General features: G+C 44.7%; 1 protein-coding gene across 4 annotated transcripts; it reads right to left on the bottom strand.

Annotated features, from left to right (window-relative positions):
* Window positions 1-14,470: 14,470 nt before the first annotated feature.
* On the bottom strand, window positions 14,471-82,835 carry SLC9A8 (solute carrier family 9 member A8). Of its 4 annotated transcripts, none has more exons than XM_060284945.1 (16): window positions 82,752-82,835; window positions 80,675-80,853; window positions 74,394-74,474; window positions 59,277-59,335; window positions 53,641-53,724; window positions 48,815-48,916; window positions 47,666-47,745; window positions 41,900-42,043; window positions 36,453-36,591; window positions 34,841-34,946; window positions 27,976-28,092; window positions 25,652-25,734; window positions 22,720-22,831; window positions 19,460-19,680; window positions 17,232-17,378; window positions 14,471-15,903 (listed from the first exon to the last, which is right to left on the bottom strand). In XM_060284945.1, exons 1-16 carry the CDS (start codon window positions 82,763-82,765, stop codon window positions 15,796-15,798), a joined length of 1,776 nt encoding a protein of 591 aa, XP_060140928.1. In that variant the 5' UTR covers window positions 82,766-82,835; the 3' UTR covers window positions 14,471-15,795. The 4 variants fall into 4 exon arrangements, with proteins under 4 accessions (XP_060140928.1, XP_030694907.1, XP_060140930.1 ...); XM_030839047.2 differs by having other exon boundaries at window positions 47,666-47,700; XM_060284947.1 differs by lacking the exon at window positions 17,232-17,378.
* Window positions 82,836-101,764: the final 18,929 nt, after the last annotated feature.

Here is a 101,764-nt window from a genome sequence, read left to right as displayed (position 1 = left end):
GCAACTGATTTTTGTGTGTTGATTTTGTATCCTGCAGCTTGGCTGAATTCATTTCTTAGTTCTAACAGGTGTGTGTATGTGTGTAATGTTTAGGGTTTTCTACGTAAGATCATGTCATCTGAGAACAGATATAATTTCGCTTCTTTCCAGTTTGGATGCTATTGATTGATTGATTGATTGATTGATTTATGCTTAATTGCTCTGGCTAAGACTACCAGTACTATGTTTAATAGAAGAGGCAAGAGTGGGCATCGTGGCCTCTTCTAAAGGAAAAACTCTGTCTTTCATCACTGAGTATGAAGTTAGCTGTGGTGTATGTGTTTTCATATGTGGCTTTTATTATGTTGAGATAGTTTCCTTCTATTCCTAGTTTGTTGAGTGTTTTTTATCATGAAAGTATGTTGAATTTTGTCAAACGCTTTTCATGCATTAATTGAGATGATCTTGTAGTCTTTGTTCTTCATCCCATTAATGTGCTATATCACATGGTAGTTGACTTTTGAGGCTTGCTCAGATGTGGGTATGATTTTTTTTGTTGTTGTAAGAATACTTCATAGATGTTATTTTCTTTCATCAGGAGGCACATGATGTCGAGTTCTCTCCCTTTGGGATATTAATAGCTGTTAAGGCTGTTAGTCAGGACTTAGATCCATTATTTCATCAGAGCATGCAAAATGGAGATATTCCAATTCTAGTCTTGTTTGGCAACTGGAATACTTCTATAAAAAGAAACTTTTCTGTGGTGGTGTGACTCTATACCTGGGACAAAACTGCATGGAGCTAAACACACACACACACAGAGGACAGCACGTAAAACTGCTGTAATCTGAACAAGGTCTATGCCAATGTCAGTTTCCTGGTTGTGATACTGCTTTATAGTTGTGCAAGATGTTACCCCTGGGAGAAACATGGGTACATGGGACCTTTCTGTACTATTTTTGCAACTTCCTATAAATCTATGAATTAAAAAAAAAGTTAGACAAAGAAACTTCCCTCATCTACTATTTGACTACCAGTGATACAGTTTAAGAAAAGCAGGATGGGGACTTCCCTGGTGGTCCAGTGGTTAAGACTCCGTGCTTCCACTGCAGGAGGCACAGGTCCGATCCCTGATCGGGGTACTAAGATCCCACATGCTGCACGGCCAAAAAAAAGGTGGGGGGATAGATGCGTACTTCTTTGTATTTATATTATTATTTATTTATTTATTTATTTATGGCTGTGCTGGGTCTTCGCTGCTGCACGCACGGGCTTTCTCTAGTTGTGGTGAGCAGGGTCCACTCTTCGTTGCAGTGCGCGGGCTTCTCATTGGTGGCTTCTCTTGTTGTAGAGCACGGGCTCTAGGCACACGGGCTCAGTAGTTGTGGCTCACAGGCTCTAGAGTGTAGGCTCAGTAACTGCGGCGCACGGGCTTATTTGCTCTGCAGCATGTTGGATCTTCCCGGACCAGGGCTCGAACCCTTGTCCCCTGCATTGGCAGGCGCATTCTTAACCACTGTGCCACCAGGGAAGCCCTCTTTGCCTTTATTTTTACTTAGAATAATGAATTGATGCCTTAGAATTCCCCAGCAGTGACTGATTTTTTAAAAGTATATTATTATGAACTCATTGATTTCCACATATTTTAAGTATTTCAATCAATTACATGATTACTGTTATTGATGCTCAAATTCCTGTCTTTGTTCAGTCAGAACCTCTTCAAGCTGGCTCCTGAGTCCTGACCTGACCCTGAAACCTCTGATTGCTTCCTCTCTGTTTGGTATGACAAGGGGCTCCATGTTCATCTTTGTACATTTCCTGCCCAACTCCTGGGCTCAGATGTTTCTCCAAAGAGCCCTGGGTCCTTTTGCTGTGAAATGACATTTGGATACCAAAGTCCGAGAGCTAAGGGTGCTCACTGCCTCTGGGTTGGTCATTGTTTCCAGGTCTTTTCAGTGAGCAGAGCTAGCAATGGGTTTATATCTCTAAAAACACAAAGTACGTTGTAAGTTCATACTTATACTTAAATTAAAATTCAGGACCACAGGATTTTTGCTCAACCTCATTTCTCTTTTATTCCCATGCTGAGGATCCTGGTTCTCAAGGGGTCCAGGGAAGCCACTACTAGTTTTGATTTTGTCACCATAGCTAGACCTGATCCTGAAAGGAGGGAGTCACCTGGGACAACCCTTGGAGAGCATCTCAGTTACTCACCACAGAGCGGGGAGAAGGACTAAGGCTCAGAGAGTGTGAGGAGCCTTTGCAAGTTTGCACATAAGATTAACTCCTGGTTGCCCATGGCTCTGTTAGGAAATGAAATATCAGGGATACAAGTGAAGCCAGGGTAGGCGTCATGTGGTTCAAATGCAGTTCCTCACCTTCCTTCCCCTACCCCAGAGGAGCCCTGGATCCTGGGGTTGACTTTTCCAGCCTCTCTTCACACTCTGCTACACTTGGCTGCATCCCTAAGCACTACTGTTTCACAACATCATTTTGCCTGGTTTTGTATGTACTTATTCATCTGCAGCTTTCTTTCTCCCCTTCTTTCAGTATTTTGAGATTTATCCATGTTGATATGTTATTCTAGTTTCATTCATTCATCCATCCATCCGTTCTTGCTGCTGTATACTGTTCCTTACATTACTGTGCCACTGTTTAATCCATTCTCCTAGTGGGAAACAGCTCGTTTCCAATAATTTGCTATTACAGATATTCTTGTAGGTGTCTCCTGAGTATGCATGACTATGTAAGAATTTCTATAGGGTGGCGTGGGCACACTTTTTCTGTAAATGGTGATAGTGAATATTTTTGGCTTTGGGAGACAAGAGGCAAATATATATATTTATATTTATATATTATTATATAGATAATATAGAACAAATAAAACAAATTTCCACGAATTTTTTATTAAAACATTCAAAACTTTATGGACATTAAACTTTGAATTTCATATAATTTTCATGTCGTGAAATACTGTTCTTTTGAATTTTTTTTTTTCAACCATTTGAACACGTTAAAATCCCAGGCTCAGCTCGCTGGTGGTACAGAACAGGAGACAGGCTGGGCTTGGGCCTCAGGCAGTGTTTGCCTCTCCTTGCTCTCTAGGGCTTAAACCGAGGAGAGGACTCGCTGGATTGAAGGGTCCCAGGCATCTTTAACTTTACTAGGCACTGCCAGGTGCTCTTCAAAGTGAATTCTATCAATTTAGACCCTCACCAGAGCATGAGGAGACTTCCTATTTCCCTAGCGTTTTTTTCTTCACTTTTAAAAAATCTTTTTAAAATTTATTTTTAAATTCTTAAAAATTTTATTGAAATATAATTGATTTACAATGTTGTGTTAGTTTGAGGTGTCCAGCAAAGTGATTCAGTTGTGTGTGTGTGTGTGTGTGTATATATATATATATTTTTTTAGATTCTTTTCCATTATAGGTGTACTGAAGATGTTGAGTATAGTTCTGTGTGCTATACAGTAGGTTTTTGTTGCTTATCTATTTTATATATAGTACCGTGTATATTTTACTCCCAAACTCCTAATTTATCACCCCCTTTTCCCGTTTTGGTAACCATAAGTTTGTTTTCTATGTCTGTGAGTCTATTTGTTTTGTAAATAAGTTCATTTGTATCATCCCTAGCCCTCTTGAAATCACATCAGATCTCTCCATTTAATGCATTGCTCCTCTAGTTCTAGTTTCATTTATAATCACATTTTGAAAAGTGAAGATAGCACACTGTATGTTCCTTATTACTGAATGAAAGTTCTTTTTGAATTTTATTTACTTTTTATACAGCAGGTTCTTATTAGTTATCCATTTTACACATATTAGTATATATATGTCAATCCCAATCTCCCAATTCATCCCACCACCACGAGCCCCCTGCCACTTTCCCCCCTTGGTGTCCATACGTTTGTTCTCTACATCTGTGTCTCTATTTCTGCCTTGCAAACTGGTTCATCTGTACCATTTTTCTGGATTCCACATATCTGTGTTAATATACGATGTTTGTTTTTCTGACTTACTTCACTCTATATGACAGTCTCTAGATCCATCCACGTCTCTACAAATGACCCAGTTTTGTTCCTTTTTATGGCTGATATTCCATTGTATATATGTACCACATCTTCTTTATCCATTCGTCTGTCGATGGGCATTTAGGTTGCTTCCATGACCTGGCTATTGTAAATAGTGCTGCAGTGAACATTGGGGTGCATGTGTCTTTTTGAATTATGGCTTTCTCTCGGTATATGCCCAGTAGTGGGATTGCTGGGTCATATGGTAATTCTATTTTTAGTTTTTTAAGGAATCTCCATACTGTTCTCCATAGTGGCTGTATCAATTTACATTCCCACCAACAGTGCAAGAGGGTTCCCTTTTCTCCACACCCTATCCAGCATCTGTTGTTTGTAGATTTTCTCATGATGCCCATTCTAACAGGTGTGAGGTGATACCTCACTGTAGCTTTGATTTGTATTTCTCTAATAATTAGTGATGTTGAGCAGCCTTTGGCCATCTGTATGTCTTCTTTGGAGAAATGTCTATTTAGGTCTTCCGCCCATTTTTTGATTGGGTTGTTTGTTTTTCTAATATTGAACTGCATGAGCTGTTTATATATTTTGGAGATTAATCCTTTGCCGTTGATTCATTTGCAAATATTTTCTCCCATTCTGAGGGTTGCCTTTTCGTCTTGTTTGTAGTTCCTTTGCTGTGCAAAAGCTTTTAAGTTTCATTAGGTCCCATTTGTTTATTTTTGTTTTTATTTCCATTACTCTAGGAGGTGGATCAAAAAAGATCTTGCTGTGGTTTATGTCAAAGAGTGTTCTTCCTATGTTTTCCTCTAAGAGTTTTATAGTGTCTGGTCTTATGTTTAGGTCTTTAATCCATTTTGAATTTATTTTTGTGTGTGGTGTTAGGGAGTGTTCTAATTTCATTCTTTTACCTGTAGCTGTCCAGTTTTCCAGCACCACTTACTGAAGAGACTTGTCTTTTCTCTATTGTATATCCTTACCTCCTTTGTCATAGATTAGTTGACCATAGGTGCATGGGTTTATCTCTGGGCTTTCTATCCTGTTCCATTGATCTATATTTCTGTTTTTGTGCCAGTACCATATTGTCTTCATTACTGTAGCTCTGTAGTATAGTCTGAAGTCAGGGAGTCTGATTCCTCCAGCTCCGTTTTTTCCCCTAAGATCGCTTTGGCTATTCGGGGTCTTTTGTCTCCATACAAATTTTAAGATTTTTTTGTTCTAGTTCTGTAAAAAATACCATTCGTAATTTGATAGGGATTGCATTGAATCTGTAGATTGCTTTGGGTAGTATAGTCATTTTCACAATATTGATTCTTCCAATCCAACAACATGGTGTATCTCTCCATCTGTTTGTGTCATCTTTGATTTCTTTCATCAGTGTCTTATAGTTTTCTGAGTACAGGTCTTTTACCACCTTAGGTAGGTTTATTTCTAGGTATTTTATTCTTTTTGTTGCAATGGTGAATGGGATTGTTCCCTTAATTTCTCTTTCTGGTCTTTCGTTGTTAATGTATAGGAATGCAAGAGATTTCTGTGCATTAATTTTGTATCCTGCAACTTTACCAAATTCATTGATTAGCTCTAGTAGTTTTCTGGTGGCATCTTTAGGATTCTCTATGTATAGTATCATGTCATCTGCAAACAGTGACAGTTTTACTTCTTCTTTTCCAATTTGCATTCCTTTTATTTTTCTTCTCTGATTGCCGTGGCTAGGACTTTCAAAACTATGTTGAATAATAGTGGCGAGAGTGGACATCCTTGTCTTGTTCCTGATCTTAGAGGAAATGGTTTGTTTTTCACCATTGAGAATGATGTTTGCTGTGGGTTTGTCATATATGGCCTTTATTATTTTGAGGTAGTTTTCCTCTATGCCCACTTTCTGGAGAGTTTTTATCATAAATGGGCGTTGAATTTTGTCAAAAGCTTTTTCTGCATCTATTGAGATGATCATATGGTTTTTATCTTTCAGTTTGTTAATGTGGTATATCACATTGATTGATTTGCGTATATTGAAGAATCCTTGCATCCCTGGGATAAATCCCACTTGATCATGGTGTATGATCCTTTTACTATGTTGTTGGATTCTGTTGCTAGTATTTTGTTCAGGATTTTTTCATCTATATTTATCAGTGATATTGGTCTGTAATTTTCTTTTTTTGTAGTATCTCTGTCTGGTTTTGGTATCAGGGTGATGGTGGCCTCGTAGAATGAGTTTGGGACTGTTACTTCCTCTGCAATTTTTTGGAAGAGTTTGAGAAGGATGGGTGTTAGCTCTTCTGTAAATGTTTGATAGAATTCACCTGTGAAGCCATCTGGTCCTGGACTTTTGTTTGTTGGAAGATTTTTAATCACAGTTTCAATTTCATTACTTGTGATGGTCTGTTCATATTTTCTGTTTTTTCCTGGTTCAGTCTTGGAAGGTTATACCTTCCTAAGAATTTGTCCATTTCTTCCAGGTTGTCCATTTTATTGGCATAGAGTTGCTTGTAGTAGTCTCTTAGGATGCTTTGTATTTCTGTGGTGTCCGTTGTAATTTCTCCTTTTTCATTTCTAATTTTATTGATTTGAGTCCTCTCCCTCTTTTTCCTGATGAGTCTGGCTAAAGGTTTATCAATTTGTTTACCTTCTCAAAGAACCAGCTTTTAGTTTTATTGATCTTTGCTATTGTTTTCTTCGTTTCTATTCCATTTGTTTCTGCTCTGATCTTTATGATTTCTTTCCTTCTACTAACTTTGGGTTTTGTTTGTTCTTCTTTCTCTAGTTCCTTTAGGTGTAAGTGTAGTTGTTTATTTGAGATTTTTTTTGTTTCTTGAGGTAGGATTGTATTGCTATAAACTTCCCTCTTAGAACTGCTTTTGCTGCATCCCATAGGTTTTAGATTGTCATGTTTTCGTTGTAATTTGTCTCTAGGTATTTTTCGATTTCCTCTTTGATTTCTTCAGTGATCTCTTGGTTATTTAGTAACGTATTGTTTAGCTTCCATGTGTTTGTGTTTTTTATGGTTTTTTTCCCTGTGATTGATTTCTAATCTCATAGCGTTGTGGTCAGAAAAGATGCTTGATATGATTTCAATTTTTCTTAAATTTACCGAGGCTTGATTTATGACCCAAGATGTGATCTATCCTGGAGAATGTTCCATGTGCACTTGAGAAGAAAGTGTAATCTGCTGTTTTTGGATGGAACGTCCTATAAATATTAAATCTATCTGGTCTGTTATGTCATTTAAACCTTCTGTTTCCTTATTAATTTTCTGTCTGGATGATCTGTCCATTGATGTAAGTGAGGTGTTAAAGTCCCCCACTATTATTGTGTTACTGTCGATTTCCTCTTTTATAGCTGTTAGCAGTTGCCTTATGTATTGAGGTGCTCCTATGTTGGGTGCATATATAATTGTTATATCTTCTTCTTGGATAGATCCCTTGATCATTATGTAGTGTCCTTGTCTCTTGTAACATTCTTTATTTTAAAGTCTATTTTATCTGATATGAGTATTGCTACTCCAGCTTTCTTTTGATTTCCGTTTGCATGGAATATCTTTTTCCATCCCCTCACTTTCAGTCTGTAAGTGTCCCTAGGTCTGAAGTGGGTCTCTTGTAAACAGCATATATATGGGTCTTCTTTTTGTATCCATTCAGCGAGCCTGTGTCTTTTGGTTGGAGCATTTAATCCATTCATGTTTAAGGTAATTATCGATACGTATGTTCCTATTACCATTTTGTTAATTGTTATGGGTTTGTTTTCGTAGGTCCTTTTCTTTTGCGTTTCCCACTTACAGAAGTTCCTTTAGCATTTGTTGTAGGGCTGGTTTGGTGGTGCTGAATTCTCTTAGCTTTTGCTTGTCTGTAAAGCTTTTGATTTCTCCGTCGAATCTGAATGAGATCCTTGCTAGGTAGAATAATCTTGGTTGTAGTTTCTTCCCTTTCATCACTTTAAATATATTGTGCCACTCCCTTCTGGCTTGTAGAGTTTCTGCTGAGAAATCAGCTGTTAACCTTATGGGAGTTCCCTTGTATGTTACTTGTCATTTTTCCCTTGTTGCTTTCAATAATATTTTGTCTTTAATTTTTGTCAGTTTGATTACTGTGTGTCTCAGCATGTTTCTCCTTGGGTTTATCCTGCCTGGGACTCTCTGTGCTTCCTGGATTTGGGTGGCTATTTCCTTTCCCATGTTAGGGAAGTTTTCAACTATAATCTGTTCACATATTTTCTCGGGTCCTTTTTCTCTCTCTTCTCCTTCTGGGACCCCTATAATGCAAATGCTGTGTTTAATGTTGTCCCAGAGGTCTCTTAGACTGTCTTCATTTCCTTTCATTCTTTTTTCTTTATTCTGTTCCATGGCAGTGAATTCCACTATTCTGTCTTCCCGGTCACTTATCTGTTCTTCTGCTTCATTTATTCTGCTGTTGATTCCTTCTAGTGTATTTTTCATTTCAGTTATTGTATTGTTCATCTCTGTTTGTTCTTTAATTCTTCTAGGTGTTTGTTCTTTAATTCTTCTAGGTCTTTGTTAAACATTTCTTGCATCTTCTCGATCTTTGCCTCCATTCTTTTTCCAGGGCCCTGGATCATCTTCACTATCATTATTCTGAATTCTTTTTCTGGAAGCTTGCCTATCTCCACTTCATTTAGTTGTTTTCTGGGGTTTTATCTTGTTCCTTCATCTGGTACACAGTCCTCTGCCTTTAAATTTTGTCTACTTTTCTGTGAATGTGGTTTTCGTTCCACAGGCTGCAGAATTGTAGTTCTTCTTGCTTCTGCTGTCTGCCCTCTGGTCTGAATAAAAGTTCTTTGTGAAAGAAATAGAAAATATCTTCAGACGAGATCTTAAAAGTTACCCATTATCTTTCCACTCAGAGAGGACCAAAGTTCTCTCAAACTTCATACCTATCCTTCCAGATTTTTTCCTATATACACACACATCAATTTAATTTTTGGAGGCTGATGCTATATATGTTGTTTTGGAATCTGCTCGTCTGACTTCATGAAGTTCTTTCAGTTAGGATTATTTTTGTTGTAACATAAAACCCAACCCAAACAGCATCAGCAGCAAGAACACGTATTGTCTCCCGCAGTGAGCTCCGGTGGGAGGTCGGTTCCAGGACTGCTTAATTCACTGGTCCGACAGTGTTGTTAACAACTCAGGGCCTCTGTCTTTCTGCGCAGCAGGTTGGTGAGGCCTTCCCTTGTCTCAGAATTGCTGCAGCAGGTCTGAGCACTGCATCCCCACATAATGGGAGGCAAAGGCCAGACCATGGGAAGAGGGTGCTTCCCTTCTTTGAGTGACTGAGTGTGAGGAAACAGTCCTGGAAATTCCCTAAGACGTTGCTTCATTCTTCTGTCGGAATTGGGCCAGAGGTCCATTCCTCAGCATTCTCAGGCGAGGGGAGTGGAATGACCATAAATGGCTTCATCTCCCCTCAGCTCCCCTGGGAGTCGAGTGGAGGTCACGGGGCCCTCAACTTTGTGTGTGACCCTCCCCTGCAGCTTTCTGGCCTCCAAGCAAAATACTACTTCACTGGTTTGCTCCCCTTCACCCTGAGTGCTTTTTCTAGACATTGAGAAGGTTGAAATGTGAATGAAAATACCCAGTCCCACTCAGGCTCTGCTCACCTTTACTACCAGGGTTCCATTTTGTCCAGGCTGACACTCTGCTCATTTCCTAGCCTCCTCTGCAGCCATCGGTGGCCTGGGAAGATTCTGCTTTATATTTGCCAGAGGCCTATCACTCCAGTGCCACCTGTCATCCCACCTGCATGGTTTCATTAGGGTGGAGGAATCCTTCTCTGAACCCAGGTCTCCGTCACAGGCGGAAGGGAGCTGAGGGCCACGTGCGCCTCCTACCAGCGCTGCTCCCTGACCAGGTTCCCTGCCTGACGCCAGCAGGCATTGGTTTGGGCGTGCAGTTAGCAATCCAGGTAGAGGAAGGGTCCAGGATGTGATTTATTCTCCCCCCACCGTTCCTCCTTTGGCCTGGGGGTGGGGATGCATTGCAGGGTGGAGAGGAACTAAGAGCCCTGGTTCTGGCCTCCCTGTCAGGAGGCTCGTGCCTGGGGTCAGGACAGGTTCTTCTGCCTGGTTTCATTTATATCACATGTATTTTTTGTTTGCACCTGTTACCGTAAGTAGCTTCAGATGCCTTCTGGAAGCATGAGAGTGTATAAACAAACGGAGCCTCCAGACGCCCCACAGATACCGCCACCAGCTTCCATCTGACTCGCACGGCCGTGTGGGTTCAGAGCCTGGTTTCAGTCAAAGGCCTACCAGGGGCCAGTCTGCAACCCCAGCAGGGAGGAGGGCGGCTAGCCCAGAGAACCCCAGGGAGGACAAGTCCCTCGCACCTGTGAGGAAGCAGCTGTGGCTGGAGGCTGGAGGCTGGGCCTGAGCTGAGCCCTCCTGCTTGGCCTCACATCCTCCTCACTGAGGGACTGTGTGCTCAGGCCATTCAAGATGGCTGTCCCCTGCTCTCTGCATATCCCCTGCTCGATCAGCCCCTGCTTCCCTCACGTGACTATCCAATCCTCTTAATCATAGGGCTCAATTAGTTCCTGGTAACCGAGCCCACCTGACATCAATCTCCCTGATGTGGTGAGGACTGCTGCCATGTCCTGGTGTCCTGTCCGATGGCTGCTGCATGCCGTGGGGTTTTGCTCCAGGACCGTTTGTTAAGATCCCTCTATCCAACAAACCGTTCATGTCTCTGTTGCTGTCTCTAGGCTCTTCCTCTGGTCTCAAGGCTGGGCAACTACAAAGCTTATGGGCTCACGGGGTCCAGCCCAACAGGGACAGAGGCAGGAACTGGGGCCCAAAGCCCGCACTCCTGCCCACTAACCACTGCGTTCTGCCAGGCTTCTGGCCGCGAGAGCCGGGCAGGCGTGGACAGAGCCGAGTCTAGGGGGGCATGACCCAGGCCTTTGCAAAGCCACGGAACACAAACACAGAAAGTGGGTCTGATTCAGCAGCATTCATTTTTATTTCTAAATAAGAATCCAGTGACATTACTGTTTTTCATCCATTTCTGAATTCTTTGAAGAGTCCAGTGAGACGAGGTAGAGGCTCCAGCAGAGCAGCTGCAGGTCCCTCCACCTCTGACCCACCTTCGCCTCTGCAACCCACAGCCCCACCAAGAGGAGCAGCATATTTCTCAGGAACCAGGACTAACAGCTGCCTCTCACATCTTAATTGGGGGAGGACAAAAGAACAAGCCTGACCTTCCCAATAGTCCTTATATCAAAAAGCTGCACTTAAAAAAATCCTTCATTTTTAAAAAGAAAATTACTCAAAAGAATACAAGATTCTGATTAATCTTGAGAATAAATCAAGCTTTGCAGGAGCTGTACTGGAGAAAACGCTAAAGCCTTTGGTAGCCACGAACCCCGAGTCAGCCGAGCGAGCGAGGAGCCTTCCCCGGCCCATGGGCCTCCGCGGCTCCTCAGAGCAGCACTGGGGCCTGGAGAAGTGGCTCTTCCGCGTGGCTGACCAGCTCCTTGGACAGGGGCCCATAGTGCTGACAGGTGACCTTTCTCTTGACCACCGAACTGCACAATCCCCATGGATCCCATGGCCACGGGGCCCGCAGCTGCACTCCAAGGACTCAGCTCTCTCGCCCTGAAGCCAGGATGCTCAACGCGGAGCAGCTAGGAAAAGACCAGCTCCTGGGTAGGAAAAGCCACAAATTTTTTTTCCCTCTGGGATTAGGGACTGTGTCGGCTGGGTTGAGAAAGGGTGAAACGGGGTGGTGGAAATTAGAAAGTCTTCTTTCGTAACATGGGCAATGATGGTGGAAGTCCCTGAACATCTAACTCCATTTGTGTGAGAAATGACAGGAGACTAAGTGGAAGGGAGTGTGGCTGATTATCCGAAGCCGTCACTCTGACTGTGGTGTTTTCATTTAAAACATATTGCCTGGGGCTTTGGAGACCGGGTTCCTGGTAGAACAACTTCTTAATGATTCTGGCTGCTCTACCAGGAACGTTTCAGATAATTTCCTACCCACCACCCGGCAGGAGAATCACATGCCTGCATTCTGGAGGGAATGAGGAAGGAGCAAAGGATCTTTCCTCTTTTTTTGGCATTTGAAGTCCTAACTGACAGTCAATCATTGCTGTTGAGAGATTCCTCCTCCCACTAGAATCGGGTCAGTTCTAAGGCCACCCTAAGCCACGCCTACACCTTGCCGGACCTTCGATGGCCCGGACTTGACTGAGGAGAAGCCGGTCGCCACCAGGCCCCACCCTCACTCTCCCCACTGAAGCAGAAGAGGGATTCTGGCTGTGGCCTCCCCACTGGGGACTTTGCCACGTGTGTGGACCCCCATGGGAGTGTGGACCTGAGACCCCGGAAGGCCACCTTAGGTGAGGGCTTGAAGGAGAAGGCTCCCCACTCACCAGCCTTTCCACACTCCACTGCACACAGAGGAATCTGCAGGCAAATCAGGGCCTCCCTAGGTTGACTTGGGGCACTCAGGGGCTGCCAACATTCTGGGCCCCTGGCCTCATGTCAGCCGGGGCCCAGCAAGCATTCCCAGTGTGTGAAAAGAGGCAGCTGGCCAGGGGGACAGGGTCTGCCCCTGGGCTGAGTGAGCACCAGATGATGGAACTGAGCCACCTTCTGCCTGGCTCTGTTCCAGCTCAGCCCGAACTTGGTCTCTGGGGACCTAGGAAAAGCCAGCTTCTTTTCCTGTGAGGCCTCTCACTCCAAGCCTCTGAGCATGGTTAGTCCCAGAGGTCCTACAACCACAGGGCTGCAGAACACGTGATGAATTCCAAGTCCAAAATCGTAGGGCCTGCTGTGGAGGGGCTGCTGGGGGAGCCTTGGGGTGGGGCCTTAGCGCTACAGGACGCCCCAGCTCCCCAAGACGGCGTGTCTTCAGAGTTCACTGGCTAGCCAACCAGCTTCCCCAAAGGCACGCACTGACCTTACAGCCTTCACCTCCTCCTAAAGTATTACCTTCTCTCTGTGCTATACTTCTCCTGTCCCATGGCCTAGAACTAAAAGAAAACGTGTGAAGTTATAGTTATGCTGGATATTTTTAAGCTTCTAGGCATTTATTCCCCCAACAATAGAATTATTAGGAATGCTAAAGGTAGACAGCAGCAATTTTTGATTCTCAGGCAAAGACATCTGAAAAAAGTCCACCAGAAAAATCTCTCTCGATGGGCTTTGGCCTGTTCAAAGGTGATGGCTGAGGCACACGGGGCGCCCTCCTTGGCGGGGAAATGCCCTCCCACGCTGCTAAGCCACTACTTGGCCAGAAGAGGGCAGGAGCAGCTCACAGGACGCCCAGGCTGGCGCTGCTCCAGGCCAGGCAAGACTCTCCCCCAGCCACCTTCACACAGCCAAGCCTTGGGGACCTCGCCCCGATCCCGCGTGCTTCTCTACTTACTGTCACTCTCAGGTCTCAGCTAAAAGTGGAAGGACAGGTGGGACCTGGTGACAAAGGGCAGTCTGAACTGAGAAGATCCTGTTTTCATTATTTAATCTAGGAACTCACAGCCCCCCAAATTTTTTTCCGGCAAGCTACTGAGTTTACAATGCAACTTACACCTCGGAGATCAGACTCTGAATTTCAGGGGGAAAGTCAGTTACTTACTAATTGGAGAATGAGAGAACAATCTGGCCTCTGATCCCTGCCCCCTCCCCTTATGGACAAAGGTCCTCTCCCTTTGACCTCTTCTCTCTTCCACTAAAAAGAAATAGGAAATGACGGAGACTGGAATTATGCATGGCATTAATCTTCCAGTGGGGATATTAGGTGAAGTAAAGTAATCCTATTTGGCTCAAATTATGGGGTTACGGTGGGAGATTACAAAAAGAAATCATATTTTAGCTCTATCAAGTACCAATTGACTTTTCATGCATAAAAAGGAAACCATGTGCCCTCCTGCCTGACTGGCTTTACGCTTACACTTCTGGGGCAAGGGAAGGGGTTAGGGCAGGGGTCTGGCCTCGTGGGCTGGGTACATGGGTCCTGGAGGGTCCCGAGGTCAGTCCTTCCTCACATCCAGAGCCACGCTGCCTGAGGCTGAGAAGATGGAAACATATTTGCTGCCAGCCCAAGGTCCATGCTGGCCCACTGTGTCCGAAACAGAACCAACGACATGCACATGATGAATTAAACCACGCCAGGGGGTGCTGAGTCCCAAGGCTCCAGCTGAGACCCTGAGCCACATATGGAAACTGCCAGAGGCCTGTAGATGGGCACAAGCAAGCAGGTAAAGACTTGTTAAAGGGCCGGTGAAGGGGGTGGATGCGGGGAAGTCAGAAACTCCATGTCCTCTGGACATGATTGGCAGCTCCTCACCTTGAGGTGGCCCAGGGGCCCGGACCATGGGGCCGGGGCAGGGGTGTGTGTGTGTGTGTGTGCGCGCGTGGCCGGGGCAGGGGTGTGTGTGTGTGTGTGTGGTGTGTGTGTGTGTGTGTGTGCGCGCGCGCGTGGCCGGGGCAGTGGTTTGTGTGTGTGTGTGTGTGTGCGCGCGTGGCCGGGGCAGGGGTGTGTGTGTGTGTGTGTGTGCGCGCGCGTGGCCGGGGCAGGGGTGTGTGTGGTGTGTGCGCGCGCGTGCGCAAGCGCTCTGTGAGCGAGTCCTGAGGGAGCAGTGGCTGCTCAGGGATTGCAGGTGAGACTCAGATGCATCTGGCTGCAGGCCACTGGAGCCCTGGGAAGGGGTGGCAGACGAGGAGCACGGGGACAAATGGGACCCAAGATGGTAGAGAATTGGGAGGGGAAAAAAAAAAGATGCCGATGAGCAGTGAAGGTGCAGCAGGTAAACGGTGGGCAGAGCCCAGGAAAAGGGGCCTCTGAACAAACAAGGACCACTGAGTAAGGAATCGAGGTCAGGGAAGGGACTGCTAGGCTCTCACCACTTTGTAAAAGTGCATGAATTTAAACTGAATTCAAAGACAGCAGCTGCTGGCCAGCATAAACCCTGAAGACTTTCCCTCTAGAGGGTGCTCTGACCCTACATTGAATAGGGTCACTCACCCCCAAAAAACCCAGGGATACGGCTTCCAATGGGGCTCTAGAGAGGTGCCTGTGCCCTCGTGCTCGGTTCCAGTGTAAACATTCACAGTATTCCCAGAGAAGGGCAGTAGCTGCCTGCTGCCCAGGGAGACAGCCTGTGAGGTGCCAATCAGAGGTAAAGAGAAAAAGGTCACTCAGTTTCTCTTTCTCAGGGAGTGCAAGCGACATCACGAAGGGGAGTGTGAGGTTTCCAAGGCCTCTGAGCCTGCTGCTTAAGTGAGAACCGCCGCTGCTGAGGGTCGAGGTGCCTTGATGACGCACAGGGAAGCGGCGGCTGGCCTCTCGCCCTGCTGCTACCGACACCCGTCCGGCAGGGAAGGGCCCCTGTAATGAAGGCAGTGGCCAGGGATGGCGGCAACGGCGCACCACGCTCCCGGGACGCCCTGCACAGTGGGTCCATGGCAGGATTTCTCCTCTCAGGCACCTTGGCGTGACAGATGACTATTCCCCGGCTACAGAAGCAGAAGGAAACATGTACCTGCAAAGGTGGTCCCTCCAATCCGCAGGCTGGGAAGCCACCCTGAGGGCAGAGGTCCAGCCCAGTGGGGAGCGGGGAGAGGGTGCTTCAGGGCAGCCGGCTGGCTCCAAAGGCCTGGGAGGTCCTGGGTTAAGACGACAGTAGCCTGTGCGTCACCCTGCTTCCATCCGCCCCAAAGAAGTGCCACATGCACACGCCTCGGGGGCCCTTGCTGGGTGGCCGTCCTGGGAGCCGCGGGGAGGCTGGATGGCAGTGCTGCGGCCCCGGTTGGCCGGAAGCCACGCGTCCTGGTCGGTCACAGCAGCTCCTGCTCGTCGTCCTCGGAGCCGGAGGGGCCTTGGCGCACCTCTTCGTACCACTTGTTGGTGAGGGTTTTCATCTGGATGCGCCCGTGGTGGAGGTCCTGGGGTGGGAGACACAGCAAGCCCTTGTCAGTGGTCTGGCTCAGGGTCAGGGCTGAGGAAGGGAGGAGAAGGGAGGCAGGGGGCGCGGCCACAAGCAATTTCAAAGTGTTAACTGACTAACCGCAAGCTGGGATCATTCTCTGTTGGGGAGGAGATAACGGGAGGTGTCACCCTGGAACAGGAGTAGGAGGCAGGATGGCATGATGTTAAAAAACCTGGCCTCTGGAATCAGACACACTTGGGCTCTGCTTCCAGCTTTGCCAGGTACTGGCTGTGTGACCTCGGGGGGTTACTTCACCTCTCTGGGCCTCAGTCTCCCCGGCTATCAACTGAGACAACCCGCTGCATCTACTGCATGGGTTGCTGGGAGAATGAAATGAAGCAATCGTGAAAAACGTCTGGTGTAGCGCCTGGCTCACAGTAAGAACTCACGTGCTGACAGCGATCCTGACTGCTGAGGGAGGGAAAACGGGGCTCAGGACCAAAGCGGGGCAGCAGCCAGAACCCCTCCCCCACCCTGCACGGTGCAGGATGACGGTTTCAGCAAAGCAGGCCCAAGCTGGTCCCTGAGTGTGTCACTCACTGTCAGGCCAGTGGTGCCTGGAGGGATGGAGCAAGAGCCCTGAGCCTCGGGCCACTGTCCAAGGCCCTGGCAGGTCTGAAATTCCTCAGCTCAGATTCAGTAGCCGATCAATGTCCCAAGTCTATCATCCAGGAAATCCAAACTGGGTTAACAAGTCTATTATTAAACTAGCACTGGAGACTTCCCTGGTGTCACAGTGGTTAAGAATCTGCCTGTCAATGCAGGGGACACGGTTCGAGCCCTGGTCCGGGAAGATCCCACATGCTGTGGAGGAACTAAGCCCGTGAGCCACAACTACCACAACTACCGAGCCTGCACTCTAGAGCCCGCGAGCCACAACTACCGAGCCCACGTGTCACAACTACTGAAGCCCACGCACCTAGAGCCCATGCTCTGCAACAAGAGAAACCATGACAATAAGAAGCCCGCGCACCGCAACGCAGAGTAGCCCCCGCTCGCCGCAACTAGAGAAAGCCCACGCGCAGCAACGAAGACCCAGTGCAGCCAAAAATAAATGAATTAAATAAATAAATAAACAAACCAGCATTAAATACGGCAGCGAAGGAAAAACAGCAGATGCAGAGTGCTGCAAGCATGTCCAGCCTGCGAGGCTGGGAAGGAGAGAACACTGAGTGGGGAGAGGCCCCCACCCAGCCCGGCACGTGGGTCTTCCCTGCCCACCCTGCTCTTGGCCACTGCAGGCCCTGAGGGAGGAAGGCGAGGGACCCCTGGCCTGCGTCCCACCTCCTGGGTCAGCCGCCGCGTGAAGAAGGGGTTCAGGTACTTGGCATCCAGCCACAGGAAGCCTTTGAGGTCCTGCCGCCTGACGTAGTGGGCTTCGTACTCCTCCTCGGTGAGCTCTGACAGGTGCTCCGACTCGACGGTGTTGCCCTGCGGCGGGTGGGGGGAAGGCAGCCGAAGGCTCGTCAGCTGACACCTGCCTGGAAGCCCTCACACCACCCAGCCTACCTCCTCCGCAGCTCTTCACCCCGGCCCCTGTGTCCCCAACCCTAACGGTGGCAGCAAAGAGGCCTCCTGGGAGCCTGTAGGGAGGCGGGAAGGTGTGTAAGAAAACGATGGACATCCAGGAAAATCAGAATTGTGAAGAAGTTGGAAGCTCAGGGCTGGGGCTTGGTCTACTGTAAGCTCTCCAGGTGGCTGTCTGTGCGGCCAGGACTGGGAGCTCTTCTAGGCTGTCTCTTTACCAGTGAACTGAATGAGGGAGGCGGCTTTTGTCGTTTTTTGCCTGCAGAGGCCCATTCTGGGTACATCTGCTGGTCATGTGGATGCAGCAGGGAGGGATGTGGAGAGGGAGAGAGGGAGGGAGGGAAGGACCACCCACCCTCTGCAGGGGCGACCATAGGCAGTTTTGCAGTCGCCCCCAAGCGCAGGTGTACCCTGGGTGTAGGAGGTGGGAGAGAGGGAGCGGCAGGGAGGGCATTTCCCTGCCGTGGAGCAGCGCTTCTAAACTCGGGCCGGCGTTAGAATCACCTGGAGCTTGGGGAGCCACAAAATGCTGGGCCCACTAGGCCCACCTGCAGTTCCTGATTCAGCAGGTCTGGGAGGGGGCCCAAGAATGTGCATTTCTAACAAGCGCCCACTGATGCTGCTGGACCAGGAACCCCACCTTGACGACCAGTGATGGAAAGTGGGGTGGTTAAGAGTCTGTGTGACCAGGGCTGTGTGGTTTGGTCTCTGTGCCTCAGTGCTCTCATCTGCAAAATGGGGATCATGAGACCATCTGCTTCCTGCAGGTTATCAGGGACAGTCCAAGGACAGCGCAGGCACCACAGAAAACATGCCCTAAACAGCAGCTGCTCCCCCCGAGCACACATCCTGGTTCTACCAGAGCTGTGCTTGGCCAAGTGTGGCTGTACCTCCCGGCAACTCATCAGAAATGCAAATTCTTTGGGCGCCCACCCCAGACCTGTAAGACCCTGGAGCCCTCCACCAATCCTGACACCCACTAAAAGCTTCGAGAACCTATACTTGAACTTTGGTTAAAAACAGACAAGAAGGCTGGTGGATGGGGGTGGGGGGAGAAGGGCCACGGAGAGTGAGGAAAGTTCTGTGAGCCAGCCCTGTCTGACGTCATCTGAAGGTTCTCTCAGCAGCACAACTCTGGCTGGAGAGGCCGCGGGCAGAGACTGGAGGCCAAGATCCACCCAGACTGGACTTTCCAGAGTGAGAGGTGGGCCACATCCCCCTTTCCCACCTCTGGTTGAGGATTTCTGTGCCTTCCAGGGCTGAGTAAAGTTACTGATGGCCTTGAACAAGGGAACTAGAAAAAGATGCATTTCTGCAAAAGCATGTGCGTGGAGCAGGGAGTGGTGCAGGAAGGCAGGACCAGAGGCCAGGGCCCGAGGGAACACAGGGCAGGAAAGGCACAATCACTGTGACTCAGGGGAGGAGGGTGGCTTGGAGGAGGCAGAGGTGGGCAGGGGTCCGGGGGCCTCAGGCTCGCTGCAGATGGCCTTGGGCACCTCCACCCCCAAATCATGCCCTTGCCTGTCCTCAGTGGAGGGCCATCTCCTGTGACTCTCCAAGCCTCTGTGAGCACTTTCCCCTTATCTAGCCCCAACAGGAGGCTTTTTAGTAGATGCTAGGGAATGATACAATTTTGTCATTTTGTGATTTTGAAACCCTCCTTCCAGTCCCGGCCTGATGGGGCGGTGTGGTTACTGGCAGGGGAGGAGCATTCCTGGAAGAGTCTGGAAGGTTCACGTTCCCACGCCACTGCCTCCGTGGCTTCACGAGGCCGGCAGACAACCCACCCCAAAGAGTCACGCTTCAGACCCTGAGTCCAACCTCCTTGTCACTTTGGGAAGCTGGTGCGTGCGTGTGTGCATGTGCTGCGCGCCTATGCGTGCGTGCCCAGGGACGGATCATCCTCAGATCGTGTCTCGTTCCCCCATTTTCTGGCGGCGAGTGGGGACCCACCCTCTGCCCCTGCCCGCCCGGCCGGCACTCACCATCTTCTCGGTCTTGCTGAGGTTGACGTCCTTCTTGTTTCTGCGGCGCGCCCTGGCATCCTCGATGTCCGCGAAGCGGATGAGGGGCATGGTGCTGCCGCCCAGCAGCAGAATGGTGAAGAGCACGATGCTGATGGTGGTGGTGCCGATGAGCTGCCGCTTCTCCATGGGCTCCAGGTCCAGGTGCAGGCTCAGGGCGTAGGGGATGGCCCCCCGCAGGCCTGGGCGACAGTGAAGGGAGTAAGAGGGACGGAGGCAGGCGGGAGGGGGCAGCAGTTCGCAGGGGATCTGGGCCCAGCCCGGCACCACGGCCGCTCGACATCCTAATGCACCCACTGGAGAGTGCGAACTCAGCCTGTGAGGCTCTGGGGTGTGAGAGAAGCAGGCGCAAGGAACGGAGGCTCACCTCCGCTCCCACTTCTCAAGGCGGCAGAGCGGAGCGGGTGAAGTGACCTGTCCAGGCTGTGAAGCGCCGGGCGTGTGCGTGTTGAGGATTTATCAAGCCCAGCGCTTATGTTTTAGAAACACGACAGCTGGTGCAGACGAGCCCTCCCTGTGCTACGTGCTCTGCGGACATGACCTCATCCGATTGTCACAGCTGTAGAGCTGGTCCTGTTATTCTCACAGCGCACAGATGAGGCGCCGAGACTGAGAATGAGGTGTCCTCCCAGGGCCACACGCTTTACTGGCAACGTCACAGAATGCCTTTTGCCCAATGCCCACTGTAGTGGAGGATGCCACCCCCGTGGTGGCCAGCGGCTCAGGGGACTGCATCACGGCCTCTCCCTTACTTCCTGTTTTGGTTCCCTGGGAGGGTGCTGGCTGGACTTAGGGGTATGGACTGAGCCGGGAAATGGCACGTTCTCTCTAAAAAACTTCCTGGCTTGTCTGGTGCCATACGGGGGGACAGAAGCTCCCAGAGCAGCGGGGAGGAGAGATGTCAAACGAGGACTCGTGTGAGGGTGAGGGCCTGAAGGAGAAGGGAGGGCGGGCCGGGCACACAGCGACAGGATCTGACCCAGACGTGGAGGCCGGCGCATCACAGCATGATGGGGGGCTGGCTGCTGCAGCCCAGACCCTATATGGGGACACAGCAGGGTGGAGGGAAGGGGGTGGAATTAAAAGAGACACGGGGAGCAGAAGCAACAGGTCACAGGAGCAAGGGGAAGGTGGAGTGACCAGGGAAGGGAAGGGCCTGGAGGATGCCCGGGTCCTAGGAGGCTGGCTGCGCGACGGTCTGGGCACGGGGTCGGGAGTCTGGCTCCTGGGTCCACCCCCTGGCCTCCTGCTTTCCCTGGGGCCTCCCAGGCTGGCACGAGGAACGAGACACAGGGCCTGCCATGACGGCGGCCCGAGGATGAAATGCCTTGGCATAGAACAGCATGTGCGCACAGTAAACACTTCGTAAGAGGGAGCCACGTGTTATTGTTTCCTGTGGAAGGAAGGGGGATGCTGGCAAACAAGCAGCTGGGGCAGGAAGGTAAGTTCCGTCCTAGACAATGAGATGGCCATGGCTCCACAACATCCAAGGAGGATTCAGACACTGGAGTCTGGATCCCAGAGGGAAGGCCTGGTCGGAGGAAACAGCTTTGGGAGGGTGGGAACCAGATGGAAGTTGAGGCCACAGGACAGGTGAGCTTGTGAGAGCGCAAGAGATGAAGCAGGTCTGAGGCTGAGTCCTGAGGAAGCCAATATTTGCTGAGGTGCCGGTAAAGGCAGATGGGGACCTGGACAGGAGCCTGAGGAGATCCCAAGGGAAAGGAGGGGAACCAGAGCATGGCCTGGAGGCCAAGGGAAGAGGAGAGGGTATCCTCCCAGTCAGAGGGCAGGTCGGTGGGAGGAAGGAGCCCCAAGCCGAGGAGGCGGGTGGGATGAGGGCTAACCGGTACCCACCAGGTCTGCCTGGGGGAGGCTGCTGGTGACCCGGGCGAGGCCAAGTCCAGCCCTGAGGACAGGAGGGGAGGAAGTGGAGAAAATGGGCAAGAAAAGCTCACTCAAGAGGTCTGGCCACGATAGGAAGAGATGGGGAAGCAGCTGGAGGGGACGAGGAGCAGGGGTTTTGGCTGAAGTCGTTGGTTTTTTGCGGGGAAAAGGAGAATCTTCAACTGTTGAATGATGGCGGAGCCAGTGGGACAGGGTGAGGATCCAGGAAGGAGGGAGGGAATCAATGGAGAGAGGCCTGGACAGCCTGAGGACACCCGGAACCAAGAGCCCTCCCTGTTTAAAACCACCGCCCACTTCCCTGTAGAGGTCTCTCACCACACCCCGCAACCCCAAAGAGCTCACATACTTTGTAAAATGCCTGATACATTTCTTAGATTTTCTTTCAGATTTTCAAGACCTTGGATCAACTACTTTACGATTTTTTTCCCTCACTGGCAAAAAAGATTAAGAAAAAAGTTTCTCTCACTGTACACACATATATACACACCTACCTACCTAGATCTGTCACACACACACCTATGAATATATTTTAAACAAGGTCTTTTGAAAAGGAAATCTGCGAGAAATTTACAGATATGCTGTTGGACAGAAAACAGCTTACAAAGCACGTTGCTATACCCTGACCCACACAGAAATATTTTAATTATAATATTTAAACAAGAAAGCACAAAGAACTGGATGTATTTGCTCCTAAGTAAATTTAAAGATGTCTACGGATCCGGTTCTTTAGGAGTCAAAGATTTATGAAATCATTTCGATCCTTTAAAAAGTAGAGGAATATGGGATTGAACAGCAACTGAAATGGTCAAATAAACTATCAGAACTTAGTAACTGAATAAAAAAAATCCAAATCTAACCTATAGTACAAAAAAGTTTAAACTTTAACCTTTTTATTCTGAGCCCCTTGTTACTTCAGCCTAGAAAGCGCTCAGGTGGGAGGGGCGCCGTGCACACCTTGCCCTGGGCTACCCCGTCTGTCCAGGAAAGAGTGGAGGGAAGGAAGGCAATCCTGGCTCTGCCTCCTGGGGCCCCTCGTCCCGAGCAAGTCCTTTACCCTTGAGCCTGAGGTTCCTCGTCTGTAGAGCAGACACGCACCACCCACTTGCTGCGCTGTGGGGAGGGGTACCGCCTGCGAAGGGCCTCGCTCAGGGCCTGTGTTATAGCAGGCGCCCTTAAACGGGAGCACGTGCAACTTGGGGCCGATGAGGCATGCTCGTTTCGCAAGGGCTGCGGGGACAGGCACGTGCATTCTCCGCAGGGCCTGTGCCTTTACAACACACATCTTCCCTCCACCATTCGTTCAAGATTGGGCTTACCGCTGAACCACATGATGAACATCATCTTTGGTGTGATTTTATGATCTCGGAAGAAGTTCAGGAGGTAGGAGAGAGGGAAAATGTTCACCGCTCTGCCAAACAGCACAAGCACCTGTTAACAGCAACAAACTAAGTCTTAACATGGAAACCTCTGGTTCTTCAAGTTGAAGCTTGTTGAGGCTAACACAGACCTGGTAACACACCCATTATAAAGGCAGCATCCCCTTGTCATCAAAGACATGAACTCAGTGCTAGGCAGAGACCCAGGAGATGCCAGTTTCTATGTGTCTAGGAAAGGATTAAAGCTTTGTATGTTACGTTTCCATTGTCAGAAAGAGAGGACTAACAAGGTATCAATGACAGCTTCAGTAATGCCAAGAGGCCATGCAGAAGTACCCAGAGATTAATTTAAGGGTAATCTGGCTCCTCCAAATGTGCTCCGCTGTGGGACGGGCCTGCACTAATCATTCCCAATGGGCTAGCTCTGGGGGAAGAGACAAGGTATTCCTGCCTCTCCCATGGGGGCCCCACTCCTCAGGGAAAGGAGCGAAGACTGAAAAGCGCCTACCTATGTCCGTAAATGCTGCTCCCTGCGCAAGAGGAATGCACAGGTGGGTTCTAACAGGAGGTCACATACACCCTGTCTAGCCAGTTGCTTGCCATGGCTTTTGGTTCCTAGCCATCTCCAAAGGCATGTCGATTTCAACAAAATATAGCTTTATGTAAAGTCTAAATCTTATCTAAGTGGCTTCTTAGAACTACTTATTAATTTACTTCGTTTCTTCATCTTGGTTCTCACCATAACTAACTTGAACAGAATAATATGTGTGTGTGTGTATATATATATATATATATATATATATATATATATATACACACACACACATTCTAAGGCTCTAAGTTTATTCTTACAACCAGCATGAATTGAGTGTGCTTTGGACTGTTGTGCCTTGGAAGGTCAAGTTAATAATTACCCACAATCATCTAACATTTATATGCCACACAATGCTCTAATGATTTTATATGCATTATCTTGTTCAATTTACATCCTTCCAAAGGTCTCATGAGGTAGGTATTACTGTCTCTATTTTAGAGACAAGTAAACTGAGACAGCGAGAGGTTAAGTATTAAGTAACTGGTCCAAGCTGACGCAGGCAGGAAGTGGTGGAGCCAAGTCCCAAACCTGGCTCGGTCCCCAGAGCCCATGCCCTTGACCACTGAGTGAGTCTAAGGTAATCCATCTGAGCGGCACAGGCCATCTCTAGGAGTGCCAGGGCCAGACTGACCAGTTGCTCAGGGGAAACTGAGTCACTACCCCAGGCATCGCCTCATTTTTCTTTCCCTCCCAGCTCATGGCTGAGATCGCCACCTCCCTGTTTCACCCACTGAAATCTAATCCTCCATTCCCACATGTGTGTTTCAGGGTTGACCAAATGTGGCCCCTTTCACCCAGTGACCACATTAAAGGCTACTATACTTTCTATAAAAGACTTTTGCTGCTGTTTTCTTGTCCTAAAACCTGAGTTTGGAGGACACATAACAGTGATAAAAGCAATGAGCTTGTGCCAACTAAGGCAGAAGCACCCAGATTGCAAGGGGAAACATCTTTTTCTTTAGGGTTCCTTATCTTCTCTGCCTCAGGTTCCCCATATGCCAAATAGGTAGGCCTCACTGGTTTGCACGTGGTAGGTGACAGTGATTTAAAAGAAAAAGCCTGCCTCTCAATAGCTGTGTTTTGTTAAGTGGAGCTGGTAATAAGAGTTAAGATGAATTATGGTAACTCAACAAGCTGTGCTTTGCAAGTGCCTTAAATTAACAGAGGATCTAAAAAGACAACAAACAGATCAAATTAGGGACAGGAGTATAAATCAGCAGGAGGACCTATGGGAGATGAGTTCACACTGACGGGACAGAGACACAGGAGGGACACAGACGAGGGACCTGGGAACACCAGGCTAATGCCCAAATGTTAGCCATTCCCGTCACTTTGATCAGATGCCTGAGGGAGCTGGACCTTTCTTTTAAATGCTTAAACAATTATTTTTCTCCCATTCCATTCCCAAGATCTGATTTGAATGCAAATATTTAAACTTCTATTTTTCTTTTTTAAAGGTACATTTTAACTTGTCTCCTACTGCCACCACCCCTCTCTCGTCCAATTACAACAGTTTCCCAAATCTTCTCAATGATAAGAACCACCTGGGATGATGATTCCTCCAGATGCATCTCCAAAGGAGGTAAGGGCCTCGTAATCTTTACCTTGAACAAGTGTCCAAGGTCATGCTTATAAATGGACACATTTGAAGGAAACCACAGCAAGAATTAGGTATATTCATTATAATCATCCAGAAAAAGTAGAAAAGAGAAAGAAATCTTCCCCCGTTCTACAACCACTGTGAACATTCGGCTGCATTTTCTTACATATTTTCTTTTTTCTATGCATGCCGTTTTTACATGGTTATGATCAATTACACATTTCAATTCTGAAATCTGCTTTTACTACCTAACGTTACAAACTGGTAAATTTTTTTTTTTTTTTTTATGGCTGCGCCTTGCAGCCTGCAGGATCTTAGTTCCCTGCTGACCAGGGATCAAACCTGGGCTCCCTGCAGTGGAAGCTCGGAAGTCTTAACCACTGGACTGCCAGGGAAGTCCTGAAAAAAATGGTAATTTTTAAAGAAGACTATAACAGTTCAAGGCCACTTAAAATTAAAACCAAGCAAGAATTCTTTTCTAGGGATATTTATTTACTTAATTCCATCCCTTCCCATTATTGTATGTTCATGAATTTTTAACAAAAAGAAACTTCAAACAGAAGGTTGTCTATGTAGCTGTTGACTTTGACCAGTTAACAGTTACATAAATGAATCCAGAATATGTGGTTATCGATCTACAAATAAGTAGTTAAATAAAAAACAAGGAAAATACTTACTATGCACCAGATGACAAAGGAAATTTCAAACTTGTGAGGGAAACTAAAAATGGACAGGCCAAGAAATGCAAACACACATGTTTCTGAAACAAACCAAAGAATGGATTATTCAGCCTCAACTATTTTCTTCCAGTACAGCATGGGATTGTTATGCAAGCAAACATTCAGAAGTTAATCAGAATCCAGTATACCACTTTGCTTATTTTCTGGAAAATCCTGCAACCAGTACCTTGGCAAACTTGTCCTTTGATTCTCTCATTCTTTTCTATCACATAAGCACCAAGTGCTTGCTATTCAGAATCTCCTAATTTAATAAGCCAGCTGTCAAATACCCATGCAAATAAATACTCTCCCACCCGGGGACGGTGATAAATATATGAATCTGTCCATTTGCTGAACACTGTGATCAGCAAGGATCCCAACTGCGGCAAAGTGGCAAAAATTCAGAGCAAATGACTGCAGACGCCATGTGACTAGTGTGAAAGGGCCCTTTGTTAACTTCCTTGCCAGAGTGGACAAAGCCAAATGACTGACTTCACATATTTAATGTTGCCACAAAGTTTAGAAGAAGGCTTACATCCTGCAGGATTTGCAGGAAGAAATACATTTCAACTCTTGGCTCCACTCCACAAGTCAAAGAGAGTCTGACATTTATTCTTGCTGTACAAGCAGTCACTTGTGTATCCTAAGAAAAAGCACCTTAGAAATTCCTAGCACCAGGCTCCCCGCTTAGACTGTAACATCCTCCAGAATAAACGTAGAGCCAGGGAGACAAAGACACTATTTTAAAAGTTGAGCATCATAAAACATCAAGGCTGTTTTGAAACATTTCAGCAATGTTTTTTTTCTTCAAATGTGTATCCTCTTAGAACAAGTCCACAAGCTGGACAGTATACTTACCCTTCTCCTCCTTGAATGTTTTTATCAAATATTTTTGTCATCTTTTGCAATCAGCTTATTTAGAACACATCCAGATCTATGTAATGCTTTTCCCTGGCAGCACGAATACTATTATGTGGACACGTCACGGTTAATTTAATGAATCCTTGATGGATATTTAGACTGTTTCTATTTCTGATATTGAAAAAGCAACAACAAACATCCCTGTGCACAGACTAAATCCCTGATGGTAGAATCGCTGGGTCAAAGAGTATGTGCCTTTTAAATTCAGACTGACGCTGCAAATGACTCTCCAAAAAAGATGGCATCAATGTATATGCCCGTCAACAGGGCCTGTTTTCTATACGTTTGTGCCGGAAGTGGGGAATCACCAAACTGAAAATCTGATGGGTACAAAATAGAATTTGATGGATGTTTTGCTTTACATTTCCTTACGGTGAGAGAGTCTTTCGCCATGACTTTCTGAGAAGGGTGCTGTGGAAACAATACCCACTGGGCCAGGAAGAGACAGACCGCTTCCAGACTCACTTCTTAGCCATAAGACAGTGCTCAGATCATGTGACCTGAGACTCCCTGTTTGTGGAATGAAGTCTCTGCACAGCTTGCCCCCGACTCCCAGCACGTGACAGTGTGGAACTGGTGCTTCGAAATGAGACAGCCCACAGAAATGCCAGGGGAGGTGCTGATGGTGACAGGCAGAGCACAGCCACTTGGGGGCCGGTGTAAAGGGACAGTGTGAGAGTGGTTCCTTCACTCCCAGGTGTAAACTAGGGGCAGGTACATGATGGGTTCATCAGACTGTGATGCATAACTGAAACTGCTTAAGAGAAACAGTCATCACGGTGTGGCCCAGGCCAACGATGACACCTCTAATTCAGGGTTTGCCTGAGACACATCCTTCAAGATGCTCTTGTGAACAAAGGATCCTGTGGACAAGTTTGGGAAATGCTGTCACTCTGTCTCTCTCTTAGAAATTCACAATGCACGTTGGCGGAAAAGTCTCACAAGTTCAGAAACTTGTTCAACTTTATTTACCCCAGGATTTCCCAAACTGTTTTTTGACTATGGAGTCTTTTTTCACTTAATTCTCATCAATATCAGTTCCAAGGAACGCATTTTTTAGAAACGTCACTTTCATATATTGCAAATACATGAGTCTCAAACGTTCGTTATTCGCAGTTCTCATTATTTTTTGGTCTTAAAATTACAGGCATCGAAAGTTCCATTTGTTAGGTATTAGGCTTACTTTATGAAATGTGAAAGCCAGAGTAACAAACAAAAGATAAGGGAGTGCAGTATCTGGCTCTGAGGAATTCTGCTGCCTCTTCTGTCAGGGAAAATCTCAACGGACTCCTGAAACAGGCTGAGGAAGAACAAGTAGCTCTGGGTAGGCCCACGTGGGACCACACAGAGGCAGAACTCACCGCACAAGAAGGCCACAGTCCGGAGGGTTTGCTGCATGAGGATCTGGGTGACTGGGGACAGGTTATGGTGTGTGTAGTGAGACATCACGATGCCTGAGAACAGGATGGCCATAATGCCTAGAGAGGGACAAAGGGGCAAAGTGCACAGACATGAACAGAACAGAAAAGCACCTTCCATGTGATAGGCAATAATGCCTCACACTTCCTACAAGTCCCTGGAGCCTATAGTATTAGGTGTTTTAAGAAAAAGGATGGGAAAATAATACCTGAGGCTTCCCAGAGGCTGCAGAGAACTGCTAAGGGCCCGTCTCTCTGGCAGCTTCATTACCGGCTGGGTGACCTTGGGCCAAGTTTCTTCCCCTCACCAAGCCTCAGTTTTCTCAACTGTACAGTGGGACTAATAGTACCCACGCTCATGGACATGTTAGGAGGGTAATGCAGAGAAGCCATGTAAAGTGCCCTTCACAAGACCAGGGCAGAACAGGTGTGAGCCGTCACTGTCATCCATGGATATAATAGGGGCAGGTGAACCACTCTTGGGGCAGAAAGGGAACATAAGAATCTGGGTATGGAGAATGGGTGGATTTTTATTTACTTTGTCATACTTTAATTTTGAATTTTCCTATAATCGCTTTCCTATAATATGATTATAATCCTATAATCATATTATAATTAACCTTATAATATGAAAAGAGAGATGTGTTATTTAAAAAAAAGTGATGTCTTTTCTTTAAAGGTCACCATGAGAGAGTCTACAACTTTTGTTGTGTACTCAGGATTTGAGTTTCAACTTTTGTCCACTGCCCCTAATCACTGCTGAAGCCACTTCCATGGGTTTCCTCTCAGTGTCTCCCTGGCAAGGCAGCAGCAAAGAGGTCTTTATTTCATGTAAGGAAGCTGAGATTTTTACAAAGCCATTAAACAAGCTGCCAAGATACATGAATTCCAAGTCAACCTTTATAAGCAAATATTTAACTCACTTATGCCATTTTGTAGAAACAGATTACTGGCTAACTTTCCATTTAAAAATGAGTGAAGCATAGGAGAATGTCCTACTTGGGAGGGCAGGAAGCAAAGGAACCGGACAGGAAGTGCGCTTGGGGGACAGAAGTTTAGCTTTGATAACTGAAGGCTGGGTCTCTTCAAAGAAGTCTCAAAAAGGGGCCCTGCTTCCAATTTCCCTCTTCCATTCCCAGAGCTAGTACAAGGCTTGGAAGAATGCCCTTGGTCTGTTGGTCCAGTGTTACCTGTCATCCATTTAAGTGTTCCCACTTTCAAGTGACAATCCTCTCCTTGGTCCTGCCATGGGCAGAGCATGTCTGGCATACTAGCCTGACTTTTACACCCTAATCTTGAGTTGAGGAAGTATGCACAGGAGTCAAAGAGATGTCTTTATATCTGACTGTACATAAATGAAGTTTTGTTTTTTCTTTTTGGTGCAATAAAGTTTGTTTTGGCAGAAAACAAAATGATTGAAAAACACAGAATTGCGTTGGAGACATTTCAACTGCCAAGCTTGCTGCATAAACAAGACCTTACAAAACAGAGGAAAACCCCGCTCTTTGCGGTGCCCAACAGGTATTTGCTGGCCAGAGAGATAGCAGTAGCTGGAACGTGTTATCTCCTAGCCCTCTTGGGAAACAGCAAATTCCTTTGCTCTTTCATTTTTCCCAAAAAGGAGGACAGACAGGGAAATTCCAGCAATGCTGCCCAAGAGCCACACCTGATGAGCCTGGAGAAGGGAAAGGAGAGGGCAGGAGACTTCTTTACTTGCTACTTCAGAGCAGTGAGAAGACTCTGGAAGTTACGAGTCGTTCTGAGCCTCTGCTCCGCTAGATAAAACACACAATAACAACACCTCCGGCTGTCCCCTCAATTCATCTGCTCTTCTCAGTAAGTTCCTGCAGGCAACCACCCGAGAGCTTCTCCTTCCTGACTCTGCATCTAGACCACAGACGCCACAGGCAATGTGAGGTGAAACAGAGGGAAAGACCAGAACCGTCGAGGTTGGGGGAGGAGCACGCGGCACAGCACACTTCAGTTCCTATGGACTTGCTCCTAAGCCTCTCTCTTCCTTCCGTGCAGTCCAATGCTAGAGACGGCTCTGGCTTCTGCGCTCTCAAAGGGCTTTGTTTCGCCAGCCTGCTTCAAGAAGGGTTATCAATTCACTGCAAAGCTGAGGCTTTGGAGTTCTTACCCTGAAGGGAAAGTCAACCCCGGAGGAGCCTGAACCACTTAAGCTGTGAATCACAACCGCTTAAGTTGTGACACGAGTGGCCTTCCGCCCACGTCGTCATTCTGCCTACAGAACGAGGTCATCATAGCCCACGGGAGTCCCGGTATTAAACAGCCACTGCAGAAAGCCAAAGGTTCTGGAAAGTCAGCTCTGACAGTGAAACGTGGAACTTCCCATGGGACTAGCATCAGGAGAGGCCACTGCCAGAGGCCCAGCAAGCTTTCCTCCACAGGAAACAAGGAGACAGGCTCAACGCAGCAGGCGTCTGGCTGGCCGCTTTAGTCTGGTGCACTGTAGGCTAGGGGTTGGAAACCCAAACTCCTCAGGGACCAGACAATAAAAATAAAGATAAAAACAATAAGCGGGTGACTGGCACATGGGCAGAGAAGGCACAAGCCCATCTATAAAGGGCTGATGGCAGCCCTGTGGATGGAGGCCTAGTGCTGGCCAGTCTTCCTTCCGGTTTTTGAGAAACTCCAGAAATCTGTTTCTTATGGGAAATCTTCCAACTTCTTTTTTTTTTTTTGGCCGCGCCGCACAGCTCGCTGGATCTTAGTTCGCTGACCAGGGACTGAACCCCGGGCCCCCGGCGGTGAAAGCAGCGAGCCCTAACCACTGAACTGCCAGGGAATTCCCAGAAATCTTCTGACTTTTAACGACAGCAACTAATTGAAGTGTTTAAACATTTTCTGTAGAGGTAAACAAATCCCATTTGGGGGCTGAATTTGGACCATACAGAAATGGGCCCTCTGGACTACAAGAGTGACCAGCCAGCCACGACCTTCATGCCAGTCCAGTCTGGGGTCGGGGGAACTCTCAAATCCCGGGGGCTAAAGGAAAGAGTCAGGGTCAGCAGTGGGTACAAAAGCTGCAGGGACAGCTCAAGTGTCTGCCCTACGTGCCCTCCCTAAGCCCAGGTGACTTTACCACTTAGACGACCCTCACCCACTGCAGCTGCCCCCGGCATAGGCTGCAAAGACACTGAAGGGGAAAACGGTCCAGCAGGCTCACTCCTGGAGAAACATGCCCTGGAATGAAGAATCCTGACACATTTACTTCTTTCAGAAGGCAAGTTCATTTAAGGAAGCAGACAGCAGTGCAGCAAGCGGTCAGCCTCTGAAGGCAGGCAGGAAAAGAAGAGAGGGAGGGAGGAGGGAGGAAATCCACTTCTAGTCTCAGTTAAATCCATTGTTTCAAATGTAATTAAGGAATAAAGGGATTCAAATCCAAAAGGCAGGAGTTGAAAGGGTATTGTGTACAATTTCTATTGCACTGAACTTTACTGCGGGTAAAACATGATGTACTTCTTGAAGGCTGAGTCAGGCCATAGTCAGTTTTGTTTGTTAATTACCCAATAAGGAACATATTTTGCTATAAAAAATCTGAACTCAGAGGTAAAGAGTAAAACAAGACTCTCCATTCACACCGCCTGCCCAGAGGTAACTACCATACAGTTCAACATGCAGATTGCCAGCTCTTTTACTATGCCATTATAAAGTTTATCTGTCTTTAAAAAAAGTAATAAACAGGGTCTTCCCTGGTGGCGCAGTGCAGGGGACACAGGTTCGGGCCCTGGTCCGGGATGCCTCAGAGCGACTGGGCCCATGCGCCACAACTACGGAGCCTGTGATCTAGAGCCCGTGAGCCACAACTGCTGAGGCCCGCGCACCTAGAGCCCAAGCTCCGCAGCAAGGGAGGCCACCGCAATGAGGGGCCCGCACACTGCAGCGAAGGGTAGCTCCCGCTTGCCGCAAGTAGAGAAAGCCGCGCGCAGCAGCGAAGACCCAATGAAGCCAAAAAAAGAAATAATAAATATATTTTTAAAAAGTAATAAACAGTATCATACTACAGATATGACACGTATTACTGGCACAGTGATTTTTAAAAAGTCCTCCAACACTTGGCTTTGCGTGTGTAACAGAATGCCAACTCCTTCCCAGGCCTACAGAACCCTGCGGGATGGGGTCCTTGCCCTTCTGTTTCAGCCACGCTATCTTCCTGCTCTTCCTGGAGCAAGCCAAGCTCCCTCAGATCTATCTGGGACTCTCGGCACCTGCTGCTCACGCTGCCAATCACTCCCTCCCCAGAGCCTCCGACGCTGGCTCCTTTTCACCACACAGGTCTTAGCCCCAGTGCCACCCCTCTGAGGACACCTTCCTGACCCCCTACCTCATAACGTTCCTGCCCCCGTGACACTCCATCACATTACTCTGATTTCTTTTTTTCACATCACTTCTTCCTACCTGAAATTACCCTATGTGTTTGCTTACTTGCTTATTATCTTCCTTCTCCAGGCAGAAACCTGATCTTGTCTTGTTTATTACTGTACCTCTGAAACCAAGGAGCGTTCTCCGCACAGGGTAGGCATTAAATAAATATTTACTGAATGGATGAGTGAAAGGTTTTTCTTTTTCTTTTTTAAATTTAATTAATTAATTAATTTTTGGCTGCGTTGGGTCTTCGTTGCTGCGCGCGGGCTTCCTCTAGTTGCGGCGAGCAGGGGCTACTCTTCATTGCGGTGCACAGGTTTCTCATTGCGGTGGCTTCTCTTGTTGCGGAGCACGGGCTCTAGGCGCGTGGGCTTCAGTAGTTGCGGCACATGGGCTCAGTAGTTGTGGCTCACGGGCTCTAGAGCACAGGCTTAGTAGTTGTGGCGCACGGGCTTAGTTGCTCCGTGGCATGTGGGATCTTCCCGGATCAGGGATCGAACCCGTGTCCCCTGCATTGGCAGGCAGATTCTCAACCACTGCACCACCAGGGAAGCCCCAGAGTGGCACTTTTATTATGTCTACTTCATGTGAGGAAGTAGAAGCTCAGAGTGGTTAAGTCTGCTCTCTGCAGTTACACAGCTAATGAGAGGTGGAGGTGGGATTCAAACCGAGTCTGTCCGGTGCCCTTAACCACTGTGTTCTAGACACACAAATTTAGGTAAATGATTCTTAGGGAGAACGTCCTGTTTGGTGGCTGTGGTAACCACTTCGTCCTTTGTGACAGTCAGGAAAAGCAGAGCACAAAGAGGAAGGAGGGGACCGCACCAAAGCCACCTTTCCTGTTTGTACCCTTACATTAACAGGGTGAGCCTCCCCTTCTCTGAAAACCCTGCGTGACAAACATCCCACCGGCAGAGTGCGGGCAGAGCCAGCCTGTCACCCAGAGGCGGACAAGTGTGTTCTTGGCTTGCATGTGCTCTTTTCGGCCCCATCAGCGTGCACGGCAGAGGTCCCCAAGGAAACGAAACCCCTACAAATAGAAAACACTGCCTCTCTGAAGAAAAGACAAGAAAAACACTCCCTGGTCTTAATCACAAATTTTAAATGGATGCAAGAAATATATCTTTGCCAACAGGTACTCAGTGTTCATCTCAAAGGGGTGGGGAATGATCTAGAAAAACAGAGGTAAAAATAGCTACGCTAGAGCCAAATGACTCACAGGTGGTGTTTATGTAAGTGCCAAAATTCAGGAAAGGTAAGAGAGGGAACAGGATGGCAGATACCGGGATGAAATTATCCAAGAGAACTGGCTTGGGATTAAAAACAAACGAGACCCTGAGGTTTACAAAGTTCTCCAGGGAAAATGGCCAGAGTCCTCTCTGCCTCCTCCTTGGCAACACCTGCTCACAGAGGACCCATGTGTGATGCCAGACAGTGACCTGAGGGAAGGAGAATTCTGCTCAGCAGCAGAGGAGGAACAGAAAAAAACATTTCAAGAAACTGATAAAAACGTACTACATTGGATAAAAGCCATAAACTTACACAAACTACAAACCCATGAAGTTCAACAAATCCCGAGAGGAAGATAAAGAGAAGCACACCAAGGCACATCAAAACCAAACTGCCACATACCCGTCAGAATGGCTAGTGTTTAAAATTAAAATAAGTGTTGACGAGGATGTGAAGCAGCTGACACTCTCTCATACATTCTGGTGGGGATGCAAATGGCCCAGTCACTCTGTAAAACACTGGGCAGTTTCTGATAAAGCAAAATATACACCTACCATAAGACCCGGCAACCTTACTTACTCCTCGGTATTTATCCAAGATAAATGAAGATACGCACATTAATAGCCAAAATCTGGAAAAGTCCAAATGTCCTTCAAAGGGTGAATGGAAAAACCGGCTCAATAAGAATGTAAAACTACCGATACAGCAAAAACGTGGTGTCTCTCAAGAACATTATGAAAACTGAAAGAAACAAGTCACAAAAGACTAAAAACTACATGATTCCCTTTATATGACATTTATATTCTGGAAAAGGCAAAACTATAGTGGAAGAATGCAGGTCAGTGGGTGCCAGGGCCCAGGGACGGGCTAATGGATTGACTGCCCGTGGCAGTCTCAAGGCCCTTCAGAGGGCTTGTTTGAGAGAGAGGCAACATTGGAAGAGATGTTTTGATCTCTGCTACAGGATGGCAGGTAAAGAGAAAAGGTGACCCTGACAACACTGAGTTCCTGGATCCAGCCAGGTCTAAATCCAGATGTATCCCTAGAGAGCCAGTTAGTCCCCTTTACTGCTTAAGCTCTTCTGAGTCGTGACTCTCTTATGATTGAAAGTGACCCAATCGACATAACCTTTCACCAGGCAGGACCACAGACCATCAACCCCAGCATTTCAACACTCTCCGTCACTTACCTGAGAGTGAGATTCCTTCTGCGAGCCCATATGGAAGATAAGCAAAAATGATCATCATGCCAAACTCCAAGGAAGGCGTTTTCCTCAAGTCAATATGCTTTAGCACGTAAATGACAATTGTCAAGGAAAAAGAATCAAAGGACACTTACGGGCGGTCTAGAGAAGTCACAAAACTGCTGCCTTCCAAATAGAGAAGGTAAACAATGGATACAAAGATTTGGGAACATCTCAAGGTAACAGGTGAAAATTTGTCATTATGGATTTTTTTCTTTGCAGGGAGACTCTTGTTTTAAGGAAGGGCATCTGACAAAATACTAAGAGATGTAAATTCCTGAGACAAACGGTAGGGGAAAACTAAAGTCACCCTAAGTCATTTCATTTGGAAATGCTGACTTGGAGGGCTGGGAGCCACCGGGGGATGGGTGGGGGGCGGGCTGTGGGGAGCTGGGGCTGCAGACAGACTGAGGACACCCCATACTGCCAGGCCCCTTCCAGGGCCGTGTCCCTCTTCCACTCCACTGACCACATCAGCTGAGGTCACTAATGGGGTTTCCAGAATCCTGGGGACCCATTGAAGGACCTTCTCTCCTATTCCTGGACATTTATAAACTCATGTTCCTGTGAAAGGAGAATCTTCCACGTATTCAAATGTTGTTCACATACCTGTGCTGGAGCCCACAGCACCCATTTACTGGGGCTTCATTAAAGAAGATGCTCTCCCCGCCCGCCCCTCCGCTCTTTTAAATAAAGAGATAAATACAGAGGAAAATACTGAACTAGAAAAAGTTTTCTTTTCCATTCCGTTTATTGATACAATATAAGAAGCTGTCAGCTGACTCAACAGCACCTTGAGACTTCTGGACATAGGAACTGAAGGGAAAATTCAACAGGATGGCAGACAAACACGCCTGTCTCAGGCAGAAGAGGCTTTCCTGGCCGGCCATCTGTGAAACAAACTGCTGGCGGAGGAGGGCCAGGTGGCCATCTCCCCAAGATGCATGCAGGCTTACGCTCACACAGAAAAGGTCTGGTGCCTGTTCCTGTTTTAAATGTGACAAATTTTCTACAGCAATAAAGGTGTCAGCGGCCTTAACAAGTCTCTTGGCTTCTATGGCTGGAAAAGCTTATGGGTTGTTAAGCCACAAAATCAGTGTGAATAACTTAGATGGAGCTCACTTTGAAAGTCTCTTTTCTGGTTCTTCCAGATAAATACTTTCAGTGGCGTAGAGATTTTCTCAATTTGACATTTTCAAAGGAAATTAATTTCCGATTTTCTTAATATGAAAAGTGAGACAGCAGAAAATGAAATTCATCTGAATGCAGTTATCACACTCTGGGAACTGAGAAGACCCCAAAGTCAGATCTGATATTCAACAGTGTACATGTTTTTTAAGCTTTGAAAAGTGATATCCTAAATTTCTAATGTTAAATTTTAAAATCCTTGAGTTTAAATTAAAGTGTTCTTCAAACCAGAACTAAGCATAAAAGTCCTCCTTAAATATGACTTTAGACTAAAATTGGTCCCCTTAAGGAACTGGAGAAAATGACGAGAGACGGATGTAATTAGGAATAATCTTCTCAGCCACATGTGTTCATCATATTAAAAGGATATTAATGCAGAGATTAAGCCAGTGAGAGTGCCGAGTGCTGCTGAGCCAAAGAACATTTTGAGGAAGTAGCCAAGGGCTTGTAAAAATGTTTGCCACCCACTGACATCTGACATATTTTTTCTTGTTAAACCTTCAGCTGTGCTAGGAAATAAAAGAAAAAAAAGAAAGAAGTTAAAATGTTATAGACAAAGTTATTAGAAATTAACTTAGAACTCAAAACTTATTTCTGGCTTATTCTCTCATTCATTCATCATTCAACCCATTAGTCAAACACTTATTTGTTCACCTACTTTGTTCCAGGCACTGTGTTAGTTTCTGGGGGTTCAGAGATGAGAGCAGGTGCCTGCCCTTAGGGAACTCTATAGTCTAATGAGGGAGAAAAACAAGATGGAGGGCTTCCCTGGTGGCGCAGTGGTTAAGAATCCGCCTGCCAATGCAGGGGACACGGGTTTGAGCCCCAGTCCGGGAAGATCCCACATGCCACGGAGCAACTAAGCCCGTGCGCCACAACTACTGAGCCTGTGCTCTAGAGCCCGTGAGTCACAACTACTGAGCCCACGTGCCGCAACTACTGAAGCCCACGCGCCTAGAGCCCGTGCTCTGCAACGAGAGAAGCCACTGCAATGAGAAGCCCGCGCACCGCAACAAAGAGTAGCCCCTGCTCACGGCAACTAGAGAAAGCCCACGCGCAGCAACGAAGACCCAACACAGCCAAAAAGAAAATAAAAAACTAACAAGATGGAAACTAGGACCATCTCAGGAAAGAGCAGAGAGCTGTAGGAAATACACGGTGGGCATCGAACTCAGACTGGTGGGGGTCTAGGAAGGTTCTTTATGACACATGGGCTGGGTTTCAATTTAGGATAAAGAAGAGCTAACCAGGTGAAGAAATGAGGGAATGCACCCAAGGCAGAGGGAAGAGCGTGTGTGGAGGTAGGGAGCCCCAAAATACTAGCAGTGTATCTAGGAGCAGGAAGTTACAAAGACAACTGTGGACAGAACACAGGAACTGGCTGCTGGGGGAGGGGCTGGCGGGGAGGACAGTGGCAAGAGTAAGGCAAGAGCAGCAGGCGGGGCCAGGCCCTGTGAAAGGCTTTCGATGAACCAAGCTAAGGAGTTGGTGTTTCATCCTGAAGGCCCTGGGGAGTCACAGGAAATGTTTTCAGTGCGGGGTGGGCGTGGGGGAGTGGGGATCCTGTGGGATAAAACCCGAAACTGAGGCTGTGGCATGAAGTCAGACTAGAATGGAGCCTCCTGAAGAAGAAATATCAGTGGGTAAGGCCCAGAGTGGGGATCTGGGAGGAGACATCAAGAGGAAGAATTGAAAGGGCTTTCCTTTCACTGCTACAGAGCAAAGAAAAATGTCAGCAGCCATTAAATTCAACTGTTGGTTTTACCCCCAAGGGTAAAACCATTATACCATTAAAAGAGTTATTCTCATTAAATCTCCTCCTCCTGCTGAGTCCACCTTCTCTCAAATCCATCCACTTCTCTCCCTCCCTCCCCTACTATCCTCCAGCTCAGGGCTTCTGCCTCACGGATCTCTCTCTCTATACATCCTGCTCTTCCTAGGAGAACCCATTCTCTACTCAGGGGCCTGAACGATCCCTTGAAAATGCACATCTGATGGAGTTACTGGCCTGTTCAAAACCCCTCGTCAGTCTCCTGCTGCTTTCAGGGGGAAGCTTAGGCTTCTGAGCCTGACGGACTCCTCCCCACCACATCTCCCATCCCATCTCCTCCTCATTCGGGCGGGGCTCCACTGTCACTGACACCTCCCGGTGGTAGGTCGTATGTCACTCTTCCTGGGCTCCAGCTGACTCTGGCTTGTTCTCAGCACACAGGGTCAGTGACACTCCCTCAGGGACACCTGCCTTCACATAGGCCAGCCCATTTACAGGCTCTCCTGGTGCCTGACTTCTCCACAGCAGTGGAACTAGTGAATCATTCCATGAGGACCATGCCTGTGTCCACCTTGTTCACTGCCATATGTCCAGGGCCTAAGCAGAGCCCAGCACACAGAAGATACTCAACAAATTTTTGCTGAATCAGTAAACAAAACAAAGAATTGTCAATAATAATGCTCAGCTTCATTAATTAGCGTTTCATGAACTGGTATAATTTTAAAGCAGGATAATTTGCGATAAAAGGGTGGCTCGGTCAGATAACCTCAGGCTTTTGTGGTGATTTACAGCATAATATAACATAATAAAGGTTCTGAGAAGTGCTGCAAAAAAGAAAACCAACTTTTTTCACATAAAAGTTTTCTAAACTCACCCCAATAGCCCCCATTCCCTTTCTTTCCCAGCAGATCCCATGTTAACATCCCACCTTGGGGAAAGCTGGGAACCAATAAGGTTCTTATTGGGAAAGTACTTTTGAAGGCTAAGATCACCTCTAGGTCCCAAATGGATCCGTGGGCCACGAGCATAGCATCCAGCCCCCTCATTTCATTACCACATCTGGGACACTGGCTGGTGTCACTGCTTTCTTTTCATGCAAAGGAGACTGAGGCGTAAAGAAAGTGGCTAACTGGGTGAGGTCACACCAATGGTTAACAGCAGACCCAGGGCCGAGGCCAATGGTTTCTGAACTCAAGATAAATGAAGGTAGAATTTGGACTCTTTCTAGCCTGGAAATATCATGCATTTTACTTTTTCAGGTCATGTTCCTCACACCTTAAAGAATAAAAGACAATGTTGCTTCAGGATCCATTTCATGAGCTTTAGCTGCAGCTGCAGAGAACTAAAGGTTTCCTCTACCACAATTATTGTAAGAATAGATTGTCATAGTAACAAATCAAAGCTAAAAATAATTTAATTAAGGTTAATGAAGAAACAGAAGATACTCAGCTTTCTGGCATTTATGAAAGTGAAAACATTAAAAAAGGGGTAATTCATTCACATATTCAGTTACAAAGATAAATGTATCATCATCAGATCACTTTGAAAAACAAGATGTGATTCTTCCTTGTAACCAAGGAAAGCTGACAACAACTCCCCCCTACACTGCAAAAACAAGGCAGTCCTACCACATCCCCTTTCTCCCCCATCTCCCGCTTTCACCGGAAAATGCCTACGGACTCACGGGACAACCCATCTGAGTCAGAGACTTAGGTCAGTGACTCCTACCCCAGCCTGTGTACCGGTAAGTAGTGGAGGTAAAGGCTGGAAACCATATATGCATGTGGCCCCCTGATTCAATTTTGGAAACTGTCATCATAGGTGAACTTGGCCTTCAAAAGCACTTTTCCAGGAAGAATGTATGGCTAGTTACAATGACTCCATCCTTTCTCATTTTAAAAACAAAGTATCTCCTAACCTTTGGCCTTTCTGTGGCAAAGGAGACCTGGGAAAGCTCAGAAAAGATCCTACTTCTGCCAGATTTAAGAAAAAAATAAATTAGAGACAAGGCAGTTGAGTTTAGCTCCTCATGTATAACAATAACTCATGATGTCACCTCCAATTTAGGCACAATTCCTTATCACAAATGTTCAAATGCACAACCAGGACACAAGCTAAAGGTAAAAACCAGAAAACTAAGACACTTTCAAAGTAGATCTTAACAAAAAATATCAGATTTTTTTTAAAAGCTCTTACAGCATGATATATAATTTCCTAATAAAGCTACAGAAATTTTTGCCAAGAGAAACATGAAAAAGCCAACAATAGGGAACTGGTCAAATAGATTACAGTAAATCCATAAACAGATCACAGTAAACCCATAGAAAGAATACTATGCAACTAGTTAAATGATGTTATAAATATAAATGATGTTTATCAACTCCATTCAATGGAAAAGTTACAATACAGTATATACCCATCTAAATAAATTACATGTACCTTCTACCAAATTGTTAACTGTAATTATCTCTTGGGAGTTACAATGCTTGCATTTTTTTTCTTTTCTTTCTTTCTTTGTAAGTTTTCTAAATTTTATATACAGAATATATGGATTATTTTAGAATATATACATATGTTTTTGTTTTGTTTAAGGGTCTGCTGAGCACCTCTTTCAATTAAGCAACACTTGGTAAGTTCTTCCTTCAAAAGCAGGACAAAAACAGGACAAACAATAGCTGGGGGACAGGAGCAGAAGAGGAAAGGATCTCACATTAACCGACGGCAGATGCTTTTCACATAGTAGATTTAACTACTCAATCCTCAAATCCGATTCTAGGCTGAGGCATTATCACCCTCACTTTACTGTTGAGACACCTGTGGCTCAGAGAGGTTAAGGAGCTGACCCAGGGTGTCACACAGCTGAGTGGCCATCACTGGAACTTGAACCCAGGTCAGCCTGACCCCAAGACCTGGGCTCTTTCCACGATAAAATGTTCTTTTATTCCAACATAAGAATGCTGAATATAGTCTATAGTAAGGCTTTTAAGAAAACCACAGAGTGGTTATGCTTTGCAAGGAATCCCACAACAAAGGAAACAAGTTCAAAATCAAAATGGAAAAACTATTCTTTAACAGAACACATAATGGCCCCCCAAATTCTCTTAGCTCATCTCTGATACATTGTCCAGGGCTCTTTTCTCCAACTGCTTTGACTGTCTGTACCTTCTTGTTTTTTGGTCAAACTGTCTGGGTCTCCTGTCCATACATGAACACCACAAACCTCAGAGTGCAAGGAAACAGCCCCGCATCCGACAAATGGATTTGAGATGAACTTAGACTCATTTGCTTTTCCCAATGACTTCTTGACATTTTATGGCTCATCTTTAATTTCTCAGATCCTATCAACAAGGGCAGTATACCAATGAACAACTGAAAAAGATCTGCAATTTCCAAAGTAGTTTTCACATAATAGCATCTTAAGGCAGGATGCCCGTGAATATCACTACCGTACCTTACAGCTGCGAAAAGGAAGGTGACGTGCACCAGCTCACAAGTGGGAGAACAGGGCCTCTGTCACATGCTTTCATCTGGAACAATGCTGCCCAAATACTGATCCCTCAACTGGCTGCTCCATCATCATCTGGGGACTCACCCCAGACCTACTGAATCGGAAGCTCTCAGGGTGGCACCTGGGAATGCTACATTTAATAAGCACCCCCCGTGATGCTGATGAGAAGCTGGGCTTTATTTATTTATTTAGGCCACACCCCATGGCATGTGGGATTGTAGTTCCCCGACCAGGGATCGAACCCACACCCCTGCATTGGAAGCGTGGAGTCTTAACCACTGGACCTCCAGCGAAGTCCAAGCTGGGTTTAATTTAAAAGCACTGCTAAAAGGTAGATCCTAAAAGGCAGATTCTCCTCTAATCACCCTGGGTCTTGACAAGATTCCTGGGGCACATCAAGGCTTGTCAGGCCAGGAAGATGGAGAAGCAGTGAACCAATCACCCAGAGGATAAGCAACTGTACACACAGCTGCACGGAAGTATCTGCCCCTCTGATACAAGGCCCTTTAGTTCCGTCACTTGAAGAAAGCACACTTACTTGGTCAGGACAATGGAGACCGCATCGTTGAGAATGCTCTCTCCAAAAACCAGCATGTTGAGCACCGGGTCCACATGAAGTGCATTGAAAATAGCAATAGTAGCCACTGGATCAACAGCAGATATTAGGGAGCCAAATGCAAAACTGTCAAAGAGAAAAGGAAGGGGTAGTTCTGTAACGCTTAACCCCTGGTCCACATAGTAAAACATTAAACTCAGAGACAGTATTTAGTATAACAACAGTACACACTGTAGCTGAAGGAACTATAGAAGATGGTGGTTTTTTCTCCACTTAAAATACCTGCTAATTAACATTGTGGGTGGAGAAGTGAAAGTCCCACTCTACAAGCTGTTGTTATGAATGGCCTGGTTTTCCACTGAGAATACCAAGATTTTATTTTGACCAATGACAGAGGGAAGACTTTTGCTTAAATACATGACAGCCATCCCAGCCTTCTTGGTCAGAGCAGCTGGAACCATGGTGGCCCAGAGGGCCTCCCCTAAATGGCCCATGTGCTCCTGGGTCTGACCTCTGCTCTGCCCCTTGCCACCAGGCCACCGGAGTGCCATCTGTGACCGACGCCAGCCTCCACTCAGATCTGCAACATCTAGGAAAGTGCCAAAAGTCAGCAGCAACTGCAGCCTGCTTCAGGGGCTGCGCAGCCTGGGAGGCAGACAGCGACACCAGTGCTGCCTACCACCAGGCCAGCAGCTCTCACCCCAGTACTCATGAGGGTCTAACTACCTCCAACAAATGGGCATTAACCGCCTAACATGTTTCAAGCACTAAGGCTTTTTCTTAAAAAACATTTATTTATTTGTTTATTTATTTATTTGGCTGCGTCGGGTCTTAGTTGCGGCATGCAGGCTCTTTCGTTGCAGCGCGCGGGCTCCAGAGCATGCGAGCTCAGTAGTTGCGGTGAGGGCTTAGTTGCCCCACGGCGTGTGGGATCTTCGTTCCCTGACCAGGGACTGAACCTGCGTCCCCTGCATTGGAAGGTGGATTCTTAACCACTGGACCACCAGGGAAGTCCCAAGGCTTATAATAATAGCAAATATTTATGTGGCACTTACCACGTGCCAGGCAGTGTTCTGAGCACTTTACATATAGTAGCTCAATAATCCACAAAGCAACCGTATGAAATGGTACTAGTATTGCTCTGATTACATAGGAGAAAACTGAGGGACAATGAGGTGAAGGAACTTGCCCAAGGTCAGACAGCTAGGAGGTGGCGAAACCCGGATCCAAACACAGGCCATCTGGCTCAGAGTGGGTGCTCTTAGCCACTACACTGGATACAGCAATACCCGGAGGCCAAGGTCAACTTAGAAAAGGCGAGTGTTACACAGGAAGTCAGGGTGATGAGAGAAAGAGTAACATGGCGGGGTGGTGTGGAGGCATGGGGGTGGGGCCCACTTAGATCGGGGGGGTCAGGAAAGGCCTCTCTGAAGAAATGATGCTTATTTAAACGAGGGCCTACTTGACAAGAAGCAGATGGACAGGCCAAGACCTGGGGGCAGTGACCAGAGCAAGCTATCTCTGAGGTGGAGCAAGCTTGGTTGCCTGAGAAACAAAACAGTGAGCCTGGCAGCAGTGCAGTGAGGGCAAGTGGCTGGAAATGTTGGAGTCTGGGAGGGAGGCAGGGCCGGGTCACCCTGCGGGGCCTTGGGGGCCGCCTGAGGAGTCAGGACGATTATTCTTGCAGCCCATTTGTCTTCTTCCCCTTAGAGTTCTTGCAAGCCCTCGTTGCTTCCCTCAAAAGGCCTCGCCTGGCACTGCTTTCCTTCCAGCTCAGCAGAATGGTTAGGTCTGCCCCCTTCCGCAACACCAGGAGCCACGAGGGGACAGCCTCGGGTGGAGACGTGAGCCAGAGCCCATCCACCTGTTTCCCGCCCGCACCAAGCTTGCGGTCTGGGAGGGATGAGGAGCTACCTGGCCTGGGGACTGGAGCGTGCTCTGTCCACCGTATGTCACCAGCACGATCATCTGGCTCCGGGCTCAGGGAGAGGAGCGCTGGTGGGAAGGGACGTGTGGCTGCCCTGCCAGTTACAGTTCTCTTCATAAACCGATAATCTGGCGTACCGGTTTCCGTGGTGGCGCCAGAGGGAAATGTGAATTCATGCAGGAGAGCCTGCTCACTTCAAAGACGGCCTCAGCTCAGACTTCAGTTCCCAGACTTGCCCTGTCCTCACAGAGCTTGTCGCGTGCATTATGAGCTGTGACTTCACCTGCCTCTCACCTCACTGTGAGCGCCCAGAGATATTTGGGGAAGGCAGGCAGGAGGGAGGGGTCCGGGAGGGAAGAAAAGGTAACTCCACCGAACAGCTGCCAACCCGGGAGGCCATGATTTGTTGGCAGCTGGCCTGAAGCCCTTGCTCTGCAACCCACAGAGATTCTTCTCTCCCCTCTCCTTCTTTTATTCCCACTCTCATCACCCACAGCGACATAACAGAGGCCTCGAAGGAAGAAGAACATCTAAAAAGTACATCTTGGGGACTTCCCTGGTGGTCCATTGATTAGGACTCTGCTCTTTCACTGCCAAAGCCTTGGTTCGATCCCTGGTCAGGGAACTGAGATCCTGCAAGCTGTGCGGCGAGGCCTAAATAAGTAAAAAAAAAAAAAAAAAAAAAAAAGTGCATCCCAAAGCAGGGTGGGAGCCTGGGAGTGTGCCGCAGGTTGTGTGCTGGGCGACGACTCCGTGCGGCTCGCGGGCCCCTCCCTCCATCCCTCAGCAAGCACACAGTGGACAGCACCCACAGCCCCACTGGGCTCCAATTTCCCTTTGTGGAGCCAGGCCTCCTCCACCTTCCATCCCTGTATTGCATGGGGCTCTAGGAGTAGGCAGGGGACCCAAGCCTGGTCAGAGGTCCATCGCCAGGCATTTTACCAGGTCACCAGATATTAGGTTGGCCCTTTTGGCGGGGATGACGAGGGTGATCGTGAGACGAAAGCCATTGGTGCTGCCACGTGGGGTGAGCACACCTGAGGATGACGTTGACCAGGGAACAGCTAAGACAGAGAGAGGAGAGGTTCCTGACATCACAGGCCCCCAGAGGCTGTCATGCAGGAAGCCATCACTCCGGGGACACTTCTGTTCTATGAGTCAACAAACTTCTTTTTTGCTAAAACGAGTTCGTGTTGGGTTTCAGTTGCACTGAAAGAGGCCTGACTGATGTTCTTTGTCATAGTTCCTGTGGCATCCTGAACTGAAAACCAAACAGCAGGAACCAGAAGACGGATTGATGAATGGACAGAGGGATGGAGAGATGGAAAGATCTGTGGTTAAAGCAAATCCAGTGAAAACAGTGACTGTAGAATCTAGGCGGTCACGTGCGTGTCCACTGTACAGTGCTTCACCTTTTCTGTGTGTTTGAAATTTCCATAATAAAATGTTGGGGGAGAAGTGCTTTGCATAAATTATGTAACACATTTAGCTTTGGCTGAGACTCTAAATTGGGGCACAGTGTTTCTGACAGTGAACATGGAAAGTCGGAAATATGAACTGCCTGAATCATGGAGAGGTCTGAATATAAGCAGGCATTGAATCTTGCCCGCAGCTGTTCCACATCACAGCTTATGACCCAGTCTTTTAAAAGGCCAGAAGCCAGTTCAACTGAACAATGTGTTTTCTTTATTCCATCATCTCAGAAGACAGCAACGTCAACAAAACAAAAAGAAAATGGACTGGGGGACTTCCCTGGTGGCACAGTGGTTAAGAATCTGCCTGCCAACACAGGGAGCCCTGATCTGGGAAGATCCCACATGCCGTGGAGCAGCTAAGCCCCTGTACCACAACTACTGAGTCTGCGCTCTAGAGCCCATGAGCCGCAACTACTGAGCCTGCATGCCACAACTACTGAAGCCCGCACACCTAGAGCCCGTGCTCTGCAACAAGAGAAGCCACCGCAATGAGAAGCCCCACTCGCCGCAACTAGAGAAAGCCTGTGTGCAGCAACGAAGACCCAACGCAGCCAAAAATAAATAAAATTTAAAAATAAAAAAAAAAAAGAAAATGGACTGGGATGGTGAAATAATTTAGGGTGTATCTATGAGTGAATTAGCTCTCCAGAGGAAACACCAGTGAAGTAAAACCTTCTGTGCAAAAAAGTTATTTTTATGTTTCCTACCGTGCAGAGGTCCATGGGCCTCATGTTTGACCTGCATGGTGTTTTGAAAAATGGATCAAGTTGGCAACATTTAAAACAGGAAAATTCCCTATTAAAATCTAGAAACTTGGCCTCTTTTGGAAAAAAAAACAATTAAGTATCTGGCGATTCTGGGTCCATGTTCCCACGTGGTAATTAGCCGGTGGAGCTAAGAGGTGGCTGTCCCCTTCAGACGATGGGCTCTCCGGCTCACCACTGTCACCACCTCCAGACACACACCTCGCCAGCTCCCCTCTGTGAAGGGTTCTGTCAGGCCCTGCAGCTGTGTGGGTTTGCGACTGCTGGCTAATTTCCCCCAGAGCACCCCCCCATCTGTGGGACAGTCACTTTCTAACAGGAAAGGAAGTGTCTGCCCACACAGAGAGAAACTCCACCTGGTTCTTACTCTGCTTGTCTAAGGGCCAATTCTTTTATTCCTCTCTTCCTGAACATCCCAACCTCCGGTTCAATTCAATTACACAAGGATTTATCAAGCGTTTTTTGTATCTCTAAGCAGTTGCCCCCAAACAGGTTGAAGGACTGAATGCTGTGACATCTTCCTTTACATCCACTGGGTTTTGAACATTTCTTTTCAGTTGCAAAATACCTACAAAATGCATGGCATCAGTTCTGCTCGGCTTCACGCTCCCTATGGAACAGGGATGTGACTTTCGCTACTTGTTTGTATAGCAAGACTATCTTACAACAAAGGCTTTGAAATTTATGTCCCTGGAGAGAAAATGAGGCTGGACTTGATGCTATCAAAGGCACATTTCTCACGAAAAGGGCTCCAAGATTTTAATCTCCAAGTTGCTGCTGAAGGCTGTAAGCTCTGGTTGGCCCAGTGAAAGGGACCCCGGGGCAGAGCACTGGGTCCCACTTCCGAGCTCCCCAGCCAAGCACAAGACAGAATCCAGTGCTCCCGGGAGAGAAACACAGAGCAAGGCTGCATATTCACTGCACTTCTCAGAGACGGGAAACCAGGTCACGCTGTGTGTGTGCACTTTTTTAGCACTAGATCTGGTAACTTCGGCTTCCTAGGTTGCTTCTTGCTAAGCCAATTATGGAAATTTCTGGATTGGGCTCCTAGACAGCAGCTCTGAGTGCCCAATGGAGTAGCTGCAGCCTGAGAAGGGCGCCCACAACAGAGCACCTCCTTCCCCCTCCCCATCCCCACCGCCTTGGGGGGAATCCCAGAGTAAAGATTCACACCTCACCCCGGACTCCATCTCCAATCTCTCAAGAAGACAACTTTTCATTATGGCCATTGCAAAGCCTTAGAAATGAGCTGAAGATGATTCTTAATAATAAAAGGACAATGGTGCAGCGTGTGGTGTGTGTGAGGTGGCAGTTAACTTAACTAACCAAGAGTTATTCCCTTCAAAGCTGAAACTAAATCATTTCCATCAGCAACCCTCTGACTGGAGATCTTCAAAATTCCTCAATATAGTTTTGATTCATTTCAGAGACACAAATTAATTCAGAATAGATTCTACAGCAGAAATAGTCAGCAAAACGAAAAGACAGAATAGAGAAGTACCACAGCCAGGAATCAATGTGGAGAAAACTTGGCCCCAGTCTGAAAAGTAGCCACATGGGTGTTACAGTATGAAAGGTTTACCTGTCTGTCATGTTGAGTTTAGAGATTACATCAGCCTGTAAAATAAAAAACACAAACACACAGACACACAAAAAAAACCCCTGGAGAACAGCCAAGAAGATTAAAATGTCCATTAGTGCTTTATTACAAACTAATAAGGACATTAATCTTCAGTCCCCAAACCACTTGAAAAATACAGAAAACTCCTAAGTTTTAGTTTAGGCATGCATTCAATCATCATACACAGGGAGTATGAAAATGAACACTAATATTTGCAAGCCAAATTAACGAGTTTTCTTCTCTAAAGTTTATTCCCATTTGAAGCTGGAAGCTGAGCAATGAAGAAGGTTGCATGACAGACAGATTTATTCTGGTGCCATTGAGGCAGCAGTAAAGGTGAAAATCAGATGGAATATATGGGCTTTTACTGACAGCCATCAAAAGCAGCAGACACATCTGACACATGTAAGAGAAATCTGCCAGTTACCCCAAGGCCTGGATCTCAAACTGCGTTTGCAGAACTAGGGCGGAGAAACTTTCTGCAACTGACCATACTGGAAGAGAACTGTGACATGCACAGACGTGCATAATGCAAAGCTACAGATACTACCTTCCTAGGTAGGTCTGGTTTAAATTAATTCAAATAAATTTGAATTCAAAGTACAAAACACTCAGTTGATGACACCGGGAATTGGTTTAGCAATGGTGGAAAATCCAGGGAAAGTAATTCTACAGGACAGCTTAGAATTGAGTGAAGACATACAGAATTATCTTTGATTTTTAAAATGCAAATTTTTATTAAAGAAACAGTGTTTAACCTTGATTCAGTCGGACAACAGAATTGATACTGTTATAATTTGAAGATCTTGATGGTATATATTCTGCTTTATTTTTAGGTATTCCAACTTAAGACAATATTGGTTTGCAAATAATATCAAATACTTTTGGGGATTATGGAAAAGATTCACTCAATTCTAGACACCAAAGCTTCTCGAGGACACTGAGAGACAACTTCAGCATGCCTTTACTGTGCCTTGTTTGAGTCCGGATTTCTTTGCAGGAGAGCATTTACCTTGACTGTAAAACCCCCATGAGGTGTCACTACCCCACTGCCCTGCATGAGCTCTAAGAATTTAAGGTTTTCAAAGTTTTCAAAGATGTTTTCCTTACCTGACCCAGAAAGTAAATTCCTCCACCTACTACAAAAGCGGAAATTGCCGTACCAAAAACAGCAAATAGGGTGATGGAACCAATATTTTGAAAGAAGTTACCCTGTTTGAGAGAACAGAAATGAGAGGAATGATTAGAAAGGCTGGTCTGCTCAGTGAAGTCATGGACCCCACAGCTGGCCCTCCTCACATGCTTGATTCTCTGTAAAGGGCACCATCACCCACCTTGGTTGGCAAGCTCTAGAAACCTGGGCATCTTCCCTCACCCCCACATGCAATGCAGAGCCAAGTCCTGTGGCTTTTGCGTTCCCCACGTCACTCACATCTCCCTGCTTCTCTCCATCACCATCCCCACTGCCCTTGCCCAACTGCCATCATCTCTCCCCTGGATCACTGCAATAGCTTCTAACAAGTCTCAACCAGCCCTGGCCCTTGCCCTCTTGCTCTCCAAGTGCTTCCAGAATGATCTCTGCGAAAGATAAGTCTGACTGTGCTGCCTACATTCTGACCCCCACTTCCACTCAAAACGCAGTTAAAACCCAACCAAAGCCTGGATGGTTTGACCCCTCGAAGGCCTCTAACCTCCCCTTTGTTCTCTGGGTTCCAGTCACACTAGTAGCTTTTTGTTTTTCAAACACATCATGCTCCCTGGGCTTGGACCACTCTTCCTTCCCCTTCGCTTAGTGAACTTTAATCGTCCCAAGATCTCAGGACATTTTGACTCTTCCTGAGGGAAGCCTTCTCTGATCCCTTACCCAAGTCAGATCCCAGTCTATGCTCTCAATGCACAGTGACTCTCTCCTGGTAGCACTTGACATAGCTGAAACGTTACATTTATTTTATGTAATTATTTGGTATCTGTCTTTCCCACTAGGTTGCAGGCTCAATGGGGGCAAAGACCACATCTGCTTTTGTATAACAGTCACTGGCATACAGCCTGTGAGACGCAAGATGCCCCATGAATAGGTACTAAAGGAATTAACTGTGTTTCATGTCTGATTAAAGTCCGAAGTTTATATAATTATAATTTTTCAATTAATTAAGAAAAGGTACATTGCTACAAAGAATGTCAAGATAATAGTTTATACTATCAGAAGCTCCTTTTTGTAGTCCACATCTTTTAAGCAATTTTATTTCACTCTATTAGTATCATCAAATATGATAGATAAAATATATTCCCATCTATACAGCATTTAAGAGAAAATATTTGAGTCCAAGCAGTATGGTAACATCTTTCAAATTTCCATAAAATTTAAAAAATTAAGCTATTTATTAGAACCCTGTGGACTCTGTTTAGGAATAAGGCCAGGGTAACTTGATGGTCCGTGATTGTGGGTCTGGACAAGGAAAACCATTTTTTCGCTCAGAAATTGTCAAGCCATGAACAACAGGAACTGATACTTTTTTTTTCTGGCCACGTCATGCAGCTTGTGGGATCTTAGTTCCCTGACCAGGGATTGAAACCCGGGCCCTCGGCAGTGAAAGTGCTGAGTCCTAACCACTGGACCATGAGGGAATTCCCAGGAACTGATACTTTAAAGCTCACTTCAGAAGACTGTCCTCAGCTCAGCACTGACAACCCACTAAGCCTATCTCCTTCAGGAAGTTTCTTTGCTTCATTTTTTGCAATTTTGATTTGGCTGACCATAATCAGACATTCAATTACTTTGTTTGGCATCTCAATCTTTAGCACACAAAGAACTTTAAAATAGCTCAAGGCAAACACAATGATTTGGTTTTTTCCTAAACAAAAGGCTTTCATCTATGAGTTTTTCTTTGCAGAGAGCTGCTTAATTTTGTTATTTAAAAATAGATTACACTAAGCCTTGGTCTGTTTATAGGGATCTAATTCTGATATAACTTACGTCGTTGGCTAATATTAATCTGGATGTTGGAAAGTTACCCAAATTCAAGTTGCCCCACTATAAGAACTTCCCTTTGCTACATAAAGCAAATTTATCTGCTTCTCTCAGACATAATTTAAAAAATGTTCTATTCTTGGGCTTCCCTGGTGGTGCAGTGGTTAAGAATCCGCCTGCCAATACAGGAAACATGGGTTCGAGCCCTGGTCCGGGAAGATCCCACATGCCGCGGAGCAACTAAGCCTGTGCACCACAATTACTGAGCCTGCGCTCTAGAGCCTGTGAGCCACAGCTTCTGAGGCCCGCGAGCCTAGAGCCCGTGCTCCACAACAAGAGAAGCCACCGCAATGAGAAGCCTGTGCACTTCAATGAAGAGTAGCCCCCGCTCGCCCCAACTAGAGAAAGCCGACGCGCAGCAACGAAGACCCAATGCAGCCAAAAGTAAATAAATAAATAAATTTATTTTTTAAAAAGTTCTATTCTTTATATTAATAATTTAAAGAACCAAATAGCTGCCTACCTAATACATACCAACTGATGATAACTGTACTGAAATTTTTATTCCAAGTCCAAATTTACGTCAGCAAATATAGCAATATTAAAATAAAGTCAACTTCCTATCTTCTTTGGGGGTGGGTAGGCAGTGGACAGAAGTCTCTGAATTCCCATTCCAACTCACACTAGTCCCTTTCACATAAATTGTCACAGTTTCTGCTGTAAAGCCATCTTCAAAAATTTCTTCTCTTAAGAAACTACTATTTTCCTCAAATTTTGAATAAGTTTATTTCCCCTCCCTCCAAAAAATTAGAAAATAAAAAGTTTACATGTGCTAATATAATAACCAGTCTTATGTTTTTAAGTCAAAATCGAATCATTTTTTGGGAGTTCCCTGGCAGTCCAGTGATTAGGACTCTTGCTCTCATTGCCGAGGGCCCAGGTTCAATCCCTGGTCGAGGAACTAAGATCCCACATGCCGAGTGGCAGCCAAAGGGAAAAAAAAAAAAATCAATCCATTTTCTTCAGCACTGTTTTGAAATATTTTCATAATCTGCTCAGTTCTTTCAAGATTTGTTCACAAAATTAAAGAGTGAGAGATACTGACCTTCAAATCCTTCTTGCTTGTTTTCTTTTTAACAATTATCTGATGTCAGTAATGGTTTATAAGATATGGGACTTTTTTAATATTAAATTTCCTTTTCACTTTTTCTTTTGATTAATGCACAATAAAATAATAACTTAAAAAAAATCTGGCCTGAACATCTTAGAATAATTTTGCTTTAATATCCAGGAGGAAAATTAAAAATTTAATTTGTATGTTTTTACCAAAACTCTCATAACAAATTTAACTCAAGTTTATTACATTATTATTAGTAGTAACACTAGTCATGTTATAATAGATAATAACAAGAAGCACTACCAATTATTTAATGTGGTGAGTGGTGCTTTGCATACACTTTCATCTAATGTAAATCTCAAAGCAACCTAGGAGGTAGGGTTTTGGGGATCTTTTTGTCCTCTGTTTTTAATTTCTACTCTACTCAAGAGGAACCTATAGGGGGCAGCGCATGATTAGGCCTAGGTCTCTCCGGCTCTAAAGTCCAGGCTCTTTCCTCTCTCCAAAGATATGCCGATCCTTAGTCTTTCCAACCTTCACAGTTTTTAAAAATCATATTTACAAAATAACTGTTGTATTACTAGTATTTTAAGTTGAATCACCTTTTTATTTTAAAACTTAAATACACTTATATTTAAAAAGAACTCATATGGACTTCCCTAGTGACGCAGTGGTTTAGAATCCGCCTGCCAATGCAGGGGACATGGGTTCGAACCCTGGTCCGGGAAGATCCCACATGCCACGGAGCAACTAAGCCTGTGCGCTACAACTACTGAGCCTGCGCTCTAGAGCCCGTGCGCCACAACTACTGAGCCCGCATGCCACAACTACTGAAGCTCACACACCTAGAGCCCACGCTCCGCAACAAGAGAAGCCACCACAATGAGAAGCCGGCGCACCGCAATGAAGAGTAGCCCCGCTCGCTGCAACTAGAGAAAGCCCGCAGGCAGCAACGAAGACCCAACGCAGCCATAAATAAATAAATAAATAAATAAATAAATAAATGTATTTAAAAAAACAAGTTTGCTACACAAATTAAAAAAAAAAAAGGAACTCATAGACAAGGAAAAGACTCAGGTACACACACAAACTGGCTTAAAAGCGAGAAGCTCCTGCCCAGGCAGAAAGAGCCCCACTGGAAGCTGGAAGACAGAGACCAGAAATGCCAGAGCAAAGCAGAGAACTGAGCAGGGGCCAGTGATGCTGCTCTCCAGGGTCAGGGAGCCAAGAATGAGCGGAGCAACTGTGGGAGTAGGTGGCTGGGCCAGAAGGAGGTGGAAGACTAGGGGGAAGGATGGGGCTCCAGTCTGGTGAGGAAAAGCACGGCCAGGGAGAGGGTGGGAAGGAATGGAGACTGGGGCTTAAAGGGCATAATGGCTGGGAGCTGAGGCCCAGGGTAGTGCCCTGAGAGGGGAGACACTGAAGGATGGATGGGCCCAAGGCAGGAGAAAGGCCCGATATGGTGACGTGAGAGAACCAGTAGGCCTGGGGCACCTGTCCCTGTCATCCCAGGACACAGTCTGTCCTCTTAACATGGGTCAGTCTGTGTCCAAGAGGAGTCAATGTAACACCTGTGTACCACCAAAATCACTTTGGCTATTTCTTTCTAGGCAAAGTACCCCTCTATGGAAAACACTAGTAAGCCACACTGCCTAAAACCATGAAAGCAGCCCACTGACCATGTTTGCTCCCTCTACAAGTCAGGCATGACAGTCTAGCTTCTACCACACACGCCAGGGTGTTCACACAGAGCCACCACTGCTAAATTAACACCTGAGCTTTTAAGGAACTTGCCTTACAAACACACGGAGCCACCCGGACCAAAAGCACTAATGTGTGCCTGAGTCTTACCTTGTGTAATGAATATCCTGACTCAAATATAATAGGTGGAAGCAAAAGGAGGAAAAACATATTTGGACGAAACATTTCTTCCTCCTGTAAATATAAAATGGATATTTTCAGAGGCATGAAATCTGTGTAATTAAGAAATAAATCCATCAATGAAAAGCCAAAGTAACTGTTCTCTTAGAACCTGGCCCAGTGGAAAAATACAATGCTTAAACCACCACCTGATAATAAAACCAAACAAAAGGAGCGACAAAAACAAACAAAAGGAGAGACAAAAACAAACAAATATACAAAACTCTCAAAACCTGCATTTAAAAATGTAGGACAAATGATTTTAAAAGGTGACCAGCAAAATAAATAGCAGAATGAACCACTTCCAAACATACAGCGGTATGTTTTTTATTCTTTACTAAGGAAAGAAAACTAATTTTAATATAGAAAACATTTCAATTCAAATAGAACGCTTTCAAAAAGAAGTCCACAAATTGGATTCCTCCAGGAAAAAGGTTAACGGTAAGCCCTAAAACAATCCACTTAGAGGAAGAGTAAACCCTACTCATGTTTAAAATAGCCCTGCCTTTTCTCTGCATGTCATAGACAACTATGCCATTTTCCTAAATCTGATGTGATGAAACAGTCCTCACCTGATGCCCTTGCAACCTGGGACATGGCTATAAAGCGAGCCCCTTGTCATGCTTTCAGATTCAAATATTAAGTACCATTATGAAAGGTATTTTTAGAATATGGCCACCTTTGGGGGGAATGGAATAATAATTTCATCTTCTATAGTAATACAGTTCTCTAGTTGTTGGTGGATTGGGGGAAAATACATACTGGTTCTCAAACCCAAAATGACTATAGGTAATACGCAGTCTATTTAATACTGCAAAATCAGGCCCTTTTCATATGAAAACTTCTATGTCACAATCTTGACAGTCTGACTTCTTGTCAAAATCCCTATTCAAAAGAATGATAAATGTATCCTTACAAATGTACGGCTGTTACCATAAAGACTAAAATAACATTCAAAAAAGGCTCAAAATAGAAGCAAATGATGACTTCTGAAAATGCCTTATTAAGTCTTAAAATAACCGCCTGTATCACAAGCTCATGACTCAGACTGGGGCCATGTGAAAAGAAATGGGCCGATCTCTGTGCTTTGTGGGGCAAGCTATTCGCAGGATCTGTGCAGTTGGGCCACTGCAGAGACTCTGGGAGTTTCAGAAACAAAACACCCCCTGGGAAAAAGGAGAACCCACCTGCAGTGGGTTCACAGTGTCCTCTCCTCCCAATTCATGTGACCTGGAACCTCAAAATGCGACCTGATTTGAAAATAGGGTCTTTGCAGATGGAATTAAGGGAAGAATCACAGCTGAGACCACACTGGATTAGGGTGGGCCCTAAACCCAATGACAGTGTCCTTAAAAGAGACAGAAAGGGACACACAGACACAGAGATGAAGGCACATGAGGACAGACTGAGGCAGAGACAGGAGTTAGGCTGCCATCACCAAGGAATGCCTGGGACCACCTGAAGCCGGAAGAGGCAGCGAAGGATTCTCCCCTAGGGCCTGGATTCACTCCCTTGAGGGAGTGTGGCCCTGCCAACACCTTGATTTCAGACTTCTGGCCTCTAGAACTATGAGAGAACAAATCTCTGCTGTTTTAAGCCACCCAATTTGTGGTAATTCGTTACAGAAGCCACAGGAAATGCACACACCACCTTACAGTGAATAGTGTCACAGAAAGATCCCAGGTTCCTTTGGGCAGTATCTCCCCTGAAGTGATCTGATGTGGTTTTAGGTGGTACTTGAGCGATGTGTGTTGAATACCACTGACCCCACGGATTGAGAAAGTCAGCCCTTTTTGATTCTTTCTCAATCCCAATTAAGTCAGACGCGTCAGTTTGGTGCTACCGTGTTAAGCCTCTCTCCAATATGCTGATCCCCCTTTTTGACAAAGAGGACAGGCTTGTCCTCAGAGGCTTCAGCAAGCAAATGTACCACTTTGTTTTTATCGTATTTATTTATAAAACAATATTGGTTTCCCACTTAAAACAGTATTATAATGTTTCCTTTAAAATAAATGTATATAGTACACCAACGTTCATAGCAGCATTATTCACGACAGTCAAAAGGTGGAAACAACCCCAGGGCCCATCAACAGATAAATGGATAAACAAAGTGTCATATATACTGACCATGGAATATTATTCAGCCATAAAAAGGAAACAAGTTATGACACAGGCTACAAAGTGGATGAACCTTAAAAACAGCATGCTAGGGCTTCCCTGGTGGCGCAGTGGTTGAGAGTCCACCTGCCGATGCAGGGGACACGGGTTTGTGCCCCGGTCTGGGAAGATCCCACATGCTGCGGAGCAGCTAGGCCCGTGAGCCATGGCCGCTGAGCCTGCGCGTCCGGAGCCTGTGCTCCACAGCGGGAGAGGCCACACCAGTGAGAGGCCCACGTACCGCAAAAACAAAACAAAACAAAACAGAAAAAACACATCATGCTAAGTACTGATAAAATAAGCCAGATAAAAAAGGACAAATATTATATGATTCCACCCATTTGAGGTACCTAGAATAGGTAAATTCATAAACACAGAAAGTAGAATAGGGGCTACTAAAAAAATAGAAAATACTAAGAAAAATAGAAAGTAGAAAACAAAGTAGGGAGAGAGGAATAGGGAATTGTTTAATGGGTAGAGTTTCCGTCTGGGATGATGAAAAATTCTGGAAATAGATAGTGGTCATGATTAAACAACACTGTAAATGTATTTAATGCCACTGAATTGTACACTTAAAAATGGCTAAAATGCTAAATTTTATGTTACGTATATTTTACCACAATAAAAGCTTTTAAAAAACTGCTATAAAGACTTATATACACAAAAAAGCAAGTTGACTTAAAGAAACATATTAAGCATATGACAATATAGGTAGAAGGCAGGCCCAGCAGGACAGTCTGGAAACAGACCTACATGGAAAGAAAATACCCAGCAACTTCACTGTTTTTCTTACCTCCCCTGTTCACTGCAGCACCCAGTTTCCAAACAGATCCTACTTCCTGCTTTGGCTTCCACAAACACCTGCTCCTCCAGAAAGCCTGCCCAATGGTTTTAGCCTAAAAACCTCACCCGTTTCTGAGGTCAAGCACTGGTTGTCTAGATGGCTCTTCAGGGCACTTAATTACATTCACCACCCAACTGTGGTTCACTCATCTATACTATTCAATATATTATTATTATTTAACTTGAAAACTAACATCTGTTGAAAAATAAATTTAATAATACCGAAGCATATAAAACTAAAAATAAAAGATAACCTTTCCTCCTCCTGCTCGGAGAAGGTTTCATACAGCGTTCCCCAGGGCTGCAGCTGCACTCAGTGCCTCGGATCTCTGCTGTGGGGAATGTGGGCCTGGTGTTGAGAGAGCTTCTGCTTCTTTGAGAGAAGCTAGAAGTTCAAATTTTTATGTGAGGACTTCCCTGGTGGCGCAGTGGTTAAGAATCCGCCTACCAATGCAGGGGACACAGGCTTGAGCCCTGGTCCGGGAAGATCCCACACGCCTTGGGGCAACTAAGCCCGTGAGCCACAACTACTGAGCCCGCATTCCATAACTACTGAAGCCTGCGTGCCTACAGCCCGTGCTCCACAACAAGAGAAGCCTGCTCATGACATCGAAGAGTAGCCCCCACTCACTGCAACTAGAGAAAGCCCGCGCGCAGCAACGAAGACCCAATGCAGCCAAAAATAAATACTTTAATTAATTTTTTAAAAAGATTACAAATTAAGCAGTTTAAAATATTAAAAAAAATCCATGTGAAATTTCTAGAATTTTGTATAGATTAATAACATTTAAAATAAAACTGGGGGCACAGTTCTTGAGGTGCTAACCTACTGTGTTCCCCCTTTGCCTGGCAAAGAAATAAAGCCACTCTTTCTTTCTCCTCCATGAAAAACAAAATAAAACAAAACAAAAAACTTAATGATTTTTTAATTGTTTTAAAATCGATTCCAATTTTGATCAATTGATTTTAAATCAAACAAAATGTGTTAGCAGGTGGTATTTACACATCAGGCTCTATCTAGTCTAAGAGTTGAGAAAGAGTGTACAGTCAGTTGCTCCTGCCCTAGAATGAGCCACTCTGAGGGGGGTTAAACTGAACCAGTTGCAGAAGCTACTGGGAGGGGGGTTAAACTGAACCAGTTGAGCTTCATACACAGCATGCTCCAGTGGGGCCTGCCTAGCCCCTTCCCCAGCTGAGGGTAGTTCTAGAAATATTCCAAGCTCAATGTACATTTTGAGAATTCATTTAATAAAATATATCCTGAATATTATTTATAACAGCTTCAAATTGTGTTTTACGTCAGACCATGAGGCTTGTTTTGCAAATTTTTTTTTTTAGTTTACTTATTTCTTTATGTTTGGCTGCATTGGGTCTTCGTTGCCGTGTGTGGGCTTTGGGCTTTCTCTAGTTGTGGTGAGCGGGGGCTCCTCTTCGTTGCGGTGTGCGGGCTTCTCATTGTGGTGGGCTTCTCTTGTTGTGGAGCACAGGCTCTAGGTGCACAGGCTTCAGTAATTGTGGCTCGCAGGCCCTAGAGCATAGGCTCAGTAGTTGTGGCGCACGGGCTTAGTTGCTCCACGGCATGTGGGATCTTCCCGGACCAGGGCTCAAACCTGTGTCCCTTGCACTGGCAGGCGGATTCTTAACCACTGCGCCACCAGGGAAGCCCTGTTTTGCAAATTTATACTCTACAGTTCCACAGGTAAATTAATCCTCACACCTAGGAGCTGCGTCAAAGTAGGAAGGGCTCAAATGTGACACATTTTAACCATACAATTCTTTTAATATTTTGAAATGGACCTTATTTCCCTCCACAAAATCAGTTTTGTTACACACTTGTTAAACTCCCTACTCGATATAGATGCTCAAAGTTTAAGCTGAAACTTGAGTTTCAATTAGTCCTTGGACCTCACGCTCTAATGACCATTGTGTGAACGTAAGGGTGGGAACATCCACAAGTGAGGACAGCATGGTGTGGCAGAGAAAATATAGAACACATAGAACCAGAGGGTCTGGACACAAGAGCCAACCCAACCGCTCTCTAGCTCTGTGACGTTAGACATGTCTCAACCCCTCAGAGGTCACTTTCTTCATCTGTAAAAACGGGGATAATACGTGGTCAATCTGCCTCCATGGTTGTCATGAGGATGACAAAAGCTACAGTATATAAAGCGTTCTGTAAGGTCTACAGTGCTGGGCAGATATGTCTTATTGGGCTCAGCTGTCAGAATGGAATTAGGAGCAATAAACATTGTTTAATGTTAAATGCTAATTAGAGCCCTGTATACAGCAAGTTAGTCTAAGATTATAAAAATGCAAGTAAATAACAAAACATGGCATTGAATGCGCCTATGTTAATTTGAAAGTGTGAGATTTATGCTTTTTCAGAAAACTCAGATGTAAAGATATCAACCCTAATCTACCAGAATGTTAAAAAATTAATGGGACAATATAAACTTCACTGACCGTCAAGGAATGATAAGAAAGCCACCATAATCAGTGTTACTAAACTTAAGAACCAATAAAAATTGTAAATATGTTAAAAAAAAAGAACAATTGGGTAAACCTACCTTCCAATTTGCCAGTTTTTTAAACTCTATAATTTTTATAACTGCTCCCATGAGAATACCTAGAAGAGAAAATGTAAAGTTTAAAAAAATTTAAGATATAAGAAAGATTACTCAGGTTTATTATTCTAAAGAAACTGATTATTATTACGTCTCTAAATGGCATCTATGAATTTCTGTGTTTTACGTCTGAAAACATTAAGAATGGAAATTCGTGGGGAGTTTTATGAATCACGTGAGTTTCTCACTTGCATCTCAGGCAAACATACTATAAAGAAGTCCAGGGCTTCCCTGGTGGTGCAGTGGTTGAGAGTCCGCCTGCCAATGCAGGGCACACGGGTTCGTGCCCTGGTCCGGGAAGATCCCACATGCCGCGGAGTGGCTGGGCCCGTGAGCCATGGCCGCTGAGCCTGCGCGTCCGGAGCCTGTGCTCCGCAACGGGAGAGGCCACAACAGTGAGAGGCCCGCGTACTGCAAAAAAAAAAAAAAAGTCTACAAAAATCTGGGGCTGGGGGTGGGGGTGGGGGGAGAGGTGAAAAAACTTTACAAAACAAGACCTAGGGATAGTTTGCCTGGCATGGAAGATTTAAGCATCTGTCATTCTTGCTATATCCACTCATTTTCGATTGAAATGGCAGAAAGCTAAGTTTGCCCTGTACTACCTATTCCTACCGTTTTCAAAAAGGAATCCAAGATCACTTTCTCAGGCTCAAATGGTAGCTCTATGTAGAGTATTTAGTTAGAGTTAAAGCTCCAATGCTGAAAATAACCTAAAGTGAAAATTCTGTGAAATTCCTGGAACAAAACAGACCATCTTAGTTCAGGCATGTTTCCACAAAGCTGACAGGCTCATTACTCTCTCATAAAGAACCTACCAAAAATAATTCTCGAAGAAGCATCATGGGTACAATTTATGATTGCTCTGTTACTCACTAGATTAATGATTCTTAACCCTGTGGCCTCATCAGAATCATCATGGGAGCTTTTTATGAAATAAAGACACCTGAGCAGAACTTGGGATCTGCAAAATAACGATCTCTGGTAGGGGGTGATACAAAGCAAGGCTGAAGACCACTATCACAGATGCTTAAAGATAGACTTCCCTTTCGGACTTCCCTGGTGGCGCAGTGGTTAAGAATCCGCCTGCCAATGCAGGGGACACGGGTTCGATCCCTGGTCCGGGAAGATCCCATATGCCACGGAGCAACTAAGCCCGTGTGGCATAACTACTGAGCCTGTGCTCTAGAGCCCACAAGCCACAACTACTGAAGCCCACGCGCCTAGAGCCCGTGCTCCGCAACAAGAGAAGCCACTGCAATGACAAGTCCGCTCACCGCAACCAAGAGTAGCCCCCGCTCTCTGCAACAAGAGAAAAGCCCGCATACAGCAATGAAGACCCAATGCAGCCAAAAAAAAGGACTTCCCTTACCCCTAGAGGGGAAGGAGCTTTTTCCCATCAACAACAGAAAGCTGACGAAACACACCTTATTGGGTGGGGTGAGAAGAACATACAAAAACACAGAGGTTTATTAGGAAAAGAAGCTGCACTAACACTAATTGTCATGGGGAAGGAGGGGTTTGAGGTGAAGAGAGGATCAGTTAATTTTAACTTTATAAACCTCTCTACTATTTGTATTTTTATATATTAGTAAAAGACCAACAAAACTTTTTTTTTTTTTTTTTTTTGCGGTACACGGGCCTCTCACTGTTGTGGCCTCTCCCGTTGCGGAGCACAGGCTCCGGACGCGCAGGCTCAGCGGCCATGGCTCACGGGCCTACCCACTCCGCGGCATGTGGGATCTTCCCGGACCGGGGCACGAACCCGTGTCCCCTGCATCGGCAGGCGGACTCTCAACCACTGCACCACCAGGGAAGCCCAACAAAACTGTTTTGATAAAAAGGATATAAGACGAAATAGGTCTGAGCCATAAAGGGAATCAATGATCAATGACATTTTCCGAACAGTAATTGTACATTCACTTCAACGTGGCATGAAAGCACTGATTCTAACCCCTCTCTAGAGTTCCCCAGTTGCTTTCTTTTTCTTATATTTTTAAACTGTGTATATATTTTAAGGAGTTTTCATACAATTTTTTATTAACCAGATAGTTCATGAATACTTTGTAAAATGTTATAAATAAGACAAAAGTCCCTTTTGATGAAATCCCACCCCCACTAGTTCTCTCTCTCCCTGCCCCAAGGTAACCAAGCATCTTGATAAGTCTGGGGACTATTCTACCAGACCCTTCCCTATGCTCTTACATATTTATATTTACCATACAGTACTAGGGGGTGTGTGTATGTAACACATGGCACACATGTGTATTTATATAAAGCTTATGGTACTATAATGCATCTTTTTTTTTCTTGTTTTTGGCTGCCCGGCACGTGGGATCTTAGTTCCCAGACCTGGGATCGAACCTGTGCCCCCTGCAATGGAAGCACACGGGACCGCCAGAGAAGTCCTATAGCAGGTAGTTTCTACTACCTGCTATTTTGCTCAGTGTAATGATCAGGGGTGACTACATATAGATCTGCCTCATTCCTTTTTAACAGCTCTACAGCACAGCATAAAGATGCCACAGATTGAATAGACATTTCTCCAAAGAAGATACACAAATCGCCAATAAGCACAAGAAAAGACGCTCCACATCATTAGTCATTAGGGAAATGGAAATCAAAACCACAATGAGACACCAGTTCATACCCACTAGGACAGCTATAACTATTTTTAAATGGAAAATAAGTGTTGGCAAGGATATAGAGAAACTGGAACCCTTAATACATCAATGGTGGAAAAGTAAAATGGCACAACTGCTGTAGAAACGTTTGGCAATTCCTCAAAAAGTAAAACAGAATTACCATATGACCCAGCAATTCTACAAAGGAGAATAGAAAACCTATGCTCGTACAGAAACTTGTACATGGATGTTCATAACAGCATTATTAGCCCAAAGGTGGAAACAACGCAAATGTCCACCAACTGATGAATGGATCAACAAAATGTGGTATATCCACACAATGGAATGTTATCCGGCAGTAGAAAAGAATGAAGTACTGACACATATTGCAATGTGTGGATGAATCTTGAAAACATGCTAAGTAAAAGAAGCCAGACACAAAAGACATCTTTTATGATCCACTGATATGAAATATTCAGAATTGGCAAATCTATAGATTGCCTTTGTCTCTATAGAGACAGAAATGGTTTCCTGGGGCTGGGGAGGAGAGTTTCAGGGATGATAGCTAAAGGGTATGGGGCTTCTTTTTGGGGTGATGAAATGTTCTAAAATTGTTGTCATGGTTGCACAACTCTGTGAATATACTAAAACCCTGAACTGTACGTTTAAAACGAGTAACTTGCATGGTATGTGAATTATATCACAATAAAACGGTCGCCCCACCCTCACCCCCGAAAGGCCAGATCGTATGGTTCCATTCATATGAAATGTCCAGAACAGACAAATCTAGAGACAGGAGGTAGGTTAGTGGTTGCCAGTGGAAAGGGGAGGGGGAAAATAGGCAGTGACTGCTAATGTGCAGAGAGTATCTTTTTGAGGTGATAAAAATGTTCTGGAATTAAGATAGTGGTGATGGTTGCACAACCCTGTAAATACACTAAAAAGCACTGAATTCTACACTTTAAAATTATAAAGTTTATGTTATATAAATTCTACTTTACTGTTTAAAAAATTTTATTGAAGTATAGTTGATTTTCGCTGTCATGTTAGTTTCAGGTAAACATATATATATATATATATATTTTTTTTTTCAGATTATTTTCCCTTACAGATTATAAAATATTGAGTATAGTTCCCTATGCTATATAGTAGGTCCTTGTTGGTTATCTATTTTATATATAGTAGTGTGTAAGTGTTAATCCCAACCTCCTAATTTATCCCTCCCCTCCATTTTAATTTTTTTAAGTCACTATCTTTTTAATGTTCCCCCAATGATGGCTGTCTCCAACTGTTTGCCATTAACGGCTGCAGTGAACATGCTTGTATGTGCCTCTTTGTGTCTGAGTATCTCCCTAGGGCAGATCCAGAGACAGTGAATGGCATGAGCATTTTTATCTCTGAAAACGTTGCCAAACTGTCCTCCAAAGTGGCTGTGCCGATTTACACCCCTTGCACCAAAGCATCCTCACCAACCCTGGAAAATCATCAGACTTTAACACTTCTGCCAGTATGAGGGGCAAGAAATTGTACTTTAAGGTTTCGATTTGCATTTACAGTCAACCTGCACTCAGTAATCATTCCTGATTACTAGGGAAGTTGGAACTTTTTTCACGATTTCAGATTTAATTTTTAAAGCTAGTGTTTTTCTGTGCTACTAAACCTCAACTTTCTTTTTCCTTTGTAAATGTACACCAAAAACGTTAATACTATGATCAATGCTTTTGTAATTAATACACATGAAGCAATTACATTTGAGAATCAGTGATTATTCTATTGCCTAAGCTTGTTTCTATATTATTATCAATGAGGCATTGGAAAGCTTTGTAAAATACAATATGATATTATTACTACTATTACTATTATTACTATTACATGAGTAATCCTTTTGAAATGTCCTAGGACTGAAATATGGTACAACATTAAATTGGCAAACTCCTCCTTTACCTTTTGAGATTGAAGTTAAAAGTTAGGTCAAATCAACCTAGTGTCCAGGATAAATTAATTTATACCATACAACCAGACACCCTGGAAATAATACCCTAGATACAATTTTGTATATTCCTATCAGTTAAAAGAATATGAGCATGCACCTTCAAGTTACAAATTTTTATTTTATTATTATAAAAAAAGTGCTGCTATATTAATGTATTTTAAAATAACACAGGGAATTGGCTGTCCAGTGGTTAGGATTCCACACTTTCACTGCCGAGGGCCCAGGTTCAATCCCTGGTCAGGGAACTAAGATCCCACAAGCTGTGCGACACAGCCAAAAATTAATAAAATAAATAACACAAAAAACAGAGATTGTAAGGGAGATTCAAATTAAATAGAAACGTAAGTTCTAATATTTCCTTTTGCCTCCTATGGACCTTCATACACACACCTCATTATGGATGCCACTGGATTAAGTCAAAGGATCAGGAGTAATTCATAATTATTTGTTGAGATCCTTCTCCCAGGATCTGTCAGGTTAAATTATTCTTACTCCTCAAGAGAATGCTCCAGGCAGGAAGGCTCAAGAGAGCCTCTTCTGACAGCTCAGGGCCAGCAAGTGACAGTGGACTGCTGGCTCCTGGGTGCCTTCTACCACCTCTGGACGATGAGACACAGGGAGACTGCACTACTACTACGAACTGCTAACACCCTTCCCACTCCCAGGGTGCACTGCTGGTCTACCATTATCGCTGTAAAATACAAGTATTCCTGAATATGAACAGTACAGGAAAGTGCCTAAAATGTATTAAGTATAATAATCAGGTTACAAAACAATATGTAGAACATGATTCTAGTTCCCTTAAAAATATATGTATATATGTATATGCACACACATTTATTAATTTGCATTGTGTTAAAAAGAAACACACACACACACTGTGGTGCTAGGCACTGCGCTACTGTATACAATATACTTTTTTTAAGCTCATTCTCACGATTACCCTACAAGGTAATAAACCATAATAATATAAATGATAATAATATTAATAGCAGCAGCTAACAGTTATTGATTACTTAGCAGGGAAGCATTATACTAAGTGATTTCTATGCATTGCCCAGTTTAATATCTGCAGTCCTATGAAGTGAAGGCTTTGTCACCTGCATTTTACAGGTGAGGAAACCGAGGCTAAGGACAAGCATCACTGAGCTAGTAAATAGCAGATCCAGAATTGTTTTAAAAATGAATTACTTTATTTTTTACTTGATTATGTAACAGATGCCTATGGTACAAAATGTGAAAGGTATAAGAGAGTATGCAGTGAAAACTTAAGTCTCTGTTCCATTCTTGTTTTTTTCTCCTTCCTGTAGACCACAAACGTTACCAGTTTCTTGGTTATACTGTACATTTCTGCTGAGAGTGTCTGTACGTTTAAAATTATATACATGCATATGCATGTACATATAAAATAAATTTTAAAACAAATGGTAATACAGTATTTACACTATTCTGAATTTTTTTTAACTCACCACTACCTCTTAGAAACTATTCCATATCAACACATAAAGAGCTTCCTCACACTTTTTGTTTTGTTAGTGGCTGCAGTGTATTCCACTGTGCCATCTAACATGTCCCCTTGTAATGAGCGCTCAGGTGTTCTCCAGGCTTCTGCTATCACTGCCATTGCCATCTGAGTAAAAACATCATTCCACATGTGTGAGCGTATCCACAGACAAAACTCCTGAAAGAGGGGCTGCTGGGTCAAGGGTACAGGCATTTTTAATTTTGTAAAGAGCTCATCAGCTGCCTTCTGTGGTAGATGCTGTGAGGCTCGCCCACTCCCCTTCACTGGGCCCATCTGTGGGAGCTGCTGTGCGTGTTGGCTGCTAAGTGCTCACGGCTGTCCCCTTCTCCAGAAAACTGCCCTTAGCCGCCGAGAGGCACCTCATCATGGAAGCTGTGCCCGCCCCACACCAGCTCATAGTCAATGACTAACTGATGGGGGTCCACAAGTCCCACCCCCTTGGTTTAAGGAGAGACAGACTCTGCTGGGCGTTCTTGCCCCAGAGCCCTCCTGCTGAGGCTAGGCCAGGCCTACCTTGAGATCATACCCACCGTTTGGCTTTCTCCTTCCCTGGTCTTGTTGACTCCCTCCCTTACAGATTTGCTCTTGAAGAGCACCCCTCAATACATTACCTATCCCCAAACCCCTGTCTCAGATTCTGCTTTTAGGGAGCCAACCTAAGACCACTGGTTCCAGGAGTGGAGCGGTCAAAGGAAGCAAACTCGAGGATGGGGTTCTGGAGTTGGACCACTCAGCAGCTTCCGGGCAAAGAGGATCCCAACACTGCAGGTAAAATACTACTAGTCCCTCACCGGGGGTAGCAGTGCCATTGCTAAGACCTTCACTTGTGGCAGACTGGATCGGGACACTGGTGGAGGAGGCAAGGGCTCATGCAGTATCTCTGGTGTTAAAGAGGTTATGACGGAAATAATAACTGTAAGAAAAGTGGAATTGTGGTTGTTGCTGAGTGCCACCGATGCTCTGAAAAAAAGAAAACAAAAGGCCCGAACAATCACCAACTTTAAGCAAACGGTGAGAGTCAGAGGGCCTCCTTGGCAGCATTGAAACAGACCCTCATCTCCTGCAGCTGGAGTGCCTCTAGAGCTGAAGACTGGGCACAGGTCTTTACCGCAAGAGTGGCAGATCTTCAGAGAAGGCTGAACTCAAGATGATAAATCTCCTATGCCTTCTCCTAGCAGGTCCCTGATAAGGAAGAAGTGGGGCTCAGACATGGGATAGGGGTGCCTAGCGAGATGCACATGAGCACCTTTAACCCTCAGGTTCCCGTGGACCTTCCAGGCCTGCAGAAGTGGCCCCTACCACACCATTGGAATACAGAGCTCCCAGGTTATTTCAAGATTACACAGATGCCCCAAATGAGGCAAGTGCCTTAGGTTAACTACTGCTTCCTGCATAATATAGTCCCCAAGGACACAGACCATATGGACGTTCCACAGGACAATACACTGGTCCACTACTGACATCATGCTAATGTACTGCGACAAGCATGAAGTGGCGAGGAGATGTCTTGGTAAGACACGTATGCTTCAGAGGATAGAGTTTCAGGGGCCTGCCCATCTGGGAAGAATTCAGAGGTCAAGTGGTCTGAAGCACACCAAGACATTGCCTCCAAGTAAAGGAAAAGGTCTGCCCCTTCTACTGTAATAAAGAAGCACAGGGCTTCCCTGGTGGCGCAGTGGTTGAGAGTCCGCCTGCCGATGCAGGGGACACGGGTTCGTGCCCCGGTCCGGGAAGATCCCACATGCCGCGGAGTGGGTAGGCCTGTGAGCCATGGCCGCTGAGCCTGTGCGTCCGGAGCCTGTGCTCCGCAACGGGAGAGGCCACAACATTGAGAGGCCCGCATACCACAAAAAAAAAAAAAAAAAAAAAGGAAGCACAATGCTTGGTAGGCCTTCTCCAGGTTTTGGAGGCAATATATTCCACACTTGAGAAAACTATTCAACACTTCAACCCATTTATTGGATTTTGAGAGACTGACGGTTTTGAGTGAGGCCCAAAACAGTTAGCTGCAGTTCAAGCAGCTCTGCTGCTTTCGCCATACGATCTGGCGGACCCCATGGAACTGGAAGTATCTGGTAGGAAGGGAGGCCGGCAAGCCCCAATAGGAGGGTCGCTCAGCATAGATCCCTAGGACTCTGGAGCAAGGTCATGCCATTTGCAGAAGAGACACATATACCACTCAAAAAACTCCCAAGGGAAAAACACGATAAAGCTCCTGGCATGCTGTTGCACCGTGGTAGAGACAGAGCATCTGAGCATGGGACGTCAAGTGCCCAGGTGGCCAGAATCATCTTTCATAAGTTGGGTTGCCATACCTGCTGTCAGGCTAGGTGGGCCCAGGAGCAATCCATTTTCAGATGGAAGTGTTACATTAGCGATCAGACTTGTGCCGATCTAAAAGGCACAAGTATGCTTTACTTGTGGCCCAGACCTCTATGTCATCTTTAGCTGTTACAGCAACATCTCTCTCAGCTCAGCTCCTACATACGGCCTCATGGGGAGCTCTTTAAGACCAGCTGACAGAGGAGAAAAAAAAAACCCACGCGTGGTTCATGAAACACTCGGCCAGCCTCCGATGTTGGCCACTTCAGCGTCTGTGCAATGGGCTCATGAGCACAGTAGCCATGATGGCAGACGTGGAAGCTGTGCAGGGCCCCTACGGCATGAACTCCCTCTCACCAAGGCTGCTCTGTAGCCATTGCCACTGCTGAATGTATGACTGGAGAGCCACAGAGATCAACACGCATCACCTGGTGTGGTACCATCCCTTGAGAAGACCAGCCAACTGCATGATAGCACCTCGATTACATCAGACCCCTTCCATCCTGGAAAGGGCAGCAACTCATTCTGACTGAGGCTGACACATATGCTAGCACCACCGTCCCAGGGTCCATAAGTGTCTGAGCCACCAAAGTGGGATACTGCATAACAATATGTCAACAACATGTCAAACCAAGAGACTCACTTTTTGGCAAAGGAGGTGCAGAAGTGGGCATGAGACATGGACACCACACGGTCCTATCCAGAAACTGCCAGCCAGCCAGAGTGGTAAATGGCCTCTTAAAAAAGAGCTGAGGGGCTTCCCCGGTGGCGCAGTGGTTAAGAATCCGCCTGCCAATTCAGGGGACACAGGTTTGAGCCCTGGTCCGGGAAGATCCCACATGCCGCAGAGCAACTGAGCCTGCGCACCCTAGAGACCGTGCTCTGCAATAAGAGAAGCCACCGCAATGAGAAGCCTGCGCACCGCAACGAAGAGCAGCCCCCGCTCGCCACAACTAAAGAAAGCCCGCGCGCGGCAACGAAGACCCAACGCAGCCAAAAATAAATAAATAATAAAAATTTTTAAAAAATGGAGCCGAGGCACCAGCTTGGAGGTGACATATTGTAAGGAATGGCATACTCCTCCAGGGTGCGGTATACTCCTGAAACCAGTGGCCATTATAGGGTGGTACATCCCCAACAGGCAAGCATGGGTACAGCACACAATGGGTACACCACTCACCACCACTCTCAGCGACTCACTTAAGAGTGGGGATTCCTGCTTGGAGGATTTCTGCTTCCTTAGCCTGAAACTTTAGGCTCGGTGGGTTGAAAGAACCTGGCTCCCAGAAGGGGACATTTCCACCAGAGTTCACATAGTAAGAGTTACAATGGCTGCTGCCTGGTCACTTTGGGCTTTTTGTGCCAACAGACCAGCAGGCCTAGAAACAGGCTACCAAGGCTACCACGTTGGCAGGGGTGACTAACCCTGATTACCATGAGGAGACAGCCCTGCTACTACAGGATAGGGCAGAAAGGAATATAATTACTTATGTAATATGTTTTTAACCACAAATGATTTTTTGAAAATACTTTAAAATATTGTTAGCACATTTTGTTAGCTATAATCATAGAATCACTTACGCTATAATAAGGTGATTTTGAAATTCCAGTCCTTGATGCTGCTACCTATACTAAAATAGATACTCCAAAGATAGTATTCTGAAAGACAGAAGACCTGCCAGGAAGATGAGAATCAGGACCCCAGAGCTGTCTCTCTGCTTTCTGGGGAAATGCTGTTTATATATTTTGTTTTTAAGGTAGCTTACTTTTTCAGTGGAATGTTGTTCCTTTCTGTTCTGTTGAGAACATTTATGTGGCGAAAGAGGAAATTTATAGAAATCAGCCCAGATGTAGCAAGTTTCCAAATGTAATCCTTTAACAACCTTTCTTCCTTTAAAGTTCAGACTACCTCACTATTCTGACATATCTAAAAGATTTAAGTATAAAATACAACTTTAAGATGAAAAAATGCTGAGCCAAGAGCGGATGACCATAAAACTAAGGAGAATCAGAGCAAGACTCCAGGCAAAAGCATATGCACTATTACAGAGCACACGTTTAGCTAACGGCAGCTAACGAGCAACAAGATGTTCCAAGAATAAATTGTCACCTCTCAGCCATGTTTCCAGGAACACAGAGGCTAAAAGTCTGCGGTAGCACTCTTCCTTGGAATGCGACAGCCCAGAAAATCCTTAGAGTCTAATGTGATCATTTTGTCAATGTGACAACCAATTTTGGCCTCTACCTCTGAGACAGCTACTCTAATGCCAACAAATGAATGCCCGTTTCTTCTCTAACAAAAATCAAAGTACCTGAGACTCAGGGAGAGTTCCCCATGGGACAGCTCAAGCTGCATCACAACTGGACTCTCACAGTCTAAAAAGTCAGGAAAGCTGTTAGAGTTATAGTCAGGATTCTTGCTTTAAGTTTTCTCTAAAAAAACCGTTTTTAGAACTTAAGTACAATTAGAATATAATCACTATATATATACTTTTTCCCAGAATTACCTTCAGTCAACAACTCAGGAACTGAGTGATTTTTTTTTCGTCTTCCACTCAAAACCCCCATTGACAAAAAGAGCCCTACTCTTAAAAAAAAAAAAAAATTTCAATCCTTTAGTCAAAACAAGGAGTTAATATAACCAAAAGCACAAACATAGTTAAGCAGGTTATGACAGGAAGCACATTTGTGTATTCCTATTTATTCAATGATTCAATCAAATCCAGTTATAAGTTAAAATACGGTTTTTCTAACTATCAGCAGTATTCAGGCTAAACCCTAGCATTTTGTAGTCAAATTCCATTCTTAACCCCATGCAGGCCTTTCCTCACTCTACGATAAAGTATGACTATGAAAAAAAAATTTATTACTATTTTTGCTATATACAACAGAGGACAGTAGGCAGTACAACTATTTCATTTTCACTCCTTACCAATTTCAGCCCAAAATATATGAACAGTGAATCAGCACTATATGGCCAATAAAAATAAATATGTGAACTTTACTAATACATGGAAAGAACAGTAAAAAGTGAAGAACACAAAAAATGATTGAAGCTCAAACCAAGTCAAGTCATCTGATGGGCATGTGTGCGTCTACACATGGTTTGGAAGAGAAGGAAGCATGATAAAAAGAGCTGGTTGTCAATGAAAAGGACTTTTCTTCTTTATAGCTAAGTGTGAAAAAATATATATATACATTTTTAAAAGGCCCGAACCACAGAATTCCCTAAGTATAGAAAGTATCTGAAAGCTTTGAACAAGGGCCAAGGAAATAGCTTTAGAACTTCATGTTGATACTATGCTTTTATAAAGAATGAAAAAAGTCTCAATTCATTTGAAAATACAATAAAATAGAAGAGCGGAAATGTGCTTTTTGAGTACAGATAGTCCTCTTCTATATCTACGATTTCTTAGGAACTCTGAATGCTTAACACAAAAGGCCAACAGTATCTCTAAATGACTGTGGACTAAAAAGTAACTTCTGGTTAGAAAAAGTAGGCTAGGAAAACTTACCCTTGAAAGAATGAAAACTCCATTTTCTCTGGCAGCTTCATCTAGATTCTTTTTGGCACAAAAGTTGGAAATTCTTGAAATGGTGGATATCTCAATATTTTGTTACACTTTGCTCCAGTAGGAGAAAAAAGTTTTCCTTCCATTTACATAGCTTTATGAAATACAGAACTACTTTGACAGCTTTGTCAGCATTTCTAAATTTTAACCAAATGTCCTCTAATATAACAAAAAGTCCTTTCTGGACCCCAGTACTCTCCCTAGAAGTGCTCTTAGTATTCCAATCACCTGAGTTAGCAAATAAGTACTGAAAGCAAGACTGACTTTCCATCACCCACTCCCAAGCCCTAGCTGTATAGGCTACAGTTATTTGCGCAACATCAGCAAAGAAAGAAACCTTGTGGACGGACAGCCTTTGCTGACCCCCAGCACTGCTCCACTACATGTCCAGTTCTGGGGTGGCCATTTGGTCAGACTTCATCCTACAACTTCTGGTGGAAGCAGGGGGAAGAGGAGGCCACCTTTCCCAGCGTGACTGCTACTGTAAGGACAGTAAGCCTGAAGCTGTCAAGTCTTACCATGTGGAGAGAGCCCGCCTGAGAGTGAAGCCAAAACAAAGGGAAGCACTGTTGAGAATGGAGAAAAACGGAGCCCGGGAGACTTGATCCAGCGAAGTCTGAAGCTGGCACTGCCTGTAGGTTTTTTGGTGCCATGAGCCAATGGGTGTGCAACTCCACCCACACCAATATCTGTTTTCTTTGAATCATTTTGAATTGATTTTGTCCATTGAATGGAAAGAGTCCTATATCAGTTAAGATGTTTTCCTCTGCAAGTAAAAGAACACCTGACTAAAAATGGCTTAAACAATGGATGTTTATTATCTCATGTAACAGGCAGCTCTGAGATAGGTAGTTTCGGGGCTATCAATTCTACAAAACAACAGTGCAGTCAAGAATCTGGGCTTCCCATCTGTCCCCTTGGCAAGCCTCAGCATTCCGGCTTCGTCTTTGAGCCACAGTGATTGCAAGATGGCTACCAGTGCTCCTGGCATCACATCCTCATACAACAGCATCAAAGGAAGGGGAAATTTCTCTTTTTATCAGAGAGGAAAAATGTTTCCAAAACTCATCACCCCAGCACACTTCCCCTCGGTCTCACTGGCCAGACCTGGGTTTCACACTGCCTGCTGCCTCCACCCCTTTGAAACAATTACCACGATGGAGAAAACCAATCTTGACCTGGAGGAGGGGCCCACCTTCCTTGACCACACTGTGGAAAGACACGGGGTCAAAGCGAGGGTTCTGTTTTCATGGAGGGGGAGTGGTCCTTAGGTAGGCACACAACAATGTCGCTGTAGTCCTTGTACAAGCACTGGTGTTCAGTGACCCGCAGTTACTGAAACATTCAAGAGACGGTGAAGAACCTGACATTCCAAACCAAATTACAAGAACCACCACTTAAATTTCCATGTGCACAATACCTAAATACATACCAACTATAGGTCTTATTCTTAAGAAACTATGTAAACTGACCACAAAACTGTAACTTCCTTGCAGTGGCTTTTTAAGTCTTTACTGAATGCCCCAGAATAATAGGTATTAGCTATATAGGTTATTTTCGAGGTGCCTAATATCAGGAAAAGAATGCTAACAAATGATCCTCCTCTTCTTAGAGCTCTAAGCCTCTTGTTAACTAAGTTTGTTAGAATCTGCCAGGATGTGTAGCTGAAGAGACTGCTCAATAGAGAGCAGGAACTCTGAGTAAAACTGATTTCTAACTCTTTACTGAAGATCAAAATTATCCAGTGGTACATCTTCCTTAAAATATGGCATCACCTGGGGGTTACGGGACTGAAATGAGATGGCAATGTGAAAGCTCATAGGCCAGAACCTGGCACTTAGTAGTACTGTGAAGTCCAGGGAAAATATAGGAGGGGCTGAAACAGAGTAGTAGGAATGCTGGTACTGGTAGGGGAAGGAGAATGAACAGAGTCTGATCATTCATTTCTAAAGCTAACCTAAGCTGCTGCTATATTGCAAAAAATACTAAATACTATACTAAACCAGATCTAAGGCAAAGAAAAGTAACTTATAAAGCACCAGTGGTGATAAGGAAAATTAAATATCATCAGTAGGCAAGTGGAAACTAGTAAAAGTAACTACAATATAATAGGCTGATGAAAGCTTGGCTGGCCTTAGTGAAACCCTATTTACTATCCTTTAAGCTTCCCCACCCACATCTTCATTTTAATACTTACTGAAAAGTAAGGTCCCTGCTTCATTAACCACTTCAATGGACTTACATGTGAGGTCAACTGTGATTACAGTGATTCATACATTCTAAATAGAGGCTAATTATCTTAACAGTTAATTGCCACAGGAAACAAAAGAGGGAAATATAAGTGAGGTAGAATGGAATGCTCTCTGAAGACCTTAGATCTGACTGACATTAAAGTGAGCCATTCCTCCATCCTAAACCTTAAAGTGAGAGCCTCTTCCAGCTGTAAAATTCAGTGATTCTATGAATTAACTATCAATTATTCGCCTTAGTCGAGTGACAGCACAGCCTAGTAGTAGACCTTAGAATAAACAGTGTGAATGTTCATTTCCAAAGCTAACCCAAACCATCGCTATATTGGGAAAGAATTTCTAAATATACTAAACCAGATCTACAAGGCAAAGAAAACTTATAAAGTATATATAATTTTATATATAAAATTAACTTAAAAAGCAGTGGTGATAAGAAAAAAATAAATATCATTGGTAGGCAACTTGAAACTAGAAATAAAGTAACTACAATATAATAAGCGGATAAAAGCCTTAGATGTGCCCTGAGGGTGGTTCTAGAAGTAGAAAGGGCTCTCAAGTTGGACAGAGGGGCTTCTATGTGACCTTTAGGAGGTCATCACCCTTGAGCCCCCAGTGTCCTCATCTGTAAAATGGGATCATAACACCCTCATGGCAGCTTGCAGTGACAATGAAATGAGCTCAGTATACACCACATCTCTTGTGGTTTCTAGCACTTTGGAGGCACTCAAAAAGTGGTATAGTTAGTGCTTTTATGATAAGATCACCAATAAGCACTTACCTAAAGAGACAACAGCAACGCTCTCTGGCAGGAAATGTAATCTGTATCGGATCAGTAGATGCACCAATATGATGCAGATAGCTGTGGGAAAAAATAAGACTTTTTTTTAAAATTATTTTTTTAACATCTTTATTGGAGTATAATTGCTTAACAATGGTGTGTTAGTTTCTGCTTTATAACAAAGTGAATCAGCTATAGTATACATATATTCCCATATCTCCTCCCTCTTGCGTCTCCCTCCCACCCTCCCTAACCCACCCCTCTAGGTGGTCACAAAGCACTGAGCTGATCTCCCTATGCTATGCAGCTGCTTCCCACTAGCTGTTTTACATTTGGTAGTGTATATATGTCCATGCCACTCTCATTTTGCCCCAGCTTACCCTTCCCCCTCCCCACGTCCTCAAGTCCATTCTCTACGTCTTCGTCTTTATTCCTGTCCTGCCCCTAGAAAACAGCCCAACTTTGAATGATAAACACCAAGTCCAAGGCAGGGGTTATTTCTAGGAGGCCGCCAGGGAAATGGACAACTGACAATGACACAGTAAACTTCAGCTGTATTTTCAATTTCTTATTTCTTAACCAGGAGGTAGCTGCATGGTGTTCACTACATTTTCTCCGTATTTCTTTACATGCCTGAACCAGTTTGTTTTCCAGTTGTTGAAAGAGCAACAGACATCTACCGCTATTCTAAGCTGTAAACCTTATACAACCACTTAAAATTATTCAAATTTCCCTGATTCTGAGAAATGATCCTCAATGGTGAGGAGGAAGTTAATGAAATCAATCACTTTTATGCAACTAGAGCTGCAACAGAATATATGTTGACACAAAGTATCTTGCCACCACATGATTGTTCTCTTTTAACGCAGAAGGAAGTAAGGGTGTTTTAAAAAACAGAACAAAGTTAATATTAGTTTGGTGATAAGAGCATCAGAGACCTGAAGATGGGGTGTTTGCTCCCCAGATGGGTACTGGGGCTCCCACTGGTTGAGGGCTTCCCATGAGCCAGGCACTGTACCGAGCACTTCCCAAACGCTGTCTCATTTGACCCTCAACACCCCTCTCTGAATGAGCTGTTATCACCACTACCTCCTTTGATTCAAGATAAAAGCGGAGGCTTAGAGAGGTCCCACTGCTGGTAGACGCCACAGGGTTGAGCTTAATTCTAACCCTGTGCCCTTAATCCTGGGCACCCACCACCTCCCTCCCTGTGGCCTTCATTCCTCAACCAGCAAAATAAGAATAATGTCTGACTTTCCTCACAGGGGTGTTGTCATGAAAGAAAAGAAACAGAAAGATGTAAAACTATTTGAAAGGAATACATATTTCTGAACAACAACAAAAAAAAGCACACTTTTGCATAAATAACTCCTAAATGTAATTTCAAGACCCAAATGTTAGTGTGCATGTCTTTTTCTCTTACTAGGCACCTAGGTGGTATGCCATCTCATCAAAGTATTACCTTGATAGTACTAAAAATAAATGTGTTGCCCTTTTTTTTTTTTGTAAAAGGAAATGTTTAAACAATCTGCATGGCTGTGAACTGGCCACCCTCAGAGCCCACGCTGACAAATTAGATTATCTTTAGTCCCACCAAGAAGCACCAGGTGGCCAGAGAAAGGAAACAGCTGGAAATACAGAAATTTTGTCCTCCTTTTATTCTGTGCTCTAAACTATCAATCTGTGATGTTATTTTATTATAAATATTTAGCCTAGTTAGAAAAATCCTACATTAAGTACTAACAGCAAGAAAAAAGTTCCAATGCATTAGTACATGTAACCAATGAGAACGCCTATTGCCTAAAAAGGCAGGCAGGTAAGCACATAAGTAGACAGAAAATTGATCTAAGGAGTGGAATCAGTTTCTGCTCTTTCTTTGCACCAAGCTGGATGAAAAAAGTTTACAGTTTCTTCTCATAAATCACACAACTATTTGCAGCTTTAAGAGTAAAAGAGAAAGCTCTATCAATGGAGAGAGCTACATATAAGAATGATCAATGCCAGGGAATGGTCTTCAGCTATAAAAAGAAGGAGATCTGCAAAGACAACCCATAGAATCGGAGAAAATATTTTTAAGTCATATGTCTGATAAAGGTCTAGTGTCCAGAGTATATAAAGAACTCTGACAACTCAACAACAAAAAGACAACACAATTTTAAAATGGGCAAAAGACTGAAACTGACATTTCTCTAAAGAGATGCAAATGGCCAATAAACACATGAAAAGATGCTCATCAGCATTAATCATTAGAAAAATGCAAATCAAAACCACAATGAGGACATCCCTGGTGGCGCAGTGGTTGAGAGTACGCCTGCCATGCAGGTGATGAGGTTTCGTGCCCGGGTCCGGGAGGATCCCACACGCCGCGGAGCGGCTGGGCCTGTGAGCCATGGCCGCTGAGCCTGCGTGTCCGGAGCCTGTGCTCCGCAATGGGAGAGGTCACAGTAGTGAGAGGACCGCTACCGCAAAAAAACAAAAAACAAAAACCAAAAAACAAAAAACCACAATGAGAAACAAAAAAAAACAACACAATGAGATAAAACTTCACACCCTAGGCTATAATTAACATAACAAGTGTTGACAAGGATGGAGAGAAACTGGAACCCTTGTGCATTGCTGGTGGGAATGTAAAATGGTGCAGCCTCTGTGGAAAAGTTTGGCAGTTCCTGAGAAAGTTACACATAGAGTAACCACTTAACCCAGCAATTCCACTTCTAAGTATGTACCCAAGAGAAATAAAAACATATGCCCACATAAAAACCCGTACAAAGGGGCTTCCCTGGTGGCACAGTGGTTGAGAGTCCGCCTGCTGATGCAGGGGACACGGGTTCGTGCCCCGGTCCGGGAAGATCCCACATGCCGCGGAGCGGCTGGGCCCATAAGCCATGGCCGCTGGGCCTGCGCATCCGGAGCCTGTGCTCCGCAATGGGAGAGGCCATAACAGTGAGAGGCCCGCATACCACAAAAGAAAAAAAAAAAAAAAGTACAAAAATGTTCATAGCAGCACTATTCACAATAGCCAAAAGGTGGAAACAACCCAAATGCCCATCAAGTGATGAATGGATAAACATAATGTGGAATATTATTCAGCCATAAAAAAGGAAGGGAATTCTGACACATGCCACAACATGGATGAAGCTTGAAAACATATGCCAAGTGAAAGAAGCCAGACATAAAAGGTCACATATTGTATGGTTCCAATTGTATGAGATATTCTGAGTAGGCAAATTCCTAGAGACAGCAGAACAGTGTCTACCAGAGACTGAGGGGACGGAATGGGGAGGGACTGCTTTTAATAGGAACTGGGTTTCCTTTTGGGGTGATGAAAATGTTCTAGAACTAGATAATGGTGATGGTTGCCCAGTACTGTGAATGTACTAAATGCCACTAAATTGTGCACTTTGAAATGGTAAATTTTATGTTATGTTTATTTTACCACATACACATCCTTTTTCTTAAAAAAAAAATGAGGTAGATACAAAAAGACTAACATGGAAAGATGTCCAAGACATTCTGTAAGATGAAAAGGCAAGTTATAGGACCTACTTATATTAAAACAAACTCCAAACTATGTGTGCCTGTTGGTGTGTATGTGCTTACGAATGTACACATGTATATATACACATACAAGTGCATGTTTTCAAGTACACTTGGGAAAAAACAGAGCAAGAAGGGACAAAAACTTCTGTGCCATATGGAGGGTATGAGTACAAATTAATGTTTCCAATTTTTCATGCCTGAAGTTTTAATTACAGAAAATATATTGAAACATAGGCATGTCAATTTTAACAACTCCATTAAATTTAATGGCCCATAAAATGTGTCAAATGATGCTAATAGTTAACTCTAAGTCAATAATAATGACTCACTATTGTCTCTGTGGAGTCAAAGATCAGCAAGGGTTAAGTGTAAGTCAACTGATTTCAAGCTTCTAAAAGTCAAAAGTAACCAGAGTTTTGGCATCCTTTCCATACAAAAGTTACAATTTCATTTGACCTGACTAAAATAGTAAACAAAAGTGGTAAATCTGTTCCAGGTTATGAGTTCCTGAAGTCTAGAATAATCTATGGACTATTTCCCGCAATTCACTAGTCTATATATTTAGTGAGCTGGCAAGTTACTTATTAACAGCCATTTTATTTTTCTTTATCAGATTTACACTGTTTGGACACATAATCACAAATAAATATACAAGATACTTAATAATTTGTTGATATACAAGAACAGAGGGAAAAAAATGCCTTCAAATTTACTTAGAAAGCATTCCACTTTTCTAATGTATGCTGACCTACACATAAAAAGTGGAGATACCAACTCAACTGATTAGGTGAAAACTGAAACCATCTGACATCAGTATGACTCTAAAGTATAGGTTTGATGATCTGTTTGAAGAGAAGACAATCCAATAGAAATATTCAGCACTACTAAATACAGTTCAGCCCTTTTTGGCCTCAAAGAGGCCAAAAGTGGGCAGGATTTTGTCTGGATTAAAAAGCACATCATAAAAACCTGTTTTGTGATCTCGGGCACAAGCTAATCCTAGACGCTCCACACCCTGAAAGTTACTTTGAAAGCCTTATCTTTTTCACCCTCCGGTGAAAAAAGTGATTACAAAACAGAAGTTTTTTTCCCCAAGGCTTGCCTTTTATATTCCCTAACATATCATGCTGACAACAATGTAAATAGACTAATAATACTCTTTCAGGTTTAAGGATTCAGGTACTAAAGACTTCTTGATCAAGGGAAGAACTGCTTTTCTTCTTTGTATTCAACTACTGTAACAAAAGGAAAAAAAAAGAAAACAAAACAAGATTCCTTGATTGTTAAAGTAATCCCCTAGAAGTAGAATTCAATTACACCGAAAGAGTAAAAAATTATTTGGGCATATCAAATCTAAATGGACATTGTACACTTGTGGTTTGTGTACTTTTTCAGTGTACAACTTAGAAGTTTTTTAAAAACTATGAAAGACAAGGATGAGTCCTGGGATTTTAAATAAAATTAGTATCTTATTAAAATTATTTAATTAACAGAGTCTGACTAGAAGTGTGAAAGAAGTTACACTTTTCCTCAAAAAAGCAGTCCTAATAGCCATCTATTATGGCTATGGAAATACTCTGCACTTTTCCATTTTTTTGTACCTTCCTTTCTTATGAAAAGATCTAATCAGAAATATGACTCAGTATCATTAAAGAGAAGCAGAAAATGTAAACGTTCCAACTTCACTCTTCAAACAAGAGTTTGGAGGGTCATATTTGAAGCTATTTCTTCTTTAGCTGATCCCAAGTGGTTGTGCAGTTTCAACTGGTCTTCTGGTCTAAAACAGGTGTCTACTGTCCATAGTCTCTGGGAGGCAGCTAAGTTACTGCCTTTTATCTAAACTTCTTGACCAATGTCTGGCAACCTGGATATTAGCCTCTAGTCTCCCCCAAACCAGGTCTGTCAATAATTTAACCTCTCTGGGCCTAAATTTCTTCACCTGTTAAAGGAGGAAGTCGAATAAAATGAGATTTTCAGTTTGAGAGAGTGAATCTGTTTAAAGAAAAACATTATATAGGTAAATAACAGCACAGGTGGTACACAGATATGGCAAAAGTCATGACCATGGTTAATAGGAATGACGGAAGTTAAGGAAAACAGTGTGCTAGGGCAAGAGTGTGTGATCTTTTACTCACAGCAAACCTCTTAACTAAGTAAAATTTTACGTGGAGGCCTAATGGGTACGAGGGACAAAATGCTGCTCTGGTCAGAAAGCTGGATGCTCTGCCATTTCAGGCCCCACCCCACCCCCTGCTCCCACCGCCACCTACACAGAAACACACAGAGACTCTCAGGAGCGGAGTCTGAAATACACTCAACTAGATGTTCAAAGTTCTCTCTAGAGCAAAAATTCTTTAATTCTTCCTTTCAAAGGATGTCTAAGATATATAAAGGGCTCTTCAGAATTGCTCAGCTCAATGATTTTATAAAGAAAAAGGAGTACCCTGTTATGATGTTATGAACAGACTGATCACTGACCCTCAGCGTTTGAAGTGAAAACCAAACAGGAGGAAGACTTGACCAAGTCAACAGTGGTTGACACGGGGTTGACCACACAGACAGCACACACAGACACTCGCAATGCCAGATGATGGTGTCTCCGCACGCACTCACCGAGGGCCGCACTCACCGCGGGCCGCACTCACCGAGGGCCGCACTCACCCCGGGCCGCACCCACCGCGGGCCGCACCCACCCCGGGCCGCACTCACCGAGGGCCGCACTCACCGAGGGCCGCACTCACCGAGCACCAGGAGGCTGAAGAAAATGGTCATGCCGCTCGACTGCTCCTCCTGCTGAGCCTGCTGCCCCGTCTGCACCGGGAGGATGGGCTTGGCGGGGCTCGGGCGCACCAGTTTCGTAGTGACCGCCAGGGTGGTGTGAAGGGTGACATTGAAACCTTCATGAGTTGTATTGGGGAACCTGTTGGAGAACATAAAAAGCAGCGGAATTAGACAAAGGAAAAAGGGCTCCGAATTACCAACACACACAAACCAGACAGAGAACTTCGGCACGGAGCCTGATGGGATTCACAACCCTTGCAACCAAGAGGCAGGCCTTGGAGAGAAACTGATTAGGAAGATTCCCTCCTGCTGCAGCACAAGGGCACCAGTGGCCTCAGGTACTCTGAACGCAAACACTTAGAGGACAGGGACAAGGGGGAATCAGGACCGGTGTAGAATCAAAGGCTGCCTGCTCTTTGGCACTTAATGGGGGATTTAAAGGGAGGCAAACTGGAGTCTCATCATATTCCAAGGTCCAACATTATTTACTAAGTGCCTTATTTCTCCAGTTTACATTCTTTTCCTTAGATGGTATCTGCAAGCTGAAGAAGCCACTGAATTTGCCCAGTTGTTGATCTGGTCAGAATGCTCTACCCTACTTTACAAAAACCTTCTCTGAGTTCAAAAAGCCCAAATGTAATCCCCTCTGTAATCCCCTCCTCCATACTACTGCTGTGTTCCTCACACTATCTCCTCACACTGTGTTGGGATTGTAAACTAGCACGATATTGACATAATGACCACCATAACTGTGATTATAACAGCTAATGTTTTTTGAGTACCGCTTAATTCCAGGAACCAGGTAACATACCAAGTCTCATTTAATGGGCATAATAAGCCTGAGGTGGACACTACTACTTTCTCTTTTTTACCCATGAATAACAAGCTCAGAGAGGTTGCAAAGCTTGGCGAGTATCAGTCAGTGGCAGAATCAAGCTTTAAGTCCAAACTTGAAATCACTGAGTCATACCACCTCTTTTGCTTTGTGCTGCTGAGGCCCAATTTAGTGTCTGGGACACAGAAGATGCTCAATAAGTAATGTGACTAAATGAAATGACCACCAGGCCAAAAGACATGCATGAAAAGTTGTCAGGTGAGGAAGTCAAAGTTCAACCATGGGGTTGGTTCCTTGTTCATTTTCACATACTCATTCCACAAATATAGATGGGGCACCTATAACACGCAACAGACTGTGCCTGGCAGGTATGTAGATGGACTAAGAGTGGTCCTTCCCCAGCAGCACCAGGAGGACAGAGGCACCTTCACCCCCCTTTATCTCATCTTGTACAGTTAGCTCCCTTGCTCTCCACACTCCAGCCATCCTGCCGTTCTTTCTGTCCCTCAAAAAGGCACTAGGCTCTTTCTTGCTCCTGGCCTTTTGCACCTTTTGTTTCCTCTCCTATCCCTCCTTCTGGTCACTAAGGTTTCATGTGGCACGTCACCTCTTCCCGAGAAGCCTCCCACACACCAACACCACTCCGTTTCCTCCAGAGCACTGAAATCATCTAGTCTATTTATGGTCTTCTTTTTCCACTAGAATGGAAGCTCCCTGAGAGCGGCTCCTGGTCGGCCTCCTTCACTACCATGTGACCAGGGCCTGAAATAGAGTAGATGGCCACCAGTTAACGAATAAATGAAACTCACTGAAGGAAACAGATGTGAAAAATAGTCATTACAATGGAGGAGGTGACTGGCTACGTAAGGGGTGCAGCTGGGGGACTTTCTGGAGGCAGCGAAGCGCTGCGTAATCAGCGGATGCGAAAACTAGGAAAGTGAAATTTGTCTTGCGGTTTCCGCAAGACGGCTTTCGAGACCTATGCTGGGCAGCCGATCCCTAGCCAGAGGGTCCAACCTCTAGGAGGCTGCACGGCCCAGGCCCGTCCCTCCAGCCCTCCTCGCAGGCGCCGGCATGGTCAGTCCTGGCCAACCAGCACAAAGAGCTCCGCCTTATGGGGCCGGAGGGCGGCCTGAGGTGCTCGCAGTCACCCGATGGGGCCCAGCCCTGCCGCCTCCGCCGCCCCGGAAAAACCCACTCACTCCTCTTCCGCCATCTTCTCCCCAATCCTGCGGAGCCTCCGAGACCACCGAGCCGCGGGGCTAGCAGGGCCCGCTTTTGCTTCCGGCTTCCGCTGGAGGCGCGGAACGGGGGGCGGGGTCTCGGCTGCGCAAGGGCGGCACTTCTGTCCTTTCGTCTCTATGGCCCGAGGGTGGGAGGTCTTCCGGGAACGTTCCGAGCGTTTGTCGGGCCTGAGTCTTTTGACCCTCCGGCCCTAGGAGATTCCAGTTTTTCCCTTCCACAGGGTAGGGACATTTTGGGGGAAACTCCTGTGAGGTCACTGTGACTCACCCTGAAAGCAAGCTCTTTCTTCTCAGTGTCCAGGAATTCGCCATGCTGAAATTGGGAAGGAAGCTTCTAGCGTAAGCTGTGCAGAGGGACCCCAGATGTATACTTCCCCAGGCTCAGTTTTCCCCAGCTGTGAAGAGGCCTAGCCACCTGGGTTTAGCAGAATCGTGCGGTATTCTGTCTGCAAACATTTATTGAGTTCTGACCATATGCCTATCGTTAAAATAGGTGATGATGATCTAGGGATAGATTGTTCATTAATTTGTTCATTGTCTCAACAAATACTCATTAGACGCCTATATGAGCTTAGCAGTGGTCTGTGGGGTTGGGGATACAGGAAGGAACAAGGTGAGTTTGGAGGGGTAGGAAGAACCCCATCGGGAGAGCTGGTACACTGTTATGAGGCCTTTGGGTTTGACACCACCTCTGCTGCTACCTCCCTTCCTGGTCGAAACCATCGTATCTCAGCAGCTGTGATAGCTGCTTAAACCCTCTTTCTGACTCTGCTATTGTTCTTTAAGCTTTTCCACACATCGGCCTCAGTGATCCTTTTGAGCTGCAGTCATGCCGCTGCTCAAAATGTACACTGGCTTCCAATCTCAATCTGAGGGAAAAAAAAACTTGGAGAATCTCCAAGACTGAACCCTGCCCCCTTACCCCCGTGAGGTCAATCCCCTCTTCTCCTCATGCACACTTTCCACGATGGTCACAGTGGCTTCCTCGGGGTACCTAAAACACACCAGGAACACTTCCACCCATGTACTTGCTGAGCCCTTAGTCAAGGATACTCGGCTCCTAGGTTGCCCCTTGGCTCCCACCTTTCCCACTTTTGGGCTTTTTGTTTACCCTTTTCTTGTCCATTATACCTTCTCTGACCACCTTGGGTCTAAAGCGCAAGCCCTCTTCCCTTCCCTCTGTGATTCCCCTACAGAACACTGAACATATTAATAGTACGTTTTACTTATATATTCGTTTATTGTCCTTCTCTCCATGAGAATGTAAACTTCTGAATGCAGAAGTTTTGTTCTCTGTTTTATCTCCAGTGCCTGGAATAGTATCTGGCATATAGTAGATACTCAAGAAAAAATGATCCTTGAATAAATAATCCATTTTGAGTTTATTTTTGTGTATGGTGTTAGGGAGTGTTCTAATTTCATTCTCAGAATAGGAGAAAATATTTGCAAATGAAGCAACCGACAAGGGATTATCTCATGCAGCTCATGCAGCTCAATACCAAAAAAACAAATAACCCAGATAAAAAATGGACAGAAGGGCTTCCCTGGTGGCACAGTGGTTGAGAATCTGCCTGCCAATGCAGGCGACACGGGTTTGAGCCCTGGTCTGGGAAGATCCCACATGCCGTGGAGCAACTAAGCCCGCGTGCCACAAACTACTGAAGCCCATGCGCCTAGAGTCCAAGGTCTGCAACAAGAGAAGCCACCGCAATGAGAGGCCCGCGCACCATAACCAAGAGTAGCCCCCGCTCGCGGCAACGGGAGAAAGCCTGTGGGCAGCAACGAAGACCCAATGCAGCCAAAAGTAAACAAATAAAATAAAATAAATTAAAAAATGGGCAGAAGATCTAAATAGACATTTCTCCAAAGAAGACATGCAGATGGCCAAAAAGCACATGAAAATATGCTCAATATCACTAATTATTAGAGAATTGCAAATCAAAACTGCAAAGAGGTATCGCCTCACATCCGTCAGAATGGCCATCATCAAAAAAATCTATAAACAGTAAATGCTGGAGAGGGTGTGGAAAAAAGGGAACTCTCCTACACTGTTGGTAGGAATGTAAATTAGCACAGCCACTGTGGAGAACAGTATGGAGGTTCCTTAAAAAACTAAAAATAGAACTACCCTATGACCCAGCAATCCCACTCCTGGGCGTATACCCAGAGAAAACCATAATTCAAAAAGATACATGCACCTCAATGTTCACTGAAGCACTGTTTACAGTGGCCAGGACATGGAAGCAACCTAAATGTCCATCGACAGAGGAATGTATAAAGAAGATGTGGTACATATACACAATGGAATATTACTCAGCCATAAAAAAGAACAAAATAATGCCATTTGCAGAAACATGATGGACCTAGAGATTGTCATACTGAGTGAAGTAAGTCAGACACAGAAAAACAAATATCATACGATATCGCTTATATGTGGAATCTTAAAGGGTACAAATGTACTTATTTACAAAACAGAAGTAGAGTCACAGATGAAGAAGACAAACTTATGGTGACCAGGGGATAAGAGGGGGAGGGATAAATTGGGAGACTGGAATTGACATACACACTACTATATATAAAATAGATAACTAATAAGAACCTGCTGTATAGCACAGGGAACTCTACTCAATACTCTGTAATGGCCTATATGGGAAAAGAATCTTAAAAAAAAAAAGTGGATATACGTATATGTATAACTGATTCACTTTGCTGTACACCTGAAACTAACACAACATTGTAAATCAACTATACTCCAATAAAAATTAAAAAAAAAAGTTGTTAGTTAACTCCAGAAGTGTTAGGAAACAGAAGGGTTTTGAAAAGAGGAGTGCTGTGGAGACCTGGGGGCAGAGGCAAGGATGGACGATCTCAGACCAGCTAAGAGGCCTTTGCAATAATCTGGGCGAGAGCTGAAGGCACTTTGGATTAAGTTGATACCACGGGTATGGCAGGAATGGTTAGACTGTGGGTGGTTATTGAAGGCAGGGTTTGCTGATGGACTGTGGTCCTTAAAAGAAAGAGAGGAGTCAAGGATGATGTCTTCTCCTTGAGGAGAAGAGCTCTGTCTGGCTCAAAGCCAGAGTCCTCTGCCACGCCAAGACCTCTTAAGGCTGTTGTCAAAGCTGAGAGAATGGGCTCTGTGGGTGTGGTGCTGGGCTATTGTTTCCTTAATTCCTTACATTTCTTTCAGGAAGAGATTATCATCAGTGGTAAACTGAAGCACAGAGAAGTCAAGCCACTTGCGTGAAGTCACACAGCTGGCAAATATTGAGTCTGGGATTCAGGTACAGAGTCTTTGGTTTTAACCAGTATCCCCTGTTGCTCCTCACTGCCTTAATTTCTCTGGCTCTAAAATGGGACTAACAGCCTACTTTCCTCCATTAGCACAGAGCCTGGCAGGAATGAACTGGCCCATAAAGGATTAAGAACTGGGTTCTCTCTGAGCCACATTCATTAACTGAGAGCTTGAGACTGTCACTCTTTTTCCAGCCTCAGAAAACCCCACCTGGCTGGAGTCGGGCCCCCCTGGGCTGGAGGTAGGCTTCCTTGCATTGGGCTACAAGCTGTGGGTCAGTCAGGATGAAAGCAGGGCACTGAATTCATCGAGGGCTGCCCCGTTCTCCCTGCCATGCCACAGATCCAGCTGTCAGGGCCAGATCTGGGCTTTGTGCCAGTCCTGGACCTGCTGCCAACAGGGGGGCTGTAGAACACCTGCTCTCAGGACCGTGAGCCAATCCCAGCCCTCCTCACCTATTCCTGGGAACGAATCTAAAATCCCCAGTCACTGTCCCCAGGAAGGCAAACAAAGTCTTTCAACATGCAGTTCCTGGGTTCATGTGCCATGCCAGGCTGAGAAGGGGCAGGCTCTTGTGCCAGGCAGTTTTGGCTCTCTACCCCGACTCGGGACCTGTGGGCTCTGACCCTGGGACACCACAGCACCCTCAGAGCCTCAGGGCCCCATCATAGTTTTGACAGAGCCCCTCTTTGGAAGGCTGTTGTAAGATTAGAGAGAAAGCTTTTGCCTTGGTTCTCTGATCTCTGCCCTCTTACCCCTAATCTTCCTCTTTCCTGCCATTCAGGTCTCAGTTTAAATGTCACCTCCTCAGGGAGGCCCTCTCTGACCACTCAGTCTAAAGCAGGTGTCAGCAAACTTTTTTGGTAAAGAGCCAGACAGTAAATATTTTAGGCTCTGTGGGCATTCTGATCTGTGGCAACAACTCAACTCTGCCATTGCAGTGGGAAAGCAGCCATCGAAGATTTAAATAGGCATGGCTGTGTTCCAGTAAAACTCTATGGATATTGAAGTTTGAATTTCTTATGATTTTCACGTGGCACACAGTGTTCTTTTTATTTATTTTTTCAACCATTTAAAAATGTAGAAGCCATTCTTAGCTCACGGGTCATATGAAAACAGGTGGCAGTCTGGATCTGGCCTGCCGTGGGCTGCCAACCCCTGGTCTAGTCTTAAACGTAAGTGTTTCTGAGACACTTATAACTATCAGATATTTTTTCCCTTCTTCCCTCCCTCCTTCCTTTCCTTCCTTCCTGTGTTTATCATCCGTTTCCCCCTCTAGGATATAATCTCCTTGAAAGCAGGGAGCTTGTCTCCCTCTCTCTCCTTTCTTCTGTCCTTTATCTCTTCCAACATTTTTTGAACACTTTGTACCAGACATTATTCCAAGTGCATTATGCTCAGTAATTTATTAATCCTTTTAATAACCCTGTGAGGTACACTGATTAGCCCAATTTCACGCATGTGGAAACTTGAACATCATTCCGTTGTTCCCAGAGTTTAGAAAATGCTGAAGGTGTCAACAAAACAGGGTTACCAATGAAAACTTTTGAACAAATATGATATTTCATATTTTTTTAAAAAGGGAATCAAAGTGGTTACCATCAAGTGGTTATTAGTCAAGGTTCAATCAGAGAAGCAGAACCAACAGGAGATATTTATCAAGGGATTTATTGCAAGGCGTTTCCCCAAAACAACACAGATTTATTATAATTCTATAGGTTAGAAGTGTCATGGGGCTAAACTCAAGGTGTCAGCAGGGCTACATTCTTTTGGAGGCTCTAGGGGAGAATGTGTTTTCTTGCCTTTTCCAGCTTCTAGAGGCTACCCACATTCCATGGCTTTTGGTCCCATCCTGTATCTTCAAAGCCAGCAATGGCCTCACTCCAACCTCTGCTTTGATCATCACTTCATTTCTGACTCCGACTGTCCTGCCTTCTTTCCTTTATAAGGAGCATTGTGATTACCTTGAACCCACCCAGAAGGATCTCCCTGTCTCCAGGTTAACTGATTAACAACCTTAATTGCCCCTTGTCATGTGACATAATACATTTACAGGGTCCAGGGATTAGCATGTGGACATCTTTGGGAGGTATTACTCTGCCTCCCATGCCATGGAAAAATAAGTTCTGTGTTGGCTTTCCCTGTATTTTTTGTTATCATTTAGCATTGTGTCATATTCATTTACACATGGGGGAGAGTTGGGAATAATTTTTTAAAGCCTGTTGACATTAGTGTTTTAATCTGGCCCTGGCCACTTAGCAGGTAATAAGCACTAGAATTACCAGGCACAAATGAAAAAATTGGGCTTGTAGAATTCAGTGGAGTCAGGTGCAGTAGGTACTGCTGAGAGATTTTGTGAAAAAGTACAGATTCCAGTCCTATTACAGACCTGCTGGAGCTTGGGCATGGTGCCTGGGAATCTGAATTTCTGCTTGGCTCTCCCCTACCCTTACCAGACTCTGCTAGTGCCTGCTCATACCGTCTTGGAGGGTCTTACTGCTGCCTAAGGGCTTCTTCTCAGCACAGTATAAGCCAGCTGTGCTAGGGAGTTGATGCTGTCAGAGCACCCCTCAACCAGTAACTCGAAAGAGTTGGAGGATAAACACCCCCAATCCTTTGCCCCTCGCGTGGGGCAATTCTGCGGTCATATTCTAGTTTCCTGGAACCCCTCAGTGGGAGTAAGCTTCAGCTGCCCTCAATGGTGACCCACTTGAACACACACACACACACACACACACACACACAAACACACACAGCCAGCCCTCCTTCATATCCTTGGGTTCTGCCTCCTCGGATTCAACCAACTGCAGATCAAAACTATTTAAAAAAAAATTCCGGAAAGTTTCAAAAAGCAAAACTTGAATTTGCTGTGCCCTGGCAACTGTTTACATAGCATTTACATTATGTTATGTATTAAAGTAATCTACAGATGATTTAAAGTATACCAGAGGATATGCCTGGTTATATGCAGGTGCTACACCATTTTATACAAGGGACTTGAGCCTCTATGGATTTTGGTATCTATGAGGGGTCCTGGAACCAATCCCGCCAAGGATACCAAGGGAGGACAGTGTTTGTGTGTGTGTGTGTGTGTGTGTGTGTGTGTGTGTTATGCTTGGATGATATAAACATTCAGGAGTTTAACTTTGTTTTGAAAATCTGCTTTGAGGATATCTCATGAGTTTTCACCCATGATACTCTCATTGTAGTTTCTTCTTTGAGACAAGATTTACTTAGGGAGTGTTTTAGAATTTCCTACTTATTGAGTGTTAAATGTAACTTTTGTTACTCATTTCCAATTTTATTATATTTTTACTCAGTAGTATATACTAAACATTTTCTGCTTTTTGACTTCACAGAGACTTACTTCACTGTCTAATTCATAAACAATTTTTGTGAAGTACACAGAGAATTGGAAAAGTTTATTTTTTATTTTTAGAGTATAGTGATGTTTAGTAACTCATTATTTAAATTCTATAAACATTTAATTTGTTTTTTAGATTATAGAAGGCTTTGAATACATAGGAAATGAAAGGATATATTTGATAAACATTAACATTCTGTATAGTAAACAATGCCAAAAATAACTTTCTTCCTAATTGTATTTTATTTATTTATTTATTTTTGGCTGCATTGGGTCTTCATTGCTGAGCACGGGCTTTCTCTAGTAGTGGCAAGCGGGGGGCTACCCTTCGTTGTGGTGCACGGGCTTCTCGTTGCGGTGGCTTCTCTTGTTGCGGAGCACGGGCTCTAGGCTCACGAACTTCAGTAGTTGTGGCTCGTGGGCTCAGTAGTTGTGGCTCACGGGCTCTAGAGCTCAGGCTTAGTAGTTGTGGCGCAGGGGCTTAGTTGCTCCGTGGCATGTGGGATCTTCCCGAACCAGGGCTCAAACCTGTGTCCCCTGCATTGGCAGGCAGATTCTTAACCACTGCGCCACCAGGGAAGTCCCCTAATTGTATTTTAATAAAAAATACATACTCTTAAAATACAGTTTATAAATGAAACTCTGAACAAGTTTACAATCATATTTTAATTGACGTGTAGTTGATATACAATATTGTGTTAGTTTCAGGTGTACAGCAAAGTGATTCAGTTATACATATTTTTTTTCAGATTATTCTCCATTATAGGTTATTACAAGATATTGATTATAGTTCCCTGTGCTATACAATAAATCCTTGTCACTTATCTATTTTATATATAGTGGTGTGTATCTGTTAATGCCACACTCCTAATATATCCCTCCCCACCTTGTCCCTTTGGTAACCACAAGTCTGTTTTCTGTGTCTGTGAAGTTTACAATCATATTAATTTCAGAGTCCTGAAATTAAGATTGTTTATGTTCTCCCTATAGACTTTAAATATATGTATATATTGAGATATAATTGACAAACAACGTAACCTACACTGACTTCTCTGTCTTCCCTGTCTTAATTCTCCACTTCTGCATCTGGGCAAACTAAGACACTCCCTTCAAGAGTTTTTATGTGAATATCAAAAAAAAAAAAAAAAAAAACACAGAAAAAAACAAAAAAACAAACAACCCAATCCAAAAATGGGCAGAAGACCTAAATAGACATTTCTCCAAAGAAGATATACAGACTGCCAACAAACACATGAAAGAATGCTCAACATCACTAATTATTAGAGAAATGCAAATCCAAACTACAATGAGGTATCACCTCACACCAGTCAGAATGGCCATCATCAAAAAATCTACAAACAATAAATGCTGGAGAGGGTGTGGAGAAAAGGGAACACTCTTGCACTGCTGGTGGGAATGAAAATTGATACAGCCACTATGGAGAACAGTATGGAGGTTCCTTAAAAAACTAAAAAGAACTACCATACGACTCAGCAATCCCACTACTGGGCATATACCCTGAGAAAACCATAATTCAAAAAGAGTCATGTACCACAATGTTCATTGCAGCTCTATTTACAATAGCCAGGACATGGAAGCAACCTAAGTGTCCATCAACAGATAAATGGATAAGGAAGATGTGGCACATATATACAATGGAATATTACTCAGCCATAAAAAAATCTGAAATTGAGTTATTTGTAGTGAGGTGGATGGACCTAGAGTCTGTCGTACAGAGTGAAGTAAGTCAGAAAGAAAAACAAATACCATATGCTAGCACCTATATATGGAATCTAAAAAAAAAAATGGTCATGAAGAACGTAGGGGCAGGATTGGAATAAAGACGCAGACCTATTAGAGAATGGACTTGAGGACATGGGGAGGGGGAAGGGTAAGCTGGGACGAAGTGAGAGAGTAGCATGGACATATATACACTACCAAATGTAAAATAGATAGCTAGTGGGAAGCAGCCGCATGGCACAGGGAGATCAGCTCAGTGCTTTGTGACCACCTAGAGGGGTGGGATAGGGAGAGTGGGAGGGAGGGAGACACAAGAGGGAAGAGATATGGGAACATATGTATATGTATAGCTGATTCACTTTGTTATAAAGCAGAAACTAACACACCGTTGTAAAGCAATTATACTCCAATAAAGATGTTAAAAGAAAATTGTGTTTATGGTAGGGACTTCCCTGGCGGTCCAGTGGTTAAGATTCCACACTTCCACTGCAGGGGTCATGGGTTCAATCCCTGGTCAGGGAACTAAGGTCCTGCATGCCACGTGGTGTGGCCAAAAAAAAAAAAAGAATTTCTTATGGTAATCACACTTGGTAACAACTGCTGAGGATGATCCTGTTAAAAAAAAAAATCATCTCCGTGCTTACCATGTGGCAGGCCCCATTCTTGGCACAGGGAATGGAGAGATGAGTTAGGCATGGACCCCTGGGGAAGGAGGAAGTGGGATTTCAGCAGAGGTACAGAGCGTCATTTTAAGATTAGCCCATTGAGACTTTTGGGAAAACAGCCAGCTAAGCGCACACTTCTACTTTTGCTTTACCCCTTGGCTCCACTAGGTTGACAGTAAAGGGATTTATTATTTTTTTTAAAGGCATAAACCGTTAAGGACTGGAGAATGGGAAAGGAGACAAGAGTGAGAACATTTTGGAGAACAGAAAGCAGATGGGTTAATCGGCAGAACTGAGAAAACCCAATCCTCCGGCAGCAGAGGGGAAAGTCAAAGCCAACCTGATTTATCCCCCAAAATCCCTCCCAAAGGCTCGGGAATTGGTGGTACCAATTCCTGAAAGTAAAATTGGGGATAGGAGTGGGCAGCAGAGAGGAGGATGTGAAATAAAGGAAATTCCCTAAAAGTCTGTTTGAGGAGCAGTCAGATTTGCAGATCCTCCCAGCCCCCGCCCGACTCTAAGTAACTGGCCACCTACCTCTGCAAAAGTCTGCAGGTTTATTCTTTGGAGACAGTAGCACAGAGTATCTGGGCTTGGGGACCCCAGCACGTTTTCAGGCAGAGGTACTATATTGAAAGCAGGAGGATTAAGTGAAATCTTGTGTTTAGTTCCCCGGGAATGCTATAACAAATTACCACAAACTGTGTGGCTTCAAACAATAGAAGCGTATTCTTTCATAGTTCTGGAGGCCAGAAGGCTGAAATCAAAGTGTCAGCAGGGCCATCCTCCTTCCGGAGGCTCTGGGAGAGAATCCATCCCTTGTCTCTTCCAGCTTTTGGTGTCTGTCGGCATTCCTTGGCTTGTGGACATATCTCTTTCTGCTGTCGGCATTCCTTGGCTTGTGGACATATCTCTTTCTGCTCTGTTTTCACATTGTCTTCTCCTCCACGCTTCCCATCTCCCACTGCCTCTCTCTTATAAGGACACTTTTGATGGTACTTAGGGCCCACCTGAATAATCCAGAACTATCTCCTCATCTCAAGAGCCTTAACTTAATCATAGCTACAAAGAACCTTTTTCACAAATGAGATACCATTCACAGGTTCCAGGAATTTAACATGGATATACTTTTGGGGGCTGTTTTGGGGCCTGCACGCTGAGATATCCTATTCCAGTCCTTTGCCACATCTGCAGGGCTGGCCCCATTGCTCACATCCAGAGGCCAGGCAAATTGTATGTAGTGGTCTTTCCCAGGCCATTCCATTCCAGGTAGGAGACTGGAAGAATCTTCTCCAGAAAATCTGGCTAGACTCAGAGGAATCACCTAAAGATATTTTAACATCAGGGGGGTTCCCAACTGACACTGACAGTTCAGTGTCAACAGCCCACTTCCCAATATATACAATGATCAGCTTCTTGGTCCCCTACTCTTAAATATGAGCAGAAAATCAAGAAATATCAGACATCTGAGCGTACCCTCTTAAATGAAAAATCGAGAACAAAGCAAATAGAGAAAAGTAACTAAAGAAAACAGACAATGCAGGAAGGAAAAAAAAAACTAAAAAAAAAAAAATCAAAAACAACTTTTCAGAGAGTTACCCTGAAGCAAGAACAAGATGCTATTAAAAATAGGAATATTTTGAGAACAAAGAGGGCTTCTTGGAAATTAAAAGCAGAGATATTAAAAATTTAATAAAAGAGATGGAAGATAAATGTGAGAGTTTGTCTCAGAAAGTAGGACAAAAAGACAAAGATAGAAAATAGGAGAGAAAAGATACATTGTTTCAGGGACCGGTCTAAAAAATCCCACATTTGAAAAATAGGCATTTTATCGAGAAAGAAGAGAAACAGGGTGGGGTGGGGGAATCATCAATAAAATAATTCACAAAAATTCTCCAAAACTAAAGGACATGTGTTTCCAGATTGAAAGTGTTTACTGAGTGCCCAGCATGCTGGAGAAAAATAGGTCCATAGCAAGGCACATCATTGTGAAATTTTGAAATACCAAGAACTAATTTGTGAAGAGAAGGAGAAATAGGTCACTTCAAAGTATCAAGAGCAGAATAACTTTGGACTTCTCCACCAAAATTCAGACATAAGAAGGTAGTGGATTAATGCCTTCAAAATTCTGAGGGAAAATGATTTCCAACATAGAATTCTATACCCAGCCAAACAATCATCAAGGGAGCAGATAGAATAAAACCATTTTCAGATATGGGAAGTTGAAAATTTTCTACTTCCCACACACCCTTTCTCAGGGACTTACTGGAGGCTGAACTTTTTGGCTACACCAAAAAGGGTGTGTGTTTGTGGTGAGACAAGGAAGAACAAGACACAGGAAACAGAAACACAGCACAGGGGAGAAGCAGGTGGAATCCCCAGATGATGGTGAACGGACATCCTAGGATGACAGCTGTGCACCAGAGTCGGTAACAGGTTAGATTCCAGCAGGTCTGAAGACTCCAGGGAGATTTCTTTAAGAAGGTGAACACAGAGAGTTTCTGAGGCATTAGAAGGAGTTGAGAGGATACTTGCACCACTGGCACAGAGTTTGGAGTTGATAACAAATACTGAGAAAATTAGGTCAGCTTGGGTGGGGTCAGAGAACAAGACAATAATCAACTTTAAAAAAAAAACAAAAGTGGGACTCCCCTGGTGGCACAGTGGTTAAGAATCTGCCTGCCAATGCAGGGGACACGGGTTCGAGCCCTGGTCCGGGAAGATCCCACATGTCATGGAGCAACTAAGCCCAGGTGCCACAACTACTGAGCCTGCGCTCTAGAGCCCGTGCTCCACAAGTGAAGCCACTGCAATGAGAAGCCCACACACTGCAACGAAGAGTAGCCCACGCTCGCCGCAACTGGAGAAAGCCTGCGTGCAGCAGCAAAGACCCAATGCAGCAAAAAACAAAATAAATAAATAAACTAAAAAAACAAAACCAAACAAACAATATAAAAAACAAAAACGCTGTGGGGAAAAGCAAAAGGACATCATAGTTTACCATGGTGCTCAGTGGTGAATGTCACAATTATGTAATTAGTAAATATTGATCTCACCAAAATTACCATATACCTATCATGAGAGGATGGGGGAGTGGGAAGGGCATATACATATGTGCTGGGGCCAAGTGTAGGGAAGGAAAGAGAGCAGAACCCTCAGATCCTAGAGAGGGAAAGCAGTTCTGAAAACTGAAAAATTTAGAAGTGGCAATCAATAGAAGCATGTTATTTAGAGACATGGAATTAAATATAAAAAATTTAGCTTAAAGTAGTTGAAGTCATTGCCTTTGGGGAGGGGGAAATGGGAGGAAGAAGTGAAGTGGGGACTTCTGCTTTTAGAATATTTGACTTTTCAATTCATGTATAACCTTGATAAAATAAAATCTAAAACCAAAAAATAAAAAAGGACAGGCATACCAGATATTAAAATGTTATTTTGATAATGGCTGTCTCTGCATTGTGGACCATGGATAATTTCCCCCCTTTTTCTTACTTGTCATTATTTTAATAATTTTTGTCTGCAAATAACATATGGCATGAAGTGAGAAAAAAAATATTTTTTAAAGGGAGAAAGAAAAAAAGGTCTGCCCAGAGGCAGCCTGGAAACCAGTGTTTCCATCTGTCACCAGGTCTCAAAGTGAGGAGAGTGAAAAGGATACAAAGGTGACGCGGGGCGGGCAGAGAAGGAAGAATTGACAGAGCTTGGTGACTCACAGAATAGGGAGGTGAGGCAGTGTCACAGAGAGAAATATCAAAATAACCATGGCCTTGACTTCCTGTTTTTAAATAAATATGGCAAGCTGGCATATTTCTAGTTTGTGAAAGATGACTGAATGTTCCTGGTCACAGCACGGTGTCAAAGGGTGTTACTTACGAATACATTTTATGCTTCTACTTTTACTCACCTGCTATTTACTTTACATAGCAGTCCAAGTGATCCTGTTTAAGCATTCATCAGATCACATTACTCTTTTGCTCAAAACCATCCCATGGCCCCTCATTTTACTGTGAACAAAACCCAAAGTCCTCTTAGTTATCTACAGTGCCCAGTTTGGTCTGCCTCTTGCCCCTGCAGCGGTCTCTGACCTTCTCTTGTACCTTTTCCTCTGCACCCCAACTCAGTGGGCTTCAACTCATTGAATGTGGCAAGCTCATCCCCAGCTCAGCACCTTTGCACAGGCTGATCCTTCATTTCCCTTCCTCTAGATATTTATATAGTACCTCCTAGTCATAATTCAGGTTCCATCACAAGTGTCACTTCCTCAGAGGGGCCTTCAGGAACCACTCTGCCTGCTTACCCCAGCCAGCTACTATCTCTTGCAACATTTTACTTTCTTGTCTTCAATGCACATATCACCATGTGAAATTATCCTGGTTTTCTCTTTTTAAAATGTTTTAAAATTATTGTTGAGATATAATTCATTTAACATAAAATCCAGCATTCAAAAGCATACAATTCAATGGCTTTTAATCTATTTATTATGTTGTACAACCATCACCACTGTCTGATTCCCAAACGTTTCCATCACCCCAACAAGAAACCCTGTACCTGTTAGCAGTCACTCTCCCCTGCCCCCATCCCTGGCAGTAGAAACCAACCTACTTTCTGTCTCTATGGATTAACTATTCTGAACATTTCATATAAATAGAATCATATGCGTGGCCTTTTTGTGTCTGCCTTCTTTCACTTATCGTAATATTCTGTTTCTTATAAACATTTGCTTCCTTATTATCTATCATCCCCTTTAGACCCTCAGAAGCTCTAATACCTAGAATAGTGCCAGTATACGTCATTAAATATGGATTAAGCACCTATTAGGTCTTATGCACACAGTAGCACAAAAAATCCTCTCCAAGGAAACTCTCTCTAATCTTTATTTTTTCCTAAGTAGTCTTCAAGTCTTCCCTCATGCATCCCCAAGGAGGGTGATGGGCCAAGACTTAGTAGGCTGGTTTGGGGAAGTCTCCCCATTCTTGGCCCAGCAGACACGATCCAGCTCTCTCCAGAAAGGGACACCTCACACCAGCACAGAGGCCCCAACCAAGACTGAAACAAAAGAGAAGTCCCAACTGAGCACCAGTTACTAAGGGGTTTCCCTGTCCCTTTGGTTCTTATTCAAGACAAATCTGTGTGACAGTTAAGATAGTCACCTTAAATAAAAAGTGGAAGGGACCATGGGACAAGGAATACGGGAAGCATCTAACTGCACAGAGAATAGCCTCCATGACCAAAAAGCAAGGAAATCAGGACCTCAGTCCTACAACCACAAGGAACTGAATTCTGCCAACAACCTAAATGAGCCTGGAAGTGGATTCTTCCCAGAGCCTCCAGATAAGGATTTAGACAGGCTGCTGTCTAGACTTCAGCCTGTGAGACCCTGAGCATGGAACACAGCAGAGCCTGCATGGACTTAGGACCTAAGAACTCTGAGCTGGATGTAGTTTAAAAGACAAAAAAGGGCTTCCCTGGTGGCACAGTGGTTGAGAGTCCGCCTGCCGATGCAGGGGACACGGGTTCGTGCCCTGGTCCGGGAAGATCCCACATGCCGCAGAGCGGCTGCGCCCGTGAGCCATGGCCGCTGAGCCTGTGCGTCTGGAGCCTGTGCTCTGCAACGGGAGAGGCCACAACAGTGAGAGGCCCGCGTACCACAAAAAAAAAAAAAAAAAAAAAGATATTCACCTTGCTGCCTGCAGTCTGCCACTAAATGCAGGCTTACTCTCAGGACCCCAGGGCTGGTTGGATCACTTGGGCCAGCTGGTAGACCGAGAGGCCGGTTAGAATAGGAGTTAAGAAACCAGATGCTGGAGTCAAATTTCCAGAGTCCAAACCCCAGCACCGCCACTTACTACCTCTGTCACCTGGGGCAAGTTACCCTCCCTGTGCCTCAGTTTCCCCAGAATGTATTTCAGAGTATTATTTTTAGATTAAATGAACTAATATTCATGAAGTCTTAGAATGATGCCAGGTACATATTTAGATGTTTCTCAAATTAAAATAACCCCTCCCCAGATAATATATGTATTCCTAATGGGGCAACTGCTTCCAAGTGATGCTGCACTCCTTTTTTTGCTTCTCCTGGGTTGGAAATACTGGTTGTTGTGACATCTAACCACAGTTTTGTTTTTTGTTTGTTTGTTTGTTTGTTTTTAACTTCATTTAAAGACCAAAAGGGTAATTCCTCTCTGTTTCCTAATAGGAGAAAAGTAGAAACATTCCAATTATTCGTTAATGGAAGAGTAAATGCAGACACTGAAAATGACTCACATGTATGGATATTAACTTAGGAAAGGGCCTGTGCTCTGCCTTGGTGATGTAGTATAGTGGTTAAGGTCATGGACCTTGAAGGCAGACCACCTATGTCTGAATCCCAGCTTGACTACCTATGGCTGTATGATGCTGGCTAAAACACTTAACCTCTCTGGGTCTCAGTTTCCTTATCTGTAAGGTAGGGTTAATAATAGTGCTTATCATATAGAGAACTATTGTTAGGATAAAATGAAGTAATACACCGAGAGCAACTAGCACAAGCATTGTAAGTATTCATTAAGCCTTAGCTGTTACTGTTTAATTTAAAAAAAAAAAAGCACAAATGGACTTTAGGATTTAAACATATTTCTATGCATTGAAAAAATCCGAGATAATTTATAAACTGCTCTAAAATTATAACTGTTTTTCACTCTCTTCTTCATGCTTTTCTGTATTGTCTGAAAAAAATTTTTCATAATAATAAGCCTATTATTACATACTACTTTTGTAACCAGAAAAAAAAATTTTAAGTTAATTCCATTTGGGGGTGGGGGAATTAATAAACAACTCCACCCTCCACTGCAGAGGCAATCAATGAGTTATTTGCCTGTCCTTGCCTTTTGTGTTTGAGGACTGTTTTTCCTGGGAAATTCTTGCTAGAACACGAAGTTACCCTTGTTTGCTTAACTTTTCTCTCTGTGAATCAGCCTGTTAAAGGCTGGGTGGGTTCTCCTTCCCCCTGTCTGACTTTGTTGCAGGGGAGGAGGTACTGACTCACCAAACCCCTGGTTCCTCTGGCCATTTACTTCACTCACAGTCATTCAACAGAGTTGGGAAACAAACATGGCCCATCCAATCAACAGAATTCCATCGTTCGTCTCAAAGATCGAGACAGATTCATATCTATTACCCTGGAAAGATGTTTGTGATCACACCACTCAATGAAAATAAACAAACCAACTACAGAATGATATTTATTCAACAAGTAGGTATTGAATTCTTAGCCAGTCTGTTCAAGGCACTAGGGACACAGCAGTGGTGAGCGGAGAAAAACCCCTGCCCTGGTAGAGCAGAAATTCTGGAAGAAGAGAAAGAGAGAACAAGAAAACAAAGTTAATTTAGGTAATGAAAATTGCTATGATGCTGAAACAGGAGGGAAAGGGGCAGGGCACAACCTTTAAAAGAATAACAGCCTGAGGACAGGACATAAACTGATTAGAACCAAACAGGTCCAAGATGGCAGATGAATCAACTTCCACTAGACCTTGAGCCTCAGTATATGCTCATTGCAACACATCAGCAAGCGAAATGATACACCCACGGGCGCCATGACAGTTCCAAGGCCAACCATAAAGGTCAGAAAGTGGGCAGTGACCCAATTCCTGGGAATCTCCACCCCCTTCCCCAAAATAGCTGGAATAATCCTCCCACTCATTAGCCTGTGAAATTACCCACCCCTATAAAAACTGACAACCCCATACTCTGGTGCCACTCTCGCCTTCTGAGATGGCCCACGCTCTGTCTGTGGAGTGTGTTTCTCTCTAAATAAATCCACTTCTTATCTATCACTTTGTCTCTCACTGAATTTTTTCTGTGATGAGACATCAAGAACCTGAGCTTCATTAAGTCCTGAAAAGAGGCGTGTGATCTCAATTAAAAGACTGTGGGTTTTGGCTGGGTTCGAGTCCCAGCGTGTGGGTTCAAGTCCCAATCTGACGTCCACTGTTTTAATGCAAGAGAGTGGGAGGGAGGCGGAGCTACTTAGATGGGGTGGTCATGGAGGGCCTCTCTATGGAGGTGGTGTTTGAATTGAAAACATAGTGTGATTCCACTTTTGTAAAACATATTCCTCTATGTGTGTATATATGTCTGTTTACTATAAGCATAGAGGAAAAGTCCAGAGAGATACTCATCAGAATATTTCCGCTTTTAACTCCAGATATTTCTGGAGTTCTATTCTATGCATTGGCCTGGGAAAAATTCTCAAGACACTAAGCTGATTCAGGCAGGTATGGTCCAGCCCTCAGAGGACTATCTCCTTTTCTGATTCCCCACATAAGCCAAACTGGGCTGGACTCCAAACTCATCACTGCAAGTAACAGAACCTCAAACTAGTTTAAAGGAGAATTTATTGGCTCACATAAGGAAAAGTCCAGCGATATAATTGGTTCAGGCTTGGCTGTATTCAGGAGCTCAACAGTGTCAACAGGCCTGTGTCTCTCTTCATCTCCCATCTCTGCTTTCCCTTCTGTTGGCTTCACTCTCAGGCAGGCTCTTCCCATGAGGTGACCAAGACATCTTCAGCTTCTGTCCTCCCAGCTCAGCGATCCTAGGGAGAGAAGAGCACCCCTTTCCCTGGCAACACCAGCAGAGTATTAGAGCTGCCTGTCATTGGTTCACTTTGGATCACATGCTTTCCCTGAGCCAGTCACAATGACTTGAGGGATGCAGGAATCCAGGTGAGGATAAGGCATCTGCTCCCGGAGACAAAAGGGAGTCTCCCTCACCTGGACCACATCTACTGAGGAGGGGAAAGGACCACCCAAGCTGCTACTGGGAAGGCCAAAAAAAAAACAATGCATGATTAACTTTTTGCCACACAGTAATGACACGGGATAGGAACACTTACCACTTCCATTTTACAGAGTAGATTTGAAGCTTAGCAGCTTTCATAAGACCACACAGCTAAGAAGTGGAGGAACTGGTGTTTAATCAAAGTCTGTCTAATGCCAAAGCCCCCAAATGATGATCATGATGTTGATAATTATTGTAATAAGAACTACTATTAGTTGAGCACCTACGGAGTGCCAGGTTTTGCAAGCACGATCTCATTTCATTCCCCCTGCAACCCTTTGAGGCAGGTGTAATGGACAGTTGTAGTTGACTCCTTGATATCCATTCTAGCTCAGCCACAGGCCTGGGACCCAATTAATGTAAGGCAATCATGGGAATTGCATCCCCTTGCCAGAGATTGGTTTGGGAATGGGCATGTGACCCAAGTCTGGCCAATGAGAAGTGAGGAGACGTTTGCCGGAGGCTTCTTGGAAAGTTCTTCCTCACTTTCAGGAGAGGGTCTGGAGGTGACCCTCTTTTCCTACCGGACATGAAAGAGAATGCCTGTAGCCCTGATAGCTCTTGACAGTCATCCTACGATGACAAGGAGAACCAGCCTTAGGCAGAAACCAATACTGTAGATGGAAGAACAGAGAGACGGAAAGAACCTGAGTCCTTGATGATATCATTAGGTTGCTAGAACTACCTCTGTCCTACAGTTGGCCTGACCTGGACATCCTGTGAGGGAAGCAGGATAGCCTGTTCTAGTTAAGCCAATTTGTGTTTTATTGGTTCCTTTTTTCTAGCAAAAGGCGTGCTAATGGACTTAGAATGGATTTTTAAATCTTTATTTCACGGATGGGGAAACTGAAGCTCAGAGAGATCAAGTGAGTTGCTCAAGGTCACACAGCAAGCCAGGCTTTAATCCAGGGTTTGTATGATTCCGGACTCATTTCACAGTGTGGTTTCCCCACAGTAGTAGCCGTCCTCCTGCTAGATATTTTTTGAGCACCATGACGCTGGATCCTCCTAACTACCCTGTGAAATAAGTGCTTTTATTATCCCCATTTTGCAGATCAGAAACATTCACAAGGGAGGGGACGTTGTT

The sequence above is a fragment of the Globicephala melas genome, chromosome 15 (genome assembly GCF_963455315.2).
Source record: "Globicephala melas chromosome 15, mGloMel1.2, whole genome shotgun sequence".
NCBI classification, from domain to species: Eukaryota; Metazoa; Chordata; class Mammalia; order Artiodactyla; family Delphinidae; genus Globicephala; species Globicephala melas.
The sequence above is the reverse complement of the archived record's forward strand: the minus strand, read 5'-3'. Positions and strand labels throughout refer to the sequence as shown.

Bases quoted from the DNA above. Each gene is read 5' to 3' on its own strand.
- SLC9A8 (XM_060284945.1), bottom strand. The intron at 74,475-80,674 runs GTGAGTGCGGCC...TTTTTCCCACAG, and splicing joins CTTCAGCCTCCTGGTGCTCG to CTATCTGCATCATATTGGTG. The intron at 42,044-47,665 runs GTAAACCTTTCA...TCTCTTTGACAG, and splicing joins AAACTCAACATGACAGACAG to TTTTGCATTTGGCTCCCTAA.